The sequence below is a fragment of the Maniola hyperantus genome, chromosome 5 (assembly GCF_902806685.2).
Source record: "Maniola hyperantus chromosome 5, iAphHyp1.2, whole genome shotgun sequence".
NCBI lineage: Eukaryota > Metazoa > Arthropoda > Insecta > Lepidoptera > Nymphalidae > Maniola > Maniola hyperantus.
In genome coordinates this window covers 5,212,784-5,356,962 of record NC_048540.1, presented here as the reverse complement: position 1 = coordinate 5,356,962, position 144,179 = coordinate 5,212,784, and the positions used below count along the sequence as shown (strand labels likewise).

Genomic DNA, 144,179 nt, shown 5'->3' with positions numbered 1-144,179 from the left:
AGGAATATCAAGTCGGGAATATCAAAGATAAAATACCTTTGCAGCTGCCGTACCTACCTATCTCTGCAACGTGAAGCAATATCTCTTTTTATATAATTGTGAGTTGCAAATGCACTAGCTGCACCTTCCAAGTTCCAAGACATTTTTATCGCGCGGAAAGAGTTAATAACGTTTAATGTAACATTAAAAGCAATTGAAATGTAGAGCGTTAACTACGCTGTTGGCAACTTAAGTTTATGATGGGATGTTTTGTTATGAATTAAAGCGAAACTTTTACTAAATTTTGTCGACGAACAAAAGTAGACCGCAACGCGAAAATTAATTAACTTATTGTTGTCTGATTAACATTACAATAAATAGAGAGTCCACGCAAAAAAATTATGAATTTTTGAATATGAATTAATTTAGAATGTCTGCCAGCCGCACATGGCCAGCGTGGTGGACTTCGGAGATAAAAAATATATATTTTTAACAAAAATATATCTCGTAGACGTAGCGTAGCAATATAGTGCTACATCTCGTAGACGTAGCGTAGCAATATAGTGCTACGCCAAGTCTACGACGCCCTTCTGGCGTCAGTTTCCACTATTAATATGAGTCAAGAGTGAATAGGCATCTTCTAGGCAAGCGCGTTCCATCTTAGGCTGCATAATCACTTGCCAGCAGGTCTGATTGCAGCCAAGTGTTAGTTTTTTATTTTTAAAAAACATATCTGCGCAATTAGACGGATTTTGTTTTTCTGAGACTATAATATTATTTAAACGGTCATATGATGTGGTTTCGTAGATAGTCGTACATCATAGACCTCGATGTATCACCAATCGTCTTGCCAGCGGTGGAGTGATCGAATAATGTTCCCCTTCATTTATCAATGTCGCTATTTTATAAATAAAAGTCACTCATCTAATGATTGATGGCATGATATGCGCAGATAGCTTGTTTTAAGATACGCTATTTTCTATTTTCTATTGAAAAGTCAAGGAATTCTGAGGTATACTTTGCAAAATTATACCTATCATAAACATACGTAAAGTAGCGTTATTTTTCTTTGATTTCACGTCACCATAGCCTAATATTTGACACGCGTCGGTTCAGGATCAAACCGAGAGTTTCTTCACTCTTGTTCGCTCTGACTATGTGTACCAAGGTTTGACAGAAACTATCGCAATCTTCTCAGGAAATCTACCGGCGCGGCGGTTGACAGCTACTTATACTACAGTCCGTTCACTATAACGTTATAGTGAACGGACTGTACATGAAAATCATTATCACGTCTTGTTGGCTACTGTCTCACTATTTGGCTATTTTACTCACAATTGCATGGTTGCATCAAGAAAGTCATAAATTCATCTTATCACAATTGTGATTATAGCAATGTGATAACTACAATTTTCGTGCTTAGTTATATTTCCGCTTTTATTCAGAGATAATTGAATAATCCTCACCACGATCCATCACTGTCACTAGTTAAGATAAACGGCGGAAAGCGCGCAGGTTGCACGCTTCATGACACGCCATTCTCCAGAGACCCTCCTCCCTAGCACCAAAGTTCGACAGCCACAGTGTAACCATCGCAATCACCCCTGATTGACTGACACTCACTGTTGGCTAAACTACCTCGTTGGCCTCTAGTGGCTAGCTTATTTAATAGAACTACAGACATTGAACTAATAATTAATACCTGTAAAGACTACAGACGAATCTCAGGGAACCGCTAGATTCAGGCAAGCTAGATTCAGCCGCAAGACCGTGGCGTGTGAAAGTTCCTGCAAGAGACCTATGTCCAGCTGTGGACGTCTATCGGTTGATGATGATGATGATGATGATGAAAGACTACAGAAGAGCTATTTCAACCAAAAATTGGCACCACATGAGTGAATACCTAAAACTATGAAATAACAGTGTTGTTTTTTTGGATTTTAGTATCAAAACTAAAAATTTCTAATTTATAAAAAAATAACCATAGTTTAGTTGTAACATCTATCGGCACTCCGAGCGCTATTGATATTAATATTGGTGACGCGACCTTAAAGTTTTTATCCATCCCAAAATTTTCCATTTACCTACTTCAAAAATCGTGCTCCATGAAGTTGTCAAAATTAGCACATGATAGTGGATCAAGTTGTACGCAAAAACGAGTTACAGCACGAAAAAATATTTCTTTGGACTCATTCTATGACCTATCCGTCTTTACGGAGCGAATTACTATACATATGGAGGCCTTTAGCTGCAGATCTTTGTAAGGTTGTTTATACCTACTACGTAGAAAAATACTTCATCATTTACACATAGGTGTACATGTGACAATATATATTTCGCAACGACATTGTCATCTACGGCTTAAAACTTTGTACGTGAGTACCTACCTACTCGTATCGTGTGTCATACATTGCGTTACACCACTTTAGAAAGTACTTTCCTTAAGTTTTCGCGAAAGGCAACATATTACTTACAATCAATACAATCGGGGTATGAGGCGGGGGATGCGTCGTCCCGCACACCCGCACTATCCCGCACCAGGTGAGCGCGGAGGCTGTGAGGGTGTGCGGGGTGTCCCCAGCTCGTTGGCTTTTTGTTGTGGATTCATCTCAATCTTTCTTACATAATGAAAGTGACTTTTGAAGAAAATTTTTGTTGGGCTAGCGCGAATTAGCTTAACCTAATACCTATACATACTCTAATTATTTGTCTCTACTAAGTAGTATAAAGTTGTAATAATTTATCTTTTTATTTATTTGAACACAAAATAACCACTTTTCGTCACACTTCAAATCAGACATAAATACTCGTTGCTCCAAGAGTGATCAAAACATATCTCAGCTAAGGATAAAAGCTAGTAATACTAGTTAAATATTAAAGCTTCTTAAAATAAGCTCTTTTCACACCGACTTTTGTTTAATTTAGCTATTTCGGAACAATCCAAGCACTATTGAAACGAACTATTTCAACACACAATTAAAAGATCTTGTTAACTGAAATATCTTGAATAGGCAAATGTTAATTGAATCACGTAGCCTGAAAGAAGTTTTGAAACTAGTTTCCACTTTTGCAATTTTAAACTCCTGCTACGCTACACATGCCACTATATAGCCGTAGTAAATGAGACTTGAGGCACAGTCTTGATCCCACTAGCAGACTAAAGTGGCGAGGGAGAGGAGAAGGTGGTCTTGTCTTACGGGCATCCAAACCATAGGAAATCCTCTTTAAGATATGAGTTTCCTGGTGCGTGCGATCGCAACTCATCCATGCTGCACCTAAACGCAGAGTAAACTTTGTATGAGTTACGCATGTTCGCATAAAGCTAGCCTAGCGATTAAAAAAGCGGTGGTCTGTTATTCGGGAATAGAATAGAATAGAATATATTTTTATTCAAGTAAACTTTTACTAAACTAATTTAATTTACCACTGGAGAGGTCAATGGTTTGATCCCGGTCTTTAACTTTTCGGAGTTATGTGCATTTAAAGCAATTATAAATACCACTTGCTTTAACGGTGAAGAAAAATATCGTGAGGATACTGCATGCTTGAGGGTTCGCCATAATATTCCTAATAAGTGTGAAGTCTGCCAATCCGCACTTAACCGGCGCAATAGACTATCAATAGTATACGACTTCAGCGTTGGTAAATTGGGTATTTGTGCAGCGATCATACGCACCAAGGAAACTTCAGTCCAATTCCAAATCAGGCCGAAATAAGTAAAAGCCAGCTTGAAAAAAGAAGTAGGTAGCGGAACAATGTTTGCAACTGTGACGACCAGTCGCACGTCGAATGTGTTTCTGGCTTTAGCTGTTAGAAATTAGGTACCTATTTAAATTAACCTGACTAATTTTCACTCTTGCTGGGGTATTAAAATATAGTCGACAATCGAAACCTAGATTGCGCTTTGCAAGCTTTTACCGTGCAGGAACTCAATGACTAGAGTTTCAAATAAGAGCTTTATTTTGTGCAGCAGACAGTGCACAACCGCGATCTGAATTTTAAATTGTGCCCCTTGTTTCCAAGTGCGGGCAAACAACAAAAAGCTCAAACATTTGCGCTGGAAAATCCACAACATTTTACTGCTTTATTATGTGATAGGAGATGTAATTATATGACAATGTGAAAATTCCCCATTGTTTTGTTGTCTCGAAAACTATAAAACAATAAAAGTCGATACCTATCTCTCATTTATTTTGGTGATCTCTCAGATTGGTTCTGGGTAAAATCTCGCTAGCCAATTAGTATTAAATTTATAATATTATATAATTCTATTCTAAGAGTAAAAAATATCAAAATAATGTTTCTAAATATATGAAATTAGATAATGCCTACGACTTTGTCCATGTGGATTTAGGTTTTAAAAATCCCTTGATTTTTTTCCGTTTTTTCGGGAAAAATGGTAGAGTAGGTAGTATGTTACTCTCCAGGTCTTTAACAAAAATCAATGCATAAAATCACGTGATCCGTTGATCTGTTGCTGCGTGATTGAAGGACAGAGGCGTAAATAACGGTATGTCATTCGACAGGAACCGTTTGATTTCCCGGTTAGTAGGTATCTATAAAAAGTAGCCTATGTCACTGTCTTTAATTATAAATTATAACCATACACCGTGGCGCGTTCGTGGTAGTAATGGTAATAAATGAACAAAGTTTTTTTATTTCCAATTAAATTACCTACATAATATTCATATGATATTATAACAGGGATTTTAAGGTATTTACATTACCTTTGGTTATTGCATATAGGTATAACCACATTCCAGTCAGTAGATGAGTAGTAACCTTAGCAACAAGTAGGTACCAGGTGCAAGTACCAAGTAGTGTGACGTGTGTAGAAATTTACGGAAGTAATGATCTACAAACTTTACCTACTATTTCAAAGTATGACTTTATTTTGTGTAGTAGCCAGAACTACCAATCTGAATTTTAAATGGTGTCATGAAAATGAACAAAAAAAAACTACGATTTGCGTTGTTCAATCTATTGATTCATTTTTAGACTTTGGAAATGTTAAATGTGTAAAGTTTATTTTTCTCTCCCTACTGCCCAATTAAAAACTTTGGCCTATTCAGGAGATCAAGGATCAATCCCGGGCACGCAACTGTAACTTTTCCTTATTTTAACCGTAAAGGAAAATATCATGAGAAAACCTGCTTGTCTGAGAGTTCTCCATAATATCGTCAAAGAGTGTGGTGGACTAAATGGTGAAGAACCATGTGCTCAGCTCAGCATTGCGCCGGCCGGCGATAGGTTTAGGTACTTGACGATAATAAATAAAGTTACTGCACACTATTAAACCAGTTGTTACCATATCGATACTTCCTTATAAGTTATCGAGAAGGTATACTAACCTAGAATGTAGGCGATCGAAGCGTTACTAGTTCCAACTTCCAAGCGTTTATTGAACGGAAAATCTAATGTTCACGTTTAAACGACCAAGACCATGTGTGAAATTGTTTATCTGTTGAGTTAGCTTAACGAAATAATACTGTATTGGATTCGTGCATATTATGTGCGTTCGTTTTCAATAGTTGATATACTTTTCCTGAAGAATAAAATGCGTCTCCGGTAGGTATTTACCACTATCCACTATACTTTTTTTATTTCATTCTGATGCACGGACACACGTTTTATGTTCCATACTGACTTTGCAAAGAAATTATCGCATGTGACTGATTTAGAATGAAGAAAACTTTTGTCGAAAATGCACATCTACTATAGTAGGTAGGTATGCGCTCACCTATTTTAATGATGATGTTGCGTACTTACAGGAACTGATTGAATTTGTTTGTATAAGAGGTACCAACATGGCGCCAACTTATTTTAAAGTCGAAGCAAGCTGGATGATTATAGTGATTTAATTTCTGGTTGTTGCTTTATGGCACGCCTCGTTTGCTGCTAAAGCGATGCCTGCAGGCGCTTGCAAGTTGCCACAGTGCAGTACGGCTCATACGCTCAAGTAACGCTTAATACTTTAGAAAAAAAATACTGGGAATTTCGGGCTGTGTATATTTTTAGGAGTCTTTTTTAAGGATGACAAATCAAGACTCTACTCTGTTTGTAAAGCCTAGTTTGTAAAGTTAAAGACTGGAGAGTGGCACAAGCTTCTTTTATCCCAGAAAATCAAAGAGTTCCCACGGGCTTTTGAAACCTACATCCACGCGAACGAAGTCGCGGGCATCAGCTAGTATTTGAATAAGGCTGGTTTCTCGGAAGCACAAGTTTCAAAGTTAACAAGGCGTACGTCCTTTCAAGTAAAACTTGAAAAGTAATATTATCAGTTTCTTCACAAATTCTCAGAAGAGATTATTACGTGAGCGTATTATGTAAGAATGTAGGGTTTGAATTTTTAATTAAATCTTGATATTACCTAGTTACATACTTCTAACACTATTCGGTAACTTGAATATGGAATCGGTGACTAGGCAAAATCTTTTAACTTACAATAGAAAAATTTAAAATATAGATAGTTTGATTTTCGGCATCAATCTTGTAAATCCGAGGTGAACTGATAGTAGAATATAATATGCACATTATTTCTATTGTGCACCATATAAACACAAAGCTTATTATGAGTAATTATGCTCGTGATTTCGTCCGCTTGGACAACACAAATTTCAAATCCCTATTTTACCTCCTTCGGGGTTGAATTTTTAAAAGTTCTATATAGGATATATAATAATAGTCGTTTGAGCTGTGCGTTGATAGATCAGACAGTCAGATTTTTATATATATAGATTACTAGCCCCTGTTTCGTACGGGTAGCATATTACAAATTTCGTAGGGATCTCGAATTTTTTTGAAATAAAATATAGCGTATGTCACTCTGCAAACTTGTGTACCGGTGAAAGAAATTACCCCATATGCATTTATACAAACAAATTACAAATTTTCCTACCTCTTTATAATATTAGTATAAATATAGATATAAAGAAAAGGAAATCTAATTATAACCAGTAACGTGAATTATTTTGAAGGAAAATAAATTTATTCATAAAGAACGTAAAATAAAATCATATTTCTGCTGTTACTTATAATTTGACTATTTTCAAACTAAATAAAGAATATACTTGGTATTTTTATATATCAAGTATATATTTTTTAAACAAAGATTATTTTTTAGATCAAAGGATCTGATAATAAACTTGTACTTTCCTTTACATAAAAGAAACGAACGAAGATCTTCATAATGTTATAATTAGGATTTAAAGTGGGCATCTCCAACATAGGCCTAACAATTTTATTCCTTGTATCGGAAGCTGCATTGGGTATTAGTAATTTTAACGAGCATACTTCTGTAAAGTATTCCAACAAGTTTAATGATGCTACGATATTGAATACAAACTACGTCTTGGTTTATTTTGCTGCTAAATAAAATTCGTCTACATGATCAAATCGGGTATGAGAAGATCCGTAGGAGAACCAGAGAACAGGCATATCGAGAAAGACACAAATGTATTTATAAAGAAAATTTCTGACTCACTGACTGACTCATCAACATAAAATCTTAAAGTCTATGTCCCCACAAAAAAATGTTTTCAGAAATAATGAGTATTCAGAATTTTTTCTGAGTAGATATAAGCTTTCCACCTAGTATAAATATAAACAGAAAGAGTATTTTCGATGAAAATTCAAATTACGTTCCGTAAAAAATCAAAAGCGACGAAGTGCTCGGTAAATGGAAAAAGTTCAAGTGTTGGCACCGTTAGTACGAAGCCGAGGGAGTATTGTCATGACAGGAAAAGCCCTCCGTCAATATGTCCCAAAACTTTTTCCTGACTCAATCCACCCTATCTGTTAATATCTATATCTAGTTGATGCCCGAGACTTTGTCCTGATCCTGCAAAGATCCTGTTGTAATTTTATCTGTATTGTCTGTAAGAGGAGGCAACCTCGCACTGGAAAGCGCGGCGTGAAGCGAAGCGTCGAAAGATCCCCACTAGACTAGATGGACATACGACATCAAACGAGTCGGAAGGAGCCGCTTGATTCAGTTAACAATGATGATGATGATGAATGATGATGATGTTGTAATTTCTCTTTATTCTCTAATAGGATAAAATTGAGTATACAGTGTTTCGTGATCAAAAGATTTCCTATACGGCAGGGTTGTCTCTAGGACTCAAGTGTGGGTTTAAGAAGTGGAGTTATCAAGATTCATGTAATTTTTTGGCGGTGGGGGGGAGATAGCTCTAAGTACTTTGTAGATTTAGTTTTAAGTTTACGTAATTAATTATCACCATGCAAATTCAACAATTGACAATCAAAACGTGTACAATAATATTATACTCAATTTGAATAAATGATTTGATTTTACTTTTAACTTACACATAGACTTTCAATGCCAATTTGCCCTCTACAAAAGCTAGCAACACTCTGGAAGCTTATCCCTAACAAAAGGTACAGCCTGAAATGCCGTATGGAACTCCTTTTAGTATTCGACTCATATTTCCCTGAAGCCCTGTAATTGGGGCAAAGTTTTTTAATAAAGACCGGAGTGAATATCGTGTCCATTTTTAAAAGAGTTTTAACATGGATTTCGGCTACCTACTCTACTTCTTCGTGCCTATTCCAGTCCAGCTATCTGCAATTTTGTAAACAAAGTATTTTGAAACTGTTGAAATATTTGTTTTAAAAAATTTATTAAAATCACATGTAAATGTGTAGCATATTTAATCTAGATTTGCATTGAGAAAGAGAAAATCAAAAAATCACAGAGTTTTGACCGACTTTTTGTAGGATTTGTGCGTTTCTGTATAATTGCAGTCTATGTGTTACATTTTTTGTCGACAAAAAAAAGGTTACCGATTGTCAGACGTGGGCGGACCGCTTCATGTAAATTGTAATGATATATTATTAATCATATTATCATATATTGCAAATAATTGAAAGATAAGTGATAACTCATAAATTCAGTAATAATAACAACAATAAAGTTGTAATTATTTAAAAAAATTGAAATATAGGTCTATATCAGGGTCATCAATCTTAGAACAAATAGCATGGTACTTCAATTCATTTAGTACCAAAAGGCAATAGCAGACCGCGCTACTGTGACTGGACAAATTCGATATATTATTCTGTGGTCAAGGCATCCCATGTTTAATTTTTCTACCAAATTGGTAGTTTAGTTTACATTAACATATTTGTATTTTAAAGAAAAAAATATTCTCTAACCATTAATTGCTATTTACCAATATTTTATTTGGTTCTACCTTTGGTATGTATCATTGATTTAATAAATATTCTTGAAAATAAAATTGTCAGACAATTTTTTGCTATTGATATGGTAGAAATTGGGCAAACAACCTGGTCTGTGCTGGCGGTCGTAATGTTTTCTGATTATGCTATTTTCAATACCTTTTGTAACTATTTAAAGCCAGTTTTTAGTGATTTCACGCTACGTTTAGCAAACCAGTGAACCTAACCCACGCTAAGTAAGCTGTCAGAGATTCTAGTGTTTTGAGACCAAAGAAATTTTAAGTTTTCCGTACCCATGTTTGAAACAGAGACTTCCAGTGTTTTGAGACAGGACTCCAGTGTTTTGAGACAGAACTCCAGTGTTTATTTACGAGACAGGACTCCAGTATAGTTGTAGTTAGGTACTAGTTAAGTTTAGTGAACATTTCTTACAAGAGGGGCTGTATTCCAGGCTGTTCAGGTTCACTGCAGGTTTGTAAATGCCATTGTAATACCGTCATAGGTATCTACTTTAATCCTTGAATGCAATTTTTATTAAATTCCTTGAACTTGATGACAATATGGTTCACGCATAGGTTTTTCTTTAAGTATTGGGCGTTCCGATCCAGTGATAGATTCTCTTGACGATTCGAAAGCACCTATTTACAAGTTTATTTGAATAAAGAAGTAGGTATTTCTTTAGTTTTTCTAGACCAAATTCCTATCATGATCAACACATCGCTGGCTCACTACAGAGCACGGGTCACTTCTTAGAGTGAGAAGGGGTTTAGCCATAGTCTACCACACTGGCCATGTGCGGATTGGTAGACTTCACACCCTTTGATAACATTATGGAGAACTTTCAGGCATGCAGGTTTCCTCACGATGTTTTCCTTCACCGTTAAAGCAAGTGATATTTAATTAGTTAAAACACACAACTCCGAAAAGTTAGAGGTGCATGCCCTAGGCCTAGATTGAACCCCCGACCTCAGATTAGATGTGATTAGATTAATTGAGTCAGATTTAGTGAACATGTTATGAACTTGTGACCATACTAAGATACTCATATTTTTACTTTTCAGGTTTAGAAAATGTCCTGCATGAATTTCCAAATCGTGCAAAAGATTTGGATCTTTTTATGACCTGGATTCATAATATTGATATCTTGAAACTAAACTACTCGGCACCAGACCCCAGTCCTCAGGCAACTTTATAAACTGTTTTAGGATAAGGAAGAGTGATTAGGATTAATTTTGGTAAAAATAAAGATTAGAATCCAAAAATTTCTATTATTTAAAAATATGTGTTCAGATTAATTATTATAGTTTTTTTTTAAATTTACATGATATGTTAAATTGTAAGGGAGTCAAATATTAATAAATAATTAATCTGAACACAATCCTACCTTCCATAGCAGTCCTATATGTATGTATTATATGTATAGGTATGAACCTATAAAGCAGTCTATATATATAGGTAGGTATGTACATATTGTGAATATTAGTTCCGTTCGTCAGATACAGATGGCGCTACTAAGCTGTTGCCACTATTAGCTCGCGAGATAGTACTCTATTTCCATATGTTAAAAGTACTCTGTGGTCTATATAACTGCAATAGGGTATATGTGTTCGAATGGTGTAATACAACTCGAAGCAACGAATGATAGCGCGTCAGAAAATACTATTAACGCCACCTATTAACATATAGACAGAAGTTAGGTTTGAAAAATATTACTTATTTCCATTCTTATTTCCAACAAAACTGTTTTGTGTGGCATAAATAAAATAAAATCTGTCTATGTTTGATCGAGATCATGGATTTTTGGGATATTCTGTAAATAGTTTTTCACGTGACGATTGCACAGTCAATAAAAATAATTTCATTTTAAAAATTGCAATATTTTTAAGTAAGTACTTAACTAAGTTATAACCCGTAGCCTCGAAACGGTGTCCTAGTTTAGTTAGGTAACCTATTTATATACAGTTAATAGTTTCAGTAGATACTTACTACGCAAACCCGCATCGACAGTACGGATCGATTGAATCCATTCCTTTATCTATGTTTGCAGCAAGAAGCGACTTTTGAAGAAACTGGTTTCAAAGTGTTGACAAAACAACGTCTGACTTCTGCCACGGAGTATTAGGCAGGTGTATTATTGGCGGACTCAGTGGGCGAGTTAAACGTAGTAGATATGGCCTATCTAAAATAGGTATTATACCTAAGTGCTCTTTACTTAGGTAGTTTGCTTAAAACCTGAAACCTTCTCGAAGAAGGTCTGTTTAAAAGGTCGGGTTGTGCATAGTATTTTTTTTTTCAGATAAGTACAAACAGTTGGCTCTTGACTGCAATCTTATAATATGGTGGTAAGTGGTGATGCAGTCTAGGATGGAAGCGGGCTGTGGACGGGGTATGGCAGTTTTTATTAAACCCATATCCCTTTGGTTTCCTCACGGCATCGTATAAGAACGCTAAATCGCCAGGCGGCACGGCTTTACCGGTAGGGTGGTAGGTAACTATAGCCACTGCCGAAGCCTCCTATCAGAAAAACCTCAGAAAACCCACAGAAAAGTCTACCACGTAGTCAACGTGGACTGGCAGACATCACACAACTTTGAGATAATTTTGGAATACATGCAAGCAGATTCCCTCACCATGGTTTCCTTCTTAATTGCTCAAAAAGGACATACCTACCTAACTTAGAAAAGTTAGACGTACCTACATGCGCGGGGTCGAAGCTCGGTTTCGGTTCGTTAGACTAGGAGGCTGACGTCTTAACCACTAGACTATTACTGTTTTTACTATAAGGATATATTTATATGCAAAACTTCAATTATCTAGAGTCAGCCGCTTCAGTACATTGATATGTCAGTGTATCAGTTTCTCCTTGCAAATGGTTTGCTCGATTTCCAAGAGAGATCATAGTTTCATCCCATGGACGTTGTTTGTGTGGAGGATTTGCGTACTTCGTCTTTGATGCCCTTTGTGTCTTGTTTAGCTGTATACACTTGTAAAGCTGGATACACGCCATCGGTTAGAATATGATACGGAATATTATACGGATAAGATTTGCTTTGATATTATACTTGCTATTTGACCCATACGTATCTAAATGAACTATTATTTTACTCTACTATTTTAAGTTTTGATTTTGACCTTGTAAATACATGTAGATCTCTGAAGTCTTTAACCTAATTACTTACTTTAATATATTTAGTGACAATCATGATAGGAAGAATTAAATATTCTGTGATAGTAACTCCAAAAGCTGTGATAGCCTGGTGGTTAGGACATCCGCCTTCTAATCGGAGATCGGGGGTTCGATCTCAGGCAAGCATCTCTGACTTTTCGGAGTTATGTGCGTTTTAAGTAATTGAATATCACTTGCTTCAACGGTGAAGGGAAACATCGTGAGGATACTTTCATGCCTGCAGAGAGTTCTCCATAATGTTCTCAAAGGTGTGTGAAGTCTACCAATCCGCACATGGCCAGCGTGGTAGACTGTAGCCAACACCCTTTTCACTGTGAGAGGAGACCCGTGCACTGTAGTGAGCCAGCGATGGGTTGATCATGATGATGAGTAACTCCAATCTAATCCAAAGTACCCAACGAATTACCAATCCAATCCATCAGCCTGTATGCATTATACCCACCGCTGGACAAAGCATATTTATATTCAAGGGCGCGACACCAAACCCGCTCCCCGGTCCCGGCCATCATCTTAGGGTCATCGGTCCAGTGGGCTGGAGGTCGTCCTACACTAACGTACCTTAAGAATTACATTCAAAACTAAATATACCAATTACAATACCTGTTCATAGTATCTATAGATTTTACCGTTGATAGATACCTACCTATTAATTCATGAGAAAGCTTTAGTTTACCAAATTCACTTAGTACTTGGTCGCAATTTTAATGAACACTTTGCTCAGGAACTTGAAATTGAGTTATTAGGATAGTGACAAATACTGGCACAAAATAATTGTCCATTATCTAGTTCAATTTATTTAAGACTAGATGATTCCCAAGACTTCGTCCGCGTGGATTTGGGTTTTAAAAATTCCGTGGGAACTCTTTGATTTTCCGAGATAATAGCCTATGTCCTTCCCCGGGATGCAAACTATCTCTGCACCAAATTTCGTCAAAATCAGCTGAAAGCAGACAGACAGACAGACACTTTTGCATTTATAATATTAGTGTGGAAAGTATGGATGTGGTGTTATCGCAAAAAGCTCCGTATTAGCTGGACACAGAAAGTTTCGAACGTGAGAGTAGGTACTCCAGTGCGTCGCCAAAAGTGTGAAACCGCGAGTTACAGTAAACCGTCAAGAAGAGAAAAGTCGAATATTTGGGCCACGTCTAGAGACACGAGAGATACCGACTGCTCCAACTTATAATGACAGGCAAAGTAGACGACGCGACGCGACGCGAACGACGCGCTGGAAGAAGAAAGAAATCCTGGTTGCGCACCATCACCGGACGGACGGACGGATCGAACGAAGATCGCCAGCGTAGATGAATTATTTCGCTTGGTGCAATACCGCGAAAAACTCGCTAAGCTGACCAACCAACCTCCAGTATTGGAGGGGCACTAGAAGAAAAAAAAATCGCATCTAAACCGTGATTGTAAGTTATGTCATCGACATAATAAATGACTATGAAAGTTTTGAAGATAATTATTTTCCAAGATGGCGGTGATTCCTTAAAAATACTGAGAATTTAATATTTTTGGAAAATGAATCCGGGGCCCTAAATACGTACTTATATGTAGCTAATTTTCAAAACTGAACACTAACACGGTATTGAAAAAAATACCAAAATATATTATGTACTAGATGATGCCAGCGACATCGTACGCGTTTTAAAATCCTGTGGGAACTCTTTGATTTTCCGGGATAAAAAGTAGCCTTTGTCACTCTCCAGGTTTTTAACTATACCTACCCATTCAAAAAATCATGTCGATCCGTTGCTCCTTTGCGACGTGATTGAAGGACAAACCAACAAACCAACACATCAACAAACCAACAAACAAACACACTTTCGCATTTATAATATAGGTAGTGAAGTAGTGAGGTACAACTTAAAGCTTTACTTTTCTCTTACTTCAGGTAATTTTACAAAAGATCTTGGTATTCCTTTTAGCTTCCTGTCTTTACGATTTATAATAATGTGATCATGTATTCATGCCCAGTTTATTTTTTTCCCCTATAATATTAACTTCTCTCGTTAACTGCGAAAGTTCAGCGGTTATGGTCAATAAATATTGTACCCGAGGTGCTTTAGAAAAAAAGCAATACCATAACTCGAGGCAAAGAAATAGGTAGGCCGGTCTAATGATAGGAGGTAAGTACAAGTTATATATTTACTGTCTATGTGCGTTCAAAAACTTTTTCAGCGAGTCATTGCCAGGTTGCCTTATTCCAAAAGTTCTTTGAAATCCCAAATATTATGTAGATAGATTCGGTTATACGGCCTTCAATCATTAGAAGGTAACTAGGTGATGCCTTCCACGACTTCGTTGGCTTAGATTTAAGATATAAAAATTCGTGGGAACTCTTTGATTTTCTGAACCAAAAGCAGAGGGAATCTATGTCCTTTCCCGGGATGCAATCTATCTCTGTACTCACTAACTGTCTTTCATCAAAACTCGGTTCAACGTATGGGCAATGAAAAGCTAGTACACGAGAGACAGACAAACACACTTTCGCATTTTTATATATTAACTAGCTTATGCTCGCGACTTCGTCCGCGTGGACTACAAAATTTCAAAACCCTATTTCACCCCCTTAGGAGTTGAATTTTCAAAAATTCTTTCTTAGCGGATGCCTACATCATAATAGCTATCTGCATGCCAAATTTCAGCCCGATCCGTCCAGTAGTTTGAGCTGTGCGTTGATAGATCAGTCAGTCAGTCAGTCAGTCAGTCAGTCAGTCATTCAGTCAGTCAGTCAGTCACCTTTTCCTTTTATATATATAGATATGGATATTTTTTAGCGTAATACTTACAATATTTTAAAAATACATCTAAATTACCTGCAATCACAGTTTAAAAAACATAAGGGAGATTTTGTATATGAAAGAGATAACAGATATTCAATTAGCGATTTTTTGAAAAATTTATTATGAATTAAGTTAAACACTCTGTATTTAGGTATTAAGTAGTCAAGTGGAAATGTCGTATGGAAAAAGGTAAATAATAATATTAAACTTACTTAAAACGAATATCAATTCTGCTACCATTTAAGCTGACTTTAGTTGGTCGAAATTCCTTTTAGCTTTATTAAAATTTAATTGAAGTTGCAACGTAAATTACAATTCTTGCGACTACATCTGCCGTCACAAAATGAAGCTGTATGAAACAGTACCGACTTTGGGAAATGTAAATATTTTGTGCTTTCCAACGTTGGTCCTCACTTAGTTTTAAACAGACTGCGCCATAATAAATCTACATCGTGGTAGTGCACCGTTTACAGCTGTAGTACAAAATATACTAATTTTAACTAGGTATAATTTAATTTAGTGAAGTTTGTATATATGTTGTATATTGTTGAATATGAAAAACACGGAACCAGTACATACCTATAATAAGTCCTGGCTCACTGACTGACTGACTGATCATCGCCCAGCTCAAGTGTTTGGACAGGTTTGCACCGAAATTTTGCACAAGTTTCTTTTTTAATGTAGGAAACAAAGAATAAAGCCAGATTTTTGAAATTTCAACGACATAGAAAATGAAGAGGATTTATATTTTCGACGAACAAAGCCGCAGTTAGTTGCTAGTTGTATAAAAATTAAAACATCATAACAACATATAAAAATCAAACTCAGGAAGCGTTTTGAACGAGCAGTATCATAAGGTGGGGGAATATGATTATGCTTCCACATTACACTAACCTACTGATAAAAAAGTTGTTGGATATTCTCAATCTTAATTCGAATTTAATATCAAAACTGAGAGGGAAGCTCGGAAACAGCTTACGAGTTTGTTTTAACTTGACTTTTAGTTTCCAGCACGCTTCAACCATAATACAAAAAGTTATCCTTACTCTATTACTAAACCTTTGCCTCCCTCCGCTGTTCGTCTGTGTGTCTGTCAGCGGGCTGTTAAATAAATAGGCTACTTGACTCATATCTAATTTCGTCCAATAAATGATTATTTATTATAGTATTTTGCTTAAGACAACGAAATATATCAATAACAATTATTAAAAACGCAGGATGGATATATAAATCCAATTTAAAAAAATACAGTTTTTATTTTTATTTGAAACGCAGAAAACGCTGTCAGCCATGATGTGACGTCATTAAATATATAAACAAAGAAATGTCATACCGATGTGACGCGGGGACTAACGTAGTATCCATATATATAAAATTTAGAGTCGTGACTAACTTATATATCAACGCACAGCCTAAACATCTAAACAGCTGATCCTAGATACATGAAATTTGGTGGCTGTGTTCTTTGTAGGTAAAGAGAAGGTATCCACTAGGAAAGGATTTTTTGAAATTCCACCTCTGAGTGGGTTAAATGGAGGTTTGAAATTTATGAAGTCCACGCGGGCGAAGTCACGAGCATAAGCTAGTTTTTATATATTTCTAAAAACTCATAGTAAACGTAAAAAATTATCGTTTTCTCTTTATAAATTGAATAAGTTATTAAGTAAGACTTACAACAAAGTGATCTTTGCAAAAATAAATTTGGGTTGAAGTCGTTAGTCATATAGGATCCCTTTAAGCAAGTCTTCGCGTGTTACGTATATTTATTTCACTGGGCACTCTAATCCACAACTTTCCTGTGGTCTTTATCGATGCGTTTTTTACATTCTCGGATGATACAATAACGATAATTACTATATTTTTCATGTAAACTAGTATAATAGAAGTCATGTTTATTAACTTTGGGAGGTTATGCTGTTGTTTACAAATGCATGACGTTAGAGCACAGATAATCTATCGGCCAAACATGGCCGACAGTGTTTTCACCTGTCTAAGAAAAATATATTTTTAAATTAAAGTTTTATGGTTTTTAGGGCGCAAAAAAATATAGTGTTAATTTTTTTGATATAATAGGACAAATATTAACCATTTAAGACCAACTTTAAAAAAGTGTCAAGTAGCCTATTGTTAAAGTTTAAGGGTGTCTGGCAGGGCGTAGCCAGGATTATACTTTTTACTAAGTGTCTGGCAATGCATGACGTGATTTCTAATAGGTAGGTAGATACTATTCCGAAGAAAATATAAAAAAATTACACTTTATAATTTTACGTAAGAAATTTTACTCCTTTGTTACCTGTTATCTCCCAAATTACCTCCCAGAGAAACTTTCAGCTTTTATAAAAGAACGAAGGTCCGGCCCTGCCGGGCTCTCACCTAATACACTTATTTCCTGAAATCAGTCAGTGAAATCAGTGGGAACATTTTACATTTATTGGACTCCAAGCACCAGCATTAGCATGTCAGTAACACGACCTTGAAGTGTTTGTCTATCCCAAAATCATTCCACGCGATTAAATAACTTTTCACTTCAAAAATTAAAGACTTTTCGTACTGGCAAAAATAAACGTAAATGAGCTGTGTAAGAAAAGTATTTGCCATAAGTTTTTATGGAAAACCCAGCCAGAATAATAAAGTAACCTAAATATTATACATAAGTTTATTCAATGTTATTCAAGGTGCTAAAAAGTAAAGTTCATTATTTCTTTTGTAGTCAGCATTCTTATGGATTCAATTTGCAGTAACTTCACATCGCACTGAGTTCCGAAGCATAAACATATATTTGGTATGGGATGATTACGGTAGTCGTAAAATCGGAGATAGGTAACTTTAAGTATCTAAGTAGGTACATATTTGAAGAGATACGAAGTATTTAAATATTTTCTTCCCGGTTGATTTTTAGGGTTCCGTACCTCAAAAGGAAAAACGGAATACTTATAGAATCACTTTGTTGTCTGTCTGTCTGTCTGTCTGTCTGTCTTTCTGTCTGTCGGTCTGTCGGTCTGTCAAGAAATCTACAGGGTACTTCCTGTTGACCTAGAGTCATGAAATTTGGCAGGTAGGTAGGTCTTATAGCTGACATTCTGGGAAAAATCTGAAAACCGTGAATTTGTGGTTACATCATCACACACAAAAAATTAAATTGTGGTCATGAACAAATATTGCTATTTTTAACTTTCAAAGTAAGATTACTATACCAAGTGGGGAATCATATGAAAGGTCTTGACCTGTGCATTCTAAAACAGATTTTTATTTATTTTTATATATCATAGTTTTTGAATTACCCTGCGAAATGTCGAAAAAATATGACTGTAGTACGGAACCCTCATTGCGCGAGCCTGACTCGCACTTGGCCGGTTTTTTTTAAAGGTAAATGAGTTGATCAATCTGGAAATTAATGTAGATAATATATCTAGCTATGAATTAGCTGGGTCCAGACACGCAAGTCTGTTTTTTGCAGCAGCGTGGATGGTGTAGACTGCAGTAGACTGGTTGCTTCGATGGTGGTGATTTTGCCTCGATCTAATCGGGTTTATAGTGGGCATGGGCAACATGGTCTCACGAGGCTGCTGTGCTTCTATAGATTTAGCTTATGCTCGCGCCTTCATCCGCGTGGACTACACAAATTTCAAACCCCTATTTCAACCCCTTAGGCGTTGAATTTTCAAAAATCCTTTCTTAGCGGATGCCTACGTCATAATATAGTATGCCAAATTTCAGCCCGATCCGTCCAGTAGCGTTGAGCTGTGCGGTGATAGATCAGTCAGTCAGTTTTTCCTTTTATATATTTAGATTATTAAAGAATACTAATTGATCCACCTCAACTTCACCGGGCGAATTCTAAAAATCGCTTTTCTCAGTGGGGGTCTACATTTTAAAATCAACTTCCATGCTAGCCTTATCTAATCTACACTAATAATATTATAAAGAGGAAAACTTTGTTTGTTTGTTTGTTTGTTTGTTTGTTTGTTTGTTTGTTTGTACTGAATAGGCTCAAAAACTACTGGACCGATTTTAAAAATTCTTTCACCATTCGAAAGCTACATTATCCACGAGTAACATAGGCTATATTTTATTTTGGAAAAAAATAGGGTTCCGTAAGATATTTGGGTTTTTCGGACACAAGGTGTAAAAAATCAACAAGAAAAGTTACTTATTTTGCGTACGCTGCCTAAACTATAAAAGATAGAACCATAAAATGTTCTAATTAATTGTAGATCTTATAAATATCTACAAAAAAGTCCGCGACACACTATACCCATCTATGTCGAGTGAGGCACAGCAACCATTTTTTTATTTAAAAATCTTGAATTTTTTTTGGACTACATTTAAACGCGTTTATTTTACTCATGCTATTAATCCTTATCAAAATAAATGATTTCATCACTAAGAACAGTTTATGGAGATAATATTTGGTCTTTGAATGATTAAAATTGGACGTTTGGTTTTGAAGTTATGGCGAAATTAAAATATTACGATTTCTGCTGCACGGCCCGTTGTATTATATTATATTATATTAAGAGGTAATGTCGTTAAGTTTGTTTGTAGGGGGTAATCTTTAGAACTACTGAACCGATTTTAAAAATTCTTTCACCAGTAGAAAGCTACATTATTCCTGAGTGACATAGGCTATACGGGATCTTTAAAAACCTAAATCTACGCGGGCGAAGCCGCGGGGATCAGCTAGTATAATATAATACAACGGGCCGTGCAGCAGAAATCGTAATATTTTAATTTCGCCATAACTTCAAAACCAAACGTCCAATTTTAATCATTCAAAGACCAAATATTATCTCCATAAACTTTTCTTAGTGATGAAATCATTTATTTTGATAAGGATTAATAGCATGAGTAAAATAAACGCGTTTAAATGTAGTCCAAAAAAAATTCAAGATTTTTAAATAAAAAAATGGTTGCTGTGCCTCACTCGACATAGATGGGTATAGTGTGTCGCGGACTTTTTTGTAGATATTTATAAGATCTACAATTAATTAGAACATTTTATGGTTCTATCTTTTATAGTTTAGGCAGCGTACGCAAAATAAGTAACTTTTCTTGTTGATTTTTTACACCTTGTGTCCGAAAAACCCAAATATCTTACGGAACCCTATTTTTTTCCAAAATAAAATATAGCCTATGTTACTCGTGGATAATGTAGCTTTCGAATGGTGAAAGAATTTTTAAAATCGGTCCAGTAGTTTTTGAGCCTATTCAGTACAAACAAACAAACAAACAAACAAACAAACAAACAAACAAACAAACAAACAAACAAACAAACAAAGTTTTCCTCTTTATAATATTAGTGTAGATGACCGCGTGGAATGGTGCCAAGAATACTGGCTGCATTTCCGCGCTGGACAGCCAGGCTGATCCGCTGCGCAAAACATGAGCCAGCCCTTCTGTCACCAGTTGAGGCTATTAATCGCGGTGAAATGTCTCGTAAAAATTTTTTAGCACTAAGACTCCATGGCCCCAGGGTCTCCACGGCAAACGGCACAAAAATGTAACTCTCTATAAGAGAGGCATACTTGCGCCATGCAAAATCTGAAGATTCTAGACTCCGTGGCTTGAGCTGTACAATAATAATACTATGTCAGTATGTAATTTCTTTTTTTATATAAACACAGATTAAACGTTTATATAAATTGCTAAATATAGGGACTAGCTGGGACGCAACTTTCAAAACATCTGAAAACTGTGCAATAAAACATCATCATCATAATTTTTTTTTAATTTTTTTATTAAAAAGTGTAGGTATATTGATTGAGATTAAGAAAAATTTGTAAGAGATTTAGTGCAAGGTTTTCTGATGATAACTTCAAATAACTAACTAAAAGTTTTCTTTAGATAAACAAGAATTCATAGACTTTGTTCTGATTTTTTAAACATCAATCAATCTCTTAGGTAAGTCGAGTACCTACTGTACAAATCCGCTAGCTGCAGCTACACTAAACATAATCCAGGTCTCACCCCAGAAAATCCCTGGCGTAGGTACGTACAGTCAGTGCACGAATGTACAAAGTGATGTGATGCCATGATCTCTCGCCTAGAGCGCACAATTCATTTGTCTATCCGACAGGAGCTTTAATAGTTGAGTGTTGTTCTATCATCAATCTTTACGAACTACATTTTCCAAAGCGTTTATTGAATTTTTCATTTTATTTCGGCAGATATTCCTAACTCATCACGATCAACCCAGCGCCGGCTCACTACAGAGCACCGGTCTCCTCTCTGTGTGAGAAGGGTTTTGGCGTTAGTCTACCACGCTGGCCATGTGCGGATTGGTAGACTTCACACACCTTTCAGAACATTATGGAGAACTCTCGGGCATGCAGGTTTCCCCACGATGTTTTCCTTCACCGTCAAAGCAAGTGATATTTAATTAATTAAAACACACATAACTCCGAAAAGTTAGAGGTGCGTGCCCGGGATCGAACCCCCGACCTCGGATTAGAAGGTGGTCGTCCTAACCACTAGGCTATCACAGCTTTTTTTCCTTTCTAACTATTCCTAACTAATTTTCATAAATGTAAATAGTGTAAATAAAAAAACTACATAAGTAACGTTTTTTGCCCCTGTAGCTTCAGCTCAAACCGAGCCCTTAATAGTATAATTTCCAAGTTAATAAAAGTGAATTCAGTTGGTTGGTTGGTTAACCTGACTATTTGTACGTCGGGTTCTAGCGTCCTATCTAATAATTTATGTAATATGTATCTGCCGATATGCTTTCGGAAAAAGCTTAATTTCATTGATATAGAGGCAACTTGGCTTTTGAATACTTACACAATGAATCGTCATCATAATAATTACACAATCAACATATTTATTTTTGCTTAGTCCTCAAAAGATAATAATCAAAATATATAAAAGGAAAAGGTGAGTGACTGGTCTATCAACGCACAGCTCAAACTACTGGACGGATCGAGCTAAAATTTGGCATGCAGATAGCTTTTACAACGTAGGCATTCGCTAAGAAAGGATTTTTGAAAATTCAACCCCTAAGGGGATGAAATAGGGCTTCTAAAGTGTAGTCCATGCGGACGAAGTTGCGAGCATAAGCTAGTCAGCTTTAAAAATATATCTAGTAAGTAAATAGGAACATACATTGTTGTCCAAGCTTAAGAGAGTACCTACTTAATCCTTCAGACTTCAACATGTATTTAGTAGCTTTACAATAAACAACCTATTTCTTTCTGTTCATCGAAAAGCTGAACGACATAAATCTGTAAACATATACCTACCTACATCTAAAGAAATGTAATCACTCATTACTAAGAGAAGACAATGGACAAAATAAAGCCAGCTGCATCGCTATGAAATAATAGTCTTGTTCACGCAACAATACCGTCCATAGAAAATGTTTCCTTTTTATAGTTCTTGGAAAATTCTCGAACAGGACAATATAGACAGTAGACATACTGCTGCGGAGAAATTGCGGGGCTTGCGTTCAATTTGTTAAAAGCCAGCTTTGACCTTATTTTATATACTCATCGCTGTGGTTTTATTATATTCTTTTATAGAAACGGGCATATTATACTTTCTTCCGTTTCAATATTTTAATATCTTTGTTTGTCTAAGAATACGCTACTATTCGAAATTCTACAATTCATTCATTGTTATATCACAGAATACTTAATAGTAACTTCCAGGCGTATACCTGTAAGGTATAATAACCCTAGGAAAGAGTTTTTAGATGTGCCATTACACAAATTTAAACAGTATGTAAAAACTAAAACTACACTTATTAAGTAGAGGCTATTATACAATGGGCTACTTGACTCATATCTAATTTCGTCCAATAAATGATTATTTATTATAGTATTTTGCTTAAGACAACGAAATGTATCAATAACAATTATTAAAAACGCAGGATGGATATATAAATCCAATTTAAAAAAATACAGTTTTTATTTTTATTTGAAACGCAGAAAACGCTGTCAGCCATGATGTGACGTCATTAAATATGTAAACAAAGAAATGTCATCCCTATGTCACGCGGGGACTAACGTAGTATCCATAATATATATAAAATTTAAAGTCCTGACTAACTTATATATCAACGCACAGCCTAAACATCTAAACAACTGGTCCTAGATACATGAAATTTGGTGGGTGTGTTCTTTGTAGGTAAAGAGAAGCTATCCACTAGGAAAGGATTTTTTGAAATTCCACCCCTGAGTGAGTTAAATGGGGGTTTGAAATTTATGAAGTCGACGCGGACGAAGTCACGAGCATAAGCTAGTTTTTATATATTTCTAAAAACTCATAGTAAACGTAAAAAAATATCGTTTCCTCTTTATAAACTGAATAAGTTATTAAGTAAGACTTACAACAAAGTGATCTTTGCAATAATAAATTTGGGTTGAAGTCGTTAGTCATATAGGATCCCTTTAAGCAAGTCTTCGCGTGTTACGTATATTTATTTCACTGGGCACTCTAATCCACAACTTTCCTGTGGTCTTTATCGATGCGTTTTTACATTCTTGGATGATACAATAACGATAATTACTATATTTTTCATGTAAACTAGTATAGAAGTCATGTTTATTAAACTTTGGTAGGTTATGCTGTTGTTTACAAATGCATGACGTCAGAGCACAGATAATCTATCGGCCAAACATGGCCGACAGTGTTTTCACCTGTCTAAGAAAAATATATTTTTAAATTAAAGTTTTACGGTTTTTAGGGCGCAAAAAAATATAGTGTTAATTTTTTTGATCTAATAGGACAAATATTAACCATTTAAGACCTACTTAAAAAAAGTGTCAACTAGCCTATTGATAATTTAAGTTGCGAGGAAGCGGCCGGCTAAGCTTTCGGTTGCCCACAAGATTGGTTTATTGAATTGTTTCTATGATAATATTGTAACTTTTTATGATTGGGAAAGAGGAACTGCTGAGTTTTTTTCCAAACCGGTGTCACAGACGTAGCGTAAGATAAATTTTTGTTTTTTTTAAATGTAAGTACCTACTATTAAATCTTTTGTGGCTATACCGTGTTCTGAGTCTTTATTCTTACTCTACCATTAGATTTCTCAACCTCTTCGTGTTGATGTAATGCAAATTTCATGTGGCGGACAAGGACCTCCCGAGTTCAGTTCTTGGTTGGGCTGATTTATTCAGCGGTGTTTTATAAATTCTAAGCCGAATTTAAATTTAGTAGCTCGGTTACTTTTGTGGTAAACATAGGCCACATAGGTCTCGTTTCGGCAGATAGGCTCTTTTCACATGCGCACGGTTAGAGCGATTACGAACTCATCCGACCCAAATCCGTGAAAATACGCTTTTAAAAATATACACGTCCTAGGTATGTCATAAGCTACCATTCAAATAATTCTACGACAACTTCGGAACGTATTTTCACGGACTCGGATCGGATGAGTTCGTAACCGACCTTACCGTTTCGTGTAAAGTAGTAATGTAAGCTATAACGGCGACCGTGTGGCCGTGTGTCACCCGTCCCTATAAACACGTTTTCGACGCGGCGACCGTCTTTACAGTTATGTGTTGACTTTTGTATCGACGCATGGCCTGGACGTTTACCGCAGACTGTCTAACGAAATTAACGTTAATTTCACTAGTATAGAAGTGTGACCTACCATAATATTAAGGAATAATTAATTGATGATAACGACGTCTTCAATCTCGACAATACTGGACTGCTGCTATCGGGCGAACCTGAACCTTGCGTAACCCTGTACGGCACCGAGTCTGCGCCGAGTCGTATAGAAGGCAACCGCATGCATGTGAAAAGGCCCTTAGTGATGTCATTCGAGAAAAATCGAAAAACAAATTGCCGCCAGTATTCTCATGCGATATAGAGATATCAAGCATAAATATTTCTCGATTTGTTTGCGCATTGAATACGTCAGAGATTTATGAATAAAATGGCTTCGCATACATAATGTATGGACAAAGATAATATATCAGACCAAAATAATGGAACTGCCTTTCTTTATTTAAATATATAAAAGGAAAAGGTGACTGACTGACTGATTGACTGATCAATCAACGCACAGCTCAAACTACTGGACGGATCGGGCTGAAATTTGGCATGCAGATAGCTATAATGACGTAGGCAACCGCTAAGAAAGGATTTTTGAAAATTCAACGCCTAAGGGGGTGAAATAGGGGTTTGAAATTCGTGTGGTCCACGCGGACGAAGTCGCGAGCATAAGCTTGTCGTATAATATTAGAATCTGCATGATTCCGAATTTCTTTTTCCGATGTTTAGAAAAAAAATTGAAAATATAACTAGAGAAAATATAACTAGATTTTGATTTTGGTCAAGCGAAAAAAGCCGGCCTTATTTCCTATGATGTAGACAGGGAATAAGGCCGGACTTTTCGAACATCTTGGAATTCCTGTTCAAAATTAGCTTCCTAATGTTTTCTATTAGGTCCAAGGTTTTAGGCTGATTGTTGATGAGACATTCAGTGAGTGTGTCAAGATATTTCTTTATAATTTCTTATTTTATTCCTCTAAAAACTACTTGTGCAAATTAATTTAGAAAGAAAAATGACCAAAGTTACTGGCATGCAACAAGTCGCGAAACTAATATCAGCTAATATCACAATGGGCATTTTGCAAGACAGTTTGGAGGAACCATGGATATTAGAAATCCAAGATACCGAAACGGTGTCCTCGCTGTGGACATCTAGCATCGGTAGCCTCTAATAACTCAGATGACGTCAAGACGAAGAGTCGTAGGAGTTGCTAGACGCTAAACGACAGAAGACCGTGGCGTGTGGAAGTCCTTATAAGAACTCCCAATGTTTAGCAATGGACGTTCATCGATTGAGATGACGACGACGATTAATTTCCATTTCAAAAATGATAATTATGAAAATCGACGCCACTGTAGATTGTAAACATATCTCCAAAAACGACTTTAATCTGTGAACAAGGCGCTGTTATTTAGTAATTTAAGCATATAACAACAACAATTAGATAGGCGGGAACATTTGGGAACATGTAAGATAGCTAGGGTCTGGAGGAAAGCCAAAGCTACTCCAGAAATGTTTAGCTGCCAAGAGCGGTCCAAGTTTCTAACTGATCGTTAACCACAAGAAATTGTCTTTCATTTTTGCAATAAAATATCACAGATGGTTATACAGTGACATGGCATACGTCTATTACAACAATTATTGGCATTATTACAATTTGTTACTAGAAGATGACCAAGCTTTCATAGGTATTTTAGGTTTTTAATAATAGGTACTAGCTGATGCCCGCAACTTCATCCACGTGAATTTACGTTTCAAAATCCCTTAGGAACCCTTTGATTTTCCGGGATAAAAAGTAGCCTATGTAACGTAGTCTACCTAATAACAACCAACCAACCAAGTCTGGTTACAAATGCGAAAATAGCTACATTTGTAGGTATGTCTGTCTGTTGTCTTTTCACGGCTCAACCGCTGAACCGAGCATGATATAATTTGGCACAGAGATAGATTTTATGCTAGAGTCAGAGCTAGTGCAGTGGTGCCCAAATATACAATTCAGATCGCCACGTGGCCCTCCCAAATAGTCTTCTATTCTAAGGTTTTTAAGAGAGTGTAGTACCTACTTATTAAAAAAAGACTGATCCAAACTTAATCTATTAAAAAAACGCTGATCAAAACACTAAACATTTGAAAACACTATATCGCGCAGTATTGAAGTATGTAGGTACAAAAGTACTTACAAGGAAATAAATAACCTAAGTATTGGGTAAAAAAGGTGAAGGTTTCCAATTTTTGGCACTGATTCCATTATCTGTGTTTGGGATAATTATATTTGATGTTTCGGGGCTGGACATTGAAGCCGCAAACCTTAAACAAAGTAGTGATACTTTTACTAACGTGGTGTACCGTAGAAAAAGAATCGCTTCGACTGTAATATAAATGCTGAAGAGCCAAAAAAGTGAATTAATCACTGCATTATAAAACTTACCATATTTTGATAAGTTTAAAGCATACCTAAATTACCTAAATGATCCATGAACCCCCAATGGCGATAGCGGCAATATTTTCACAGACACTTTGTAAGCTCATCAAGCTGTGATAGCCTATAATCGTTATAGTGGTCAGGACGTCCGTCTCCTAATCGGAGTTCGGGGGTTCAACCCCGGGTACATATCTCTAAGTTTTTGGAGTTGTGCGTTTTTAAGTAGGTAATTAAAATATCACTTGCTTTAACTGTGAAGGAAAACATCGTGAGGAAACTTGCATGCTTGAGATTTCTTCATAATGTTCTCAAAGGTGTGTAAAGTTTGCCAATCCACACTTGTCCAGCGTGGCAGACTATGGCCAAAACCATTCTCACTCTGAGGGGAGATCCGTACTCTGTATTGAGCCAGCGATGGGTTGACCATGATGAAGCTAATCTTGTACCTAATTCATCAAAGCCTCAAATAACGCAAGACGTTCTCGTGGCTTGAAAACAGTGTCAAACGCGTCTCCAAGGAGTTGTAACTTAAGAAACTGTAAGTATAAGTTCATACTGCGAAGCATGAGTTTTCAGCAGTGCTTCTGCAGTCAGTCGCACGCGTCGTCGCTGCGCACGTAAACCCTACCATGTATAGTCCGCGACAGGTTGAGATTGCACTCGAGGTATGAGGCGAGGGGGACGTCCCCGCACACCAGTACGTCACCCGAACTCGCCCGCACCGGGTTAGCGTGGGCTGTACGGGTGTGCTGGGCGTTACTTCCCCGACTGCCATCTTGACCTGCCGCGTACTTATAGTTTCCGTACCGCGTTCTATTTCTTTCAGGCTTTAAGAGGAGCAGTTGCGACCTCATTTCGGCCTCCTGTAAGGGAATTCCATTATAAGTCTGGAGACTCAACCGTGTTGAAATGACACGGACTTTATCAGAAATACAGCCTACCTTACAAAGTCCCATTGGAATTCGCTTTTACTTGTAGTAAGTAACGTTATTGGTGTAATGCTTTCAGGGTTCATATTATATGTTGGTACCTTTTTTTAAATTGCATGATAAATATGCAATAATAAAAATGAATGGCGACCATTATGAAATTTTTATTATTTGTTGTTATAATATTATTACGGCAATAGAAATAGATACTCTGTAAACATTTTAACTCTCACCTATTATGGTTCATGAGATACAGCCCTCTGACAAACAGACACACTGACAAACAGTCTCGTATAATTTACGAATTGTCACTGAGATGTAGTTCGTCGCGTCGTCGTCGCCTAGTGGAGTATTTATGTGCGAAAGGAAATTAAACGTTTGCCTTTGCCCGTTGGCGTCTGTTTAGCTTCTAATTTGTCTAACTAGAACAACCAGTCAACAGCTCGTAATACCAGTCACACCCGAATTTCCTCTGATCATCTGTTTTACTGAAAACAAAAAAGTTGATGGAATTCAACTAAAATGTTTGACGTTGTACCTCTTTTTCTATCGCACTCCAAATATTAGTAGAAAACTATTATTTTCAAGAATTTAATTTTTTGAAAAGCACTGATTTTTAATGACATTTTCCTGCTATTAAAATGTAAATAGGTTTGAAAAAAATCAAAAAAATCATTCATCATCATTTGGATATTATACATTCCTCCTATAAAAACGTAGGTAAGCATAGTCTAAGACGTATTCCCCTTAATCTAAGTAGGTAAGTATGTACTTAGGTACTCCTACTTAAAAAATAAAATGTAAGTAGGTAGGTACCTACTTAGACGAAAAACCTCCATAGGTACCTGGGACTAATTTAATAAAAGTTGTAAAACAAAATGAAACAATATAGAGAACGCTCAACACGTTCGCAGCAGCTGCCAGCACTATGCATAGAAAGAAAGTAATAAGAAAATCCAATTTCGAATAACTGTAAGAAATACCCAACCTTTGTCTATATGACTTCAGTTTTAAACAAGAGTCTGAAACGAATTTTCAGAAATCATCGTAGGATTTCAACCCAATTTACAGAAACCTACACTCGTACGATCCGACACTACGTAATGAATGGCCCAAAACCCACCACCATAACCAACCAACCCACCCCATACCCACTACCACTGATATCTACTAAATAGGTTAACTACGGTCTATTATTATTATCTAGATCCTACTTAGGTAAGTACTTAATTCCTTATTAAATTCTGCAATAATTAGCTTCATCACGATAGATAATTGGAGTTTATTACTAACACCACAACGAACGATAAGTAATAAGTATTCTATCTTATCATGTATAGTGTGTGAGTGTATACTGTAGGTCGTAATTACCCTGGTGATTAATCAAATCGAGGGCAGCAGTGCAAGCGCAACGCGCGCCGCCGCGTCAAGTATCGGGAAATGCTTCCTTAATGAGTGCTTCGGCGAATACAGAAAGGAGCTTTCCCGTAACATTTAGGGAGCTTAAATTACTTCTATCATTTTACGAAGAAATCTTATTGGGTGAAAAAACCAGGGTTGCTGCCCAATTTTTTTAAGTAAAACACAAACAAACAGACGGACAAGAAAGCGAGTTAATAAAAACGTGTTAAAAAAGAAAGTATGATGGTATAATAATATCTATACCTAATACGAAATTCCTGACCCTTAGCTGTAAACCCTTTGGTGTACAGTGTATATATACCTACCAACTTTTCAAAAAAGCGTCTTGGACACTTACATTACAGTAGGCAGATAGTAGTTCACTCTCACGACTTATGAGAGAGAGATAAAGAATAAGAGATAGAAGAAGAAGCGTTTATTACATTTTAGGCCGCAGCGCTGTACAAGCTGAATTACAATTTATTGCGTCGTTACAAGAATCTCTACTTATTTATTTTAAAAACGTCGTTGTGGACTGATCATTATGTACCTGAAAGTTGCCAATCCGCACTTAACCAGCGTGGTAGACTATTCCAAACCCTGCTCTCAATTTGAGAGGAGACCTGATCTTAGTAGTAAGCTGGTGATGGGTTGATCATGATGATGATTACAGCTACAAGTCTAGGAGCTGCGTCGGAGACGTTTCCGTCCCGCAAATGTCGCGTCTGTCTAAGCCTTGACAATGTAGATATCGCAACCATGTTTAAAACATCAATATACTTGCAGGAGTCAGGCACAGACCTTTATAATGTTGGGCATCCTTAGAAAATTCCGGCTGAAATTCCAACAAGTTCGAGACAAAGCAACGCAAACATTGTTTCGTGGACATCTGTAGATTTCGCCCGGAGGTATTTTAAAATTAATACCAGACGATGAGAAATATCGTGGCTCTTTCTTGCGGTTAGAGTAAATTATGTAAATCGCTTTTACGTATTTCAGTTATGCAAAGTCTCCGGACCTTTTAAAGTGTTTAAGCCTTGTTGGGAAGTACCCTTGCAAAATACTCATTCAGAGGTATTTCGTAATCTTAGTCTTTTTTGTAATTGACCAATTAATGTTCCTTTTTCCTGTACATTGAACTAGTAATAATAATGAAGTCTCTCTCGATCACACACCATACAAACGAAATCAGATTCTTATTTGAATATTAATCTACTAATCACAATATGTAGACTCGCTTAGGAAAGAACTATGTATAATGATATTTACATATCTGTGTCTGTAGTTTGTCAGATTTCTGTATAAGTAATATAAGTTAGACGGGCTCAAATATTTACACGTTGGTAAATCTCACATAATAATACATCATTGATTTTGATTGATTAATATTTCTAGTAAGAATCTTAATTCATTTGTATGGGCAGTGCTCAAAAGAGACTCCTCTTATGTAGGTATGTGAGTGAGTATTAATTATTACCTACTGTTAAAAAGTTATTGTTGTAAATTAGATAGGGTTGACATTGGCAAAATCAATACATTACTTACAACAATAACCTGAGCTGATTCCTAGTTCCATAATAACCCCCCCCCCCCCCCCCCACACACACACACACATAGTTAATAGTTCCGAAATATAGTGTGTAAGTTTACACTCTATATTTCGGAACGCTACATCGCTTGGAGTACGATTGCGGTAGGAGATAACTAGAAGTTAGCTGCGACCGAGGCCTCCCTAGTCCCCAGCAGATACTAGACCAATTTAATTCTCAATCAATCTTTTACCCTTTCGAAAATCAAACCCAGGACCTCCCATTTTCAAGATACACTCCACACGCCATTGCGCTAGGTAGTCAACAAAGGCAGCAAGCAAACCTTTGTTACTTATTTGCTTTTAACTTTCCGCCACAAAATCTGCCTAAAACAGCTCGCAGCCTGAGCCTAGATCGAAACTGCACGGATTTTTAAAATCTCACGCGGAAAAATCCCGGGATTACAGAACTGACACACGGCGTCGCACTGTAGCCTGTAATAACGAACGCTTATTGGACAATGGAAAGCCATATTTGTCCCTTGTGCAACATCAGCTATTTAATGCGACTGTAAAATAATAACAGTTGTACAAATTATTCTTGTACCTACAACCGTTCGCGATTTCGTTCGCGTGGACTACACTAAACCCCTATTTTACCCCCTTAGGATTTAATTTTCAAAAATCCTTGATGTCTACGTCATAATAGCTATATATAAATGCTAAAACCCGTCCAATGATTTGAGCTGTGCGTTGATAGATCAGTCCAGTCAGTCAGCTTTTCCTTTTATACATAGGTAGGTATAAATTCCATAATAGGTACTTACATGGTGATTAATTGATTATACTATGATTCACACATATTAGCTGATTGCCGCAACTTCATCAGTGTGGAGTAAGGTTTTTGAAGGATCCCTTAGTGTGGGGTCTAGGTTTAGAAAATAGAAACTGGTTTTAGAACTTACCAACATAACTATCGAAAATTTCAAGTTTCTAGACCCTCCAGTTTAGCATAGTTTAAAGTGTTAGTGAATACTTAATAATTAAATTGTAATTAAATATGAAAATCTTCCAATCTTCAAAAAAATCGTGAGTCAGAATGTGGTAGGTTCCGTAAAATATGTCACCAACCCAAACTTTCTCTTAATTTGAATCACATAAGATACCTACTGTTGAAAAAATATTCTAATGAATTTTTTCTGAGAACTTCCGACTAACTAAGTAACAAGTATATCCGCGTTTATATTCAAAAGTTAGTAGGTACCTACGAGTATTTCTAAATTTCGCTTTTAAAGATTTTGAATTTGGGATTGCTTTGCAAATTATTCAAGCCTCCCGCAAATTACAGCCAGCAGACACAGCGCATAATTTCAACCTTTAAAAGTTAATAAAAATGATTTAAGCTCGCATTAAAAGATATTTCCTCTGCCGAGAACGTTAAATTTATACTAGATATTATTCCGGTAAATGTCCTTTAACCTGAAAAAACCTAATATAAGTACTTCTGAAGTGACGCTATCGCCACGGTTTTTATCTGTCTACTTTTAAGCAAGGCGCTTCCCTATATTTTCATAAAATCCAAATAATCCATATCCATACTAATATTATAAATTCAAGTGTCTGTCTGTCTGTCTGTTTGCTTGCTTTTCACGGCCCAACAGTTTCACCGATTTTGATGACCGTTACCGGGGAAAGACATAGCCTACTTTTTATCCCGGAAAATTAAAGAGTTCCCACGGGATGTTTAAAATCCACTACGCGGACTAAGTCACATGCATCATCTAGTTTTAAATTAATTTATTAAAGCATAATTACAGAAAATTAGAAAATTCGAAGTTTTAGTTAAAATTTATATGGTGTAAGTTCTTATTAAACTATTTACTTAGTCAAATATTTGGACACCACGCGACAAACAATCAGGGTCATGACAACATTTAGAATAGAATAGAATATATTTTTGTTCAAGTAAACTTTTACAAGACTAAGTACAAGATACCGTGATTGAAGGACAAACCAACTAATAAACCAACAAACAAACGCACTTTCGCATTTATAACGTAACGAACAAAAGAGAAGCAAATGCATATTATGAGTATTTTTACCAGTAGTTGCATCTGCATCGTATCGTATCATCCCCATGGCACTTCGGGTGGCTTTTACAACGCGCGAGTGTACTTTGAAACTCCAATGTAGAGGAAGGGAGATACCTATGTACCTATAGTCCGCGGCAGGTTGAGATGGCAACCGGGGTATGAGGCGGGGGGACGTCCCGCACAGCCGCACAACCCTCACGCTAACCCAGTGCGGTCGAGCGCGGGTGACGTGTTCCCTTCCCGATTTCCATCTCAACATGCCGCGTACTATACGACGTGATTCTGATTGTACGTAAAATAGGTACCGTAAAAACGTGCTCTGCATTAGCGTTGTTAGAACGCTCTTCTGACTGTTCAATGTTTTTTTGTTAATGACACAATAGCATCGAATAATTTCGACACGGTCTACTTTTCTTTTTCCTTACTTTTCCTTACAAAATCTTTCACTCTCTACGAGATCTTTATAAACAATAGCTGTAACTAAAACAAGGCGATTTGCCACAGCTTCATAAAATATTGGCTACTTCTTCTTGGTCAATTACTTCTTTTCAGCAACGTCAGCAGAACGTCTTGATTTTTTAATAGCTTAGGATTACATATAGACGCTCGTCGTCGGCTTGGGCGTTCAAAGTAAAGCATTTGAGCATTTCATAGCAGTCCTAGAGAAGCTCGGGCTTTTTCTTTAAGTGCAGCTATGGCTGCTAAAGAAGTCAGACTTTCAGCCAAACTAAATAATGCGTGTCCTTAGTGGCAAACTTGTTCTTAGTGGCAAAGGAAGGCGACAAAGTACAAATAGCGAGCAAATGAGCAAGCGAGTCACCTGATCCTAAATGATTCCGCCACCCATGATCATTTGCAGCACCCTAGGAACCAACAATGCGTTGCCGACTTTTCAGGCATTTGTTCATCCACCCCTTGAATAACGCCATGTTGAAATCGGTGAAAACACCACCTTAGGGAGTTGGTTCTACAAGTTTGAAAAGAGCAACCGCTGAGTTTCTTGCTTGTTCTTCTCGGTAGGAAAGGCATTCCGAACCAGTGGTAGATGCATCCGACGATCCGAAAGTACTTGTGAAAGTTTACTTGAATAAAAAAGATTTTTATTTTATTTTTATTTTTATTTATACCTACATGTGCGTAAAAACAAGATCGGTTACAAGTCTCAACTGGCAATATTGGCAATAATTATAGTGTTCCGCTCTTAACCGTTGAACTATTCAGGAGCAGTCTGAATTCCGAAAGGTTGGCGGCTCCAACCCCACCCGTCACACTATTGTCGTTCCTATCAGAAAGGGGAATATTAGTCATAATTAACATGGCTAATATACTTCTTTTTTTAAATAGTCCCGCGGCCGCTAACAGTTTCTACTTTCATAAGTCATAACTCGTAGGTAGGTACCTACTTTTACGTAATGTGGAAACGCAGAACAGTGGATACCGCATAGTTTTTCCCTACTCAAAGATTTAAGAGGATTAAGTTACAAATAAATACCTACTTTATTGACTTTTTTGTCAAAAGCTGAGAGCAATTAAAGAAGCGACGCTAAACTCTAATTGAATTGTTTTAACTCTCTGTTTGCAGGCGATACTTTAACACGATCTGGAATTCTTTTAACGCTATTTTTTAATCAAGTAGTCTGGAAAAGTAATGTTTTATTCTCTATAAGTATTTATGTGTTGAAAATCGTCTACAAAGGATACGTACATCAATCTAAATACCTATATAGAACGAAAATCTGACTGACTGATCTAAAATACGATTTTTGCAAAATATTTTTTCTCATGGAAAATAAATACCTGAGTATATTATTTCCGAAACTATTAGCCCCATCAAAATAAACTAATAAGTAATAACTGTTTAATAGATAATTTATTGAGGTTTATTTTTGTTCATGACAATTTTTATCTAAGTAGGTAGGCTTTAGGTATCTAATAATAATTATTGTGGAAATTACAGAAAACAATTATAGTTTCTATGGGATTTTTAAAAACCTAAATCCACGCGGATAAAGTCGCGGGCATCATCTAGTAGGAAATATTATATTGTTCAGTTTACCTATGTCCTCTAGTTTACCTCGTATGCTGCAATCAGCTGTTATAGATCCACAGACTAGGTATAATCTATAAGTCAGTTAATTAAAATAATATTTCCATGAAACGCTGGAAATATTCGTTAAAACATAAATCCTCGAAAGAACTCTGAGCGCGCTGCTTTATGTCTAATGCAGAACAAACCACTTTCAACCGCAAAAGCAAAACGTAGGTAGGTACAGACTGAAATATACGGCGCTACCAATGTGGTGTTTGCTTTTTACAAAAAGAAACTGTCTCGTGCAGTTTTTGAGGTAAGTAGGTGGTAATTTATTTTACGAGTAGATTAGGTAACAACTATGCTTCTATTAGTTTTTCATCTTTTAATAGTTATTTTTATTTGTTATGCAAGGCTGCAAAGTTGTTATTTTGTCGTGAGAGTTTGTATTGAATTCCGAGCCAGCGAAGGATTCCAAGGTTGAACCACGATGAAAGCGAGTGGTTCAAATATAGCATTCTAAGCGTAGTGAGGAATTCAAAGGCTGTGCGAAACACAACTTTTCATCTCAACGGAAATCTCAAGAAAATGAGACTATCTAACTCCTCGACAAAACTTTACTGAACTCTTTGATTTAACTTATCGAGATAAAAATATTCTATGTCCCGTCCCCAGGTTGCAAGCTACCTTTGTCGTTCAAGATCAGTTTAGCGCATGATCCGTGAAAACGGAATAGACGCGCTGATGCCTAGGTCACTCAGAGACACTCTTGTATTTCTAGAAAACTAGATGCCCACGGCTTTCACATTCATAGCCGCACATGAAATGAAGTCCCACGGTACTCGATAGTCTTTACTCTTTTTATGATTACTTTGATCAGTTTAGTTTTAAAGTTACCCGTCACCACTGTTGCACTACCCGATAATGTAATTTTACGTTCGTTATCGGTTTTTATCATGGTGTGTATCTCAGACTAAGAATCAAGCTGTGTAGGTACCCTATGTACCTATGTATAGCTCAAAAAAAGTTGTTGTCTCTGGTGTTAAAACCGGAAATGGTTAGTTTAATGTTGCTATTATCGACGGCTTTTCGAGCACGCGTCGGTTTGAAATGACAGTTCGCGGCGTCTCAACAGCTGTTCGAGCATTATCTCAACCTAAAAGCGCAAGTTTGAATTATTTATCTTATTGCACGTGTTTTCAAGCTTATTAAATAGTGTCGAGGCTTTAGTTTAAAAATTGATTAAATTATGGACGAAGACGCAGGCGTCAGAGGTATGTATATCAAGTAAAATTAAATATAAGAAATTGTAGAAAATGGTAGTTAAGCATGCAACGCAATACGCATGGAGTATAGATAATAATTCATCAAACTAACTAGATTTTAAACTAATATTGTATGTTAATAATGTTAAGAACAATGCTATTAAGAATCGTCGTGATATATTCGATATTACATACCCACTTATGCCAAATTAAATAGGTAAGTACTAAGCTCTCCTCTCATCTCATTTTTGAAGTTGTAGACTTGCACGGTTATAGGTATTTTTTATGAATTTCTCATCTATAGCAATCAGTGTAGTAAAATCTATTTTATATGTCTATCGAAATCGATTTTACACATTATGTAAGTGAGTAGGTACTTACTTACATTATTTATTTTTGAAATGTAGGTTGTGAATGTACGTAGGTTCATTATTAGCCTATCTGTGTAAACTGCATTTATTACTTATTATTCATTTTGTGTAAGAAATAATTATTTGTGTAAATAAATATTAACTACACAATTAATACTAATAAGAGCACAGTATAATATTGCACAATAATTTATTTAAAAACTATAATCTAAGAACATTTCAACATTCTAAGTGCAAGTAAGCATCCACTACTAAAGTCAATCATTGCAATAGACCTATCTTTGCAATGATCGCTATAAAACACAGTTTCATACAACTTATGTCTGTGATCACCGACTCTCAAGATCCTTAGGGTTTACCCTGACAATAGATTTAAAAAAAAACAGAGATAAATACTGAATAGTATTATTTAATTCTCTTGAACTTTGTTGAAACATAAACTGATGCTAAAATAAACCTACCTAGTCATAATAATTATTGAGGATGCACCCACCACAATGGCTACTTATTAGATTAAGGAGAACTCTCAAGCATGCAGGCTTCCTCATGATGTTTCTATTTATCATTAAAGCAAGTGATATTTAATTGCTTAAAACACATAGACATACCTACCTAACTCCTAAAGTTAAAGGTTGGGTTTGAAGTCCCAACTTCCAGAATAGGAGGTGGATGTCTTAACTATAAAGTAAGGCTTTAATGACATTAATATTATACCTACTAGAATGAAATATACATGAGATTCTGTTTTTTTGCACTTCCATGCCAATGTTTATTAAATCTTAAAACTTAAGAAACTTTTGTATGGTGAGATTTAAGATACTGTTTCAGCAAACATAACACTAGATGTAATTTGTTATTTTTAGGGTTCTGTAGGTCCAAACGAAAACAGAACCGTTATAGGATCACTCATCTATCACAGCCAATTTGCTCTAAAGCTAATAGACCAATTAAGTTGTGATACACATAATATGAATTTCTGTGACCCAGACATGTCACAGATGTGTAACTATGAGGGTCACTTTGGGGGCATATCAGTACCCTCACTACCCTTATTATAAATGCGAAAGTGTGTTTGTTTGTTGCTTTGCCCTTCAATCACGTCGCAACGGTGTAACGGATTGACGTGATTTTTTGCATGGGTATAGATAAAGACCAGCTAGGTGATTTGCTAACTCAGTGTCTAACACAGAATGATAGCCACCGAGGTTGGTTGGTTCTACATTGCTGCTTCACTGGGTGGTAGTAAAATATTTTTTCGTAGAAAACCTTCAACTGATTAAAAAATGAGTTCTGTGGCTATCGTTCAGTGTTAGACACTGAGTTAGAGAATCACCCCACTGGAGAGTGACATAGGCTACTTTTTATCCCGGAAAATCAAAGAGTTCACGGGATTTTTAAAAACCTAATTCCACGCGGACGAAGTCGCGGGCATCAGCTAGTATAAAATAATGCAATAAAAAAAATTTGCAAAATTTAATTACTTTAAAAATTATTTATTTCAAATAATACTTGTACCTATTTGAGATTCTCACAATAAGCCCTTCCATTTGATATTAGATGATGCCCGCGACTTCGTACTCGTGGATTTAGGTTTTTAAAAATACCGTGGAAACTCGTTGGTTTTCGGGGATAAAAAGTAGCCTATGTCACTCTCCTGGTCTTTGACTATACCCATGCAAAAAATCACGTCAATCCGTTGAACCGTTGCGACGTGACTGAAGGACAAACCAACAAACACACTTTCGCATTTATAATAAGGGTACTGGTAAAGGCTGGACAGGTTCACAGCGGCGCTGCGCAGCGCGTCGCTTGCGTTAATATATTCTCTATGCCGCGAAGCGCTATGCTGCGCCGCTCTAGTGCGACATGTCACATGCACCATACGAAATGATTGAAATAACATTTTCACGCTTTGTGCCGCGCTGTGCAACACTGTGCAGCACCGTATGCGGTAACTATAAATGGTTAATAATGGCTATCCTACAGCCCCAGTGACCCGTTTAAGAAGAAGACTGTCTGTAGAACAGACTGAGGAGAGCAAGTCACCGGCAGTCAACACTCCAACCACGAAAAGAGGAGGGAGGAGGACTGCAAAACCTGAACTTGAACTTATTGAAGAAAACAGTATGTTATACAAATATCTTTTTGTTTTAATTTCTTCATAACTTGTTGGTTGACCTTAATTCTATGAAATATTTTTGTTTTTTACTAGAAAATATAGATTTTAATGTTAAAGTAGCATATTATGTCCGAGTCCAGAATGTAAGCCATCTCTGTACCAAACAGTGCCCACAACTTTATCCCCGTGGATCTAGGTTTTTAAAATATCCTGTGGGAGCTCTGATTTCTGGAACAAACAGTAACAGGTTGTATCCGGGATGTAATGATCTCTATACATTATTTCGTCAAACCGGTTTAATCAGATAGGCAGTGAAAAGGTATCAGACAGACACACTTTAGCATTCATTTATGTATGGAAAGTAGCTTTCCTAAAAAGATATTAAAATAACTTAACAATAACAAATAGCCAGTACCCATAAATAACTTTTAAGGAGTATAAACATGATATAAGCCTCAATAGCTCAACGGTTAACCCTTGAGCTATTACAAGCGGACTGAAAACCGAAAGGTCGGCAGTTCGAATTTCACCAGTTGCACTCCTAGCTCCTGCTTTACACTCAATTGGAGGGGAATATTAGTCATGACTCATGACCTTTTTTTTAAATGTTATTTAAACAAATATTCTTTCTCTCAGTTCCAGACAATACAACAAAGACAAGAACAACCAAAAAGACAGCTGCAAAAGATGTAGCAGTACCTGAAGAGAAGCCAGTGACTCCAGCAAGACGTAGTACAAGAGTCAAATCTAACACCAGCATCATATCTGAGACTGCTCTTGCAGTTGATTCACCCAGAGCCAGAAGAGCTTCACGAAGAGCATCATTAGCTGGTAAGAATCGTTAAAAGATTAAAATCTGTGTAATTTCTAAACAATACCCCTTGTTTCGCTACACTTCTGCTTCCTATTTGGGGTATGATCCTGAGCATGCACCTCTTACTTTTAAGACCTATATGCATTGTAAGCAATTAAATATGATTTAATGGTGAATGAAAACATTTCGAGGAAGCTTGCATGCTTGAGAGTTCTTCATACTGTTTTCCAAGGTGTGTGAAGCAGGGTTGTTATGGATACCTATATTTTATACCGCTTCCGTAAAAGCTCCGCATTAGTCGATGCGGATGTTCCACATTTGCAGATGCGGATGCGAATCTCCGTAACACCTCTGGTGTGAACTGTTAAGTCTGCCAATCTGCACTTGGTGGGCTCAGTAAAACTAGTTTTCCTAGAGATTAACATTATCTAAAAACATTTAGGTTTGCATCATAATTTTAATTTAATGTTACAGGCAGTGATAGTGAAGCGCCCTTAACACCTATCAGACAAACCCGCAGAACTAGAAAAGATTCAGCATCCAGTGTTGAAAAAGGTATAGTTAATAACATTCTTGTTTTAATAAATGAAGATTTGTGGTTTCCTAGTTAAATTGAATAATCTTTTTAAATGTATGGAATATATTATTGTTATATAAGTTTACTTGAAACTAACCTTAATAGTTAAACCCTAAAATTGATCATTATAAATTATTACAGAACCTCAACTTCCTCCTAAACAAGGAATACAAATAACAGACGTTATTATTGAAGAACCTGAAGTTAATTTAATAAAATTGACGCCTGAGTCTGAAATAGCAACTGACCAAAGTAGTTCACCCAACAGTACTCGCAGAAGTCTTCGCTTTTTGGAGAAAAAAAACACTTCTCCCAAGATAACAGTTAAAACAGTTGAAGAATCCAGTAATGATATACCAGTTCCAGAAACTACAGCAACCACACCTATTAAAAATTTTAGTATTATACTAGAGCCTACAAGCCTGTCTTCACAAGATACTGCACCTGAACCAATAAATAAAACTGATGCTCCTGGTGCTCAACAAAATAAAATTCAACAAAATAGACTTTCAATAGCCATTGCTAAATTTACTAAGGAACTAAATACAGAAGCCATAAACAAGTCAAATTGCAATAAAAGTTGGTCAGATGCAGATAATAAACAAAGTACAATAAAAAGACAGCGAACCAGATCATGGACAACTCTATCTGCCTCAAATGACAGTCAATTTTACAGTGATAATGAAAGCGCTAAAAATAAAATCAAAAATAGTATTACATCAACTTCGCTGCTTCTAAACAAATCTGGATCAGGAGATGGTTCATTAAATGCAAGTTTAAACCAGAGTATATCAAAAACATTAAATTCGAAAAGAAAAAAGAAAGACAGCATGAACTTTATAGTTGAAAACATAAATGAGCCTTCAGACAAAATAACTATTGACAATATTGAAAAGGAATCGGAAAATCAAACGCTATCACTTGGTCAAAATGACACAAAAAATCATAATACAATAACAAGTGAACTCCTAGAAAAAGGGCCAAGCGGGGATATAAAAGCTATGAGTTATATCGAAGATTCTGATTCAAATTCTGAAAAGATAAATACAAATACAAGACATGAACATGAGGACCAATGTGTTCCTGAAGTAGAGCACACTGGTGAAATATCTCCATTAAAAGTAAACTCATTCACATCAGATTTAGATAAAAATGAACAAAATATCTTTAACAATAACGAGCTAATTCAAAGAACAGATAGTGAACCAATGGATTGTGAACCAATGGATATTGATGAAACAATGCCCGAAAATATAATTATACCTGAAATGCAAACCGCTGAACTGAATACAACTGGAAGAGAATCTACTAGTGTCCACCTTTCTAATTTATCCAATGAAGAAATAGTAAATAAATCTGAAAGAAAGTCTTCCTCTACTCAAAACTTGGATAAAAGTGAAATTGAAACAAAAAGTACTCTTATACTGTCACAAATAAAGGACACTTCTACAGGGGATATCAACAACGCAGTCAAGTCACCACAAGTCATAAATAACAAGCTCCTCTCGAAATCTGTGGATGATTTAAACATTACTCAAGAAAATGAAATCAAGAAAAATTTATCTCTGCATTGTTCGACAAGTACCCCTTTGCAAGATAAAAATATCAAAAAGTTTAAAGAAACCCATGTTAACATTTCAATAACTTCCACTCAGAACAAGGAAAGTAAAAATACAAACAAAGAAATACCTAATATATCTAAGGATCAATATAAAAGTATCTCTAAAACGGAAGAGAGCGAGTCGTCAGAGGATGAAAATTTAAGAGAACCTATTTATACTGGAAATGGTAAAAATAAAGGCAAAGGCAAAAAATCATCAAAAATACAAACAAGTATTATTCAAAGTGAAACTGCCCCCACATCATCAAAAGAAAAAATTGAAACTGATGAGAATACATTGAATGAATACCGTAGTAACGTAAATGACGAGGATGTACTGACACACCAACAGAGAAATGAAAGCGAATTAGAAGATGTATCGCTTGATAAAAAATCGAACACACCAATGCCTAAAATTAAAGATTCCAAGAAAAATGAATCAAGCTCGGAAGAATCAGAAGAGGAAATTGAATCAGATGATGACGCCACAGAAAAAAGTAATTTAATTGATTATGAAGCACTTGATGCGGGTTACGACTATGAATCTGGTGACAGTCAAGATGAAAGTGAACGACGGTATCAAAAAGAACATGAAGTTCTAGACAAAGGTGAAACATTAACAACAGACGAGGAATTCTCAGATGACTCGGATTATGAAAAAGATTCATTCATAGTGAGTTCGAATGAAGATGATGACGAATTATTAGACGGTTCAGATGATGATCTGTCTATGAGTGACAAAGAACTTAAAATGACCGCTAAGTCCAAGAAAAAATACAATGAACGAAAAAGTAAAGAACAAAAGGAAGCCTCCAAAGAGATGTTTGAGTCGCGGCATAAATTAAACTCTTCTAATAAGAGTACAAATTCAGAAACCAATAAAACTAAAAAGAACAGACGCCAACAAATAAGTTCTTCAGAGTCCGAGGAAGATATTAAACCAAGAAAAAATAGACTGAGACTAAACTCAACCAAAGAGGCTAGCTTACTTGCAGACAAAAGTGAGCACAAGATTTCAATAAGGAAAAGCAAACAGCTGCCTGATAGCGATAGCAGTAGTGCGGAAAGTATTCCAATAGAAAGAGAAATGACTATCTGTAATGAAACTATACAAGAAAGTGACCCATTACTTGCTCAGATAAAAACAGAGCCAAAGACACCTCTTAGAAGTGTCAACTCTACCATAGCGTTTATTGATTCTGAGGAAGTTGACAATGGCCAAATTAATAAAAATGAGTCAACAAAGACTCAATCTGAGTTTCTTGACCCATTACAGGCTACAATGGTTGCCGATTATGATGACGATTCCATCAGTAGTGTTGATGAAGACATAATACAGAATTATGACTCAATACTAAAAGATTTAAACAAAAACAGCAAGGTACAACCTAAAGTCTGTGACTTTTCATTAAACCTTGACAATAAAAACAAGAAAAAAAAAGAGAAGCCTGCTATAATTGACGAATTAAATTTAACTCGAGTGAAATCTGAGAAACCAAAAAATAAGCAGAATAAAGAACCTAGTGTAAACGAAATATTACCGCAAAAAGATGACGATGAAGACTCGTCGGATTCTATAGATCTACATTTATTGTTCTCTGAAGACAGCAATGATAGTGATGCATCCTCACTGCAAAATAAATTGAAGGCTGCCAGTACTGATTCAGAAGAAATTATACCATTGAAAAGAACAGAAGCAAAAACAGACATTCGTGAAAGTAAAGGTAAGACTTTTTATCTATTTTTTTGCCTAGGTACCTATCAATACACAAAATACAGATTCCTTTCTCTTTTTCAGATTGGAATCACAGAGAGACACTTAATTTTTATTTAGATGTGTATGATGATAACAATATTGTAATAATTATATTTTATTTTTGACTTGTTACAGACAATGAAGATGTAAGCTTTTTTATTGATACTGTGGGATCGCACACAGATTCATTGAATAAACCAAATAATCTTTGTCTAAAAGAGGATAGAAATCAATCTACTGAAAACATCAGTAAGTAAGACTTATAGATTATAAAGACAGTAAGAAGATTAATACACCAGAATCTAGATGATGCCAGCAACTTAGTCCACGTGGGATGTAGAGTTTTGAAACATCCTGCGGGAGCTCTTTGATTTTTCAGGACAAAAGTGGCCTATGTTCCTCTCTGGAATACTAGCTAGCTCCTTATCAATTTCGTTGAAATCGGTTCAGCGGTTTAGGTGTGAAAAGGTAACAGACAATTACTTCCGCATTTATACGCCAGATTCTGTCGCGTCATGTTTATTAATTTTGTTTATCTTCATAGTTATAATATTACTAGCTGATGCCCGCGATTTCGTACGCGTGGGAACTCTTCCATTTTCCGGGATAAAAAGTAGCCTATGTCACTCTCCAGGTCTTTGACTATACTCGTGCAAAAAATCACGTCAATCCGTTACTTCGTTGCGACGTGATTGAAGGACAAACCAACAAACACACTTTCGCATTTTTAGTATGGGTAGTGATGATGGCTACAATTACAAGATAGACTAGAGATTTTTAAAAAAAAATATTTTTTTGGTCTTGTAGACTTTGCAATGGACAAATTAGTAAATAAGTCACGTAGTAAAATAACAACCAAAGAAAGTTTCGAAGATGATGCGCCACTTGAGATTTCGTATCAAAAAGAAAAGAGTTCAAAGCGAAAATCCATGGCACAAGATAACATTGATATTGTGATGGATCAAACAGGTCAGTTGTAATTTTTATTTAGGTTTTTTACGTTTTTACATCGTACTAACGTCTCCATACTCAAATAACTGAAAATAAATCAAAAGCTTTCGGCCGCTTGTACAGTTGCAAATCCTCAAGTTATTTGGGCACATTACGAGGAAGAGTAGTACCAGAGTGAACATCAGTAAGTAAGACTTTATTAATACACCAGAATCTAGATGATGCCTGCAACTTAGACCACATGGGATGTAGAGTTTTGAAGTGAATTCTCGGTTTGATCCTGAATCGACGATATGTCAAATATTAGGTAATACATAAATTACCCTCTCGCGAAGTTCCAGCGAAAAGAATAATTAAGAGGGCAGTTCGCTACTGCCCATGACAGCTCGAACTTCATCTCTCGTAGCACCGCAGTCCCGTCGTGACCCATGCAATTGGGTTGAAATATCGACAAATAAAAACATCAAATTAATCGTGGTATGTACCTGTTATCTAAATATATAGAAAGAAAAGGTGACTGACTGATCTATCAACGGACAGCTCAAACTACTGGACGGATCGGGCTGAAATTTGGCATGCAGATAGCTATTATGACGTAGGCATCCGCTAAGAAAGGATTTTTGAAAATTCAACCCCTAAGGGGGTGAAATAGGGGTTTAAAATTTGTGTAGTCCACGCAACCGAAGTCGCGAGCATAAGCTAGTCTACATTAAAATATGTCGTTACACCACGAAATAAGCTTAAAATCATTAGTAAAATAGTTTATTTAAGATAACTTAAGTGTACGGTAGCTCTAGGAGGTTGGAGTCTTCTTTTAGGAGCAGGAGAACTACTCCTATGTCAGAAGACATAACAATACTATTGTCAGCGTTATCATGCAAACGTGTGTGCATTGTAAGTGTATAGATACATGTATTTGTACAGAAGTCGCTAGAGGGGAATCAGCAGTGAAGAATTCACAGCCACAACCACTCTGTCAAGAGTGAACGATTGAGAAGACGAAAAATCATCATATCATTACTAATCCATTTCAATAAGTATCTCTACATAGTATAAAATAAAGTCGCTTATCCTGCTGTCTGTATGTATGTATGAACGCGTAATACGTAACTACGCAACGGATTTTAATGCGGTTTTCACCAACAGATAGAGTGATTCAAGAGGAAGGTTTATAGCTATAGTTTAATTCTCAAAAATTAGAGATCCCTAGAGAATTTGAAATAATATGAATTAGGTCGGAAAAAAAACCCTCTCATTTGAGTTTCCGAGGCAATGACACCTCACTGACACCACATAAGTATCTACATTGCACTCATGCGAAGCCGGGGCGGATCGCTAGTATTAAAATAAATGGACAAAATGTTTTATCCTTTCAGATGTATGTGACCAATCTACAAACAAGTCATTGGTCAAAACTCCTACCAGTGGAAAGAAAAAGAAGCGACAGTCAGAACCGCATCTCGAAGAACATCATGGTATGTTTAATGATATTATTTATATTACACTAGATGATGCCCGCGACTTCGTGCGCGTGGATTTAGGTTTGTTTAAAATTCCGTGGGAACTATTTGATTTTCCGGTATAAAAAGTTGCCTATGTCAATTTCCAGGACGCAGGCTACCTTTGTATCCAATTTCATATAAATTGGTTAAGCGGATGAGCCTTTAAGAATCCTGTGGGAACTCTTTGATTTTCCGGGATATAAAGCTGCCTGTCCTTCCCCGGGATGTATGCTCACTCTGTAATACCAAATTTCATTAAAATCGGTTAAACTGTTGGGCCGTGAAAAGCTAGCAGACAGACACACTTTTGCATTTATAATATTACTATGGATTTTTATATATTTGAACTTCATTTGAAATCAATATTATATGTCAAAGTGTGTCTGTCTGTTTGTTAACTCCTCTCCCCACCACTGAAAATGGTTTCAGATATATATTCAATCAGTTTAAGAGTCTAAACTGATTGCTTAAACTTAAAAGTCTTCACTTTAGACTATAAGCTTCGTTGAATGCGTCGAAAACCTTCTTTTCATCCCAAAAAATATCTCTCTTCTCATTTTGTATTTTTTTTTCTCAGAAAATGTGGCCAATCAATCGTTGACCATTTCAAAAATGAAGTCACTGGACAGCCAAAAGAAAATGACTGACATCAAGGCACTTGCAGGTATTTTATTTTATCACTTGCAGAATTTTAAACCCTAAGAAACCCTAAAAAATGTGATATCTGTAAAATCTTATTGCCAAATTTTATGAAAATACTAGCTGATGCCCGCGACTTCGTCCGCGTCGATTTACGTTTTTCAAAATCTCGCAGGAACTCTTTGATTTTCCGGGATAAAAAGTAGCCTATGTGTTAATCCATGGTATAATCTATCTCCATTCCAAATTTAAACGTATAAGATAATATGTTTAAATAACTATTCCGATGATAATGGAGATCTTAGATGGAATCAATAAATACAGAATGACTTCTCATTTTAATAGATAATCAAGAGGTTCCAATTAAATCGGGTACCAACGATAAGATAAAACGCAAGAAATCTGCTAACCATAGTGCTGCAGACAAAACTGCCTCTATACAAGGTAAAAAAATATGTTTAAATACGATACTATATTTAAATAAACAATGGGGCTTAATTCCATTGTACACAATCTCTACAATAAACTAAAATGACACTTCCAAATCTATTGCTATCCCTTTCATAATTTCCCACTCGCAGAAAAGGATAGCATTAGATTTGACCTGTCAATTTAATTTAGAGATTGTGTACAAGAGAATCTGTCTATTGATGATAATGGAGATCTTATAGAATAATTTCTTATTTTAATAGATATTCAAGAGGTTCCAATTAAATTGGATACAGACGAAAAGAAGAGACGCAAGAAATCTGCTTCTAACCCTAGTGCAGCAGACAAAACTGAATCTATTCCAGGTAGAACTATTCTTCTATAATATAGATTCTATGTATTGCCTATAAGTACTATCCAACACACCTAGTTTCTCCTTTCACCAAAGGTTAGCTTGGTGGAGGTTGCTGTGAGCAATAAGGCCGCCTTTGCAAACAATTGTTTTTAGTGTCTTTGTTTTTTTTTGCCTTGTTTATTTCATGTTTTGTGTGCAATAAATTATTTCTATCTATCTATCTGTCTATAGATTCTGTATTATGTTAATCATTAAAACGAAATTTAAAAAAGAAACAGGATATTTAAACAGTGACTTGTGGCTAATTCTGTTGTACACAATCTCTAAATTAAAATGACAGGTCTAAATGTATTGCTAATCCCTTTAATAATGCTCAATGCGGAAAAGGCAGCACTAGATTTTGATATGTCAATTTAGTTTCGGCCACAAAATCAGCCACATTAATAAATTATAATTGTTTCAGTGGAAATTCCTCAAAATATTGAAACAAGTTCTAAAAAACGCAAGAGGAATTCTTCTCTCAATACTACAAAAGAGGAAACTCTACCTACAGGTATTATTTATTGAATCTCAAAGACAGGGTAATGTATAATTCGGGTCTAACAGTACCTTAAGTTCTAAAGGAACAATAAATTGTTGTTCTGTTCCAGATGTGGACACTGCCAAAGCATTAAACAAGTCAATAGTTGGTATTAAAAAGAAAAAACGCAAGATCGTAACCCAGGATGATATTCTAACAGGTAAAATTCTTTATTTATTGCATGTTTATACCAAGTATCATTTTTAGTGTAAATAACGCTTTTTTTAACATTGAGACCACAAGACCGGAAGAAATCTTGAAATACAACAAAATTATTATCTAAGACAGATAAAAATAAAGCTTTTTCTCTAAAACATTATGTTTAGTTGCGGATACAGAACTAATAGCAGAAAAACTCGATGAATCTTGCAACAAGAAACAAGACAAGAAATCAGCGAGCAATTTGCAAAACAGTTCTACTAAAATTGGTATGTTTCTTGTTTGTTCATTTAATAGAATAGGATCTCTAAATTAAACAAAACTGACTTGACAGGTCTAAAGACAATATTATCAGTAGGGAAATTTATTTTTAGACTTGTCAATTTTGCTTTAGGTCTTCATTGAAAACTTCGATAAATATTTAACTAATTTTAAATTTTTTAGATGAAACAAATAAAAGGAGAAACAAAAAACGCAAAGAACGAGAAGACGACGAAACATCTTCTACAAAGGTAAAATAATAATTTGTTTATATTATTGTTATTATAACATTACTGCATTATACAAAATTTATAGGACGAAAATATTAAAATTTAATTATAGAACTTAAATATTTTATTTCATTTTAGGTGCTGAAAGTAAATATCTTCGACAAAGTGCCTCGTCTACCACCCACCTTGTTGGAGAAATTAGAGGATGTGCCACACAAGGAAGTTCCTTCTAAGAAGTCTAAAGTGATATCTACAACACAATTCCATGTTCAAGAAACACAGAAGAGAAAGAATAAACCATCAAACTATCTAGAAGAAAGTGTTTGTCTCAACGAGTCACGTGAAAATAGAAGAAACAAAAAGAAACGTCTTGAAACCCCAAAAGTGCTACCATTTGTGCCCACCGCTTCAACCTCTTGCACTGGTTTTACGTCTAACTTCAAAATTAACGTATTACCCAGTGATATAACATTTGGAGTCCAATCCAACACAATAAATAGTTTCAGGGGCAATTATTTGCATGCTCCAAAAATAAAGAAGTTAGGCACATACGACTTGTACAGAAAGCAGAGAAATATGAAGTTATCAAAATTTTAATATTAATAATGACAGTGATTTAGGGTTCTTTCGGACCACAGTGGCAAAAATGTCGCCTGCCACAAAATTGTATGAGAATGTGTGTAAGCTGAATATTCCGCTGTGTTCATGTAGTTGACTAAAACGTTGTGAATCGTGTAACTTCTCATAGTTTTCTTAATTAACTGTTATATTCTGACTTATTATATTATTGAGACATACCCTTAGATAATAATTAAGATTACAAATTTAATTGTTAATATAAAACTAACTTTGACTACTTTGTTACTGAACTTCTTTTACCTATTATTATAGAAAAGTTTTTATGGGACCTGTCATTGATTTTAGATTATTTTTAAAGTTCTTTTTAATTTCTGTTATCTCTAAACTAAAATGGCAGTATAAATGTATTGCTATCCCTACCATAATGCCCCCAGCGGAAAAGGATAACACTAGATTTACCTATCAGATAAGGGGCCTGTGATTGATTTTAGATTATTTTTTAAGGTTCTCTTTATTGTGGCTTTCTGTTATCTCTAAACTAACATGACGGTATAAATGTATTGCTATTCCTATCGTAATGCTCCCAGTGGAAAAGGATAGCACTAGATTTAGACCTATCAATTTTAAAGGTTGCATACAACAGAGTTAGCCACATTTGTCATTTTAAAGTTTCGGTCAAGGCAAAAGGAGTCCCTAGCACAACACTAGCAAGTATACTTTAAAAAGTAATTAACAAGAACATATTTTATTGGTTCCTATGCAATTATTTCAGATATACACAAATCTCTTAATTAAATTGACTGATTTAAAAGGTTATGTGCGTAATAATATTATGCTTTTCTTGAGAACACAGGTTAATATTTTTAGATATTTGTTTATAAACTAATTAACACCTCACTTGCTAAGAACATTAAATGTTGTACATCTAAAAATCTTAAATACTGCATACTTCAAACCCATTTTAAAAATAAAATAGTCAAACAACATGATTGAACAAGGAACTTTTTATAAAAATGCCCTAGGCTTTTAAATATTAATTTCTTCATACATAATATTATTTTTTTGTTATAATTTGTGGGTTATTGTTTGATTTGAAATGATTGTACATAATTTGGTAATTTTATTAGTGTTTTCTAATTTTAAAACTGTTTACTGTTTAAGTTTCCCGCCATAAAATTAAAGTCACTATAGAGGGCGCTGGCATGTTATGTAAAAAGGTATCGCCCATGTGCCGTGTTTTCAATTATACATTAATAACGCATTGAAATTCCTACTTATTTTATTAAATAAAAGTATTCTTTCTTAAAATATAATTATTTCTAAATAACCACATACAGGTATTTCTGCACATAAATCACGTAAATAGTTCCCGCCTTGTCATGCCGGTGTAAACAAACCGCCATGTTGTTGAAAGTCGACGAGTCATGTTAACTGGTAAGTATCAAAGTAAGTATATATTACGTATCAATATGTGACCAATAAATGTAAATTTATTTATTAAATTTTTTGAAATATATAGCATGTTCACTATACGCTATAAATTTTAGTTTTATTAAAAAAAGTAGGTTAACTAATATGACGTCAAGCTATAGCGAAATTAAGACCAATAGCGTTTGACTGCTGTAGGTCACGTGGAGCGCCTCCACCAATAGAAATGCAAACCAGTCTTTGTGTACCTTTTCACCAAAACAGAGTGTAGTCTATGGAGTGAGTGGTGTTATATTTGTTAATTTTATGACGCTAAATACGTAAATGTGTGAAATTCAGGATTATTCTATTGAGCATAAGGATATTTATTTGAATAAATATTCGGTAAGTAAAATTTTAGACGTAGAAATATGTTTTTGTCTGTATTACCACAGTTCGGGACCATGAGAAAGTAACACGACTATGTCCCGCTCTTTTTAATGTCATCCATTCATAATACATCTCATGAACCTATGTGTACTCGAAATAAATATAATGTAGATTTATTACGTTGCCTTGTACGATCATTTAATGAGATAATTAAATTATGTTGTAAAAATGTCATTCTGTCAAAGTGGCGGGAAACAGTCGTGAAGTGAATCATAATATTTTGTTACGTCGTGGTATGGCATACAATTTTGATGAAAACAAGCAGCCTTTTACAGGTTTATATCGTAAATCCTCAGTTATTGGGTTTAAATATGTTCTTATAATGATATACTATAATTTTTTGTTGTTAATACTTCTCTAAACACGCGGCATATTAATATTTGTAACGGACAAAACGTCTGTCGTCTAGTCTGTTGTCTCTTTTCCGCTCATTCATTCACACGCGCTGTGTGATAAGGATAGAATGTGTATTATTATTATTACTTATCGAGCTATTTTAGTAATTTTCTAAACAGTTATTACTCGTGTTTTCTATTTCAAGTAATTGTTATTTTTATTAACAACATGAATGTTTAAATACAATCATTATAGTACGCAATTATCTAGGTACCTACCCTACCTAACCTAACTGTATTTTGAAAATAAAAATTGATTGTAGTTAAATCGGCGCCAATTTGCCGTCAATGAGTTTACGTTTGGTTGTAAAAGTTGCATACTATGCACTGTAGGTATATATACGTACACATTGTTATTAATTCAACTCTTGCGCTTTTTTCAATGCCCTATATTAATTAGGCAGCTACACAGGGATGAGGGAAGCTAATGTGTTGTAGAATTTGATCTGAGGTTGTATCATACTTATTTTACTTAAGTATACCTAATACTGATAAATAATCAAAATAAGTGACAGCAGTGTTAAAAAGTTTATATCAATAAAAAATATTTTACTAAATTCTGTCTACGTGGTAGGTAGTTATGTGGTTCCCACGGCCGGTTCCAAGCGAGAATTTCAAAACGTTTAACAATGAGTGCACCTTGTCAATGTAGTTGTATGGTTATCGAACGAATATTTCTGTGTGTGTGTTGTTGTAGGCTAGGCCACAGTGTAGAAAATGTTAATTTAAAAAAAAACATTTATACCTACAATTTTTTATTTCGTAAAACGCTTTTGTAAACAGTACAGTTAGATTTAATATAGGTACTTAGTACAAATCTTTTATCAAAATGAAAAAAGTAGGTATTACTTTCTATTAGGTACTCAGGTAGTTCCTAAGTAGTTAAGTACATCGGTAGGTATTTACCTACTTAGTATTCACTAGCTAATTCCAGACATGCGTTGCAAATCGCAAATTCGCAATGCCTCTTTCAGTTTTATGTCTCGTGCGCCTGCTATAGTAGGTATGTTGATGGCCAGAAACACGCAATCGCCAACAACCATGTACAAAGATTCAATTAAATCGAATGAACGATGCGCGAACGTATAACTAAGTAACGACTAACGAACACACAAATCTTTTTTACATGTACATAAACGAACATACCGTTAATGGATTACTCTATAAAACAGTTTTGAAATGGTTTTACCATACCATTGGTGATTGGTACCATCTGTAAGATGGTGTTTAAAAAAATTTTTACTCACGTAGGTATTTAGAATTCAATAAGATTAACACTGCATTTGCACATGACAATACTCACGGCCAGTTAATGCGAATTTTACCACAGTATACTTAATAGTACCTACCTACCTACCTTCCAGGTACAGAAGGATCATTCTGCAAAGACGCTTAAGCCGCGTCTAGTTTATCGGTTTAATGGATTAGAATAAGGAGAACACTTTGTATTTTATACAATTAATACAGGAAAGACCCGTTATTTGGGACGCGAGCATAAAAATAAAACTAAATAGCTAGATGCGAAATTTCGAAGATCATAAAAATTAGTAGGTAAGGTCTAACACGAAATCTTTCTATTTTTTCTTCTGAGAACTAAATCCACTATTGCCAAAACTGTGGACACGTCTTCCTCGTCAGAACTCATTTTAGAAATTTTTGTGACTAACAAAAATGTTCTATACTTGAAAATCGCAGTCTACGGCCTGTTAGTTAATTTGTTTTACTAACGTGTTAGCAAAAAAATATTTTGTTCGCAACATGGCGCAGGAGACCTAGCTTTATCTTCTTCTTCTTCTAAATAATATATAAAACGAAAAGGTGACTGACTGATCTATCAACGCACAACTCAAACTACTGGACGGATCGGGCTGAAATTTGGCATGCAGATAGCTTTTATGACGTAGACATCCGCTAAGAAAGGATTTTTGAAAATTCAACCCTTAAGACGGTAAAACGGGTTCGAAATTTGTGTAGTCCACGCGGACCAAGTCGCGGGCACAAGCTAGTAAGTAAATAAACAGCGACTCTTGTTACGACGCAATAAAGTGCTATGCCGCTCATAGCGGGTTGCGGCCTAAAATTTAACAAACACCTCTCTTTCTATCGTGTAACTCTTATCCCTCTATATCAGAAGAGACAATAGTTACGTGAATGCCGTCAAAGGGGTGCGCTGCTGCACCGTATGTAGGTATTTTTCTTAAGTCACGTGACCAATTGAGGCTGACCTGATTTTACGAACACACGTTGCACAGGCTACTTATGGAATTAGGTATTAATGTATGCAAAGTTATACAGGCTACAATTTTACTGTACATCGCATTAACAGCGCGTTTTGCCCTCGATTGCTCAAAAGTTGGCACCGGCCAGCCGCCAGGGCCCAGGATACGACAGGGAAGGCCTGCAGTGTATCGGTGAAACCCACTATTCGCCTTTGCTCGCCCTCGTTCGCTGTCTGTACACGCACACTTCTACATATAAAATTATCGCTGTGCGTAAGTTCAAACTATCATACTGATCAAACTTACTCTGTGGGAAGTGCACTCAACGAAAAAGGGACTGGCGAAGGCGGCTGCAACCAGTCAATTGTGTGCGTGTGTTTCAATGTAGTTGTAGTCTGTTCACGAGAGGCCCGGCACACACACCTGTGGTTGATTCCGTCAGCCGTCACACTCTCCCCTAATGTTAACGGTTGGTATCCCGACTAAGCGAAAACAAAAAGTTCGATCTACTTATAAAAATAGTTCAATGAAAAGCTTAATTAATCGCTTACAAAATATGTAATGGTTATCTAGAGCATTTTTTATTTCGTCAGTCCTAAACTTTTAATCCATATAATCGCAGATACCATTAGTCAGAATTTCACCGGAGTTGTCCTAACTTGAACTCTAACTCTACCCTATCCATCTCATTCTGAGAGGGAGAGCAATGCTCAGTAGTGGACCGGCGCGCGGCGCGGAGGGTTTGAATTGAGATGACAAGATGGTGGCATGGCTTTATGGGAGCCTGACTTCCGGTGTTCTGGAACAGAGGTTTTCTAAACTTTGGTCTGGGTATTAGATTAGGCTTGCAGTCATTTTCAGATAGGTACCTATTTGTATTATGTAGGTACCTAATACCTACCTATCTACAGTATCTACTTAACTACACCACTTATGTGACGACCTCCCTAGCGCAGTGGTAAGCACTGTTCGTATTAGCGGGAGGTCCCGGATTCGATTCCTGGCAGGGGTTTGGAATTTTATAATTTCTAAATTTCTGGTCTGGTGGGAAGCTTCGGTCGTGGCTAGCCACCCTACCGGCAAAGACGTGCCGCCAAGTGATTTAGAGTTCCGGCACGATGCCGTGTAGAAACCAAAGGCGCATGGGTTTAATAAAAACTGCCATACTCCTTCCAGGTTAGTCCGCTCCCATCTTAAGAGCTTATTCCACCTTCCTAAATAAGACGTCCTAAATGGTATATTTATCGTCAAACTAGCCAATTTTGCCACTCAATGATACTTTGCCCGAAAAGCAATTTATAATCAAATTCGCTATGTAATTTTTTTGATAAATTAACATTTAAAGCAAAATTTGTTAAATTTTGATGGCGGGTAAAGTAATCCGGACTTTCAGCCAACATTGCCCACATGGCAAAGTTGGCTAGTTTGACGGTAACTATGGCCATTTAGGACGTCTTATTTAGGAAGGTGGAATAAACCCTTTAGACTATAACATATTATTCTTAATTACTTAAATTAGTTAAAGACTAGCGACCCGCCCCGGCCTCGCACGGGTAGCTCGCTACGGATCTCTAATTTTTTTTAAAATAAAAAGAATTTTCAAAATCGGTTAAGTAGTTCCGGAGATTACCCCCTACAAATAAACATACAAACTTGACCTCTTTATATTAGTATCTTTACATTAGTATCTTTATATTAGTATGTTAGTTATATCTTTTTAGTATATTAGTATAAAAATATAGTGTAACTTTTTTATTAACGAAATTTGCTTATAAATTGCTTTTTGGGCAAAGTATTATTGAGTAGCACAGTTGGTTAGTTTGACGGTAGCTATTTTTTTTCGCTATAGAGAGCTTTCGTTATGTGGAGAGAGAAAAAAATAACCAAATCTGACTAATCACAATAATTTTTAATATTTGTTTCAAAAAGTAGTACCTACCTACATAACTAGTTAATGCAAATTTATTATTCTAGTACACTTTGCCTGTCATTTTTTGCTTTGCCAGTATTTTCTTAAGTATTTTAGACATGTTGTGAAATCATCTTCATTAAACAAGAACAATTTTTCTAATAGTTTAACGGCATCGAGTGCTTTTTGAATAGTTGGTGGTGGTTCAGAATCGTCCAGTGGGTCATCTTCTTCATCTTCATTTTGTTTTTCCTTACTTTCCGACTCTAAACTGAGTACGTCTTCATCAGTAAGTGATGCTGTTGTGGCCAGGTCTTGATCTATATCCTTGTATTTTTGCAGATGTTCGTTAAAATGGTGTGGTATATTAAATTGCTTAACCCAATCACTCACGGTCCCAATTTCCTCACTATCACACTGCTCCGTTTCTACTGTATCATTGTGACAAAATCCTGCTTGACGAAAAGAATCCCGTATAGTTGCAGCTGTTGTCTCTTTCCAGGCTTCAGATATGAAGTTCATTGCTTGTAGCATATTAATCGAGGTCTTACCGTCAGATTCGATCAGTTCCATCAACAACTTCCATGTATAGATACCTTTCAGGCTTGAAATCACACTCTGGTCCATCGGCTGCAAGACACTGGTTGTGTTAGCTGGAAATAATGCTAACTCTATGTTCCGAAGATTGAGTATAAGAGGGTGAGCAGGGGAATTGTCTACTAGAAGCAAGATTTTCCGTCCCTTCAGTTCAGCATCCCATTTTCTCACTTCTTCTTCAAAGAACTGCGCTGTCATCCAAGCTGATTTGTTTGCTTTGTATGTGACAGGCAACTGTTTTATGTTCTTGAAACACTGAAGGTTTGATTTTCCTATAACCATAAGCTTCCTTTTTTCTGTGCCACTCATATTGGCAACTACTAGAACGGTAATACGCTCTTTAAAGAGTTTTCCTCCCACACATTTTTCTCCTTTGAATTTTAAAGTTTGGTCGGGCGCCATGTTGAAGAAAATTCCCGTTTCATTAGCATTAAAAATATCATTCGGAGCATAGCTATCCCTTAATTTTGGCCATACTTTATTAACCCAGTCCTTAGTCACATTTATATCGACATCTCGCGCCTCTTCATTAATTTTACTAAAGCTAATGTTGTGACGGTGTTTAAATTTCCCGAGCCAACCTTCTGACGCTTTGAAGTCAGTAATGCCTAGTTGTTCAGCAAGCTTCTCAGCCTGAGCTTTAATATTTGGTCCCGAGATTGGTTCATTATTCTGGCGCTGATTGTTAAACCACGTCAACATTGCTTGATCCAAATCTTCGAATTTTGGCTTCCTCAATTTTTTAGGACACTTTCCCTCCAGTTCCGCCTGCAGAATTTTTTCCTTGTTTTTCCAAATTGTAGCAACAGTAGATGCACTTAGCCCCAAACGTCTTCCGACAGCACTTTTCTTTTCTCCCTTTTCTATCGCACGTATCAAACGAACTTTTTCGTCAACACAGAACGCTTTTCTCTTGCTTGTCATGTTTACAGTTTTAAAGTTGGTTTTAACTGTTAATATTACGATAGGCACCTACTCTGTTTGGTAACTGAGACCAAAGTCCAAACTTTCCTCTTTCCATAGACAATGCAATCCAAAAATAATGGCAAACATGCGCTAGACAAGTAACAATAAGCAAGGCAGCTGTTTACTACCTCAGGCGTCTTAGAAATTTCGACACTATATTATAAAGGCTTAGGGGAATGAACGAAGCCGATAACATGGACGATATAATACCGATAATAAATATTTATTGACGTTTAACTCACGTATTCTGAAACTGAGAATAGTTGTTGCGTTATTAAGAGTTTATCAACAATAACTTGAACTAAACGTCTACGTTATAGGAAGTTTTTCGTTACAATGAACGACGACGTTATGTCGGTTAGCAAAGCCTGGCACTTTCACGTTAGGTACTCACACACGCAATTTTATTACACAGCATGTTTAAGGAAAAAACGATTTATAATATTAACGAGATTGTGCCTAAACTGTTTTCGGCGCGTTGCGTGCCGCCAGTTTTGAGATAAATATTATCATATCTACGTTGCAAATAATGTATCTCTGTAAATGTATGTAATTTTAAATCACTACTTAGGGCGTTTGTGCACTCATTCGTATTCGGTTCGTTTTCATGATTCATGAAAAAACGATTCGGAGTGGCCTTCATACAAAATGTACTTACGCGTATGTACTCATTCGATTCGTGATTTGACTTTGGTTGGTACCTAGCTACTATCGTTTTATTACTAACCAGTTATTCATAAAATTATATTGCTTTTTTTTTTTAGTTTCCGTTTAACGAAAACTCTTTATAACGCATTAAAATATCCCAGGTCCCTTCAATTTCCCTATCTAGTAGTCCAACGTCTCAATCCTGTTGCTGCAAGGGACCTGACCACCAAAACTGACTGATGGGATTTAGAAACTGTCCGTTTTAAATAATTGATATTGGAGGTACCTACCTACCAAATAAAGGCTTTTTGAACTCGAGAACCCAACTACTCAACCTTGATGCTGAGAAATTGCATTTTTAAATCGTGGTAATCACACGGGATTTTTAAAGAATCATCCGTTTAAATGTTTTAACGAAATTTGGTACAGAGATACCTTGCATATCGCGGGGACGGGCTACCACGGATAGGCTGTATACTTTTTGTCCTAGAAAATCAAAAGTTCCCACGTGATTTTTAAAAACCTAAATTCGCGCGGACCAAGTCGCGGCCATCAGCGTGTACCTAAATAAAGTTTTGGAATGAGAACGAATGTTTTCTCCAAAACTGGAACGTCCTGGATTTACCGGAACTTTATCGTGTCAAGGTTGTTTTACCAATCTTCTATTTAGGTAGGTATTTCATTCCTTGTTCCACGATTACCTATTATATTTATAGAAAATACGCGACAGGTTGAAATGGCAATCAGGGAGGGAACGCCCCGCATACACGCACAGCCCCCGCGCTAACCTGGTGCGGGTGAACGCGGGTGACGTGCCGAGGTGTCACCCCGCTTCACACCCCGATTGCCATCTCGACCTGTCGCGGACTATAGGTACCTACCTACTACAAAAATAGTTTGTGTAGTAATATGTACACACGAAATTATGAATACTTTATTGAAGAAGCTTGACTCAGTATCGCTTATTACGAAGAGGACATTGCCCCGAACCGGCAGGTGTCATCATTCTACAAATTGCGAACAAACACAATTTATAAGTTTTCGAGTCAAAATGTTTCCTGCCTTAGGTATTCCTTAATTCATTTTATAGATCTAGTAAATATTACCTATTATTATTATACTAATAAATAATTAGGTATTGCTTAGATCCAATGCAAAAGCATAGTCTTTTTAAAACATTAGGTACCTATTTCGAGAAACTTGGCTCAGCACCTAATCCCTGATTAGAAATCAACAATCTTTTTAATCGCAGTTGGTTAATTTTCTTGGTATGACAAAATCTAGTTGTAATGAAAAAGTTTTCCTGAAAGTTGTACCTTTGAGTGCAGACGCTAAAAATTATATTGAAAGTTCATACGGAGGAATATTTCAGTTTCCCTCCCTTTTGAACTGGAAAGTAGACGGTGGGGAGTGACTACGCCGCACATCCAATCAATACATAACCCCTCTATTTCGACCTATCACTGCGCGCGCATAAAGGAACACGTCGGAAAAATTTCGCGCCAAGCAAGTTTCCATGAATATATTTTTAATCAAAAGTACGTAACCAAGACTCCCATTCAGAAACGCTTTTAAATATCACGCTATGTGCATAATAATATATAACTCGAACTAGTCTAGAGCTTTAGGTAATTCATGATGAAACCTAATTCAGAATGGGATACCGAATGCCATGTAGGTACCTACCTAATCCATCTAATAGTTCAGACCACCTTGATACATAATGTTTTAGTATTTATTCAAAGTCTCAATTCTTGGCGCCTAAGATGATACCCAGCAAATTTTTAGAAGCTCAAACTCACAGGTTTAGGTTTTTGTCTACCAATATTATAAACTTCGATTACCTAGTTATATGTGTATCTAACTAATTAATCCACATCAAAAATTTCGACGACTAGCTATCTTAATTTATTTTCTAAAATATATCTTGCCCTGATCGTTAATTAATCACTCAATCATTCCACCGGATCAAAGGTTTTCCATGCCCATCTATCGATCAAGATTTTGTAGGTGATCTATTTTTAAATTTTACGCAATAGGAAGGGAGACACGAGCTTCATACGAGATGCCCTGTCTGTAAAATGCAATGCAAAGACGCTTAGATGAAAGCTCAATTAGGTATTTGTAAACAGGGGGTTTTAAACTTTTTATCAAGCTTACCTACATATTATGACTTAAGACCCAGGGCGTGCCAGACCTTCCTTATTTTATAAAAGCCTAACTCTGCGTGTTTCTCCAACACTGGGAGGAAAGTTTGTTTGGATGTTGGTTTGGATCATGGTGGCTTTGGGAGATAACAGGTAATAAAGGTGTAAAAAATCTTACGACAAAGTATAAAGTACAATTTGTTTTATATTTTCTTCAGAATAGTATTAGAAATCACGTCATGCATTACCAACCACTTAGTAAGTATGGTAGCAACCCCCTGCTAGAGCTACACCTTTAAAGTTTAATAAATTATCAACGTTTAAAAAATATATTTACATTTTCCTATACTGAATATTTTCTTTCAGTTTTAGTCATCGATCTAATAATTGTTTCTGTACACGTTTGTGAATTGGTTGAAAACTAAAACGCATGTTTAGTCTGAGAATTGGGACTTGGGAAATCCTAGAAATGGCTTTTTTCGTAGTTGGCAAAGCCTCCCATGAGTGTTTAATACAATTTTTCAATTTATCGCGATAATGCTCGGCCGTAGAGCGTAGACTTGAAGGTAATTTGGCCGGAGAGCAGACTACGACGAGTTCAAGGCGATCGCGCGCGGTCAGGTTCGAGGACACGCGGCCCCTCGCAGCGCGGGCGCCTACTTGGCCCCCGCAGTTTTTACACGACTTATGCTGAAATCGATCCTAGAATAGTAAAACCTTAGTACAATACAGGCTGTAATCAGAACGCTGGCAGAAACGAGGATAGGTGATAGTACACAAAAAACGACAAAAATAAATAAAAATAAACCTATGTTTTGTAAAAGTTCACGATATATTGCAAATAAAACATCTGACTGACGCTAGAGGTCAACGAACGTTGCGTAAGTAGGCCACTCGGAGTCAATGCCGCGTCGTAGGTGAGGCATTGACCAGAGTTTTGCATGCTTTACATTGCGGGTTTGAAAAAAAAAACACAAACTACAAAATCAAGCAAATGGTTATTAGTATTGGATTATGTTTAGGTAGTAGGTATAACAATAACGCTAAGTTTTTGCTAGCGTTTTCTGGTTACACCCGGTATTAATCCACCGACCACAATCAGGAGGAATAGGTACCTAATGCACGCGCATTTATTTTTCGACAATTTGCCCGCACAGACATGATGGCGTTCCATTGACAGTTAATTTCTTATTAAACATCAATTTTTAAATAAAACTAATAGGTATGAAATTTTGAAAATCATAAATGCCGCTCCCTGTGTAGGCTTACCAGTAGGCATCTTGTGAGATCTGTGACCTACTTCCTCCAAACTCCAAACTAAGAGAAATCCGTCCAGATTTCCGTACGGGCTCCGTGGTAAAACAACTATTGCAGTGAATCTGTTGGTTTTTCATTAAAATAATTCAAAATAATAATTGTAGGTAGGTTACTTAATTAAATAAAATATTTTTTATTATTATTATATGATAATATAATATATCTAAATAGCCAAAAGAATACCTAATATTCTACTTACCAGCTTATGTATAAGTAATAATTTTAATGACCTGGTTGGTGTTTTTATTAGTCTACAAAATATTATAATGAAAAGGAAACTGAAAAATACATCTGGCCGCTACCACCTCTACAGTATGCGGCAGAAAATAATGTATCGGCCTTTAGAATGACATTTCGGCTTTGAAGAGCGAGCGTTGTCTCTATCACTTATACCTATATATGACATTTTGTCGGTCCCAACGACAGAGACAATGCTCTACGAATCCGCTAGCTGCTTCTAAAGGTCGATGTACATTACCTACTGTACACGGATTTGGTCGTTACTTGTTACCAACCACCTGCTTCGTGAGATCCATTTAAGAATCAAGCCTCGAACCGTATAGCTATGACCCTTATTGCGGTGTAAGTTTATTTTTAAACTAGCTGATGCCCGCGGCTTCGCCCGCGTGTATTTAGGGTTTTAAAAATCCCGTGGGAACTTTTGATTTGCCAGGACAAAAAAAGCCTATCTGTAGTAGCCCGTCCCCGAAATGCATCCCGGGGACGGGCTACTTCTTAGGTAACGGCTTTCTCTATTTATTAAAAAAAATACGCAAATCGGTTCAGAAAACTCAGAGATTTCGGAGTATATAGGTAAAAAAACACAACTGCTTTTTGCGGAACGGCTGAACCTATTTTCAAAATAGGTTCAGTCGTACCGAAGATTAGCCCGTGTAAACAAACAGAAAGACAAAAATTTTAAAAACGTGCGATTCAGTTATGGTATAGTTCAAACAACCATATGAGCTTTTCGAAATTACAGACGGACACTTCAATTTTATTTATTAGTATAGTGGTATAGAGTATAGATTGATTCGTAGGCGAAAATATGAATAAATAGTTCAACGCTAGTGGATGTCCGCTATTTTACTCTGATAACAGCAGGCTGTAAAAGACATAATATAAAATGCGTAAAAAATGACTCCTGACGCGCCATTTTAACTTTGTGTGTCCATGTCAAAAGTACGATTTCATTAAATGGTTTACTTTAGCGTTTAAACTACCGTGAGTGATTTCCATTATAAATACTATCTGTCCCGGCTTACTCACGTGTGTAGTCGACGTTAGCCCGACTACACACGTGAGTAAGCCGGGACAGATAGTATTTAAATGGTTTACCTTATTTTAAAAGTAAATCGAACCGTACTTTTGACATGACAGTTGACCCATAGAGTTAAAATGGCGCGTGAGGAGTCATTTTTTACGGACTATACGCCTACTTGATGCTTTACAAGTTTACGTCTTCTTAAAAACCTGGTTTTAACTAAAACTAGTAAAGGAGGATCCACACCTGCGAACTATGCTGCTCAAATCGCAGGTGAAGGCTCGTTCGGCGCCGCGCAAACCGAGCGGAAACTTCAATTTTTAACCGACTTCAAAAAAAGGAGGAGGTTCTCAATTCGTCGGAATCTTTTTTTTTTTTTTTTTTTTTTTATGTATGTTCCCCGATTACTCGAAGACGCCGGGACCGATTTAGAAATATTTTTTTTTGTTTGAAAGGGTATACTTCAAAGTTGGTCCCATTTAAATTTGGTGAAGATCTGATGAACATCTTCGAAGATAAATACTGGAACTCCTCAACGGATAAGAGTAAATTGCTCGCGATCAGTGTATACGCTTAGTAAACAGTAGATTTTTAACCAGTCATAGCATAATTCCATGGGGCAACTAAAAATTGTGAAATAAAAATTTTTTACAAAAAAAATAAAAACCGACTTCGATACACAAACACTAAAAATTGAAAAATAATTTAATTTATTACCGAATATCTTATGTATACAAGAGTTAATATAGTTCCATAATAATATTTTTTGGGGTCGGTGCCAATGAGGTGCCATTGTGGAGTCTCATAAAAATATGAAGTCTAGACGATTCGCGCAGCTAAAGCTAATTGGCACCGGCACCAAAAGTATTATTATGGAACTATATTAACTCTTGTATACATAAGATATTCGGTAATAAATTAAATTATTTTTCAATTTTTAGTGTTTGTGTATCGAAGTCGGTTTTTATTTTTTTTGTAAAAATTTTAACACCTGCGAGCTGATAACACACGAGTCAGATGGCTCATATTACTCGTATTATGCTCATAGGTGTGGATCCTCCTTCAGGTATACTCTACTACTTGGGTATGTAATACAAGTAGATAAACTGATTAACTATTGGCAAATAATATGTAGGTACTTGCTACTTATAGTAGGTAGGTAATAAGAACGAATAATCTACTCGTGTGGCCCGATCGTAGCTTCATCAGTGATTTATATTGTTAAGCACTATAATTAATATTATCTATGCAGACACGTCACAATGACTATTTTATTGTATACAAAAAATGTTAATTAAAGTACACAAGTGTGTTATATTTTGATAAAACTCATTCATAAGTGCCGGCTAACAAGTTTAGCGAACGTAGACTCGGGCGGGTGTTACCTTGACTCATTTTTTGCTGTACCTAGATCTAGACAAAACGTTCAATGACCAAATGTTAACAACTATTTGGATACCTGGCCGTATCGAATATTAAATTATTGTATTATAATACAAGGCAGATTAATTCGATTTCCGACTTATCTGATTTATCGATGTAAAGACGTGAATATTGCTGAAGGCCGAAGGTAGAGACTGAAACTACAGCTTTACTTCTATAGGGACACCAGACTGCGCAGCGTTTCTTTGACTATTATAATATTCTTCCCGTAAACCTTCACAGAATAGTTAGTAGGTAATCTAATAAAAACTTTGAGAATATTCTGATAAATTACCTACACCTATTAGAATAGAATAGAATGTTTTTTTATTCATGTAAACTTTTTACAAGTATTTATGAATAGTCAGGTAGTTTTAATTTACCATTTATTTAATTAGGGGTTGTTACCTGGACTCTGATCTATTTTTTTTATGTTTACACATTTTATAGGTACAAGTATGCCATTTCTATAAAATTAAATAAATAAAAAATTATTAGGTACCCACGTATATTTTAATGGTCACGACAATAATGCCACCACTAAAAATATGAAAGGTGATAAATGTGAAACTTGAACCTTACTTTTATGAGCAAGCGACACGAAACTGCGTGGCGTTTCCTGAACAACTTTTTTCGGGTAAATTACAAATTGGTACCTACTTACTTAATGTAAAAAATATTTTACAAACATAGTAGGTATGTATTTACATATAAATATTTTGCTTTAGTAAATAAGTAGGTAGGTAGTAATTATGCAATAAATATAAAAGTTAAGGTTCTAAGTTCTAACTGATTCATCAACCCCAAAACCGCTCTTTAGATAGGATAACTCAACTACAATTTTTTTTCATAACCCATACTTAGGTATAACTATAGTACGCGACAGGTCGAGATGGAAATCGAGGTGGGGACGCCCAGCACATCCCCGCGCTAACCCGGAGCGGGAATGCGTCGTTGTCGTGCGGGTGTGCGGGGCGTTCTGTCTGTCTTGTCGTCTGACTACTGTCCTAAGTATCTACACTCTTCATTTTCATCCTACGAGCACTTTTGACTGCAGAATGTTTTGCACTGAACGAACTACTGTGCACGGTAGACATAGCTGAAAAGATATATAAATACATAATTGGGTATTTGACTCCAATTTTTTTATTACTTTATTATAAACTAGAATAAAAATAATGACGTAAACTGAAAAACTAATTAAATCTATCAAATAACAAAAAGTTATAAGCGTTTAAATATTTCTGATTAGACAGAGATAGCGATACAGCAGTTTGACGTCACACCTACTAATGCCATAGTAGCTTCGTGCGGTTTCATACAAATTTTCGTTTTGCGAGAAAGGGATAGAAGACCCTCCCACTCCAAAATTAAAATGCCTGTAACTTTGTAAATCTTTGTTGGATTTTAATATTTTTTTCAGTATACGTCATTATTTTTATCCTAGTTTATAATAAAGTAATAGTATTTATCAAATTCAAAAGTAGGCAAATACCCAATTAAGTAAGTACATATAGGTATATTAAGTATTAACCAAATGTAATATTAACTATTATTAGTAGGTATGTATTATAATTTTATCCTAATTTCTAATACAAAACAGAAAGTAGGTACCTCTCGTAAAAACAGCGTTTTTTAACTTTAACCTCTTATCATTAGATGGAAAGAGAGTCGTTTTAAAAATATCTTTTAATAGTTCCTACTTCATATCGCACGTAAAGCGAGATGAACTCTAAGTAATAAAGAGCGAGTTCATGGCCCTCTTGAGTCTTGAGGCATGGCACTACTATACACGGCCACATGCGACTTGCGAGACGGATCTACAGACGTTTTCGGCCTGTGTACATTTTAACATAAAAAGACTGAATAATAAGCGATCATGTCACGTTTCTAAACCTATTGATGTTGCAAAGAAAAATAAGAAATGCCTACCTAGGTATACTTCCACGAGTATCCGATTGCTGGCAAACGCTGAGTCAGTTATTAATATTATAGCTACAGATACCTGACCTGATATTATGTATATAGGTTAGGTAAAGCACGAGTTTTAGTTTATAAAATGAATAGCCTGTCTAAGTACCTCTACTTTAATTCCTAATTACCGTCTAGCAATTACAAAACGTGTTTGTTTTATTCTGAACATAGTCCCTATCTTTAGTAATTTTTTGGGAAACATCCTTTCATTATGATCGATTTGTTCTCATAATAATAATATAATAATTAAATAAAGTCTGCTCTTGTTATTTCGGCAAAAATCTCTAAAGTGGTTCTACCTATCTACTTCACGAACTTATAAATTAATCGGAGTTGCAGGTATCCAAATTCCAGGTAGGTAAGACTAATTTTTCAATTTTTTTATTATTTTAGTTTTAAAAATAAGGCAAATCAACAAATATTTCTTAACAATTTAGTTAATAAAATAAAAATGAAACACCTACTGGTTCTTCATCAGTTCATAGAAATACGTGCAACCAGGGCTTTCGCTGGCTAAAAGGGCGCGGTATGGCGGCTGCGATGTCATTAGGGGTAGGTTCACCCTCTTTCGATCTTCTATAGCTATCTCCCTCTGTCACCCCAATTTGGTCTGTCTCACACTGATGATATATTTGATACTATAAATGCTATAACAATCTCTTTTAGCGCCAAATATGAATCAAACTTCGAGCAGGTAGAAATACACACTTTATCATTTGAAATGTCTACTCTACGATAACGATTAGTGGAAGGCAAATGATTAAAAAACTGGTAAACTTGTTTGTGATTGGCCAAAGATATCGTACTCACGTTTATTGTTATCAGTCAGTGCACTCGATTCGCATTCAAAATATTTTGTATGTTTATCTAATGTAAACATGGATACAGGCGTCTTATATTTAGTTAGGTGTTTATGCAAATCATTACTTATTACGATTTTAATTATGTCTTAATTTTTACGTCCCTACCTATTTTTTTTTCTACTTGTAAATAAATCCTATATTTATTATTTTAATTCGCAAGATTCTGCTTCTAGATCGCCTTATTAGTATAATTAAGTCTGCTTAAGTCTGGCTTTTTCAGCAAGCCTATAAGACTCAATGGGAAAATACGGAGGTATTATTATACATACCTAGGTACATCATCAGTTTGAAAAAGTAACGAAACTTATTAAATAAATTAGTTGCACCTCGTCGTTTAATAATCACAATTTGTTGTATGCTTGTAAAGTGCATAGAAATAGTCGAGCGATAAGATTTATCACATCTATCGTTCCCCATTTCCATGAACCGTATTTTATGCTCTGCTACCTATATTCCTTGACTATAAGTCATTCCCTTGACTTTTTCTTCCCTTTATTGTTCACTTCTTTGTATCGACACAAAAGATAATGACTGCGATGATGTGCCGGTTCTGAAGGCAGAAATGCAGTTTTGTTCTGTATTTTATGTAGGTATATAGTTAGTAGATAGACACAGGTATGTTCCTTGACTAAATGACATTCAAATTTTCGAGGGTAGGTATAATGTGAGATGGTAACCTTAATTTAAAAATTCAAGATCTGCAGCTTTCCATAAGTTTTGAAAAAATAAGTGGGTAAGTTTAAATCCTGGGCATGTAACCCATGCTTGACTGCTGTCTTATAACCTCTGCTGCAGAGTTTCAGCTGGTTCTACAACCAACTGGCAGGCAGTAGGCATACGTTCATGTGGTTTACATTACATTATAGTCTTACTTATTATTTCGAAAGATTTCGCTTTTGTATTGTTAATTTTTATCGCTATCAAGAAATAAATTATTTTGTTTATGACGCGGTCGGATCACAATACCTAATGTTTCTCCAAATCTTGCTCGCACTTGACGGTTTGTGTACGTCGCGTAGATAATTCAATCTTTGAGTTATTTAAATTAGGTAACTTCCTATCGGAAGAGGATGAAGCTTATGTGCACGAACGACTAATGTGGTATAATACACGCGGCTAACAGAACAAGTTTATTTATAGTAACTACGGCAGTGTTCCAACTTTCAATAAAAAATGTTATCGTCCCGAACTTGGAAGCCTTTCGGTGCGCCACTTGGCGTCAAGGTTTTTTTGGTAAGCCCCTAGGTAGAACGAGACTTCCATTCGTGGGGTTCAAGTTACTTACCACCTCTACTATTTTATAAATAATGAATGTATGTTGATGTAGGTCTTCCAATAAGCTTTTCGAGAGGTCGAGGGTTCGATCCTGGGCACACACCTCGGACTTTTTGGAGTTATGTGCGTTTAAAGCAATTAAGTATCACTTGCCTTAATGGTGAGGAAACCTGCACGTCTGAGAGTTCTCCATAATGTCCTCAAAAGTGCGTAAAGTCTGCTAATTGGCACAGGGGTCAACGTGGGAGACTTTGGCCTAAACCCTTTTTAATGTGAGAGGAGACCTGTGCTCAGTAGTGAGCCGGCGATGGGTTGATTATGATGACGAGGTCTTCCAAAAAAGCATTTTAACGACGCTAAGCAGAAGTCATCAATGACAAAGAAAAAGTACTTATATTTTCATTCTTCTTTACTACATTTTGCTCTTTTACTAGTAGTTAATAGTTACAAGACGAGTGGTCAATGTAACTTTATAGTAAACCATTCATTTACATAATTAGCTCGTGCGAGTTTACTTTTTCCGTCCTTAAGAGAGCGGAAACGAGAAAGCATCAAAAACATAATCTTTCTCTTTCACGGCTAGGGCATCGCATACCAAAAGACAAAAACAGGTTTCACTACCGAGTAGTGGAATTTGTTCCCGTCTTCGTTTCGTCACGAAAAAATGGTCGCTATTCAGGAGAAAAATGGCGCGAAAGTTCAATACATAACAAATTTAGTTTTTCTTACTTTAGTCCTTTAGCGTTACAACTTCAAAAATTGCATTCCATACCAATGTTATCAATTACCTTCAGAAATTACCGATTTACTTAAAAATATTTATGGATTTAGCACATCGTATACTTACTAGTTGTCATAATTATTTTCATATTCAGTAAAAATCTCTTTGTTTTCTAGGTGTGCTTAGACAATATGGATTTGTACATCACTGACTCACTCCAAGATATGCTGGACATGGATATAAAGAATGAAATAGCAACGGATCTGAGCAGTATAACAGATTTTCCTGTTAGTATCATTTAATTCTGCTAATTCTACCCTCATCTACAATTTAAAAAAATAACAAAACTAACCCACACTTCGTTTTACAGGACTCACTAGGATTAAATTTCTCAGAATTGCCACCGTTATTAGATATGGACACAGACAACTCAGTGACATGGCTAAACAATTCTTCTTCAAGTTTTGTCCATAATCTCGATTTGTACGGGTCCGAAGCGAATGCTGTCATGGTAAATCCAAATTCGGTTATGCCATCAACGTTTGCGGAAACGCCAGTTAAAAGTATCGTTAAAGAAGAAGCATCAAATCTATTGCTGACATCGGCTGCTAATAATAATGATCTTAATAACAGTACGTCGTTATCCAGTCCAAAGGAAGAAAAAAGTCACCTAACGTTCTCACCGAATGCCATTAAAGTTTCAAAAGTCCAAGAATCAGAAGAGCCTCCGCCGAAAAAACTAGAAGAAGCCACACAAATGGTCATATACGTTCGAAAGCAAGACAAAGCAGTAGTAAAAGACTTGTTAAAGGATTTAGACACGAGCAAAGTTAAAACAGCTACCTTACCAACAGTGACACCTACCGTGCGGATTAAAAGTCAATCGGAACTATTGAAAGTTAATAATAAAAGCTGTTCAATATTAAATAGTAGTCATAAAATAACAAATTCATTAGGAACTAAAACTATTATATCTGGTAATATACACATACTGGATGCTCAGCAATCTAGGACAATTTTAGCTAATAGTAACAAAAACGCGACAATACTGATCGATAACTCATCGCTAAATAACAGTAGACAACTAATTAAAACGTCAGTGAGCAGTGCGTTCACGATGGACACTAGCCAAGCTAAATATGTAAATAATTCTAGTAAAACAGTAGCGGGCGAATTCCCTAAACCGGCTTATTCGTATTCATGTCTAATTGCGATGGCCCTAAAGAATTCCAGGACGGGAAGCTTACCAGTTTCGGAGATTTACAATTTTATGTGGTAAGTGCAATATAATGCGTACGAAATGAGTGCTTACAGTGTACCTAGTATACAAGTAGTTTAAAAGTTTTACTTTTACCATGACAGTTGGTAAAATACATACACATAAAGTTTAAATGGCGCGTGAGAACTCATTTTGTATGGAGTTTACATAAAATCACTCTTTGTTCTGCTTTGCATTTCAGAGTGATGAGACTAATGAAAACACTATTGTTTCAGTCAACACTTTCCATACTTCAAAACTGCACCAAACGGATGGAAGAACTCCGTCCGACACAACCTAAGTCTCAATAAATGTTTCGAAAAAATTGAGAAACCCTCAACAAACGGAAGTCAAAGAAAAGGTATAGGTTGATTTATGCTTAAAGCCATAACAATATCATAAGAATCAGTATATCATTCACAACACTTTTACAGGTTGTTTATGGGCAATGAACCCATCAAAAGTTGGAAAAATGGATGAGGAAGTTCAAAAATGGTCAAGAAAAGATCCACAAGCAATCAAAAAAGCGATGGTATATCCAGGTAAATGGTAACACTGAACTCATAACTTACAATAAGTTAATAACTTATATAACCAACATACAACGGTAAGGGGTTTAACGACATATAGCATACTGGGTGATTTTAGTCCAAATTTCGGTCAACTCGACTGTTCAATGTTTCTTGTTCTATGATGGGACCAATGCAGACTATAGTTGGCTCAATGTTTTGATGAAGATCTAGGAACCTACCTCAGTTTATCACATAAATCCCCTACCATTATATAAAGAACTAGCGACCCGTCCTGGCTTCGTAGGTAAAGCCCTATAATCTATGTCACTCAGGAAGAATGTAGCTCTGTTGGTGAAAAAAAATTCAAAATCGCTTCAGTAGTTTCAGAGATTACTTCCTACATACAAACTTACAAACTTTTCCTTTTTATAATATTAGTATAGATGGAAACGAGTCACTATCCTCAACAATGAAGAATATGTTTAACACAGAGAGAGATTGTTTAAATTGTATTATGTGTTTCAGAAAGTCTCGAGGCGTTGGAGCGAGGGGAAATGAAGTATAGTGGGTTTGGCAGCGACAACGAAGTCGACGACGATGTCGACCCGGACGCGGACGTCGAGCTCGACGCAGACTTCGAGATAGACGCCGATGTGAAGGAGGCTGTTGAGGAAGAGGAGACTGTTATAGAGCAGGTACGACTTGCTATATTATACCTACTCGAAACAGGCTCATTACTTTGGCGAAGTCTATAGGTACACAAGAAACTTGAAGCTTAATCCAGGTAAATCCCATTTGTTCTATAGAACTTGACGTCATCGGGCAGAATGTATCCTAATTTTTAAAAGTAAGTAAATAAGTACAATGGTTTTACGGAAAGTTGAAAGAAAATAACCTAAAATTATACTGAAATTCTGTTATCAAATAAAATTAACAAATTATAGAAACATATGTATTAAGATCTCGTTTTCGATGAGATTGCACATTGCACCGTGTGGGATAAGCAGTTGACATTGAACAAAAAATGTGCATTCATATTATCCTCTGTGAGTGACCTCTCGAGAATGCCAATACGCAGTGATACGATAGTAAACGCCCAATGTCGAGGCATTGTCAACAATGCAGAAACACGTTTTTTCCGATTTTTGTTTTATTGGTCAGTGCTTGATCAGCGCCATTTGTTGTTCTAAGTTTTAATATGTTAATAAAGAGTCAGTGAAGTAAAGTAAATCAGCCAAAATTTCCAGTATAAAAATTTATTAAGTACATAAATAGAAATAATATTTCCCGACATTACTTTTTCTCTCTGTTGCTACTTTAAGCTGAAGGAAAATATCGTGAGGAAATTCGCGTGCCTGAAATTTCTCCATAATGTTCTCAAAGGTGACTACTGCAACTAATAGCAACTAGGTCTTACCATAGAATACGTACCTTTCAGATAAGGACACAATAAAGTGCAACCCTGCTCATTTAACAAACTCTTCTGGACTCTATCTCGGGTCCTCTTTCTCGAGTCCCGCGACCTCGTGAGCTCGGCCTGATCCCGTCTCATACTGATAAGACAATCATCAGACTTCTTCACTCTGGACTGGTTTCCGCACTTTAACGTTTCTGCCCCTCCCCGCTGAAATAAGAGAATCATAGAACTCAATGTAATATTCCATTTGTCGCAGGAGGTGTCGGACCAGGAGTTGGAAGTGGAAGAAGTAGAGGGCACGGGCATGGTGGGCGGCACGTACCGCCTGCTGGCCACGGGGCCCTCAGGCGCGCTTACCTCCTACATCGCAGACATGGAGTCCGGCGAAGACGTCAGCGACATCGAGGTAAACTATACCATAACACACGTCATACAGTCGTACTACCACACAGGCAGAGGAGGTGGAGACACGGGCATGGTGGGCGGCACGTACCGTCTGCTGGCCACGGGGCCCTCGGGCGCGCTCACCTCCTACATCGCAGACATGGAGTCCGGCGAAGACGTCAGCGACATCGAGGTAAACTATACCATAACACACGTCATACAGTCGTACTACCACACAGGCAGATGAGGTGGAGACACGGGCATGGTGGGCGGCACTTAGCACCTGCTGACCATGGGCATGGTGGTATTTTCACCTCAAATAACAAGCACCTAATCCTACATAATATTAATAAAGTATGTTTCAACATTATTGCCCTTTAACACTATTGTCTTGGGCTATATGATATCACATTCACTTTAAGCTTCCACACAATCCATAATTTTAACACAAATTATAAAAAATATGAATCCCCTGTTATTTTCAGGTATTGGACCATTCGTATGAAGAGTTTGACATTGATGTTACGAAACCCGTCAAACTAGACCTATCCCTTACAGAAAATTATACAAGTAAGTATAAATCTCTGTCTAAGTAGTACCTGCCTCCACCTTTAGTTTATATCTTTTTAATAAAATTCCATGTGGTTCACACCATATTTCAACTCATACACAAAATCAATCAGAAAGTTATCCTTTTTATGTTTATTTTTTAGAGTTCCGTAATCCATCCCCAAGGGTGCCAATGGGACCCTATTAATAAGCCTCCGCTGTCCGTCCGTCCGTATGTCTGTCAGCGGGCTGTATCTCGTGAACTGTATTAGGTAGAGAGTTGAAATTTTTACAGAATGTCTATTTCAGTTACCGCTATAACAACAAATAATTTAAAATTTAAAATGACCGCCATGAAATTTAAAGGTGTTATTTCTTGTACGATGGTACGGAACCCTTCCTGTGCGAGTCCGAATATCGTAATAAAAAATATTCCTGTGAATATAATTATGGGACAAAATTATGGGTCTCTGACGGACAAAATCTGTAACGAACAAATCCGTAGGAGAACCAGAGTGACCGACATAGCTCAACGAATTAGCTAGCTCAAATGGCAGTGGGCAGGCCATGTCTGCCGCAGAACCGATGGCCGCTGGGGCAGATGTGTTCTGGAGTGGGATCGCGTATCAGCTAGCGCAGTGTGGGACAATCTCCAACTCGCTTGACTGACGACCTTAAGAAGGTAGCGGGAAGTGGGTAGATGGGGAAGGCAGAGGATCGTGTGTGGTGGCGCGCTCTTGGGAAGGCCTATGACCAGCAGTGGACGCAGACAGGCTGATTTGTTGAATATTTATCACCACTATCATCTATAACCCGACTATCAAAAAGAGTACCTACAATAGTACCTACTTTGAATAAATGATTTGAATTTTGAATTGTACAATTACAATTTTGTTTCAGTTCATCCAGCGAAACGGGCAAAGACGAACTACATTTACCGACCAGTTACAACACAATCGCATACAAGCAGGCGGAAAACTCCCCTGGTGAATAGAGTGGCTTTAGTTTAAAGACTTTATATTAACTCTTCTGTGGTATAATGGAATTCACCTAATGTTGGTGAATCGTTAGGTATATAGCATAGTTTTCCAAATATAAAAGTGAAATAAGTGCAAATGATTGACCCCACCCGTCAGCGCAAGAATATAATATGGTGAGTTCACACTATTTAAGAAATAAAGCATTTACGTACAACAAAATAATTTGCAACAAAGTTTTACCTCTTGCAACAACTTTTTGGCTTAGTCTGTATTCTAATATTTTAATTATTAAAAGAAAATACACAAAAATAGAAGAGTTAGGTACTTAAAAATATAAGCAGAACAGTAAAACAATCTTAAAGTTTAAAATATACACCAACTGTTGAGATTATACACCAAACGTATAACTGGTGTAATCGCCAGCACATCCCACACCTGCGCACGAGCACGGCGCACGAACTTTGCACACAACACACATTGAATGGGATGTGTCACTCTTTGTATGTACTGGCCGCTGAAGTATGCAGATGTATAGCTGACGCCAAACATCTTGAATACTGTGAGGTGGTGACTAGTAGCGTCGCGCAAGTTTTAAACAAATAACTGCAGATTAGCGAGCGTAAAAAAACATCAGAGATTCCAAAAACTTTTGCGTCCGCGTCACTACACTAACAGTTTATAGTGTGACTAGCTTATGCTCGCAACTTCGTCCGCGTGGACTACACAAATTTCGAACCCCCGTTTCACCCCCTTCCGGGTTGAATTTTCAAAAATCCTTTCTCAGCGGATGCCTACGTCATAATAGCTATCTGCATGCCAAATTTCAGCCTGATCTGTGCTGTGCGTTGATAGATCAGTCAGTCAGTCACCTTTTTCTTTTATATATTTAGATTTCTCAGACTGTATGTTACAAACAAACAAAATCTGATCTCAGGTCCTCCTTGCTTATATAACAGCGATCGCAAATAGTCCAATCTAATGTGGCGGTTCATAGACTGAGGATACAAGCCTGGCTGAGACCCGCCTCGTGTTCAGATCGGACTACTTGTTTTGCGCGCTGCATACAATGTGGACATGTTAAACATTTTAAATAGTATGAACTTACCTTACACACAGTTTTTTTGGGATAGCACGGCTATAAGTAATGTGGATGAAAGGATAAGTGTAGTTTAGTTTCCAGTGAATTGTTCCACTATTAGAGTGTAATATTACAATTATGAACGAGAATAAATAATGATAATATGGAAGTAGTGTCCGCCCGGAAGTAGATTTCTGGCTGAAGCCGAAGGTATTAATAACCCTAAGAAATTCAGTCTAAAATAGGCTAACAATGAATAAAATAATGTTTTTTTAGTTTATATTGATTGTTTTTTTTTGTTAATAAATAATAACAATTCGAAATTATGTCAATTATACTTAATATTTATTTACTTAAAAGTAATTTAACAACCGCAATCAGTCTCAGTTCGTTCAATTTCGGTGCTTCCTTGAAACCACACGAGTAGATATATAGACCAGAAGGGAAGCTTCATACTAGTGGGCAGCGGCTGGCTGTAGGTTCACTCACTCATAGCGCAGCTCACGCACACCACGTGTCACGGACGCCCCGTTTGCCATCGAACTGGGCGCAATCGGAGCGTCCGTGACACGTGTGCGTGAGCTAGTGTGAAGGTCTCGAGAAGATATCTACTCGTCTGCTTGAAACCATCGGCTTCGACCAAAACTTCGGTCCATTTTGGCCAAAAATGGCCGAAGCCAAAGCCGACGGTTCGGTCGGATACTATATAGAAATGAATTGAATGTAATGTGTGGTTTTTACTATACTAACTGTTAAATTGAAAGTGATAGTCTGTACCAGATAAGTGTATTTACGTTTTGCGAAATGGAACACTTGTTACATATCGTACACTGTAAAATATTTTTAATTCCTAAGTAATTTTAACAGAAGTAGTGATATTTGACTTTAAATTTTAATTTGTCATATTTTTTGTTCTTTGTGTCTCGGAAGTTATTAATATAATAACTAAGTACCTATTATGTAAGTGAAGAATCTTATATTGGTATCGAACCGTTCAGTACAAAACGTATTTTGCTGCTCTATTGATACATTTTGTATACCTACTACTACTTATTAGTCGTCATCCACTATACATAATTTGTCATCAATTCTGATCAGTCATCGCAAGAAATATTTCTCAGGCACTAGGGTTCTAAAAATGGTGCTGTAAAATCTACTTTAACATTATCGGAATAAGTTTTACAATTCAAAGTTAAAGCACTCTACTTCGTCTTCTCTACAAAGAAAGTTAATTTTGCACAAGTTAAAGTAAGCAGGTCGCAAACTGTCGATATTTTGCAAATCGCAAGCACATTCCTACTGTTGATGTCATTTATGAGGGGACGACTGGACGACAGCTTGGATGGCTGGAGTGAAGACTTCGGCGGGGAGGGGCAATGCACGCACAACAGACGGAAACGTTTAAGTGCGGAAACCAGCCCAGAGCGAAGAAGATGAAGAAGAGGGGACGACTCGGATGATAATGGTCGTACTATTCAGAATGTGAATTTCCATAAGAGTACCTACATGTTTTCGTCCAAGACCTTTGCACGACTGATCTTGACGTACAAAAGTATGAATATAGTAGCAAGAACCGTAGCGGGTATATTAAATGAATCCCACCGCTTTGTATATATTTTTACTTAATAATGTTGACACTGGCAGAGCTTCGAATCTTGTCATATAATATCTTATATCTGAGCCGAACTAAGTTGTTTAAAAAATCCCTTGAATTATTTCATGCATCAAAAATGCGTGGATTCATTTAATGGATAAAGAAGTAGGAACACATTTTATTATGCACTTTTAGGAGTAATAATTGGTGCTTTTTCGATTGTGCATAAACTGAATTACATTAAATTTATGATATTAGTGTAAAATGCCATCTTTTTCCGTGGAAAACATTGTGAAGAATTGTGGTTATAATTTTACATTAAATTAAATTTAAAAATTGTGTACAGCAGAATTAGCACAATAATTTGTCACAGTGACATGGAAATGTATGCGGCTCAGATTATTTTAATATGTTGTCTGTAATTCTTTCTCATATTGTGTCAAACGGGAGCCCAACGCATTTGTTGAAAGCGCACGATAGTAGTGTCACACAATTTACTACTAAACGTTACTGGTAAAACGTAGTGTTTATGTGTCTTTTGGGTATTTGATAGGCGAAAATGGGCGAGCTGTGGGGAAGCGCTAGGCGAAGCGCATTCCAGCGAGGTGCGCAGATATTTCCGACGGCTTCTACTTCCACTTTTATAAGTCGCATCGGCAAAATTCGTTTGTTTCACGTCATCTATTAATGATCTGATTTGGTCCCTTCGTTACCAGTTTCGCTAGTTACTACCAGTATTTCTACCATTCATAAAATTTAATACACGGTAATTTTTTTTTGTCAGCGTTACTCAAAGTTTAACATAGGTACATTACTACTGGCTAAATTCCAAAAGTTCATGATAACAATATGATTATGATTAAACTAATCATAATTATTTTCAAAATGATTAATTAATTTAATCATAACTATAACTGATGAACATATCTCCTCTCCATTCCGTTTAAGTGGAGAAGGGACTCAAGGCACTCATCTTGCGCGTTTTCTGTAGGGATATTGCCAAAAATTATATTGATGCAATATGAGAAAGCTAAACTTATTTTTTGTTTTATATTACTGTACCTACCTACTATTTGTCTATTACGAAAAGGTAATATTTTAATGCAATGAATTTGTAGAAATTAACTTTTGTTTATAGTGAAATATGATATAAATTCTCTGAATCCTGAATTTACACAAAAAATTTCTCAAGTTATTTTATAGGTAGTTACTAATCTTAAAAACTAAGTAGCCAAATCATCAGTAAATGGTGTTCGATGAATTTGACGTTAATTAGGATTAATAAAAAGCTATTCTTATCATAGTGTTACTTTGGAGCAAGTAAAAAATATATTATTATGTGCTATGAAGTTGATATCTATATCTAAAGAGTTAGTGGTGCAACTCTATTATCTAGTAGAATTTGGTTGTGATTTTTTTTGAAGTAACTGTCTAACTAAATTAAAAGGAAATCAAATGCAAATATTGGACGACCATAATATAATTATTATCGGCATAGTGTGTGCTTCTTGCTATCGTAAATTATTTTGGAAAAAGTATAGATAACAATTCAATACAGAGCACCTCGGTAACGGAGCAAAATCACGTCTTAATACTAATGAATTGTTCTACACCTAATAATTTAGATTAGATAAAAACTGTGATATGAGCTTGCTATTGGTTGTAGGACAAAGCGAGAAAAGCAGTTGGAATCTCTTTACATTTATTGGCTGGACTAGGTAGTCGTTTTAATAATAATAATAATAATAATAATAATGTTCTTTATTTCAGGCAAAATGTACCCATATTATTACAAAAGTCAATAAAATTATAAATAAAATAAAAATAATTAAAATCTACAGTAAAAGTAATAACAAAAATAAGTACAATAATGTATTATTGTATAGTATTTCTATCATTATTTTCGATTCGCACTGCGATGCTGCGTCAACCAATACCGGTAGATGGCGACATCCAAGTGCTCACACATCGCCCGGAGAATCTCATTATTAGAGTGGCGTAGTCGCTCCCAAAAGGAAGCTATTCTGGAGCGAATAATCGCGAAGAAGTCGGGCATTCTTGCTGATGCGAACATGATGGACGCACTACAAAATCGTGGTAGTTTCATCAGGATGCGGTAGGCATCATTGTACTGCACCCTGATGGCACCATACGAGCGTCTTGTGTAGTTAAACCATAGTTGGCAAGTGTACAGGTTTTGACAGAACGCTCTGAAAAGAGTGTTCTTAACTTGTTATTGTTTTATTTACAGTACCGGTAACGACAACTTCTTGAATGCTCTAAGGCTGGGTTACCATTATTTTAAACAAATGTTTGCAAACCCAATTTGTTTAAACATGTTTTAATCCTGTTTTAAACAAAAATCTTTAAGTTGAGTTTTTTTTAATTATTTCCAACCCAGCTTTGAGGTTGTGGTGGTGATGAATTTCATCGCATTAGCATTAAGGGTGCGTTTCCACTAAAACCGATATCAGAAACAGAGCATGCCAAACCGCACGCTCCGCGTATTCATTGCGATGAGGTGTAAAGGGTTTTGTGTTTATCTACCTGCGCGAACAAAAACTTCGTAATCGGAGCATTCAAGAAGTTTATTTTTATTCGAATTTAAATAAAAATCGTTTATCTAACACACTTCCATTAAAACTGCTTCGAATTGTTAGTGTTAGTTTCGTATTTTGTATAGGAAATATTATTTAGGATAATATATTAGGAAGGATTATTTTATATATAGTAATAAGTAATTTAATATCTTTGTCATCTCACCAGAGCCAAGTATCCCTGTCTACTAGCAATAAAACTTGCAGATGTGTATTCTGGCAAGTCACTTGCACTATGTGAATTCACGCAGCTAGTCAATTTTGGCTTAGTTTAAGCTAGAAAAAAAATTACCATAACAGTGATTTCTGCAAGTTCTATTGCTATTGGATACTTGGCATTAGACGTAATAGATGACTGAATATATTATTATGATTCCAGCCGATAAATGTAATAGAATCTTAGGAACCCATTAATGTGAATAAACACAATTTCTTTTCATGGTATTAATTCCCAGAATAATATCACTCAAACTATCGTTAGTGATATCTATAGTTCCATACTAATATTGTAAATGCAAAAGTGTGTCTGTCTGTCTGCTAGCTTTTCACGGCCCAAGCGTTCAACCGATTTTGTTAAAATTTGGTACAGAGTTAGCTTACATCCTGGGGTTCCGCGGTATTGTAAAAACCTTACTACACGCGGACTTCATCTAGTCCCGGACTTCATCTAGTCCCGGGCTTCATCTAGTCCTTGAATGAATATCTTTATTGGAGTATACCCGACTAGTTCAGAATCCGTCCGGGGTCCTTTCCCATAGAACCTGTAAGTGCCGCGTCACGCGCGACGACTCCGGACGGGCTGGAAACTTTACTAGGACTATCACGAACGTGCGAACTGGGTCATAAATCATTTTTGCGGACCTCTCGCTCGCACTTTTATTTTGTGTAACAGCAACAAAAGGATTTATCGATAGTCGAAAGCGCCCATACTTCTTACCTGCGTCCGAACGGCATCGTTCTGATAACGTCTTCTGCGGCATTCTCACAACCCTTGATGATTTATGACCCCTTTCACACGTTCGTAATGGCCTTACTATAGTCGGGCATACTTCGGCCAATCACGTGAGTGATCGTTAGATATTTATAAAGATAGTAAGGCAAAAGTTAAGGTGCCTTCAACGTTCAAATTTCTTACGTCATTCCGTATTTATTGTTTTCATATTTTGAAAGTTTTGTGGGTTCCTATTTTTTTATTATTAAAGTATGAGAAACAGAATAGACCCCTAGAAATTTTGGTTCATGGAGTAAACACTGATTTGAAACAGTCGTGTTTTGATTTAAATAGTTTGTAGTAATTTTGTCAAATAAAAATAGAAAAGGGATCTCCGTTTAGGGAAACAGAGTGGAGCGGGGATGTGTATAGTTGACCAGATTTTTGTCACATGGCTTAATAAAATTGTCGCGACAATTTGGTCTACTCAACACATCTTCCGCTTCAGTGGGCATACACCCTTATGTGGGCGTTAGGGTGCGTTTCCACTTAAATGCAGTGGAGCGGATATGTGTTCAGTAGACCAATCAAGTTGTCAATAATGTCTTTGGTTGAAAACACACATCTCGGCTCTGCTCCGTTTCACTGGAAACGCACCCTTATAGTTAGGCAAGCGTCCTTTATCATATTATATGTGAGGATGTATGAGGTTTACTTTCAGTAGAAAGATCTAAGTAGGTTTGAGGTAGACTAGCGGCACGATTAATTGTATTTTCAAAGTACAGAAAATAGATTACTCCTTAGGTACCTACTTCATAGGTCAGATAAATTAGAATAGTTTTGTGTTTGATTATGTAAGTGTGCAATTTTGTAAATACATTCTCTATATTAGATGACTACTAGTAACCTTGCTTTCAATTTACTAACGCTTTAATATGAAATTAAGTGCTAATTATTATTATCACTTATTAATACAGCCAAATCGATTAATTATAAGAACAAAATCAATAGTGGCAATAAAATAATACCCCATGTAACATTTTGTTGGTCACGTTCATAATGTCGACCTTTTTCTAAAAAGCTACCTCCAAAAAGTAATTTTTGAGTTATCGCGAGAAACGTCTCGAAACTAATAACGAAAACTGATAATTCCCATGTTTTTGTGGCTAAGTGCTAACAAACTACTTTATGGGGTTAGCCGCTTTTTAGCAAAAGACGGCAGCAGAATAGCTAAATAGTACCTAATAATTATTCTGTACAATATTATAAACAATAAATTGTATTTTTCCACTGCCAGTATTTCAACATCCATATTGAATAAGTGTTTAGTTATAAGGGTAGAAGAGAAGATAATTTAGTTTAGTAGATTAGCGATAGTATTATAAGCTATCTAAGTAAGTATGATTTTTAATAATTTTTTGGTAATAAAAATGAAATAAACATAGCTGGGTTTTTTCTGTACCTACCTACCTACAATTTTTTCGGACAGTTCTCTAAGTTGTAGTAACTCAAATTGCGCCAGGAAAGCTCGCCGACTCAATCAACCAAAATCATCAGTCTGGCCACTTTCTACTAATCACTTTAATGAATTATATATCCTAAAACTGCTAAACATTCGTCGAGAATCTGCCTAATCAATTATATTGGTGAAAACCGTAAAATTCTTTAGAGTAGTTTCTGAGATTAGAGCGTATAGGCGTATATACTATACTATATATTTCAGAAACTACCTACTACCCATAGGCACGTACCTTTTTACATATTTTTCCCGTACCTATTTACACGACGGAAAATCATAAGAATGTCAATGCTACGCTGTTCTCTCCAGTCGATGATAACTCAGTTATATGACTGGAGTCTGGCGCCATCTCCACGGGCGAGGGAATCGCTACGAGTCCGACCTACTATCGTCGGCGATTGCCCTGTGGTAATTGGTCTATAAGAGTTGTATCGAATCTGGTGGGACGGGGAAGGCAGACTATCGCCCCGATTCTCTCGGCTGTGGAGATGCGGCCTTTAGATTTTTCCACCAGCACTGCGGCCGGCCGTAGTGCTGCGATTGGTTGCGATTAGCCTATTACTGAAAGTGGATCTACTCCCAGAATGTGAACCGCTTAAGCCCATAGTCCACCACGCTGGCCAAGTGTGGATTTGCAGACTTCACACACCTTTGAGAACGAGCTCTCTCAGGGATGCAACCTGCCGGTCTCGTCAATATGACTGTTTTTCTTCAACATTAATGCTAGTAGACTAAGAGCCCTTGAGGGCCAGACCCTTGAACTTTAATATGTCTTCGGTGTCTGGCAGGGGGTTGCCACGATAGGTACTAATAACTGGCAATGCATGACGTGATTTCTAATACTATTTCCGAAGAAAGGTCAAATGTGGTCTAAAACGAAATCTGAGCACCCCGACCCCAAGCAGTCTTGTCTGTCTTACCCCTATAGTGTTATTGCAAAGCTCGAAGCCAGAAGCTCGCGAAGGAGGTCCTGAACGAAGATCGAGTAGGCGAAGCTGAATGAAGGGGCGACGGGCGACTTCTGGCGTAGCCCATTTAAAAAAACTTCACATTTGGGTCCATCTGGGTCTCGTCATCCCGCTGTATAGTAAAGTAAAATTTAAAAAAAACAAAACCAAGGAGTCGGCGGCGGGGGATGGTGATATAGGCTCACATGCCCATCTTTCCCCCTTACCCCCACCACTTAATTCCTGTAGTTGGTTTCTAAAGCACCCCCTGGTCATCACGAAGCAATGTCTTTGAGGGCAGATGTTACCTATACGCCTCACGAGCATTCGCCACATCTCCCTGCTGACCGACAGCAGGGTACACTCGTGCAAAGGACTGCCCACAGCAAATTTAATTTGGTCGGTCTAGCGCAAGAGCGACCTTCCTCACCCTCTTTTTTTCTTATTTCAGCTTTTATAAAATAACGAAGTCTGGCCCTCTAGGGTAATAATAATAATAATGTTATTTATTAATAGTATTAATAGTAATAGTGTTCTGTGGTCATAAGTCTATAAATGTACACATTGTATAATGCAACTCCGAAAGTTGGTTGAGGTGAGTTGAGGGATTAAATCCGAGCCTCCCCATATAAGACGCCGACGTCCTAACCACTAAGCTATCACCGCTCGCCTTTTTATTTAGTTTCCTCGATTTTTGATACATAATTGGGAAATAAATCAATTATTTTTTATTTAAAATACGCGCCTCTTGACCTATTTCCCGCCAAAAAGACACAACCACAGAACACCGACCACAGTATACAGAATAGTAAATCATCCCACAGATTAATAATATCACTAGCGGTGGAATACATCTGAGTCTGTGATGCATAATAGTGTTGTGCTGTGATGTTGTAGGTACGCAACTGGATGGCAACTAGGCTCAAAAGAGTTAGAACCCAGAGCCGTAAAATCAGTAAAAAAAAAAATGGATAGCAGCCTGCAGCTGTCTGTTTTGTTCTCAGACTCAGAGGTTTTCTGAGGTTTTGTTGTTATTTCTTAAATTCGATCATTTTAATTTCCTATATTCAATGTACTCTGTGATTTCTGTATATTGTATTAAGAAGTAATCACTTTATACTTGAATTCTACCTCATTCGCATTCCATACTACATGGTACATGCATTCTAAAATCTTCAGCCATACATCATGTCCACCCGCGAGATATTAACGTTACAGTTTGGTCATTATTCTAACTATGTAGGAGCACATTTCTGGAATATACAGGAATTAAGTTTCGACTATACTGGTACAGTAAAAGCGGAATGCAATCATGATATTTTATATCGGGAGGGACAGACCTCGAACGGAGAGGTAACCTATACTCCTCGCTTGCTTTTGGCGGATTTGAAAGGCTCTTTGAACACATTGCCATCCTCAGGGGGTTTAGAAGAATCTCAAGTAGAAGAAGATCTTCCGTGGAATAGTGTAGAGAAAATAGAAGAACCAGCTGCCAGTAAAAATGAATTATTAAAAGACATTGATGGTGAAATTCCTTCAAATATAAAAGAAAAACAATATAATTTAGAACAAGATGTAAAAACCTGGACAGACTACTTATATCCTAGATTTCATACCCGTACAGTCAATGTTATAAAAGAATATCAACATGGAGATGAAAACGTAAGATTATTTTTATACTGTTTTATATTTAAGTATAGATTTAAAATTGCAATCATTATCTAATAACTATTATTTTATCATTTTACAGTAATTATGAGTCCTTTCTCAAAGCTTTTTTTTTCTGAAAACCCTATATTTTTCTTAATAAAGTTCATTTTTTGTTAATGTTGTTTCAGGAAAGCTTTGACTACAGCTGTTCTGGCAGGTCACTATGGAAATCTGATTTTGGAGAAACATTTTCTGATAAAATCAGAAAATATGTAGAGGAATGTGACAGTATACAGGGGTTCCATATAAACTTTGATTGCACTGATGGTTTCTCTGGCCTCGCACTGGGATGTATAGAATACTTGACTGATGAATACACCAAAAGTATTCTAGCATATCCTATAATAGCATCCCATTTTTCAGATAACAATCTGTCTACTGAAGATGATAGAGAAAAATCAACTTTAAAAGACTCAATAAGATTAGTTAACATGGCACTATCTATGGAAGAGTTGTCACAACATGCCACCTTGTTTGTGCCTTTATGTACTGGTGAGAAAGGATGGAGAAAGCCAGGCAACCCTAGAGTATTTGACTACATTAACTATATGCCAGATCAATATTATCATTCCTCTGCAATACTCGCATCAGCTATGGACACATTGAGTCAAAAATATAGACATAAAAGTAATTTTCATACAATGTCTGATGTATGTGCAGACATGACTGGGTATGGTAGAAAGATGGCTGCAGCATCACTTGGGATGCCATTTGCTATAAATGAATCTGAATATCTAATCGATCATTTAAATACTACCACAAAACCTCTGTACACTTCTATTACACCTAGCTGTAAGATTGCCACAGATAAAATATTCCAGCTTATTACCGTAAGAGGAATTCCAGAATCCTATTTAAAGGCACCATTGAAAGAAGCCAAAGAACAAATGAATCTTGCTGCATACAGGTGCAGCAATGTAAAAGAAATGTTTGAATTGTATTTCCAAGCTAATAACTTTCTTTCTGCTACAAATGTTACAGTATGTGAGAAACCATTAGAACTGAAAACACCATTTCCAAATATTTTCTCTGATAAGCTTAATGAATATGGGTTTGTTAAGAGTGAAAATCAGCCACAAAAAGTAGAAAGCTGTCCAGTGATAGCAGGGTTTCACAATGGTAATTTTATGGCAGACATGATTGAAAAACTGCACAGGGACGTTAGTAGGATTAAATTTGCAAAACTACATAAATTCCAGGAGCAGGGACTTGAGGAAGCTGATTACAAAGAAGGGTTAGATAGGTTGGCAGAATTCAAAGACAACTATGAGGATGATTTTGAGCTTTAAAATTAAGTATAATTCTATTCAAGTATTTTGTTAAAATAAATATGACAATTCAAAGTGTAGAAGTCTTTGTATTTAATAAAATAAAGTAAAATTCATATATCTTTATTATGATGATTTAGATAAAATAAATCATATTTCATTCACACAATTGCATGTACACATTTACATCCTAAGCGTAAGACTACCGTGATCACGTTGACCGCTCCAGTGCCCTCTCCTTCATTCTTGTAATAAATGCTGCACCTTTGTTCTTTCTGAAGTTTTCGTAGGGGTCATTCAAATTCACTCCAACTCCTGAACATACAACCAAATAGAAAAATATTAATAAAATCTAATTTACTCAATTTGTACTAGTACCATCTACCAAGACACTTCATAAGGCGTGTTGTGAACAAGATATTTCCTTTAGATTCTTAAGTTTAAAAGATGGATGGATCCTTAGGATTTTTGATGTAAATTTTGGGGGGAGGGCCCCAAGTCTGATCTTAATACCTACAACAGTTTTTATTCTAAATAATATCTGTCCCGGCTTTACTCACGTGTGTAGTCGACGTTAGCCCGACTAGTTTCGAACCCATACGGGGTCCTTTTTCAAGGGAGTCCATTCGCGCACGTGCCGCGGTTTTGACTCAACACAGTTTGAACAGTTTTTACCCCTGATTTTCAAAGCAAAAAAAATGTAGGGAGTTCCCATATTATGCAAGTGTCTTGTATTCTATGCTATACATATAGCCCGCCCACATTCCAGCCCATCTTCCTACTGCCGGAGTCGCTCACCTTTGTATTGGTCCTGTTTGTCGCGCACGGCGCCGCCGCTAATGGGCTCGGCGATGCCCTGCCCCGCAGCTCCCAGCCCGCCCGCACTCCAGCCCATCTTCTGCAGCAGCTGGTGCCCCTTGTTGCTGGAGTCTAGCGTCTGTTGTGAGGGGCCGGGGTACACGCCACCTCTGTTGAACAGTAAATAAAAATTGTTAAGGTGGTGCATAGCATAAGCACCAGCAATGTGTACTACATACTGGATTAGCCATTTCAAAAAGATTTTTATGATACAAGCCTTTTGAGCAGCATTTTCCTTCCATCTTCGCAAAAATTTGCCCGACCATCGCCATCGCCTCAGAGCTATTTCCTTGCATACTGGGAGTTGATGAATGGTACTCACAGAAAACTGGGAGGGGTGGGGGATCTCGATCGTTCAACACGCCTCGAGCGCGGCGGCGACGACGCCTCGCGCGCCGCGTGCCGCTCCGCGCGCTCCCGCGACCGGCTGCGCGAGCGAGACCGCGAGCGGGAGCGAGATCTTCTGCGACCTGTTGGAAGAATGTATATATATAAAAGGAAAAGGTGACTGACTGACTGACTGATCTATCAACGCACAGCTCAAACTACTGGACGGATCGGGCTGAAATTTGGCATGCAGATAGCTATTATGACGTAGGCATCCGCTAAGAAAGGATTTTTGAAAATTCAACTCCTAAGGGGGTTAAATAGGGGTTTGAAATTTTGTAGTCCACGCGGACGAAGTCGCGGGCATAAGCTAGTCTAAATATATAAAACGAAAAGGTGACTGACTGACTAATCTATCAATGCACAGCTCAAACTACTGGACGGATCGGGCTGTTTGGCATGCAGATAGCTATTATGACATCCGCTAAGACAGAATTTTTGAAAATTTAACCCTTAAGGGGGTGTAATAGGGGTTTGAAATTTGTGTAGTCCACACGTTCAATAATAGTGGCATAGGCTACTTTTTATCCCAGAAAGTCAAAGAGTTGAAAAACCTTAATCTACTCAGACGAGGTCGCGGGCATCAGCTAATCAGCTATAAGTATATGAAGTTCAAATCTGTTCAACAGGTACTAAAAAAAAAGGTAAAAAAAAAGGTACAAAACTCGTCCAGCTGTTTTATTGTAAGTAAAGATTTGTATGGATTGTAATAAAGTTCAAAAATAGCTATAGGAGTGGTCTAAAAGTGTGTATCCAAAGGTGGATAAATACAGGTTGATAATTATGAGGGATAAGTCTTTAGAATTATTTATTTAATATTATGATATAAGAAATCAAAAAATAACTTAACTTTGGACTTACTCTCTCTATCTCTGTCTCGCCTCCACGTGTTTTTTCTTCTCGGTGAAGGCGATCGTGATTTTGACTTTTTCGGCGACAACTTTTCTGGCGATTTACTTAATGACCTGAAGAGTAACAATAATGTAGTAAATATGCATAAACAAATAGTTATTTCTATGTATAAAAATGAATCGCTGAATGTGTTGCTGATCGCAAATCTCGAGAACAGCTGAACCAATTTAGCTAATTCTTTTTTTATAATATTCCTTGAAGTACGAGGATGGTTCTTAAGGAGAGAAATATTAAAAAAATTAAAGAATTGACTGTTAGGCGATACGAAGTTCGCCGGGTCAGCTAGTTTAATATAAAAATATGTGGGCAAAAACATAAAGTCCTGTTTGTCCTGAAAGTCAAACAGGGAAAGTTTTCAGAAAAAATTGTGCCTCAACAATATTACTGTTCAAATAACCACCTAGAGCTAGGTACATAACTTAAATCCCTTACCCATATTATAAATGCAAGTGTGTTTGTTTATTGGTTTGTCCTTCAATCACGTCGCAACGGAGCAACGGACCGACGTGATTTTTTGCATCGGTATAGTTAAAGACCTGGAGAGTGACACAGGCTACTTTTTATCCCGGAAAATCAAAGAGTTCCCACGGGATTTTTAAAAAACCTAAATCCATGCGGACCAAGTCTCGGGCATTAGCTAGTCAGAAATAAAATTTGCATTTTCAACTACATAAGTATGTCTGTGTTTGTTGATTCATCATTCCCCTCATAATAATTGTCATTACTTTTTGATAGTGTCGTTGGCTTCGTGTCTATAGCCTTGCTCCGTGAGTCTATAGCCTTTATGATTATGACGTCATGGTAAGTCCAATATGGTGGGATATGACAACTTAAAATACTTTAAAAAGTTAAGATTTAGAAATGTAATGTAAAAAGTAAAAACGTAAAGATATCCAACATATACAAAAGAAAACAAATAGTAAAGCTACGGCGACACCTGCGCGTCATGATAGCGGAATGCAGGGCGTGATACGGGAGCGTCCACGACGCGAATCTATACGTGCACATCTACGCTACTGTTGCAGTAGGTGTATAGTACGATTCAAACTTAAATGCGTCTGCGTGAAGTTAGCTTTGCGATCTTGCGCATGGTACACTCGAGAACTACGTCACTTAACGGGCGGCGGTAGGTTCCACCACAGCTTAAACAAAGTAACTTCTCAACTCGACTGTACAAACAAACAAGACACGTATAGCGAGAGAGAGTCGCATTAAGGAACTGGCGGCAATGTAGGAGCGAGACGTGCGCTGTTGCCCTCCTCGCTCCCTCGGACGACCTCGGACACCCAAAATGTGTGTTCTGCGCAACATCGTGCGCAAACATCATGGGCACATTTACTTTTGAATCGTACTGTACATCATCATCATCATCATGATCAACCCATCGCCGGCTCACTACAGAGCACGGGTCTCCTCTCAGACTGAGAAGGGTTTTGGCCATAGTCTGCCACGCTGGCCATGTGCGGATTGGTAGACTTCACACACCTTTGAGAACATTATGGAGAACTCTCAGGCATGCAGGTTTCCTCGCGATGTTTTCCTTCACCGGTAAAGCAAGTGATATTTAATTAATTAAAACGCACATAACACCGAAAAGTTAGAGGCGCGTGCCCGGGATCGAACCCCCGACCTCCGATTAGAAGGCGGACGTCCTAACCACGAGGGTATCACAGCTCATCATCATCATCATAGCTTCATCACAGCTTACTGTACATGGCGGCATTAAAATATCTTGAGGCGAACGCAGCTCGATGATGCTTTAGTCCTTGGTAATATTTGTAAGAGAGATGTATGTACCTGTATCTTCTGCCGGGTGGGGTGGGTTGTTTTTGTAAGTCTTTAGGGATGGGGCTTGGCGACTTTGACCTTTGTCTCAAGCCTTGGGCGATGGCTTCTTCTTTGTTCTTTCGAGCTGCATTTTTCGCTTTGTAGTATTCATATAAACCTAATTTCTCCCAACCCTCACTGTGAAAGTTAAACAAAAAAGTAAAATACTAAATTAGAAACACAGAATACATCGTGCGCGCATCAAATTAAAGTGACAATTTTTTCTATTAAAATAACTTGCAGAATATAAAAAAGATTAAATAGCACTTTAAAAAAAACTTTCTGCAGTACAATTTAAAGATAGCTAAATTTGTCTAAATAGAGGCAATTGGAGGAGGTCTTTGCCAAAAAGTAGCAAACAGAGGAATCGAGGCAGTAGGTACAAGACTTAATAAATAAGTAATCCATTCTAATATTATAAATGCGAAAGTGTGTCTGTCTGCTAGCTTTTCACGTTTAACCGATTTCGATGAAATTTTGTAGAGTTAGCTTACATCCCCGGGGAAGGACATAGGCTACTTTTTATCCCGGAAAATTAAGAGTTCTCGCGGGATTTTAAAAACCTAAATCCACGCCGACGAAGTCGCGGCCCATCATCTAGTATAATATATGTATTATTAAATGTTAGAAATAAGTTAACTTAGAAATACTTAAAACCTTGTAATTTAATTTGTAATCTTGTGCCTATTATAAGCGACCATAATATCACCATATTATTGAAAAATATGTCTTGCAGAATGGCGCAAATCCTTTGCATACTTACTTGTCTCTGGGTCTTTCATGGTTGGGCGAGGCGTAGAAAGCATCCACAGCCGCGAGCAGTCTTTCGTTGGGCGCTGCGGGAGGCGGCAACCGAATTTTCGCGGGGTCTAATGGTTTGTATCTGTCGTCTTCCAACTAGAACCAAACTCCTTATTTTTAACAAAATATCATAAAGAAAAAAGCTATTTTTATCTCTACATAGAAGGAAACATTATGGCAATTTAAAATATTTCTAATAACAATGCCTATGTCTATAATTACACCAGTTTATTTATATATTTTCACTTCAATACATGGAGTAGTAATAGTCCTAGCTTCTGCAGCTCGATTGCAGTAGAATGATCGCAATCATTTCTGATTGGTTGACGCTAGCTCACTATGGGCTACAATGTAATGTAGCAACATGAATAGCATAATTTCAGCCAATCACAACAATTAATAATGATTCATGCCGTTTTTCTGAATTGACCCTTTTTCTTTACAGAACCTAGTACCTACTGTCAGAACATGCACATTTTTTTGAATTTTTGTTATGTGGACTGACTATCACTCATTTAAAAATATTAAAAAAAAATCTAAATATATTTTTTTTGCAATTTCTCCTAGATCATTTTGATAGTTAAATCGATTGCTAGACCATGGTCTCGGTTCTCATATTCCTGTTAGCATGATTGCTGATACTAAGATCAGAATATTTTCTTTATATTCACGTGAAAAAGCACTCTTAATCGAATTAGTATTTTGTTTATTCACATTAAAACACTCTTAATCGAATCATCCTATAGCAAAAACATGACTTACCATAATGAGTGGTACCATTAACCCTGCTGGCAATTCGAAATAAGGTACAGATGGCATTAAGTCTTCAATATTAATCTCTGGGAATGGAAGGAATCCAGGTGGGGGTTTGCTCAGATCTGGAAGACCGTTTTGGAATGCTAACATGGGAGGCTCTGGAGGTTCAAAGCCGGGGGGAGGTTGTGAGAAGTTTACGTTCGGGAGGTTTGATAGATCAGGTTCTTCCGTGCTCTCTTGTGTCTTTTGACTTGTGATTTGTTCGAATGTTTGACTGTCGTAGCTATTTTCGTTTCCGCTTATGCTATTATTGGAAGGATAGTTGTCTCCACTCTCACTGCCGTATTGTTGGTGACCAGAATTGAAGTTCTGGTCGTACCCTGAATGTGTGTGTTGTTGGTAGCTCTGATCGTTGAAATTATTGTTTGGAAACTGTGGTGGGACATTGTTCTGTTGTTGGCTTTCTTTGTTTTGGTCCTGGTTGTTGAGTTCGAGCGCGTGTTTCTGCATCTCCATCTGTTGTATTTGCTGCATTGTGTGTGCGACAAAGGCTTGATGCTGGGTTTGATAGCTGAAAATTTAGTTAGTATAAAAGAAACTGTCTACCAGGTTGTTCAGCATTTACCTGCTAGAATTAGCTCCCTAAATTTTGGAATGATACAAAAAGCACTTTGCTAGACAAATTTAAGTAATATGATAAAAAAATTAGACCTAAATGAAAAATACATACTTTTCGAATGTGGACTTAGTTTGCTGCGTCAAATGTGCAATGGCATTAGAGTGCTGGGCGATCAGGTTGTTTTGGTACTCTTGGTAGGAGCTCGTGGGGCTCTTCATTTTTTTAATGACCGCCGCGTCGAAGTAGTTCGACTTAGATTCCCAGAGGCGCAGCAGCTTGTTCAGTTTAGCCTCCTGCTCTTCAGTGACGGCTGAAACAGCGAAAGGATTACGACGTTGTCGCAGCAGCCGAGGTGAATCAAGCAAGTTACCTGTGCGGTGAACCACAGTTGATGATGTGTCTACATCTATTAAGTGTTGATGAGTATGCACAATCAGACAAGAGACCTAAATTCTTTGAGGACATTATTATAAATATGTTACCTATACTGGCATTGCAAAACATTGGAACCACCACATTTTCCAAATTTTTCTTGAGATCTTCAGCGTTTTTGCGTGCACTGTAATTAGGAATAATCGTATCATAGACACCGAATTTTGGGAGTGAATGCAAGGGTCATGAAATGTATAAAAACTTACTGAGTTTACATTTATTTATATAAAAGAGTACAGTTACATTTAATATCCATTATTAGAATAAAGTGATACACATTTCAAGGAATATAACACACTATAAAGACGCGCGGCATATATTTCTACTTTTGTCTGTGTAACAGTTTTGTCTCCCACATCTATTAAATTTCTCCCAACATTTTTGGTATAGCTTAATTTAAATTTATTTTGACTTTACAACAATGGAAATAAAATGTTCATGAACAATTCAATAAGCACTTGAACCGTTATATTCGACATAATATGTATTTGATATAATAATCAAAGCATAAAAACAATCAAGGTAATTTCGTACAAAGTTTAAGGCCCAGTATCAACTTAAGCGGAGCAGAGATGTATTCAGCAAACCAATCAGATTATTTATTGATTGATGATATGAAAAAAATATCACTTCGTCAATCAATAATATTTAATCTGATATGGTCAGCTTAACATATCCATATGAATTGAAATAACATATCCACGCCCATCTCCACTTTGGTGGATTCCAGGCTAATTTGACATGGAAGACATAAACTGTCATTGGAGAAAAGTAGATTGTGACTGGATATAGGGAATTGAATAGTTTCATTGTGTAATCTACGAGGACACTAAGGTTAAGATCTATAATAGAGCGCACTTTGACTTTGCTCAGACTTAAGATTGTGTTAAAACGAGACAGATTTATGAGAAAGATATAGCTGTCTCGTTTTAACTCTGTCTTAAGTCTAAGCTAAGTCAGAGTGCACTCTATAGATCTCACCATAAGAATCATTGCATTAAATACATCAAATTAACACATATAAATGAAGGTAAATAAGAAGCTACAAGAAAGTACACACACTGGGGTGCCTGGCACACTGTGCCAGGCACCCGTGTTCAGTTTGTTTTAGAGATGTAACCCCTTAAGCTTAAACTACAGATAGTAATGTGTATACTAACCAATGGTGAAGAACATCATTGATGAGGTAAATTATGTGAAGCTTCTGTGTGAAGGGAGCACCCGGCTGAGTGACTTTTCGCAGAAGATGCTGTGATATCACTTTTCCTGCATCATGTGATGTTGCATGTTGCAAAATCCAACCCTTTCCTGGAACAAATGGTACATATTATTATTAAGTTCATAATTATATTCAAATAGTAGTTATCAGAGTTATTCCTGCTAATACTATCTATCAAAGAATTCTTAATTTTATTATATGACCTGAGATTATTTTTGTTTATATTACTTATATTACAACTGTGAAAGTGTATGTCTGCTATCTTTTCACTGCCCAACAGTTTAACCAATTTTGATGAAATTTAGTACATCCCGGGGATGGACATTAAAGTGTTTACATGGGATTTTTAAAAACCTAAATCCACGCAGACGAAGTCGCGAGCATCATCTAGTAGTATATTATTATGTAATCACAAATTAAGGAATGGTTTCTATAGATTTCTGATCTAATAGATTTTGTCGTTTACCCAATATTTTATTTCATCTACTAGTTATTTTATACAAATTTTAAAAAAATACTAAGAGTACATTTGTACAACAATCAAGTTAATTTTCATAACTACATATTTAAAAAAAATTATACCTGTTGAAATGCTGTCCTTAGTACAAGTGTCAATGATCGGCTGCAGTATGGTATCAAGTTCAGAGAGACTAATGTTGTTTTCCTCCGCCATTATCTGTATGGTCTCCACTTGGGCCTTGCTCACTAGCTCATTGATTTTGGCTTGCTGTTGCTGTATCAACACCTAAAATATACCTTCGATTTATATATCACGTACATAATATTATATTGAATGAGTTTTATGCAATTCTGTTTAGATATTAGTAAAAACAGTGTAAAAGTCTCTATGAAAAAGTAGTAAAAGTTTTGAATCATGCTACCTCCAACGAAGATTGAGGGGAGAGGGGTAATTAGTTCCTCCTCTCACAAACCCTACTTGCCAGAAATGCAGTTGTTTAAAAAAAACATTAAGTAACAAAAAGTGCATTGCAGTTGTAAAAAGGGGCAGATTATATTTTATCATTTATCCACTAAAACCTTTGCATGAAAAGGGGGTCAGGTGCAAAATTTTCCAAATGGAAAACATCAGAAGACTCGCTTTGTCATCCCGTCACCAACTTAACCTTCCTTACAATGTCAGCGACCCGCTTCGTTCACGAGCCAAACATGCAGCTTCGAGCTAATGTCTGCTATAAGACCTACCTAACTGCCAAATTTCATGATCTTGGTCAACAGGAAGTACCCCATAGGTTTCTTGACAGACAGATAGACAGATAGACAGACAGACAACAAAGTGATCCTATTAAAAGGGTTCCAAAAAAATTCCGTTTTTCTTTTTGAGGTACAGAACCCTAAAAAATGGTTGTGCCTTGGAATTCGTTATTGAGAATTTTACTGTGAAAGTATATCAAAAATAGTAACAAAGCACAATATCTTGGCATTGCAAAAATGACAAAGTATGCTGTTACAAAAGTTTTAAATCAATGCATTAATTTGTATATTGCAATTGCAGATTGTTATATTTTCATGAGTACGCTGGGCTCTTAGGACATTAGGGGCCACAAAAGGTAGAACATTTCTATGGGCTGCAAATTATTATTATCCTGGTCTACTTAGTGGACAAAAAGTGTACACAGCATATTAAGCTGAGCTTACCTTAAAATATTTCAAATTAAATGATATCTTTACTGCTTATTTGGAGGAAAAATTCTTACAATAATCCAACTTGATTTTTGTTACTTACATGTATTTGTTTTATGATATATAACATTAAAAAATATAGAAGTAATTACTCCTACAGAGAAATATAATAAAATAGGGGTGCAAATTCAATATATAAATTTTTCACTGTTTACACCTATTTCTTAATCAAACATGCAACTGGAAAATTCATGCACTTCTTAAAGCAAAATCTACCTGTTTGTTTGATATTACATACTGAAATTTAAAGGAAGTCACAAAGAGTTTAGTACTTAATAATTAATTATATAAATGTCAAAATATTTCAAGCACTAACAATTTTTATTAGCTTTTCATCATTAAATATAGTTAATATTAGCTTTTAATTTTTATTAAATTATACAATAAGAATATTAAGAAACTTTACTAGAATTACATTTTGAGGATTATATTTTGTGTTTTATGTCCAGATGGAAGGTGTTACTGACAATATAAAACAAAACGGACTTACGGTGTGTTGGGCATTAAGATTGTTCTCAGACTGGGTAATCTGTTCCCTGAGTACTGCGATCTGCGCCGCGACGCCATCGCAGTCGGCGCGCGCGGGCGGCGCGGAGTGCGCCGCCAGCCACTGCTGCAGCGCGGGAGCCGCCGCCATCGACGCCGCCAGGCCCAGCTGCGCGGGCGTCGCGCTGGCCTGTTGGGGCAGTACATATTGCCTGTTCTGTGCCGTATAAGCCCCGGCGGGCGCAGGGGCCGCCTGCCCACCGGCCGATTGCTTTAGAACTATAAACAGCGGAGGGTCACTTGAAACGGTTATAACACAACGCAAGCAGCGATCGGGCGCGACCGCAGATTTATCTATTTCCACCATCGTCATTATGCTTACTTGCTTGCTCCGTCGTCACTTTGTACTGATAGTAGTTGAAGTAATCTCCGCCGTAGAGAAAGCTGAACTTGGGGTTGTTTTTTTGTTTGGTCTTGGTCATCTTTTCGAATTCCGGGCCATTTCTTGCGACAAACTGTGCTAGCTTGTCTATTATATTTCGTAAGTCTTGATCTGTAAATAAAATACGTAACCATACCTGCATTGCTAAACGATATTATTACATTGCGTAAATACTATGAAGAAAACTTTACCCTGTGGCGGCTGCGGAAGCTCCATTTTGTTTGGCGTTTTGAGGTTAACAGTCAAATGTTCTGTTAACGATGAGAATATTTGTACATTTGATGTTCTTTAATTAATGTTTCTGATAGAATAAAGCACGCATACATAACACACTTATAAGAGGTTTCTAACAAATTATTCTTCGTGCGACTTTACGACCGCCATTTATAAAAATAAGCCATAGACTAAAAATCACAAACAAATAAAAGTGAAAAGCAGGGTGAAGCACGGTGAAGTCGGGTCGATGATCTAGAAAATAGTGTTGGGCTTTGTGCTGTTAATGTTTTTTTGGACTATTGACCTTATTTTGCCACGCGTGTAACTGTGTGTTTGTGAGTTTATGAGTCCGATGGGAACCGCCATTACATACCATTACATAACATAACCATGTTCACTTATAGTCCATTTTTTATCCCGGAGTCCAAAATGACGTTCCGCGTGTTGTCTGTTTTTTACGGCTCATTAATAGTGATGTGATAGCAAGCGACTTAGAATAAATACCTGTAGAACACCAGATATGCAACTAGCGTGGCCCCCTCAGTCCCTCTCGCTCAAGCAGAGGTACTTATGAAATGTTATTCCGTCTATTTTACGTTCGCTTCGGCTATTGTAACTAGCCTAGTATACTGAAACCCACTATTGCACAATAACTTCAAAAAGAAAAAAACAACAAAATGAATCAATTATTTATTTACAATACTTGAATCAACATAACCTCACTTCACGTTTTTTGCCAAAATCTCACGTACAAATACATTTTGGCAAACAAACAAAAAGTGGCCATGTCAGTTTCTAATAAGAGCTTAAATGCATTTAGCTATCTCGCTTTAACAGTAAGTGTCACAATAGCCCCTACTTCTAATAGTCCTTATTCTGAGCTATAGAAGTAGCCTACTGTGTAGGTTGTGTGCTCTTAGAACGTGACAAAATGATTATTTTTTGTCCTTATCACCGTTGCCACTTTTTTTTGTTTTCCAAGATGTATTTTGTACGTGGGAATTTGACAAACAACGTGAAGTCAGTGGCCCTACCGCGGTTGTTTGACAGCTACAATGTCACGATCGCAATCATCTCAGATTGGTTAATGCTCGCTCACTATTGGCCACAATGCATTGTTGCAACAAGAATCGCACAAATTCAGCCAATCAGAACAATTGAGATTGTAATAATGATTGATGCAGGTTTTAGACAATCGCCCTACTGGTTAAGTTGACTCAACTATTTAAAAGAAATAATCGATTTATTTTGTTGTGTTTTGTTTTTAAAGTTATTGCGCAATGGTGGATTTCAGTATAACAACTAGGCTACAATAGTAGAAGCGAACGTAAAATAGAAGGAATAACATTATTTTTACAAGTAAGTACCTACCTCTGCTTGAGCGAGAGGGACTGAGCAGGCCACGCTAGTTGCATATCTGTAGATATAAATATCTGTGGCTTTAATTCTAGGTAGTGTCTTGTAAAAGTACTGTGTAGTCTGTGGTCTTGTGTCATTTGTTATTAGAGGCGTTGTGTCCCAATGTTATTGGTCTGTGGTGTCCCAGTGTATTACTTTACTCTATGGTTGTGTCAGGTGGTGTCACAGAGTACATTGAATATGGTGGTGTCAGTCATGTACTCTGTGGTGTCAGTTGTGTGCAGGGTCTTTTCACTCAGTACATTTTAGCCACAGTACAAAATCGCACAGGGTACATTGACTCAGACTTAGCTCGACAGATGGCACTAGTAGTAAGTTTTGTTGCCAACCACGCGCAACAGGTGGCACTACTTGTAAATTTTGTGGCCGGTCAGCAGTGTGACCGTTTGTGGCAGATTTCTGCCATTTGGGCAGATTTGGCTCCTAAATTTTAACTCTGGCAGAAAAAGCTGACGATTTAACAAAGTGGTAGATTGTGGCAGATTTCAAGGAAATCCTTATTATTTTTCTAATCTATCGCCCCACTTATCTAATCTTATTATTTTTCTAATCTAGCGCCACACTCACACACACACAGTTAAAGTATCAATTATTAATCTTGGCAATCTATTTTCGTCCTTATTCAAGCAATTAGCAAGGAGTGAAATGTAAAAATTCTTAAATGTGATGGATGAATGCAATAAAAAAAATATATATGAAAAGACATTGCTATGCTAGGAGAGTCAGACTCAGAATAATATTAATATTAAATTAAAAAGCAAATTCGTAACGTTTTTTTCTTTTTAAAAATTACACGGTAATTTACACGGTACTTATTCTTTTAGCTCATCCACCGTAATTTAATCAAGAAACACCGTATTTTTAACATTACAACACGGTAATTCTTGATTTACATATGGAAACACTGGCACAGTCACAAATTGTCAAGTCTGTGGTCTGTGTCTATTAAAAATTATTTATTTTCAACCACTTTTTTCCGAGGTTTTCCATTATCTCAAGGTGTTTATGTGATATTTTCCAACGACTTGACTTTGTTACTTGGATTTTGGTGATTCTGTTATAGTGAAGTGACTTGAGCTTTATTTTGAACTCTGACAACTCTACCGAGCAACTTTCTTTATTTCTTTGTACCTCTTTCAAGCTATTCGAAACTGCAAAGTATGGATTTACAGTGCATTGTGCTGATCGGGATGTGATGGAAAAAGCCATAAAACAAGAAAAAAGAAGAGCTCTATAAGTAGGTACCTAACTAATATAACCCCGATTACGCTTCTCGGACTACGATTTGCTGTAATAACAGAAAAAAAGTGTGTGCCCAGTTATAAAAATAAATAAAAGATTATTACCTTATTTATGTGTTTTATTGATTGAAATTACCCATAGAAAAATAGAAATAAAAGAAAATTTAAAACCTATATATAGGTACCTATCTAGGTAGCGTATATACTGTACCTATAGGGATTAGTATATATAGCAGATCCTGTAGTTGCAACTCAGCTCAATAGATGGCGTTACCAAAAAATAGGGACTGATGACTCTATACCCGTATATTCAATGTACTCTGTGGTTGTGTGGGTTGTGTGGTCATCTTTTGTTGGTGTTAAAATTGATTTTTTAAATAAATAAACAAAACACCGGTAAAGCTACTAGTGAAATATGTAAAATTTACGAATATTACTTACCGCATTCCTCACATGATTTCCTGACCAAATTTTTAATTATTTTTATAGATATGGGTCGCCGCAAATCGAAAAGAAAGCCTCCGCCAAAAAGGAAAGCCATAGAACCACTTGATCAACAATTTAACTGCCCTTTTTGTAACCATGAAAAATCCTGTGAAGTTAAAATGTCCGTAAAAAGCCCATTATGTCCATTTACCTTTTGTAAACCATGTACCAGAAGTTTGATATTTTGTGTCTTTTATACAGGGACCGAGCCAGGAATACCGCTCGAATACAATGTCGGGTATGCTTAGAAGACTTCCAAACCACAACAAATGTTTTATCTGAGCCCATAGATGTTTATAATGATTGGGTGGATGCATGTGAAACTGCTAATTAAGTACTGTAAGCTGTAAGGTTATTTTAAGAATCAATATTGTTTTTTTTCTAAATAGTACTACTTGTTTGTCTCAACATGACTTCTATAATAAATCAATTAAAATTCCATTAATTTATTATTGTAAATATTCTATACTGCACACAAAACAAGTGTATTCCAATCTAGCGCAATGCAGTCATAGTTATACACATTATTGTAGAAAAACAAAACACAGTCTAATTGAGAACCTCCTTTTATTGAAGTCGGTTAAAAACAGATCTCAGCTGGCATTGTGCATTATTGCTTACTGTCTATAACCTAGGCAACAGCCATGTTGCAACTTCAGATTGACTACCAATTTATCTTGTGTGCACTATACTAAATAATTATGAACTCCATAGTAATTTTGTATGGATTATTTTCAATTATTTGTGGTTGGAACTTTTATTTTAAATTAGGTACCTACCTATCAATGGCTCAACTGTCAGGTCAAAAGTACAGTTCTCCTTGAAACTATGAACTAAAATCATACATCTGAAACAGTTATAAATGGTGCCTGAGAAGTCATTTTTTATGCATTATATATGCCAAGCCATTTATCATTATAAAAAATATTATATACAAAAACATGAATGTATCTTGGTCTCATATGAATTGCTATATCATTCATCAGATTGTGAAGATACTTCGTACTTTTTGTTGTTGGAACTTCTGACATTACCACCAACAGGCAATAGGTGGCACAAGAGTTGCATTGCCATGCATGCCTGGATATTGGTCAGAAATATATTTAATTATGTAGTTTCTAAAAGATCTGTTGATTCTATTTTATTTTTGAAAATGTAGGTATTGCCAGAGATAAATTGCTGTCAAAATTAATGTTCATACATGTTGACAGTCCAGTGTATCCCCAGATGGTACCAGACTTGTCCAGTTAGTAGGGATTGCTACTGTCAAAATAGTTTAAAAATCAATTATATTTAGTTTCAGTAAATGAAATATAAAAATCTTTATTAAAATTATATTGTGAAATATAAAAGAAAGGGTATGATCGTGTTGATGTATTATTAAATAAAAGAGAACATTTGTTTGTCAATTGCTGTATTTTTTTATAATTATTAATAACCAACAATAAAATCATATCAGCAAAGATCATTGTCATGATTTAATAAATAAATATTTTAATTGAAATATCAATACTCCACTACCACTACTTATTATAAAACAGTAAGTCCCACTGCCGAATTTGTCTGTCTGTTCACACTAATCTCACAAACTACTGTAGGTACCAATTTTCTTCAATCAGAGATAGACGATTCATTGAGAAGATGAATATTTTATAAAGATTTATTAAATTAAGAGACATGGCCTAGTAAAAACAAATCGATCGATTGCGATTGTTAAGCAACGTTGATTCAAGTCGGTAATTTGATTGATGACCGACTTGGGCCTTTTTGTTTCCACCGTGCCTTGGAGAACACGTTAAGCCGACGCGTCATCCCAGTTATTATCACTAACATTCAATAATAACTAAAACTTAGTTAAGTTGTATGCAGAAGAATCTGGGAACCCACCTCATTAGTCTCCTACTATTAAGTCACTAGCAAAAAGGGATGAAAGCTGACGCTGAGAAAGTAAATTGGCCTATGATGATAGTTTTTGGAAGGGTCGGTAAAAATTACATTAGGTAGGTACTTGAGAGAATTATAATTTGTAATAATATTATATAAATAAAGTCATCTATCATTCTGTAAAATATCTAGTAGGTACCTGGAATAGTTACCAACTGGAAATCACATCTATGGTAACTTTGTGCCTACCCATGCAAAGTCGAGATGGGGTCACTAGTATAACAATATGCTTTAGGCTGAAATCTATAAGCGCACTTACAACCTTGCTGAGATTTAAGAGTGAAGCCACACTATGCGGTGCGGGGCCGCTGCGTCATCCTACATAGAAATCACTGTACTATGCTACACGATGAGTTACGATGTCGTGCGGCGCCGCAGCGAACTTGGGTCCAGAGAGACGAGGCCCACCTCGTCTCTCTGGACTCCCCTCTGGGGAGGGGTGGTGCGTTGCAACGCCATACTCTTTTGTAGGGGCGGCAACGCAATGCCCGTGTGGCACCCAATACTCAAATCTGGCCGAATGGCCTGTCTCAGAATTAAAACAAGACAGATTTATGCAGGGATATATATCTCTGTCTCATTATAATTCTGTCAAGTCTGAGCAAAGTCAAAGTACGCTCTATAGATATAGATAACCTTAGATATACTAAGTATAACTTTAGTAATCACTTAAATACTAATTAATCAATTCCAATTATGAACCCCCCAAAAAATTTATAACTAGTGGAATTTTAGATACTTTGCTGATGTGATTTCTATATTATCATTTAGGTATATTACAATTTCACTAAAGCGACCAACTTTCTGCAATTTTACAGTTCTAGGAATATGGAACTAGAATATAATCCTTGGCGCACTCTAAATCTTAATAAAATATTCTTACATACATTTCAATATTGCTCAAATTTAATAATTTAGTAATACATAATAGTATGTCATATAAATCATAATCTTTATTCTATTTATACTCTATCAACGGAGATAAATTAGTATAGCGCTCTCTCTGTTACGTAATCCCGTACAAACGACAAAGACAAAAACTAAGTGGGCGTTAACCATTTTGAGTGGCCAACCAATCACAAAGAAACCTATGTTTTCTGTACTACTCTATTTAATTCGAAAACATAGTTTTGTTTGTGATTGGTTGGTAAAATTCAATTCGGAAACAGTTTTGTTTGTGATTGGTTGGTGGCTCAAAATGGTTAAGAGTATTTTGTCTTTGTCACTTGTGTGGGATTACGTAACAGAGAGCCCTATAGTACGTCTCAAGCGGATAGAGTATAGCTATAGCTCTGTCAAAGTGGCCACCTTTGCAACTATGCACTCATAGTTAAAACAGTTTATTAGATTTGTAACACGCAAGTACTACGTTTTTTTCTATAAGCATAATATAACTATGTAATTGAATAATACAGATTTATGTTAAAATATGTTATAGACAGTATTAATAATTAAAAACATTAAATATTTAGTGAATGAATAGCTCGATGAATGCGAGTATGGAATGTTTAAGCACATAATGCAAATGAACTATGTAGTTATAGAACGCGACAGGCCGAGACGGCAATCGGAATGACGCTCCGCAAACCCACACAGACCCCGCGCTATCTCGCGTCGGGAGCTGTGCGGGTGTGCGGGGCGTCCCCCTGCCTCATACTCCGACTGCCATCTCGACCTGTCGCGTACTATACATAATGATAGTAATATTTTAATACTAATTTGGTAAGAATGTAATAATTATTATGATGTTCACAGAGTTGTTTAGATCAAATATTACATCTTGTAGGTAACTCCTTATAAAATATAATCTTTAAAGATGCTGTTAATTTTAAGTACCTAATAATAATTCATAGATGTTGTTTCTTGACATTAAATGGTACCTACCTAATAAATAGTTAATTTCCCAAATGTTTCTGTGCTTTAATTTCATATAAGTGACAAAGATCTTGAACTAACAACATCAAAAGCTATTTATTTTATGAATAATTGTACTCTTCGCTATAATTAAAGTTTTTCAAGTCATAACATGTAAATGCTTCTATCTCTTTTCTTCTAACAACTTTCTCAAGATCCACAATAATACTACAATATTAAATATTGACATTTGTTCTTAACAAGCTAACTTCTAATAGTTTCTTCTCATGATAATAAAATTTGCTTATTTCGCTAAATTAAACAGCGTCAAGCTGTATCACATTTACATAACACAAATAAATAAAAACATATCGCTTTCGATATTTTTCTAGGTACATATAATACAAAAAAATTGAGCTATTGCCTAGACATACAACCCTGGGATTTCTGTAACCATGTCACAGTGCATAGAAATAGACACTATAGATAATAAAACCTGTTGCACTGCAATGGAAAATATATTTACAAAGATGCTACGAGTTGAGATTTTCTAGAAAAGAAAAGGTTAATCAAGGAAGAACAATGACATGGTTACTAGAGTTGCATACCACTCTGCCCTTCGAGCACAAGCCGTGTAAAGGTTTATAAGGCGTATAAATAGCTCAGAATAGATAAAAATCCGCCTCACATGCGCGTTTATACTTCTATCGATATATAAATCCAGTACAGTAGCCGGCAAAAAATATTATACATCGACCTTTAGAATGAGATTTCAGCTTTGTTGAACGTTGTCTCTGTCACTCATACCTATGTGACGTTTTGTCGGTCTCAAAGACAGAACGCTCTCCTAAACCGCTATCTCTTTCTAAAGGCCAATGTTCAATATTTCCTGCCGGCTATTGTAGTATGTGATCTTATACCCACATTTACTCAACTTTATACGATAGGAAACACAAACAGCAATAACCATTTAAAAATTAATAGGGAAGCATCAATATAACTATACTGTATTCAATATAAACAATAAGCTTTTATAAATATAAAGCATACATAAAAAGTATAATTTAAAATTTTCCAATATCAACAAACGAGTCGTACTGCAGATCGTAACTGGCGCACGCAGGGTCCGTGGCGTCGGGCTCTGTTATAACAGGATTCGGACCGTCGTCATCACAGACGGCGGTGTTGTCACTGTCGCTATTGCTATCGCTATCGATGTACTCATACAGCCGATGGCTGCCCGCATTCGCTCCGCTGAGCTCGGATACCTCGTACATACTCTGTATAGTAGAGCTTTCGTCCACGTTGACCGCGTCGCATGAATGAGAAAGCACAGCGTCGTCGTATGTTATAATGGGCACTTCGATATGAGATGAGGATGCCTCTTCAGTAAAACGACCGGAGTCCCCCAATTCGGATATGTTTATAGACAGCGTGTCGTCGTTAGCCAACGTGAGGGATTCGTTCTGTTCGCGAATATCTTCATTCATCGGGACGTTTATAGTGTAAACGGGTATATCGACAGCGTGCTTCGGAGAGTAAGAATTGTCATCTGACAAATCCGCTTCGGCGTTCAAGGTAACCGAATCATTTTCGTCACGTTCCTGCTGCAAATGTTCTAAATCATCCACGCATTTGGTGGAATCGTCGCTATCGGACAGTATGAGCTCGATGCTGCGATCCAACAGACCCGTGTCGGTGCAAGTGGACATTTCGTCTTCGAAAACGATTTCGACGCTCCTGATTCTCATGAGGGGCATTTTCGCAGGTGAGATTTCGTTGCCTTTGGCTGTCCGGCCGACTCTGTGATGGCTGGAATCCGTACATTCGCTCACGTCGTCGTAATCGATCTCGTAGCTTCTAAAGTCGGAAGCACAGGGCGAACTCTCGGTGGCGCGATTGGCTTGGGGTTTCAATGTGTGGATATGTGCGTTAGGATGGTCGGGTGAGGGCGAACGCGTGGTATGCGTGTGTAATCCCTAAGGTTGCAATAACTCTTATTGTATACTTGTACCGAGGTCGAGGCCTCCCTCCTCCTGCATCTTGGTGAGGAATTTGAACACTCTCGACTCCTCGTCCGTCTGTTTCACCATATCCACCAGGGCCAGGAGCTTTTTGATACCGATGAAAATCCTGTAAGGGTTAAATTAAAATTACGTTACCTTGTATTTCTACTGTTTAAGTATTTTCGGGATTACTTCGGAGATAAGGTCCGAGGGGCAATTCCGATAGATTTTTAACTAAGGATGCTTATTGTCTAGTATTGACAATCGTTGACATAATGCTGAAGCATGATAACTACAATATCTGTCTGAAATCAAAAGGTAAGTATGCAAGACGACATTGTTGCAAATGAGGACATGCGATATGAGGCGTCTACAGAGTTCCGCTGTTAAAAGTACTTACTTCGCCTTTGACCCCGGCGGGTCGGTTTGCGGTTTGGGTAATTCTCGTTTGGAGGGGTCTCCACCCCAAAACCTCCGTTTTTTCCTCCGCCTACGAGAAGATTTCATTATAAACAATTACAGGCGGGTATGATGGTAAAAAATGGTATACTACCGTTTGACAGATCTTTCCATATCTTGGCACAGTGGAAAAGCCATTCACATGAAAAACTAAATGCTGAGGATATCCATCACGATTGGGCTCGTGGACTATCTATAGAAATCATTACATACCTGGCTTTTAGCAATATTAAGTCCATTATTATATTCAGCAACATCTCATCAGATATGAAATTTGTGGAGTAGAAATGTTTTCATACTTGGAGTTTTTAAAGGTCAATCTGAATTTGGACTAAATGAAAATGTGGAAGTGGTCACCCGATGATCGATTTCGTAGAAAGCGCGCAGTCAACTCATACCTGAATTTGTGCAGCTAGTTTCTTCCTAGTTCCTGCTGCCTAGATGAATAGCTAAGAATATAGTTTATTTTTTTACAATTAGAAATTATACAGTGGGTACTTACGTGGCTCCTCGAAGGTCGTTCTGTGTCTTAACCATGTTCCGCTTTGACATAGCGTCACTTTCCTATAAAACGGTCATTACGTGTTCTGGCTGAGAGATTCGGCAAATGAAGCATTCCTATATGCGCAGAAAGCACTTCCAGGTCCTCTAGCATCTATAGAGCAAAATTCTACAGTTAGTACTTACTTGGCTCCTCGTAGGTCCTTCTGTATCTTGGCCAAGTCCCGCTTGGAGAAAGCGTCGCTCTCCTCTAAAACGGCCATCACGTGTTCTGGCTGAGAGAGATTCGGCACGTGAAGTACGCCAGTGAACGCTGAGAGTATTTCCATGTCATCCAGTACTTGCCTGTGGGTAGAAGGTACATATAATTTCATATACAGTGCGACAAGGCTCTCTTGGCACTTGAATGACATTGACAGGGGGGCGCTGTTGGAGAACAAAGGATTAGTGTATTCAAACAAGAACAAAGGGGATACTTGAGGGCAATGTTAGTTCCAATTTTCGCCACGCGCCAAGATAGCCTTGTCGCACTGTACACATTTATTATCATTCCAAGATAGAACCTACCATCATGTGATTAACAATGAGGAACTCTCAACAATAAGGAATACGACGCATTATACCAATCGTGAAAAGATATATATATATAAATAAAACGAATAAAGTATAAAAAGACCACGTGTCTCTTTTTACACTAAACATTTCACGCTGTTTCTAACCACTCCAAGTTTGGTCCTCGTTATGATAATAATATAACAATCTTACGAAAGACACCCAAAACATGTTACTTCACTCCTCCCTTTATTGGATCAGTCTTACTCAACCTTCGAAAAACAGAAAGACAAATAAATAAATTCGAAAAATAGATTTCAAGGTTATAAAAAACTTACCGTCGACTGCTAGTGCACAAAATGAGTAGCTTCCTTCCCTTTGGGGGTTGCTTCTTGAGCAAGACGAGCAGAGCTTGCAGCGTCAGATTTGAGTAGCGCGGACCGATGGGGCCGTAGTCCAGCAGGCGCTCGATGTTGTCCACCAGGATACAGGACAGAGTCGAACGGTATGCGTCGTCGAAATACTACAAAATCAAAATTTTTGTCAATGTTTGTTTAGTAAGTCTATTTCCTACACGGAGCGTGGCAAAAAAATGTTTTGTTCCGTTTATTCACCCTATAATAGTTACCCTAGGCTGTATAATCAGAAACGTCTGTCCATCATCCACTCCGGATGGCAAATTTGTATAGGTATTATTTTTAGTCCGGGGTGTATAGACTTCGTTTCCGAATATACAGCCTAGGGTGGATGTTTTAGGGTGGTTAAGCGGAATAAGCCAAAAAAACCAGCTTTCAACGCCGACACAATCTGTCTTGCGCAACTCGCAGTGCCAGTCGTCTAAGCGTTGTCATCGCTTTTCGTGGAGTCTTTTCGAAACGAACAAACAATATTTTTTGTCCAGGTGATAGGAAATCATCCTTGCCTTTACAACAATAGGCGTGTGGATTAATTTTATGCATGAAAGGATACGAAGCATATAAATAAAAATACGAAAATACTGAAGCACACCGCACACATTAACTAAGAGGAAATCAGACTTGGCGGACTCGGTGAAGCCGATCATATCTTCGAGCGAGCACACCTTGAATAAAGGGAAGTCCGAAAGTTTGGCGAGCTGCGTTTTATCGCAGTCTTACCTTCCTAATCTGCAAGCATTTGGCGGTCTCTGTGAAGGGGATCATGTCTTCAGGCGAGCACACTTTGACGAAAGGGAAGTCCGAAAGTTTGGCGAGCTGCGTTTTACCGCAGTCTTACCTTTCTAATCTGCAAGCATTTGGCGGTCTCTGTGAAGCCGATCATGTCTTCAGGTGAGCACACTTTGACGAAAGGGAAGTCCGAAAGTTTGGCGAGCTGTGCCGCCAGCGCAGTCTTGCCGCTGTTGGGCGGCCCCTCGAGCAGCACTGATACTAGACCTATACAATCATTCACAATATTTTAGTCGACGACATCAGCACAAAAAGCCACCTAACAAAAGAAGAAGAAGACATATCAGCACAAAAGGAACTCATTTTGTATTGGATTATTATATTACAGGCCTGGCATTTATGTAGTTGTCTCTAATAAAATAAAGTAAAAAAATAGAACTCCGGATCAAGTCAGAAACATTTCCACATCATTTGTTTTCTTAAAATATCCTAGTGTGCTTCTTGCGTCTCAACACTGGAGTAGAAACGATAAAACTAACTTATTCACTTACCACTAGCTTCAGTAGCACGAGACTGTTGAATGTACAGCTGCCCGTCCTCCAACAGAGATGTGACTGGGGAACCCCAGTTGATGATACCACGCGCAAGGAAATGTTCCAACGCTTCTGCTGCCGTACCGAAAGCCTACAGAAAAACGATTTTATATTAATTCAGGGATCATGCCTGAAAACCAGCGCTATTAAGTTGACTGACAGCCGCATCAAGCTGAGGCAGCGCCTCGTTTAGCCAACATGGATATTAAGGTAGACTTAGGAAGGTGGGACTCATAACAGGGCATAGCCCACTAAACATTTACAATACAATACAATACAACTTTCTGTTATAGGTGTCACCGACAGTCCTGAGAGGCAGTGCAGGCCTGCATGGAGGTCGATGAAACACCGACGTACGTGCTTCCCGAGTGCACAGGCGCGGCAGAACAACGCAAGCGCAATTTGAGATCCCCAACCTCACTCCATGAAGCAATCTGGGCAGTATACTCGGCTTTTGAAGCGAGCTTGAATGGCTGGAGTGAAGACTGCGGCGGGGAGGGCACTCACATTAGATGGAAACGTTTAAGTACGGAAACCAGCTCAGAGAGAAGAAAGAAAGAAAGAAGGTATATTTAAGAAGTGGGTACCTGGGTCTAAAGAAACCAAGGAGCATAAACTTTTGATCGTCTCTGTGGTTGTCCAGGGGCTATATCTTTTTTTATTCCACTTAGATTACCATATTATGTTTTACTTAGCAACAAAAATTCAATCTTAAAAATGGCGAAATTAATAAATATATAAAGGCAAAAGTGTGTCTGTCTATCTGTTACCTTATCATTTTATTTGGTGATATTTGGTACAGAGATAGCTTGCATCTCTGAGACAGACACAGTACTTTTTATTCTGGAAAATCAATGAGTACCCAAGTGATTTAAAAAAACCAACAACCATGCGGACTAAGTCGCGGAAATCATCTAGTAACTAGTTCCATCTAGCAAAAAATATATGCTAGAAGGGAGACGCTCAATAATGCCTGATATTTTAGATTCTACTCTTACCGGTTTAATATCATTCTCGAGAGCGTGCAGGAAGTCTCCTCGTTCCACCATAAGTTTCTCCATGGCCTCTGGATCCACTTCCACCTTGCTGGAAGCCTTAATCAATCTGTTCATGGCAGTAGACTGAGCCGCTCGGACCAAACCTTCGAGTTCCGCGCCCGAAAAGTTCTTTGTTAATGTCGCTAGTTCCTTAAATGAAAGAATACTGTCATAGTGCTGTCTCGAAAAAAAGTCTGAATAATAAAAGTTTAAATGTAAAACTAATCATCATCATCATCCATCGATAGACATCCACTGCTGGACATAGGTCTCTTGTAGGGACTTCCACACGCCACGGTCTTGCGCCGACTGAATCCAGCGGCTCGTTGCGATTCGTTTGATGTCGTCGTCTGTCCACCTAGTGAGGAGTGTTCCAACGCTGCGCTTTCTATAGAACCGATAGACTCCATCGTCTATCTGTTTTTCGAACTATGTGCCCTACCCATTGCTATTTCAACTTTACAACCCGTTGAGCTATGTCAGTTCTGGTTCTCCTACGAATCTCCCCATTTCTGATCACGTAGAGGAACTCCAAGCATAGGGCTTTCCATCACCCACGGAGTGACTCTGAGCATTCTTATGAGGCCCATAGTAAGCAACCATAAAGGCCGGACCGCATTACAGCGGCGCTGCGCAGCCCCTCACTGCGCGTTGCGGCATACAGATTACAGACCGTTCACTATAACTCGCCCCTTGCCGTCATGTTGGTACCATTGTTTTATTTGCTTAGAACTTATGGCTACTACTAGCTATACTACTAGCTAGCTTATGCCCGCGACTTCGTCCGCGTGAACTACACAAATTTTAAACCCTTAGGGTTGATCTTTAACTATGAGATTTTAACATATGAGCTTAATAAAATATGTCATACTGCTAATTGCAAAAATTGCATTGCAGACGCGACGCGCCGCTGTAATGCGGTTCGGCCTTAAAACTAATACAGTAACTATATTTACTTTGTTATCCACATCCTCAGCGATCTTCTTATACTCCTTCATACGTTTTGTATGGATGTTTAAGATCTGTACTCGTCCTTTCTCATCAGGTAAACCAATTTCCATCTGCACTTCTAAGCGACCAGGTCGCAGTAAAGCTTCATCTATCATGTCGCGTCTGTTTGTCATGCCAATGACTAGAATATTGTTTAGTTGATCCACGCCTAAAAGTGTAAGGTATTATATAGGTGTAAGTACAGATCTATTGTCAATCCCATTCTATTACTATCTGGTTAAGGCTAGGTTGTAGTAATGCCGATAAAGTACCATACTATGCTAGTCATTCATAAATACAAATATGTACTCGTTTGTCTCTAAAAAAGATGGCCCCTATGGGTGGGTTTTCAAAACCACCCTAAACTTGGGGTGAAGTAAAATGTGAGAGAGACAATTGGCACTTAAGCTTTGGTCAAAGTGAAGGGATTCCGCGCGAGACGAGGTAAGCGATTCATTCGCGCCGATTGCGTAATCAAAATTGTATGGACGTGTCCAAATTGGTGCAGGTAATCGACTACATACACTTTTTATGCTTACACTATATTTTCAGAAAATATGGCTTATACGCAATCTCTAAACTAACTAATAAACGACAGATCTAAGTTATTGCTATCTCTTTCATAATCCCCCTGAGGAAAGAATGCCAAATTCTGTTAGAAAATTTTCTGTGTTATCTCACTCTGTGCAAATCAGAAGTTCCGAGAACATTCTAATGGTGCGCTTACTGGGCAATTTTTAAAGCAATTGTTGCTCGGCAACACGTATGGATCAATCTGGAGCAATAAGTGGAACAATCTGAAGCAATTTTTTCGCATAACATTGCTGAAATCTTCAGGTATTGCAGTAATATGCTTCACGTGGCTGTGACGTCATAATTGACTAAATTGCTCGGAATTGCAGAATTTCAATTGCCCATGTAACGTAACTTAACAGTTTGAGACACAGTGTCGGTGGGGTCTAGTACAAAAGTATGAGCATAGTGACTTTCCAGCGCGCATCCGAATTTTTTGACACTTTCTGATAATGTTCGAACGCAATAGCCATCTCCTGGAATATAAAAAAGGATTTGATTTTACCATCAATCTTTGACAGCAGCTGGTTTACAACAGTGTCGTGGACGCCCGTGTTGCCGCCAACCGAGCCTCGGGCTTTGCAGATGGCGTCGATTTCGTCGAAGATTATTATGTGGAGACCACTGTTCGGCCCACACTAAAAGAAAACCAAACTTAAGCGAACTTAAAACGAGACTAGCCAAAATTCTCTTCCTTGATTAAAAAAGCGGTCAAGTGTGAATTGGATTGGCACACGAAGGGTTCCGTACCATCGTACAAGATATTACCTTACAGTACACTTTTATGTAGAACACTACAAGTTAATGACGGACTGCGCCATCTAATATTGTGATCTAGTAAATAAATTTTTGTGAACACATTTTTTGTGATGTAACCACAAATTCACGGTTTTCGGATTTTTTTCCTTTACTTGTGCTATAAGACCTATCTACCTGTAAAATTTCATGATTCTAGGTCAATGGGATATATAGGTTTTCTTGACAGACAGGCAGACAGACAGACAGACCACCAAGTGATCCCTTATAGAGTTCCTTTTTGCTTTTGAGATACGGAACTTACCTGCCAAACTTCATGATTCTAGGTCAACGGGAAGTACCCTATAGGGCAGGCAGACAGATAGACAGACAGACAACCAAGTGATCCCTTATGGAACTCTTTTTGTTTTTGAGATACGGAAGCCTAAAAAAAATTAAATACCCTTTTCTCTTCCTCCTCAGCATCAGCAAACAAGCGTCGGATATTGGCCTCGCTCTCGCCAACATATTTGTCCAATATTTGTGGACCGTTCACAATTTTGGGCTCCCTTGCATTCAACATGTTCCCAATCTGTCGAGCCATCAGAGTTTTACCGGTACCGGGCGGGCCGTATAACAGAATACCCTTTACGTGTTTGCAGCCTAAAATAGATCAAAAATGATTGAGTTTCATTGTAATGACATTTAGAGCCTCAATAGCTCAACCGGTAAAGGAGTGGACTGAAAACCGAAAGGTCGGCGGTTCAAACCCCGCCCGTTGCACTATTGTCGTACCTACTCCTAGCACAAGCCTGACGCTTAGTTGGAGAGGAAAGGGGAATATTAGTCATTTACCATGCCTAATATTCTTTAAAAAAAAATGATAGATGAAAAACTTGCTAGATGCTACACCGTGCATCATCCTTGAGAATCCCGGGCATGCACCTCTAACTTTTCGGAGTTATGTGCGTTTTCATTTTTTTTTTTTTAATTAATTAATTATTTATAATTAATTACTTGCTTTAACGGTGAAGGAAAACATCGTGAGGAAACCTGCATGCCCGAGAGTTCTCCATAATGTTCTCAAAGGTGCGTTAAGTCTACCAATCCGCACATGGCTAGACTATGGCCAAAACCCTTCTCACGCTGAGAGGAGACCCGTGCCCTGTAGGGAGCCGGCAATGGGTTGATCATGATGATGATGATTGTATTTAGTGGTTGAACTAACCCAACTGCTCCACGACTTCTGGAGGGAAGACGCGCGAGGCGAAGGCTCGGCGGAAGATGGCGTTGAACTCGTTGTCCAGGCCACCGATGCCCATCTTGCCGAAGTCCCATTCTGGATTGATGATGGACTGGCGCGGCTGTTTGCTAGGAGGTTATTTTACATTATTTATTACTCTTACATAATAATACTAGCTGTTGCCCGCAACTTCGTTCACGCCCCACGGGAACTGTATTTTTGAACTGGATTTCCAAAAAAATCTTTCATATGTCCTGACAATTACAAACAACAAATAAAAGAATTATTCAATTTGGTGCAGTGGCTGGGAAGTTATATACTCATTTCGGGGATTCATTTTTATTTATCTATCTATAAATATATAAAAAGAAAAGGTGACTGAGTGACTGACTGATCTATCAACGCACAGGTCCAACTACGGGATGGATCGGGCTGAAATTTGGCATGCTTTTATGACGTAGGCATCCGCTAAGAAAGGATTTTATAAAATTCAACCCCTAAGGGGGTGAAATAGGGGTTTGAAATTTGTGTAGTTCACGCGGACGAAATCGCGAGCATAAGATAGTTAATAGAATAGATTAATCAGTGGTGTGCATAAGGTGTGAAGCCAGGGGAGGCATTAAAGTACTTGTGGATTGTGGAAGTGTTGTCTATGGAAAGTGTATCTGTATGTCAATCTGTCTGTCGGCTAGCTAGCCCATCTTTTTGTTGGTGCCACTCGAGATTCTAACTCGAGACCTCATGATCCGCAGGCGATCAAACTAACCAATATTCATCTCATCTGACTCATGAAAGCCCAGCCCAAACTAGTGGATCTAGAAAGCTGAAATTTTGTACAGAGGTTGCACATTTATAATTTAGATAAATATAAGGTCGGATTTTTCGAAATTCTCACGGGAGCAGGGCCACGGGTGCTCGCTAGTATTCGTATAAAATAATGAAATAAAACAACCATTTACTTACCCCTTAGCTTTGCCCACTAGATTGAGAGAGGAGCTTTCAGCTTTATCGAACTGGATACAGGCATCTGGCAATAGTCGACCGAACCTAACTCGACGAGGTACAGCATTGGCTCCTGCAGCCAATGCTTGTACATCCACGGCTATAGACAAAATACATCCATTAATAATAATAGAGTAGATCCTTGGTTTGATCTTTATTTCATACATTACATTTTTCCTGACGAATTAAAATGTTACTATAGGTAAGAATGTGTGGTTGTTTCATCCCACCTAGCGCATCTCAGACAATTGTTTAAAATCGATTAAAATACGCGGCCAAAAGTGATGAACATCGATCTTTAGAAGGAGATAGCAGATTTGTAGAGCACTGTCTCGGCCGTTGAGTCCGACTAAACTAAACATCATAATATGGGTATGAGTGACAGAGACAACGCTCTACAAATCTGAGATGTCAGTACTGTACTGAGTAGTTTCAAGCTACTCACCTTCCAAGTTCTTAACAATCAAAGATAACACTTTCTTGTCTTGGAATGAGAAAGCAAGCTGTTGACCGACTGTGAAGACCTGGTTCGAGAACTGGATGAGAAAATCGCGCGCCATTTGCTCAGAGTCATATGGCTCCAGGGATGTCCTGTGAAAGTTTCTTTTATTTTATTTCCAAACTATTGTATCAATAATCTTCTTAATATATAAAACACAAAAAATGTTTCTACATTGTGTCTATTATACCCTTTGAAACCGATTTGCCCCAAACCAGTTTCACTAGAAAGGCAATACAATTAAAATAAATTATTTATTCAACCAAGAAAATGTTGCACAGTACAAAAACTCCTTAAATCTAGTGCACAGTAGACACAATAATTGTTAAAACCTGAATGGAGTGCTTTGGCAGCTGTACTAGGAAAACGTGTGTTACGGGCACCGCAGACTTCCCTCGGATCCATCGATCGACAATAATGCGAAGATGGCCTTATAGTGCGCCCTTTGACTTTGCTTAGACTTAAGATTGAGTTAAAACGAGGCAGATTTATATGAGAAATATGCATCTGTCTCATTTAAATTGTCTTAAGTCTATCCAATCCAATCCAATCCATCAGCCTGTTTGCGTCCACTGCTGGACATAGGCCTTTCCAAGAGCGCGCCACCACACACGGTCCTCCGCCTTCCTCATCCATCCGCTCCCACCACCTTCTTCAGGTCATCGGTCCAGCGGGCGGGGGGTCGTCCCACACTGCGCTTACCGGTACGCGGTCTCCACTCCAGAACACGTCTGCCCCATCGGCTATCTTAAGTCTGAGCAAAGTCAAAGTGCGTTCTATAGATTTCACCCTTAGACCACTAAAACAATGCATTGGGACATTCTTTTTATAGTACAGTAGCACACGCAGGCTATCCGCTAGTAATATAATATACTTACGTTTTCTTAAGCATAAAATCTGCTTCCAATGTGATACTGCACAGGCAATCCGCATTTTGCGGCTTGAAGGGCTTCACATCTATTGGCTGTAAAAAGTTCAATGATAAATGAAACTACCTACTATGGTAATTAAAAAACCGGACTCGCGCACCGAGGGTTCCGTACCTTGGAAGAATACGTGTAATTATTTAGTTGCTTATTTTTCTCTAACTGCAAACTAATTGCTAACTGTATGTTTATAATCGAAAAAAAAAGTGATATAACTAAAAATTATCAATTTTTGGGGGTTTTTGCTTTACTTGAGACCTTGCTTTTTGGCAAATTTCATGGAAGGGAAAGTATAGGGTTATTATATAAATTTAAATATAAAGTTCAACTTGATACCTTCACGCGTTCTTTAGAAAAATGGTCTGATGGACAGAGTGGAGACAAAGTGCCACTCCCTAAGGGTTCCTTTTTTCTTTTGAGGCCCCCTAAAACTACGAATTTCCATATTATAAGGGTTCCTTTTTGTCCGTTTGAGATATGGAACCCTAAAAAACTATGAGTTTCTGTTTTTTTTCAATATTATGTTAATAAATATGCAAACCTGTCCAATAGAAAGTATTGCCCATTTCCTTTGGGGTGCAGAAAAGCCTACAGTACCCCTGTCCACTCCATTATAAAATCTCACACTGAAGATGAAGTGCTGAGATGGTCCTGTAGCTACTTCAATGTGTCTGAAAATCATAAATTACAACCAAATAAAAAAACAGGCTGATAAAATATTACAATTCTAGAAAAATAACGAAGTGAATATTTAATTTTATTTAGAGGCATTTTTAATATAAAAAATCAAACACTGGGGCCGATTCTCTTGAACACAAACTCTAAACTAAACGTTTTAACTAAAATCATTTGGTAAATACACAGTTTTTGATAGTGATATCAACTGTAGTGGTGCTGAACTGTAAAAATAATTTATCAGTTGTAATTAAAATATTAATTACTAGTGTTTATCTACATTTGATTCAGTAAAAAGCTGTGTTGGCCCAGTTAGAATGTCAAGGTTGGAAGTTTGAATTCTGGCCACTCACTTCAAATTATCTATGTTTTATAATTGTGGGAGGTCTAGGGTGGATTTGGCGAGGTGGGGCTTTATCTCGGTACATGATACGCAGTGCATCTGCGGTCATCCGAAACAGACCATTGCGCACATGACTGGGTGCCCTGCGTGCCCGACAGCCTGCACGTACGAGGAGCTGTACAACGCTACCGACCGAGCAATCGCGGTAGCGGCTTTTTGGGCTGCCCGTGTTTGAGGTGACCGTCGACTCGAAAAGAAGAATTGTGTTATCCATTTGATATTTAAAAAAAAATCAAATGTGTTTAAAGTAAAAGAATAGAATTAATAGGAATTCAATTGTGACTGCATTGGTTCACCAGTTTGAGAAGAGTCTGAAGCTTCTCACAATATTACACTATCCAAAGAAAACTTTCCATAATGTGAATAATGAAAAGAGTCATGAGTCACAACCCTCAGATATGAGGATTATAATTCAAGAGAGAACCCACTAAATAATCTAGGTGATGATATTAATGGTTCTAGGGACATTTCAAAGATGCTTTTTTATTTAGAAAGCAGACGCAGAAAAGTAGTGACAGACACACACAGGCATATCAGCAGAGCATAACAGCATTTTCTTGGTTGCTACCAAGAAGATGCTATGCCTAAGATATGTGCGAAGATTCAAACTAAGTTTTATCAATATACTTTGTCATAACAGCGGCAATGTGTACAACACTAATCCTCCGTGTTGTTTTCAGTCATTTCAATGGCATGCCAAAGTACATAAAGCTTAGATAGTTATTCAAAAGACTTGACTCCACTCCACTATTTGCACTGGCAATAATGGTGAGATCTATAAAGCACACTTTGACTTTGCTCAGACTTAAGACACTGTTAAATCAAGACAGAGTTGTAACGCTGGCATACATCTGTCTCGTTTTAACTCAAACTTAAGGCTGAGCTAAGTCAAAGTATGCTCTATAAATCTCAGAGAATTTAAGTGTTTCTATAACTCTTAAAATATTACAGAATAGTAGAAGTAACAGGTACTCACTTCACATCACTTGGAAAGTCTTCTGGGTTGATGAGAGCGCAGTTGGTAATAGCCAGCTCATCGGAAGGGCATCTGGCTGCCTTCATGCGCTGAAAAAAATTATCTATACATATAAAAGTATAAAATAAACCAACTGAAAGTATAGCATAAACTGCTGGGTCTAGTAATTTGAAGTTTTGCAAATATAGGTCTACTCGATAATGTGGGACCCCCATTAAGAAAGGATTTTCATGAATTCCATCTGAATTAAGATGGGGCGTGTCAGCTAGTCCTAGTAGGTATGCTATATTGATATATCTGTACTTTTCAAATTCTAAGACTATAATAGCAGGACCAGAAGAACTCAATTATTAGTACCTAAGTAATAAATTTGTAGTGATATTTAATAATTATTTAAATAAACAGTATAACATTTTAAACTTATCTAGACTCCAGAAAGATAATATAGAAACATGTGTGATGTAATGTACTTGAAATATAGCAAGTTTCTATAAAAATAAAAAGCAAATACATAACATTTTCACAATATAAACCTAATGTAACCATAGTGAGATCATTATCGAACGTTAAAAAAATAATTACTCTCTCTAATTAATGATAAGTAACAAAGTTTAACTAAACACTCTTTAAGCCCGCTGCAAAATTCTTTTCATCACGTACTTACCATTGAAGACATTTTTACACAATTTATTGAATTTTATAAATACACAGTATTATTTTGACAATAATGATTTCAATTGATTTCAATGACGTGACGTCAACGCGGAATCAGCCCGCCTTGGATTTTCTATTTTCCATCGAATCAGCGAATGGGTGAACAAGAAACTGCAGTGATAAAATATTTTGGCTGAATCTATTGGCTGGATGGATCAATACTACAAAAGCAGTATTACCATGTCTAAAAAAACCGAAGTGTGTTCTCCATACCGGAAATGGTCTATGGATTGATGCTTATGCAGGTGGTTCTCTATACTCTTTGGTGCTTGTCAAATTTTTTTTTTATTGTTTGTTTGAACGAGATTTGAACCATTGAACCAAAACTTTGTTGTCCGGTCCGCACTCCGCTTACCTAATTTTTCAGTTTATTCTTGTAACTATTAATATTTTATTAAATGTTCAAATAAAATGGGCTTATTACCTTACATATTCATCTCTATTTCGTTAGTATGTTGTGCTGGTGAGTGTATATTTTGAAGTAATTCGTTAACAGTCAATAAGAGGCTACGCCCAACCGTCCAATAATGTTATATTGTATTGCAGTATCATCAGCTTCGGCGGAGTGCACTATTCCTATAGTCCTGAGGAATACATGGTTCTCTTTTGAAAATGGACAACAGACAATAACTGATATCAATGCAAATGAGATGACGGGAAGGTGGGTAAAACTTCAGTGATCATGTCTTTATTTTGCCCAAACATTCATATTCAGAGAAGAATATACTCACCTAGGCGGTAGGCATAGCTAGTAGCTAGTATAATTGCTCTTATCTGGAAGTGGTATGGCAGTTCAATTATTAAACCTAGACAGTTTGTTGGTGACTATGCATCATTGGGAACTTCAAATGGCTTGGTGAAACATATCTGTATCTAATATCTCCTGTATCTAATCTGTTACATCAACAATCGAAGTATTTTACCAGATGCCGAAGGAAAATGAGGAATATAAAATTACCAAAATTGTCCCTACTAGGAAACATGGGCCCTTCCACTTGTAAGATCACAGCATTCAATAATTAAGTGGTTCTGACTCGTATCACACTCCACCAATGTGCAAGACTGCAGTTACATGTCATACATGTCATAATATTGTTAATTAAATATTTAAAAAGAGTAACTGCTGAGTTTCTTGCTGGTTCTTTGCAGTAGGAAGACAGTTAAAAAGCCCTTATAAAAATTTATTTCAATATAAAATCTGTCTTCGAGATTGTCAAATACCTACCTATATTATAGTCTGTACAAAATAAGAACTCACTCACCATTTTATCTGTGTTTAATTCATGTAAAAAGTACGGTTCACCTTTAAAATAAGGACTGAAATCATACTTTTGACACAACAGTTGCATTATAGTTAATTGTTTGATAAAGTATTTCCTTATCTCTGCAGAGGTGTGTGTGTAAACATCAGAGCAGACTACCATGTCAACTACACAATGGTGTTCCAGTACACCAACTGCTACTACTGTGTGAAGCTCATAGTGCGAACTGTCAATGTGCTGGAGAAAATTGAAACACCTTGTGTAGACTTGGGTGCTGACGAGGAGCCAACTGTTGAAAGAGTGTGCAGGGGACTTAATCCTGATCAGAATCTTATTTCATTGTTCTCGGAAAACTCTGTTCCAGTAAGTTCTAATCGTAGATAGAGTAATAAAGGTAGATGCAGGAACGTTTGCTTTCTCATTTGCACTAAAAAGAGAGCTATTAGTAACAGATAAAGTTACTAATGTGATAAACAGAGACGTAGCTAACCTATTTTTTGTCTCTTATCGTGTAACTGGTTTTTTCAAAAATACATACAAGGAGTTGCAAAACAAACTTTGAGAATTCGTGGCGTAATTGTATTCCTCATGAGTTATTTACTTGTTTTCACATAAAAAACGTTTAATACAAATATTGACTACTAAACAATGGTAATAATTGTCGTGTTATTCATCTCATACGCGGTTACACAGTACTTAAATCTACCTATTATTCTATCTATGGTTCTAATCCATACTAGTACTATATAAATATAAAACTCTGTTCTAGTAATTTCTAATCCATACTAGTACTATAAATATAAAACTGTTCCAGTAAGTTATACTAGTATTATAAATCCAAAAGTGCATCTGTTTGTTTATTACATCTTTGTTTGTGTTTTTTAACTTTGGTAATGTTATTTGGCACCAAAACTTTAAAAACACCCTCGAGAAGGATACAGGATTCTTTCTTAAACTAACTTTATCTAGGCAAAGCAGAGAAATTAAAAAAAAAAACCGGCCAAGTGCGATTCAGGCTCGCGCAATGAGGGTTCCGTACTACAGTCGTATTTTTTCGACATTTTGCACGATAATTCAAAAACTATGATGCATAAAAATAAATAAAAATCTGTTTTAGAATGTGCAGGTGAAGACCTTTCATATGATACCCTACTTGATCTAGTCACTCACTTCGAAAGTTGAAAATACTAATTATTAGTTCATGACCACAATTTTTTTTTTGTGTGATCTAACCCTAAATTCACGGTTGTCAGATTTTTCCCCAAATGTCAGCTATAATATCTACCTACCTGCCAAATTTCATGATTCTAGGTCAACGGGAAGTACCCTGTAGGTTTCTTGACAGACAGACAGACCGACAACAAAGTGATCCTATAAGGGTTCCGTTTTTCCTTTTGAGGTACGGAACCCTAAAAATCAATCAAGTGTGAGTCAGACTCGCACATGAAGGGTTCTGTACCATTATACCATTTTGACAATCAATCTTTATTTTGAGAGTAGCTGAGGCCCGCGACTTCGGCCGCGTGGAATAAGGTTTTTTAAAAATCCTGTGGGAGCTCTTTGAATTTCTGGGGTGAAAAGTAGCCTATGTCATTCTCCAGGTCTTTATCTATACCCATACAAAAAATCACTTCAATCAGTTGCACCATTGCAAAGTGATTAAAGGACAAACCGACAAACAAACACTTTCGCATTTATAATAAGGATACTGATGTTAATTTCATGCTTTGCTTGTATAACAGGTGAATTGTAGATCATCGCTGGAAGGAGTGTGGCAGTTTGCCTATCAGAATCGTTTTAGATTCACCGGTGAATGCAGCCATCCTGATGCACAGATTAAATCCTGCCAGACAGCTGGCACACAGTTCTTGATTACCAACCAGAAATTCAACATTACTTATAGAAAGTGCCCAGGCATGTCTGGCACCTTTGATGGGGTTGTTGAATATAGCTGCCTTGGTAAGAAAATTATTTATGAATACTTGCTGATGCCCGCGGTTTCGCCCACGCGGATTTAGGTTTTTAAAAATCCCATGAGAACTTTTGATTTTCCAGTAGCCCGTCCCCGGGATGCAAGTTATCTCAGTACCAAATTTCGTAAAAACATTTATACGCCTTGATTCTTTAAAAATCCCGTGGGATCACCACAAATGAAATTCCTTACAGCATCAGGGCTGAGGAGTTAGGTCCTGTTCAGAAATTCTTTACTTGGTAGGTACCTCTAATATTATCAATTTATAACTGACAGTTTCTAATCACATAAGTTTTGGTGGTTAGGTCCCATACAGCATAAGGATTGAGGAGTAGGAATCCAAATTTTTTATGGGACAATGTCGCAAAGTTTCTCTATTGAATAAAGAATCTTAGAATCTTTGATTAAAAAATTATTACGCAAATCGGTTCAGAAATCTCGGAGATTTCAAGCAAGAAAAAGTAGCAAGTTTATATGTATTGTATGTATACAAACTCATATAAACTATATATGCCGCGTTGCGTCGCCCAAGTGCGCTTTGCTCCAATCAAACCCAATTGACGTGCCGCGTCGCGTAAGTGCGTTTGGACCTGAATGCATCAGTCTTATAGATTTTATTTACTTTTATTCTTTACAGGCCATTGGTTTGTCAACAAAAACCACTTCTTTGCCGTGGCCAACACTAAGGAATCTCGTAAAGACGAGAGGTACAGGTGCTTCCTAAAGAACAGGGATGATGATTTGTACATTGGGGCCTCCATTACCCCACAGTGCAATACATTGAAGACTGTGGAAAAATCTCCAGAGAGATACAGAGTTACTCCTGTAAAGGTAAGTTAAACCGCAGCATACTTAATACTAGCTACAAAAGGTGAGCCTTTTTTTAGCTATATAAGGTACTATTAAAAGCTAACTTATAGCCTACAGGTACAATAAGGCTCACTCAGCAAAGATGGTTCATCATGATCAACCCATCGCCGGCTCACTACAGAGCACGGGTCTCCTCTCAGAGTGGGAAGGGTTTTGGCCATAGTCTACCACGCTGGCCAAGTGCGGATTGGCAGACTTCACACAACTTTGAGAACATTATGGAGAACTCAGGCATGCAAGTTTCCTCACGATGTTTTCCTTCACCGTTAAAGCAAGTGATATTTTAATTACTTAAAAACGCACATAACTCCGAAAAGTTATAGGTGCGTGCCCGGGATCGAACCCCCGACCTCCGATTGGAAGGCGGACGTCCTAACCACTAGGCTATCACAGCTATATGCTATATCAAAAATGGTTAAATAAATAGTATTACGACGCAATAATGTGCAATTCAGCTCGCCTCTGAATGCGCCTCTTTCTATGGCCTAAATTGTTATCTTTATATAACAGTATATCTTTTCATAACAGACTGAGACGCGTCGCCAACCGGGTCACGTGACCAAGTGAGCCCAGCCTGGTCTAACTATAACAAGGAGTTTCAAATAAATATTTTTTGTTGGGTCCTTTGAGACTTATGAGGGCAGCATTAGATTTTTCAAGCCTATTTAAGATTAGGTTCCAGTTTCCTCCAGCCTAAGATTCCTTTAAGCGAGTTTCTTCCATTCCACTGTGGCTACTTCTGTTATACACAATCGCTAAATCAACAGGTCTAAGAGCCCTCGCCCACGGCGACTTTTTGTAGCGATGCTGTCGCGCGTTTACTAAACGCACGCCAGCATCACTACTAACGCGTGTTAGTCGCATTTGCAACGTGCTACTGCATCGCGACTGTATCGATGCAAACGCGCGACTTTGTCGGATGACATCGGGGGAAGAACGGAGGGAGGGTGGCGCGTGAATAGAGAACCGAGCATCAGTGCAACATTTTTTCTCGTTTGCATCGACACAGAAGCGCGACAATATCGCGTTTGCATCAAAAAGTCGCCGTGGGCGAGGGCTCTAAATCTAGCGCTATCCTTTTCCACAGCGCGCATTTTAAAAGAGCAATATATTTTGACTTGTCATTATAGCTTACGTGATACGTCATAATATTGTGTACAACAACTTAGCCACATTGGCAAAGTAAATTGTACATGGTACAACTACCAGAATTGAAACAATCGTAACATAGCCTCGATAGCTCAACGGTTAAAGGAGCGGACTGAAAACCGAAAGGTGGTCGGTTCGAATCCCACCCGTTGCACTATTGTCGTAGCTACTCCTAGCACAAGCTTTACGTTTAGTTGGAGGGGAAAGGGGAATATTAGTCAGCAATTAACTTGGCTAATATTCTTTGTATATTAAAAAAATATATATATCTGTTAAAACATTATAGGCTGAAGTGGTGGAGCCAGGGTGTCGTTTGCCGCAAAACTTCTCTGGCGAATGGATCAACACGGCCAACATAGATGCCGATGTGTTCATTAACGAGACGCACATCATCGAAACTTACTATCCTGATGAGGGCCGGTACAGGCGCACTATTTATGTATGCAGGTAAATACAATATTTTGGTACATTATGATTAACCTATCACTGGCCACCACAGAGCATGGGTCTCCTCTCAGAATGAGAAGTGCTTACACCATAGTCTGCCACACTGCCTAAGTGCAGATTGGCAGATTTCACACACCTTTGAGAAAATTATGGACAACTCAGGCATCCAGATTTCCTCACGATGTTTTCTTTCACCATCAAAAAATTGATATTTTAACTGCTTAATACACATAACCCAGTGCATGCCCGGGACAAACCCAGGACCTCTTGAACAGGAGGCAGACGTCTTAAGCACTAGGCTATCACGCTTCTTATAATCCAGCTTTCCCCCCCCCCCCCCCCCCCCCCTCCCACCTCAGCCACCCGCAGTCTTAAACGCGACGCGTGCGCAGACTGACCCCCTTGATAAAGGACCCCGGATGAGTTCGAAACTAGTCAGGCTAACGTCGACTGGATGCAAGTATATCTTTATTTGTGGATAAATAATAGTATTACTATTTTTTTCATTTGTTTGTTTGCAGAGAGCAACGTGATACAAGAGTAATGATGGCCCGTCTCACTGTTGACGGATGTCAAAAGGACTATGTGTGTTTCGATTTCGTGCCTCAACACCACAATGTTATAAGGTCAGATATTGCTTTGAAGAACATTAAAAAAAAACCATTACTTTAATGAGCACTTTTGATTCGTGAAAGTCATCTACCACTAGTTGGGAATGCCTTTAATAGACCTTTTTAAGTGACTTGATATAGTATATGCTTAAGGCATGTGCCTGGGATGTTTCTAAAATAAATTCAAGCAAGTTATATTCAATATAAATACAGTTAATTTTATACATTTTCATTTTCACAATCATAAGGCAGTGGTCCGACCGCTGACGATGAACGAGAAACGAGTAGAACTAGAAACTATAAACGAGCGATCAGCGGGAAGCGAGTGTGTAGTTTCGATAGTTTTGTCGCCGGGCTATAAGCGAGTGTGCGACGAGGAATTTCTCGCGCCAATCGCGGGCGCGTTACTCGTGTTTACTTTCAATGCCGCACTGTAAAGAAATGATCAAGCGATTGAGCATCGCTGAGCGTGATTATTTAATGGTATCCAATTGGGTATTTGACTCCAATTTTTTATTACTTTATTATAAACTAGAATAAAAATAATGACGTAAACTGAAAAACTAAATCGATCATATTATAACAAAAAAAGAATTTGAATATTTCTGATTAGACCGAGATAGCGATACAGCAGTTTGACGTCACACCTACTAATGCCATAGTAGCTTCGTGCGGTTTCATACAAATTTTCGTTTTGCGAGAAAGGGATAGAAGACCCTCCCACTCGAAAATTAAAATGCCTGTAACTTTGTAAATCTTTGTTGGATTTTAATATTTTTTTCAGTGTACGTCATTATTTTTATCCTAGTTTATAATAAAGTAATAATATTCATCAAATCCAAAAGTAAGAAAATACCCAATTTGAAACAATGATTTGACTTTTACAAATCTAATATTTAAGTAATAAGTAACATAATATTTTTAGGTTCCGCAAAGGCCTAGCCATGATACAAAGCAACTTCCACACGGTATGCTCGTGGACGCAGTTCCCGAACAAACAGCAATGGCGTTACGACATATTCCTCAAGAAGGACCCGTCGCCCATCCGCTGCCCCGTCGCAGGAAAATTCAACTTTACACAGAAAGGAGACGTCAGATTCGAAACTAGGATACTTGGGGGTGTAACACTAAGTCCCCGTCCGAATTTATACTGTAAATTGAACATAAGTGATTTCTCAGGTACTTATTATTTTTTAATCTAGCTTATGCTCGCGGCTTCGTCCGCGTGGACTACAAATTTCAAACCCCTATTTTACCCCCTTAGAGGTCAAGATTGTTTCAGCAAAGCCATAGAAATACGAAAAATAGACCAAAATTTACTGTTGCATTTAATCTGTATCTTCAGATTTGTATCTTTATTATCAATTAATCCATATTGTTTCATAATCAATTGAGGAAATATTGTCTAAATTGGTTCAGTGTCTAACAGATGGACAGATAGACAGACAAACGCGTCTCTTCGCCTCATACCCCGATTGCCAGCTTGATCTGTCGCGAATTTATGTATGGATAATCTAATGGAAATGGATTTTTAATAATACTTTTTGAATCTTTTTTCAGTGTGTGATGTTGATCAAAAAACCATACAGATAAAGGAAAACTATTGTTTGTCTGTGGACTATCTGGGTAGACCCGTAGATATTTATAGTGATCCAGATTACAAGATGAAGTGTATTGGATATTGGAAGGAGAATCTCAAGTCTTATCTAATTACATATGATGAGTTGGACCCGTTCTCCAAATACAGATGTTGGGTTTACCAGAGAGCTGATCTGAACAGGTATTAATTATTTAACTTGACTTTTATTTGGTTTTCTTTAAATTGTAAACTGACGAAAAAATTTAAAAAGCTATTCAAAATTGTGTGTATATCCGTAAAAATGACTCCTCACGCGCCATTTTAACTCTATTTTTACTCTCTCTCAACTGTCATGTCAAAAGTATGGTTCACTTTTAAAATAAAGACTAAAATCTTCTTCTTCTTCTTTTCTTGTCAATGGCTCTTTGTACTTCGGTCTTGTAGTATAAGGCAAGGTACATTGGATGGATCCATGTGATTATTACTGTTTGTTTCCATAAAATAGATTAAATCCTAAATTGCTTAAAAATGAGAACCTCTTGGATTCAGTTATACAATATTATAAGGCTTTAAATAATTTCAGGGTTCTTATGTCTCAAGCATTGGGTCCATATTGCGATTTGAAACAGGATGTGACGTCATGGAACTACACAGAGGGCGCGGCCGTCGCCATCGAGATGGAAGAATACGAACGAGAGAGGGATCAATGTCCGATGTATTTCGATGACGGCACTGACCCGTGGGCGACCAAAGAGAACTTTGTAAAAATCTTTTCTTTCACTTACTCATTTTGGAGAAGCAATAGTGCGAGTAGGATAGAAGTAATCATACCAGTGCTATTGTTAGTTTTATTAAGGTTCTTATTACAATGATTAGTGTCAACTTTGTACATTTAATAAAACAAAAAGACCAGAAAGAAACCATCAAACCAGTTTCTAGGGCTTGTTAAAGTTCTGGGCAGCAAAAATTTACAACAAAAACAGCACAAGCACTAGCACATAATATCGTGAACTATTCATTTTTTCTTAGCGGAGCAATATAGTAGAGTAGATGATCAAATTTTATAATTCAACAAATAATTAATATGATAAAAAATAATGATCTTAAGAATATCAATGAATATTTGTATTATATTCTTGTAGATATTACCTTTTAAATAAAGTTATAAGATCAATTTAATCAACAGCACATTCCATAGTTTATGTACATTTTGCTGCTAAATTTAAACTATAATTAAAAAGCTTTAAAGTTTAAACTATAATTTTTATAGTTTCGTAAGAAGTATACACTATACATATTATAAGCAAGTTTCAAATGATTAATAAATATCGCAATATAATATCGTGATACTGATCTCATTATTTATTAGAATTAAAATAACATTATCACATTTATACACCAATACATGTATTTATATTAATATTGACGGGATCACGAATATTGCGATATTTATTGACAGTCTTACCTTTCGCATTACATTAACTTTCGCCTAACATTTTTTTCAAAAGTTGACTAATGAAGATAACATCCATCATTAAATCAGTGATGTTTTTTAACGTATTGAGTCACTTATTGTGAGTCAGTGTAGTTATTATATTACTCACAGAATTATTGTTCTTATATTACAACTCTCTGGAATATTGTCATAGTGATTTTTAGAGCAATATTAAACATATAAGTATTGATTATAGATTAATAGAGGAAAATGACTAATTAGTTAAAGTAGGTATAGTCCGTACGAAATAACTCCTCACGCGCCATTTTAACTCTATGGGTCAACTGTCATGTCAAAAGTATGGTTCACCTTTGAAATAAGGACAAAAATCGTACTATTGACATTTGACACAAAAAATAAAATGGCGCGTGAGGCGTTAAATTTTACTCGTTATAGACTGTAATTTACCACGAAAACTCAAATCAGTTTAACTGACAGTTTTTGGTTTTTGCAAAAGCAATCTGTCAGGCTTGAAAGAATAAACTTGTGTTTAACATTCGTTTATTTTTGGTTGTAAGACCGATTTTTAACATTTTTTTCATTAAAATGTCAATACATTTTACAAGAAAAACATACTATGTAGGTACTGTAAGGATTTGATAGGATCAAGCTAAACATACATCCTATTGTGAACTTACCTTTATTAATGTATAATTTTATAAATAAGTGCTGCTTCTATATTTTTTGCATGATTAGACTAATTATAAAATTAGATTTTGATATAAGTTTTAATGTTTCTGTTATCATGAATCCGTCCATTGAAAATGTTCCATCCATTGAAAATGTTTTTTTAAGAATTTTTTCATACCTTAATTTAAATATAATTATACTGTTTACAAAGACAAAAGTTGTTTCCTTTATATTATGCTGGGCTTCCTAGTTAGGGTAACAGTGTCCCCGTTTAAATTATTAGAACACATTTGGTATTAATTGAAGTCATAAAATATTATGTTCCATTCATTAAATGCACACATATCCAAGTACAAATTCAACATTCAAATGTCATATTCTGTTTTATTTACCAAGACTCAGATAGAGAGAGAATGTTTGAAAATAATATATTTAAAAAATTCAAATGGCATTTTCCAATTATGTTTTATATTAAATCTTACTATATAAAGTCAGTAACATAGCTTAAAATAAAATTTACACATAATTTACTTAGTCCACGATACTTTAGGTATATCAAAGTGTTCTGTGAGGCTGTCCAGGTGCTGATTGAACTTCTCAACTCGCTGTTTATGGGTCATCTCAGCCTTTTGTTGGATTCTTTGCTTTTTCTGAAAATAATAATATTGCATTATGTTAAGACCGTGGCATGTGGAAGTCCCTACAAGAGATCTATGTCCAGCAGTGGACGTCTATTGGTTGATGATGATGATGATTATGTTAAGACTTGTTAAATGTGAATCTGACTCAAATATTATGTATTATGTTAGACTTGTCAAATACAAATCAGACTCGAATATGAAGGATTTCATACCATTATAAAGAAATCACTTTTTTTTGAGATGTAACCATATATTCAGTTTTCGGATTCCCCTTTACTTGTGCTAGACATTGCTACCTGCCGTATTGCACGATTCTAGGTCAGCAGGAAGTACCCTATGGGTTTCAAGATTCCCTTGACGCATCTTGACAGACAGACAACAAAGTGATCCTAAAAGGGTTCCTTTTTTCCTTTTGAGGTGCAGAATCCTAAAAAACAAACTAAATAATTGTACACTTTTTAGTCATGCCTCATCTTAAATATATTATCAAATTCACAATTCATATTTAAAATGCTCAAACAGTGAATAATTTCAAGAGCTTAATGAAAAAAATATTTGCTTTGGCTTCACTCTGGTGGAGTTTCTGAATAGACTTTTCTATTGGAAGTATGCACCATAGAACAAACCTACAAGCAAAACCTTAAGTTTCTGGATCCAGCGGTTTAGGCAATATCAATAGTCAGTCAGTTCATAATAGTAAAATTATCACGTGAAACTATTTCTCAAGATCATATTTTAGTCTGATAAACAATGTTATTAATCAATTGAACCGTGTCTACCATTTTCTCTTGCATTTTCAGGAAAGCTAATTCCGCTTTTGTCTTGGTTTCAGTGCTGGCTTGTTGTTGTCTAATTTGTTGCTTCACTTCATTCTCGATTGCTTTCTCAGTTTCTTTACTAGCCTTCTTCTTCTTTTTCTTCTTTATTCCGGAATTGTCCTTGATTTTCAGTTGTGCTCTGTTGACACACGCGTATTCGTCTTCTTCCATCGTTATTAGTTATCACTAAACATTTAATGCAATCTAATACAAAAGATTTATAAATTTACATTAAATTTAATAACAAAAGTGAATTCCCACGACAACACTTTCTTTCGACGAAATTAATCGTTTTTAACTTTTGTTTTTGTTGACACTTGATATGAAACGTCAAACGAACGACGATGATGACAGCTATAACAAGTAAGCTTGTCATTGTCAAATTGATAATGACAGCGTCATTTCTTAAAACTGGTTTTACGGCTCTGGGTTTTAGCCATTTTGAGCCTGACAATAACAGTGCCAAAGTGAGGTTAACCATAGACGAAAGCAAAAGTTTCACGATATGTATCTGATATGAAACTAGCGTGATGAGCGTGGCCCATCCCTATAGAACCTCTCGCTCAAGCACAGGTACCTACTTAGTACTTACTTATGAAATGTTATTCCTTCTATTTTACCTTCGCTTCGGCTATTGTAGCCTAGTATACCTACTGTAACCATCATTGCACAATAACTTCAATAAGAATAATTGTATTCTATTTTCAAAACAGTTCAATTATTTCTTGAGTCAACATAACCGTCGTTTGTCAAGATCTCACAATAGGGCTTTACCTTAGGTGGTAGGCAGGTACCTATTTGTTCTGAGAAAAGTTTCTACCGGATTGATAACGTTACCAACCTACAAGAATAACGTTAAGTACCAAAATCTCGTTATGCATAACAAGCAGTCACGGAATGATTGGGAATTAGCTTTAGATAATAATTAGCTGCCCGCAAAAAAAATACTGAAGATTAAACACATAAGCCCGGTTAAGATTTATTTTTGTAGGTATCACAGTTTTTGTGCAGCCAGCGCCAATCTTAGTAAAGAAGAGAATGCCTAGCAAAAGGTGTAAGAAATCCTGCAGGGCGTATCATACGACCTTGACTTGCAGGCTTGCTGTCGCAGGCTCGGGACAGACTCTCATGAGTGTTCAGCTCTTGGGATTTTGGGGGAATAATGAAAGCAGACAGGAAATTACCAACCACCACCATTGATGTTGGAAGAGCCAGCCCTTTTTTCAACGCTGGGAAATGCGTGTACGCATCCCCCCCTCCCAGAAGCCAGCCAGCTAAACAGGTCACGAGGTCGGAGGTCCCCACACCGCACGTCCGAGGCGTACCGACGTCGATGTCGTAATAAATAATACACACATTTTCTTATAAGTATATTACGTGACAGGTAGAAATGGTAATCGGGGTGGGGATGCTCCGCAAACCCGCACAGCCCCCGCGCTAACCCGGTGCGGGATAATGCTTCTAATTTTAAAAACGAACAGAAAATATTTATTCATGGAACAGTCATAAGCGCAAGCGAGGCAATAGCAATTTATTTAGGAGTTCCTAATGAATTATATTACAAGACAATTAAAAAGTGCCTATACTACGTAATATTATTTTATCAACGTTAAGTCACGATATCAACACCAAAGACAAAAGAACGCTTCAGTTACCTAAGCTGGGGGCATTAATGCGTAGGGGTGGCAGGTTACTTGTAGCAAATATCATAAATAAATATGTGATTGTTCGCGACAAAAGAACCGAGAATGAATGGCGTTTCTTGGCCTTATCTCCGTCGCGCACGCGCTGCGCCCGCCGCCGCGTACGGCCCCGAGATTAGTTTGATTTGCCGCCACGTGGCGCCACGTGCATCTCGACTACCCGCCAAAATGAGATTAACGGATTTGCACACTACAGATTGCACACGAATGGGCAGGAAGTGTAAAGTGAAACGCCGGTAATGAGATTGTTTTGTGGAATCTGGCTATAGATAAAATGGGAAAACCTCTCTTGCGTACCAAGAGGTGAGCGCTGTAGCAGTGCTGCCAAGCGATTTGTAGCAATCAACCAAACGTAGAAACCATCATTATAATCGACATCAACAACCACCCATCGTCGGCTCACTACTTAGCACGAGTCTCCTCTCAGAATGAGAAGGCTTTAGGTCATAGACCACCACATCAGCCAAGTGCTGAAGGGCAGGCTTTACACAGGTTTTGCTTATGGAGAACTATCAGACATGCAAGTTTCCTCCCGATGTTTTCGTTCATTGATAAAGCAAATGATATTTGCTTAAAACGCACAAAGCTCCGAAAAGTTATAGATTGCCCGAAATCGAATCCCGGACCTCCTGAATTGGGCGTCTATTTGCTCTCCAGGTTACTCCGCTGCCATCATAGCCTGTAATCTGTATCGTGACTTAGGTATGTACTCCGAATGAAACCGCAGTTAAGAGTACCTACCTATTCTCATTGAATAAAAAAATATCCAGAGAGACAAAACGTTGCCGCTAACTATTAGACTTTCACTGCTGGACATAGGTTTCTTGTAGTGACTTCCACACGCTTCTATCGTGCAACGCGTCGTCGCCTGGATCCAGCAGCTCCCTTTTTTTATGTCATCTATCCACCTAATGGTGAGACTGCGAGCGCAGTGCTTTCTGGGACCTCAACACCTTGGGAGCCGGATGTCTATCAGTTCTAATTACGAACTGATTTGTAGAAGTTCTACTCTACGAATCTCCTCATTTCTGATTTGAAATACACCTAGTAGCACATATTCCTTTCTTATAGCAATGCAATTGCTCTTCGCGTTGTGCAGGCGCTATTTGGATTATAATTCACCTTGTTCATAAAATAAAACCATTGGTTTGCCGCGACGTATCGTTCACAGAAGTTCAGGCTTCGCCGCATCTGCTTGAATCGACTGTTAGGCGGTACGAAGTTCGTTATTTATAGTAATTAGTACTTATAATAATTATAGTTATAGCGATTGGAAAGTTTATCACGGATAAGCATCTGTGATACTGTATCATCTAAAATCTGAATAATTAAATTCTCACATATTTTTTTTTGTTAGTAAGTACCTAACTGTAAAAAAACTGCAAAGAAGAGACCGCCTCATGGTACCCTCTCAGTTAGGCAACACGGTATTGTTTCGTAAGAGTGCAGCCACTTAACTTGAGCGTGCGATAAAAAGCAATTTGGAATTACTATGTACAGTACCTACTTACACGATTATAGTATTTATTTACAGGCACAATCAAACAATCGCAATACTTGACTTTTGTTTGTATTGCCGTCTCGTGCGAAAGCCGGCGGCTTAGCACGTCGGATTAGTTTAATAAATCTGAATAAATCGTCGACTCTAGGCCAGAACAAAGGGCGGCTTCTAATAGACATTAATATAGCATTAGCTGTAAGGGTGGCGGCACACGCCAGTGACGCCTTGTTTGCTAAACTGCCCTAATCCGCTATTTGTAATGTGTGCACCATGATACAGCTATAGTTTAGGACGGTCGCGAAACAAATGCTAGTTCAGAAAACTCTGCATACTTACTTAATATAATTTCAATCAAAATATACCTAAAATACATAGTTAGGTAATAAGAAATACATTAGGTACTTTGAAAATGAAAAAAATTAATGAACATGAAAAAGTATTTAAGTATTTACCAAATAAACAACATTATTTATCTGAATTTTCAGTTGCCCACGAGATGGTGTAGTGAATTGTTATATTGATAATATTGTAACTTTTTATGTTTTTTTTAAAAGAGCAATAGCCCGTTCTTCTCAGTAGAAGTTGTCTCAGTAGAACTACTCTTCAGAGTAGGTATTTACTACTACTACTTTTGGAAAGCAGTCCAAAAGTAGTAGTAGTAGATACCTAAGAGACACTAGTTGTCGTACATGAAATAATCAAAGAGAGGGAAAGAGAGAGAGACAGCTGCAGATCGACAGTTCCTACTGATCTCCATCGCTGAACCCGTCACCGTAAAATCGGATCACGATAGCTTAAATGCTAAAATAAAACGCACGTAATCTACATTTTCAGTCTAGAGGTATGAAATGCTTTAGATAAAAAGTAAAGGCCTTTTTCACCCTTATCTTTGAGTTAGTCATATAATCATAATGCGAAGCTGTACACACATAATATTATATCTAATTTACTTGAACACATCGCCAGACCATAAAGAAGGATGAAACTACAAAACAATTGTACAATTATTAGGACAACAGCTGACAAGCCAAACAAAACAAAGGGCGCCTAATTACGGCCGTCCATAGGTCACACACACAGAGTCGTGGTCACCCTACTTAGTTGCAGAATTCCGCTTTAACTTCTGAGAGGAAATCGTTTTCCCACGAGCTTTATTCAAACATATGTAAAGCGTATGATGGATGACTCCGACGCCGCCTTGAACCGGGGGTTAGCTGTTTAAATCACAATCACTGTGGTCCCTACGTTTTTTCGCTGGTCATAGAACGACCACGTCTAAATTTATAATGTAATGTATACTACCCTATAGTCCCGCAGTTCATTCGATGAAAGAGTTGGAATGGCACACGTCGAAATGATTGCGCATTTTATTGTTGCAAAGAGTATTGAATTCCAAACCTATAATGTAGGTATTGTGTGAAATAAAACATTTTAGAAGAACCTATGCTCATTCGAAAATCGAAATAAATTACGACTTCGAGTAATCGCTGAAGTAATTATTGTTTCACTGACTTTTGTTAATGTGTTCGAAAACAATCGAAACTTTTTGGGTAGGTAGGTGTGTCTACGAGCTTTGAGTTGTTGAGATGAATAGGTAGGTATATTAAAAATGCACTTGCTTTACCAACCACAAACACATAGACCGTACGAGTAGCTGTATCTGCTTATTTAGGCTTGGAAGTTGGAACTAATGAACATTTTAAATAGGTAGATGGGTAGGTTGAAGGTTCACATAGAGCTATGAAGCCTAGTACGCGACAGTTCGATGGCAATCGGGGAGGGAACGCCCGCACACCCGTGCGGACGAGCGCGGGTGACGTGCGGGAGTACGGGCCGTCCGTGTCCCCCCGCCTCATACCCCGATTGCCATCTCGACCTGTCGCGGACTATAGGTATACTTTGTTACGTTGTCATTATGTTAGTGATGCATGGATGCAGCTGTCAAACTGATGAGTTGGTAAAAGAAGATCTGGCTAGTGCCAATAATATTTCTGATAAGGTAGGCCGCACTAAATTACAAAAAGTATACTAGGTACTGGTTTTCTTGTTTACAGTCAGGATGAGGCCGTTTTGTGAGACATTATCGCCTCTAGTATATGTTACCTCTCTAGTCTCTACCTACGAGTAGGCGCCTATATGAGGCGAAAACCTCTGGGATTCCTTCTAAAATAGGGCGGAGGCTCCAAAGTTTTCCCATTACGCAAGTCGCAGACATTAGCGGCCCGCTTAGGTTCATTAAAATTTGTCAGCCTGTCGTATACGACCAACTTCCAAATGGATGTAGAAACTCGTTTAAGTGAAACTCGGCTGACGTAAAAAGTTCGCCGGATTTAGACTTGCCAGTTTTTTCGACACCATCAATTTCTCAGCCCGTCAAGAAGATTTTTCGCACTCGTAATGCGGAAAAAGAGTAATTTAAGTTTTCCAGAAGACTCGTTGCGTGGGAATTATGATCTTTGTTTGAAAGTTTGATTGATTTATGAAATTTTCGCCGTCTACCGACACGATTATGGGATCAACAAAGTTTTGCGCGAGAAAAACGACTTGCCATCAATAACGCCTATCTTCTCTCTAACTTAATTGTCCTATTTGTTTTTTCAATGAAACTAAAATATTCTTACCTACATTTTCAAAAAATTAGATAATAATCGTCTAATTATTCAGACTGAACTCTAAACCCTGTGCCTACCTAATATAGGTATGCCTATATCCGCCGCAAAAATCTACCTACTGGCAAGTTTTAAAATTAGGTAAATTCCGTGGATGAAATACTGTAAATTCTAAAATCTAATCAACTTTAGCAGCCAGTTCTTGAATCATGGTAGACTTGATAACCCTTTTTCTAAGATCTTCAAATAGCGCTTGATTTTTTGGGCCCTAAAGGGCCTAATTCCCTTTAGCACAAAAGTGATGCTTCCATCAACCATCAAATTTGTGTCTCTTGGCCCGTGGGATGCATTCTGTAGACTTAAAGTTGCATTCCAATTGCCAAACATCTTCCCATAGAATACTCTAATCTAATGGAAATAAAATAATTTTTCCTTTTATATTACGGCAAAAGTTTTTTTACCTTAGCATGACTACTTCACATTACCTAGTTATTCCGACACACACTAGACCAGTTATTGTTTAGCTTTAATTCTTTTAAACCATTAATTACTGATTAAGAAGCAGCTAGTGAAAATAAAAATCGATACAAAATCCGTGCAATTTCGCCCTAAAGTAGGGCTGTTAAACGGCTGCAATCAGATCCCCTTGCGCCCCTGGACCAGGCAGTTATTGTTCCGTTTTATGATCGAGGGGGTTAAATGAACCCAGGAACATCGGGGGGTGTCACCAAGAGCCCGATAGTTTAGTTTTAAATAACAGATGTAATTGTGTTTGGACGATTAATGCGAAACTGTGCAGTTGATAAGAATGTTCATCTCATTTTTTTACCGCAAATCTGCTTCTCTACCTATAGATTCTAAAATGCGGGCTGGATCGTCTTTTGCAAGAACACTTCCTGGAGTCAATGCCAGATTAGGTAGGTATGTGAATTTAGGAAAATATTATTTTTTGCTTTCGGTTGCAACTTTAAAAATTACTTAAATCTCTTCCGAAGGAAAAAACATGAATAGGTAGTAGGTAGTAGATATTTTTCTTAAAGTCAAAGTCAAAGTCAAATGATTTATTCAAAATAGGTAATAAATTACTCATATTGATGGTCTGGTATGGTGTTAGATTTGTAAGATATAGTGGTGATAATTATTACGCAAACTTAAAACTAAAGCTACTTAAAAAATTATACCTAGTTGCCAAGAGAACTTGGGATAATGATCTTTAGTTTTTGGGCTAGGCTATATATAGGTATAGTTTTAATTAATATTTCATAATAATTTTATAACTTGCATAGAAGTCAATTAAATATCAGTGGCATGCACTACCGCGGGGAGTAATCAAGGGTGGTAATGTGGAGATGGCATCAGCAGTAAATCAGATTTATTTGTGGGGTGACCGCTATCTGTAGACTAATCGGTAGGTATTCTATGTCTGTGTATCGTTTTTGATGAGATATTATAAGATATGAAAATTATTTCGTAATATCTAACTGAAGATGGTTCTTATGGATAAAAAAATAAAAAAATTGTAAGTACTTATTAAAAAAATAAAAAATTAAACAATCGACTGTTAGGCGGTACAAATTTCGTCGGGTCAGCTAGTAATAAATAGATACCTATAGGTAACGTGATTGGACTTTTTACTTACGATACAGATGATACTTAGTAAATTAATAGTAATTAGATCATGCCCGTGGGAACTCTTTGCCTTCGTCTTTTTCGCGTCGTCGTCACTTCATCCGCGTGGATTTGGGTTTTTAAAAACCCCGTACGAACTTTTGATTTTCCGAGGAAAAAACCTTCCCCGGGATGCAAGCTATCTCTGTACTTTTCGTTAGAATCGGTAGCTGGCCAAAATTCAAATTACAATCGCGGGACTTTTTTAATACCGATCTCTGACCTCTATGACATTATATTAGGGTTACTCATCAAAATGATCATTATTATTGAAGGTGTCAGAGTAGAAAATGCGCACGCGTCGCGCCGCAGCCGCATGAAAACGTACTAATTCAAACTTCCTGACCCACGCGGATACAGTGTCGGGGTGATACTGTGAACACAGCATAAGCACATAACACAGCAATAAGTAGCATGAATAAATAGTACAAGTAATGGTTATCCGCGACCGTTTGGTCAACTGGGATACATTTTTGTCTTTATTTTCATTTTATCATAATAAAATGTAGACATACCTACTTAGGTATAGGTCTAGGAAGGTACGTACTTTAAGCCAGTTTTCGTTATATTAAGCTACCTTATCTATAATAAATCCTTTATTATTATCTACTAAGTTGTAACCTAGATTGGAACCAGAGAGTTGAACATAAGAATACCAGGTTTTTCTTAGTAGGAAAGGAAAAGTCAATAAGTATTATGCATTTCCCTTTCTTTAACTTCCTTTTTAGGCAAAAGCTTACTTTTATATGTCCTGGGACCTGGGTAGGATATTCAATTTTTCGGATCCACACTACTTAGTTACAAACTCCGTCTGTCTCTGAATCGATCTTACCGAAATTTACCACAGAGATCGACGGACGGACACTTTTTATCCCCAAAAATAACTGTGTTCCCACGGGATTTTTAATAAAATTTAATCCACGAAGTTACGGGAATTAGAAAAATTACCTACGTGCTTTTGGTCACTAAACAAAAACAATTGTAAGATTCTATTGTTAAAATTAACTTCATATTCACACTTGACAAACGCACAGATGTTTTACAAGCCACCAGATATTAGATACAACTAGGACAGCGTTGACACACACATAACGCGATGAATCTTGTTTATATGGCCTATTCTGCTTGTTTGTGGTTTGTATGGGGGTTACAATATTATAAGGGTGGTTTACTAGCACAGTTGTTTTGCGTGTCAATGCGAATGTTCGCACTGTACTTGCGCAATTAAAGCTTTAATATGGCAGCTTCACATTCACAACTACTTTTAACTACTATTCACGCAACTATAGTTATCCCGTGTAGTTCGTCCGCGTAGATTTAGGGTCTCTTTTTATAAGTAAATAGAAGAAGATTGTTATTGAAGCAGTAACGGAATAGATATCCATATAACGAGCTCCAGATTTTCAGAATGCTTGAATCGAAATTTAAAAAAAAGCTTTAAAAATGAAAGTGAGTTCGGTTCATCGCGAACATTAAGTGGGTACATAGGTACATACGGATTGAATATAATATAGAAAGTCTAGATAGCATTCTGATCATAACACTAGTAGGTATAACTTTTATAAATGATAACCGTTAATTTTCAATAAGTATTAAGTATGATAAAACCATATAGGTAGGTAGGTCTAGGTATGTACCTAGTACGTACTTAATCCTTAAATAAGCTTAAATATCACAGCTAAATTATAAATGCGACAGTATGTAGGTATGCCTGACTGCCTGTTCGTTCCTTTTTACTATTTTAACGTAATTTTGTAGGCAGGAAGTACCTACCTACTGAAGGTATCTTCAAGCTTGTATCCCGGAGACGGACATGGGCTACTTTTTATCCCAGAAAAAAAGAAAGTTCCCACGGGGTTCATATACCTACCTAATCCACACGTCCGATGTCGCGAGATTTACCTATTTAGTTTTTTAAATGTTAGAATAAATATTACAATTTTTAGAAATTAATAAATTATCTAAAAATTAAATTAAGTAAGCACCTGTAAACCTGGAAAACATACCTATTTCCAATAAACATGAAAATAAAAGCACTATATTTAAAGGCATGCACACACGAGCGTCTGGCGGCGGAAATGGCGTCTAACCGGATATTGTATCGCGCCTTCATCTCCGGCGAGCTTCCGTTTCCTCCCGCCGCACGTCGCCTAATTACTTGCTACATACCTACATACGTACATCACAGTCTCATACTATGTTAGATACTGTATCTATATCTATTGAGTTATATGGTAATATTAACGAACTTTTATTGTCCTGTCATCTTCGATATTCATATAGGATTTGTATGAACGGTACGTATAATTTGTCACGACATTCGAGATCTTGAGGTTTTCTTTTGGACTATAAGAGCCCGCGAGGGCTAGACCTTCGTTATTTTATAAAAGCTGAAAGTTTCTCTTTGTATTGCCCCAATACAGGGAGGAACCATCAGCGAGCGAGGTACTTATGAAGTTTGGATCATGCAGGTGGCATTGGCAGATAACAGGTAAAAAAGGTGTAAAAAATCTTACTACAAAGTATAAAATGTATTTTTTTTTGTATTTACTTCGGAATATATGTAGTATCTAAGTATTATAAATTAAGTCAAGCATTCTAGAACCTCCTGAAAAATAATTTAATTGAATTTCTAATATTCAGAATTCTAATATTCTAAAATTATTTATTATTCTAAAATATTCTAAAATACCGAAATCCCAGGTTTGTAATTTGTATAAGTACATATTTTCGTCTGCGAGCTAGGGACATGTGACACGCGGACAGACAGACAGACAGCAGAGTGACATTAATAGGGCTCTGTTTTTATCCTTTGGGTACGGAACCCTAAAAAGCACCTGAGCAGTCCCTATGTAGGTACAGAAAGCTTGTAGATATACTAACCAACTTGTAGGTATAGGAGTATAGGACATAGGTACTTACTCGCTCAAAGCTTGTAAAGGCGTATAGAAACGGGAGAGCTGTTTGCCGATGACGATGATAAGGCAGGCCAGCGTGAAGTCATCACCTCTAGAGAGCTCCCTTACAGTCACTCGAGGTCCTTTTGTTCACAAGGATTGTTCGGATTAAGCGTTTAAGCGATTTTTGCAGTGGAGGATTAAGTGATTCCCTAATGATTGTTCTTTGAGTAAAGTTGGCGTGCTCGAAAGGTTTACAGTTTAGTTCCTTTTGAGAAAATACGTGCTATACGATCAAGTGCAACCAAATAAGGTGCAGCCAAATACTAAGTAGTAGATAGGTACAAGGTAGATAGACTATATACTATATAAGGCCGCCAAATTGTACTGCTATTTTAGTTATGTAATGTTTTACTTTTGTTTCTTTTTATGATGGTGTACCTACAATAAAGCATACCCTACCTATTTCAATTCAATTTATTTCAATACTATTTAAAGTAGAATTAGTTAATATGTGGTACAACTAAGCCATGATAGCCTAGTGGTTTAATTGTCCGTCTCTTATTTCGGAGGTCTGGGGTTCGATCCCAGGCACACACCTCTAACTTTTGAGTTATTACTTATGCATTTTAAGCAGTTCAAATATCATTTTGGAAAGCACTGTGAGGACAACACTAACGAGAACGGATGTTCTTGCAGAATGAGAAAGGTTAAGACCATAAGTAGTCCACCACGCTGGGTACGTCAGTGCAGGTTGGCGGACTTCACACAATATGTTTGAAAATATTATGGAGAACTCTCATAGCCATGCAGGTTTCCTCACGATGTTTTTCTTCATAGAAGAGAATGAATGTCCATAAAGACTCCGAGTGAAACAGCTCACTCAACTCTCAAGCAAAGTCGTAACCTAGAGAATAAATAGAATAGGTACATACCTAGTTAAGTAAATCCTCGCAAAGTATCAACCCTGGCACTATATTGCAAAATGCATTAGATACAGAGGGTCTACTTGAAAGCTTATTATCTAGAATCAAATGGAAACAATAACATTATTGATATTGAAATCCTAGTTTAGTTACTTAGGTATACCTAAGTAGGTACACGGTGCACGTCGGTTCATGTAATAATAATTATTTGGCGGGTGCGATTATACAGATTTAGATAGGCTCCCACGTCGCAGATAACCTCTTACATAGCTCACAGCACATAGCACCACCCTCGTATACCGTCCGCAAAAAATATATTTCAAGAATCACTACCCATATTATCACTACAAATATTATAAATGCGAAAGTGTGTTTGTTTGTTGGTTTGTTGATTTGTCTTTCAATCACGTCGCAATAGAGTAACGGATCGACTTGATTTTTTGCATGGGTAATAGTTAAAGACCTGGAGAGTGATATAAGCTACTTTTTATGCCAAAAATCAAAGAGTTCCCACGGGATTTAAAAAAACCTAAATCCATGCGTACGAAGTCGCGGGCATCACCTAGTTAGTTATATAAGTACTTAAATAGGCACTTATTCTTTTTTATCGTGCAATAAGTACGCGAAACAGGTGGTTGAGCTCGAGACGAATGAAAGAATAATTTACGATCTAATTCAAAAGTATAAAGTATACTTTTTATTTTTAATTATAGTGTTTCTTATGTAATTTATTCATGGAGTCTTGTTTTTGTACAAAAGAATGTTAACTAATTCTACCTATTTATAAAATGCGCTAGTAAGTATGTGAAATTTAATTAATTAACGAGCCCATTAAGTTGGTACGATGTGTAATGTTTTATTGACAAAAATGCACTTATAGACTTTTCTGTAGAATTTTAATTGCACACAAGTCATAATGATGGCTACTTGATCTACTTGTTTGTAAATTGGACTATAAGTTGTATTACTTACTTTGGCATCTATTTAAACGCTGACGCTACTGTTTGATTTATCACTAGCCACAGTATCATAGGAGAGGGCAACATGAAATCGGTAAGTTTAACATTACATATTTTAATGAATCCAAAGGTTTAGTTTATACTAACTTTGGTCTGTGACTTCGTACACATACTTAGATATAGGTTGTTTTTCAATTCCGTAGAAAGCCTATTTTATCCCAAGATACAAATACCTAAGCAGTAGGTAAGCTATGTTCATATCTAGGTAGTGCTTAAGCTTTGTGCCAAATATAGCTGTTGAAATCGTTTGAATAGTTGGTCTACCTAGTAGGTACCTACCTACAAACAAACAGACATAATTTCTCGTGAACGATAACTTATGTACTGATTTATAATATTCTTTTGGCAAAAATACCTCTTTTTGATTATTCCATCTTCTTATTGAGTAGGTACCTATTTCATGTTCGTCTCAAAGATGCAAGTTATATTTACTGTGCCAAACGTTAAGTTGAGTGATTCAGCAGGGGAGTCGTGAAATGGTAACAGACAGAGAGACACACATCCGCACCACTACCCATATTTTCTATTATATAAATGCGAAAGTGTGTTTGTTTCTTGATTGGTCCTTCAATCACGTCGCAACGAGGCAACAGATCGACTTGATTTTTTGCATGGTTGAAGACCTAGGTCCTAGACTCTAGCCGATGTCACTCTCTAGGACCTAGATAGTGACATTGGCCATTTTTTAGCCCAGAAAATCATAGAGTTCCCACGGCATTTTTAAATAACTAAATCCAGGCGAAAGATGTCGCGGGGGCGTCAGCTAGTTTATGATGTTAGTATTGTTAGTGTATTATAGTGTGTTAGTATGTTAGATTTCTTTGTTACAGTTTGTGGTATTTGCTTCTCTAGTGGCGGTGGTATTGAGCGCGCCACCGAAACACGCAAACAACGACAAATCTTTGAGGTTATTACCAGCAATCCGACACGAGGAGAAGCACGATGAATTCGGCCAATACGCTCTACGGTATATTACTGCTGAAAGTAAGTACTTACCTACTTTTCGAACTTATTAAAAAAATGTGTGGGGAGAACTCTCGCGCTCCCCAGCGCTCTCCATAGTAGTTTCACATGAGTAGTTTGGCCATCATTTGAATTTTAAACAATCAAACTCGATAAAATCTTGTGAACACGTTTTAAAAATTAATAATATCTGTGTCGATGGTTTGCCAGATTTACGAAAAAATATGTTTTAAAGTTACACGGGTGGCACGGGCACAGTCATATAATAAATAAATAAATAAATATCCTTTATTCAGCCAAGGAAAGAATAAAATAACATTAAAAAAATACAAACCGATAGAGTATTAGTCCCCGGGTATCAAGGAGCCAACCAAAGTTTTGCTCCCTGGTTTCCCGAAGCCCAGGTACCCCACGTCTCTGCCGCCTTTGAATTAAATTAAAGAGGTACGTTGTAACAAATTTTCTTTTTATTTACAGACACAGTCGTATCAGAGCGCGGGCAGTTAGTGCCAACTAAAAATGGTGGGTACGTGTTAGAAATCGAGGGTCAGTACAGCTTCATCGGTGATGACGGCAAGATCTACGTTACCAAGTACAGAGGCGGCCCAGACGGTTTCCATGTCGACGCTAAACACTTACCCAAACAAGTGCTTCCCATTCCTACAGCTTAGAAAATAAACGATTAAGTAATGCCCAAAACAGTTTTTTTCCTAAAAAGCTAAAAGTCCTTAGTTAATAAAAAGTTTACTTATGCCAGTATCTACATAAATTTCTATCGCAATATTTATCACAAACTGATGCCCGTGTGAGATTTAGATAAAAAGAGAAGTTAACACAGTGGGCTTTAATAGTGATGATAAATTAAATCCAATGATTACTAATGAAAGTTATCATTTATCAATTATTTGTCAGGTAAGGCCAAATACTAAGTAATTAAAAATCAAGCAAAGCATCTGCTGTATTATTTCAAAGTAAGAATCCTAATCATCTAAACAGGCTTCTATAATAATTAGAAGCTAACAACCTAGTGTTTACTTTTATCTCAATGTATAAAATAAATAGCACAAGAGGGTAGGTGATAAATACAGAAGTAAAACCAACCAAGTCCAATAATAATTGAATTGTATTGTTCAGCATTGATCTATTTATATTAAAATGAATCTACCACCCATTTCGCTAAGGTGTTTAGTCATGGAGAAGAAAGGGCAAAGAAACTCCATAACAC

General features: G+C 36.9%; 10 protein-coding genes across 19 annotated transcripts; 6 read left to right on the top strand and 4 right to left on the bottom strand.

Annotated features, from left to right (window-relative positions):
• The first annotated feature begins 36,152 nt into the window (after positions 1-36,152).
• On the top strand, positions 36,153-50,560 carry sle (slender lobes). 6 transcript variants are annotated; one of them, XM_069498456.1, is made up of 16 exons: positions 36,153-36,334; positions 38,683-38,820; positions 39,452-39,646; positions 40,104-40,184; positions 40,348-43,530; positions 43,698-43,811; positions 44,370-44,531; positions 45,890-45,988; positions 46,593-46,679; positions 47,000-47,098; positions 47,347-47,448; positions 47,905-47,991; positions 48,089-48,178; positions 48,345-48,446; positions 48,622-48,689; positions 48,807-50,560. In XM_069498456.1, the coding sequence occupies exons 1-16, from the start codon at positions 36,310-36,312 to the stop codon at positions 49,263-49,265; spliced, it is 5,091 nt and encodes a 1,696-aa protein (XP_069354557.1). In that variant the 5' UTR covers positions 36,153-36,309; the 3' UTR covers positions 49,266-50,560. The 6 variants fall into 6 exon arrangements, with proteins under 6 accessions (XP_069354557.1, XP_034824748.1, XP_069354561.1 ...); XM_034968857.2 differs by having other exon boundaries at positions 47,902-47,991; XM_069498460.1 differs by lacking the exon at positions 44,370-44,531 and having other exon boundaries at positions 47,902-47,991.
• A 122-nt stretch (positions 50,561-50,682) lies between these two features.
• Positions 50,683-76,945, top strand: jumu (jumeau). Its single transcript, XM_034968986.2, has 9 exons — positions 50,683-51,059; positions 68,998-69,108; positions 69,192-70,096; positions 70,316-70,440; positions 70,514-70,621; positions 71,117-71,286; positions 72,265-72,414; positions 72,878-72,962; positions 73,842-76,945. The coding sequence occupies exons 1-9, from the start codon at positions 51,000-51,002 to the stop codon at positions 73,949-73,951; spliced, it is 1,824 nt and encodes a 607-aa protein (XP_034824877.1). The 5' UTR covers positions 50,683-50,999; the 3' UTR covers positions 73,952-76,945.
• On the bottom strand, positions 55,672-57,496 carry LOC138402325 (tigger transposable element-derived protein 4-like). The gene has a single exon (XM_069498554.1). It carries the CDS (start codon positions 57,146-57,148, stop codon positions 55,706-55,708), a length of 1,443 nt encoding a protein of 480 aa, XP_069354655.1. The 5' UTR covers positions 57,149-57,496; the 3' UTR covers positions 55,672-55,705.
• Positions 76,946-83,576: 6,631 nt separating the features above from the next.
• On the top strand, positions 83,577-85,640 carry mst (misato mitochondrial distribution and morphology regulator). The gene is made up of 2 exons (XM_034968987.2): positions 83,577-84,249; positions 84,426-85,640. The coding sequence occupies exons 1-2, from the start codon at positions 83,776-83,778 to the stop codon at positions 85,584-85,586; spliced, it is 1,635 nt and encodes a 544-aa protein (XP_034824878.1). The 5' UTR covers positions 83,577-83,775; the 3' UTR covers positions 85,587-85,640.
• A 32-nt stretch (positions 85,641-85,672) lies between these two features.
• scaf6 (SR-related CTD associated factor 6) lies at positions 85,673-96,412 on the bottom strand. Of its 3 annotated transcripts, none has more exons than XM_069498598.1 (14): positions 96,197-96,412; positions 95,946-96,116; positions 95,568-95,842; positions 93,959-94,121; positions 93,318-93,465; positions 92,208-92,284; positions 91,837-92,035; positions 91,113-91,677; positions 90,313-90,446; positions 89,520-89,687; positions 87,662-87,775; positions 86,746-86,895; positions 86,364-86,533; positions 85,673-85,880 (listed from the first exon to the last, which is right to left on the bottom strand). In XM_069498598.1, the coding sequence occupies exons 1-14, from the start codon at positions 96,219-96,221 to the stop codon at positions 85,777-85,779; spliced, it is 2,463 nt and encodes an 820-aa protein (XP_069354699.1). In that variant the 5' UTR covers positions 96,222-96,412; the 3' UTR covers positions 85,673-85,776. The 3 variants fall into 3 exon arrangements, with proteins under 3 accessions (XP_069354699.1, XP_034824873.1, XP_069354700.1); XM_034968982.2 differs by having other exon boundaries at positions 86,746-86,893; positions 87,672-87,775; XM_069498599.1 differs by lacking the exon at positions 96,197-96,412 and having other exon boundaries at positions 95,568-95,753; positions 95,946-96,081.
• A 1,402-nt stretch (positions 96,413-97,814) lies between these two features.
• Positions 97,815-99,808, top strand: LOC117982620 (transcription elongation factor 1 homolog). Its single transcript, XM_034968988.2, has 4 exons — positions 97,815-97,834; positions 99,209-99,277; positions 99,371-99,488; positions 99,569-99,808. The coding sequence occupies exons 3-4, from the start codon at positions 99,373-99,375 to the stop codon at positions 99,699-99,701; spliced, it is 249 nt and encodes an 82-aa protein (XP_034824879.1). The 5' UTR covers positions 97,815-97,834; positions 99,209-99,277; positions 99,371-99,372; the 3' UTR covers positions 99,702-99,808.
• Positions 99,809-103,338: 3,530 nt separating this feature from the next.
• LOC117982617 (vesicle-fusing ATPase 1-like) lies at positions 103,339-118,358 on the bottom strand. 2 transcript variants are annotated; one of them, XM_069498592.1, is made up of 17 exons: positions 118,145-118,358; positions 117,481-117,569; positions 115,968-116,097; positions 115,379-115,464; positions 114,447-114,592; positions 113,963-114,101; positions 112,985-113,127; positions 112,220-112,419; positions 111,527-111,659; positions 110,415-110,617; positions 109,420-109,608; positions 108,380-108,512; positions 107,938-108,095; positions 107,022-107,206; positions 106,318-106,476; positions 105,572-105,661; positions 103,339-105,298 (listed from the first exon to the last, which is right to left on the bottom strand). In XM_069498592.1, the coding sequence occupies exons 1-17, from the start codon at positions 118,154-118,156 to the stop codon at positions 105,163-105,165; spliced, it is 2,331 nt and encodes a 776-aa protein (XP_069354693.1). In that variant the 5' UTR covers positions 118,157-118,358; the 3' UTR covers positions 103,339-105,162. The 2 variants fall into 2 exon arrangements, with proteins under 2 accessions (XP_069354693.1, XP_034824875.1); XM_034968984.2 differs by lacking the exon at positions 105,572-105,661.
• A 156-nt stretch (positions 118,359-118,514) lies between these two features.
• udt (protein undicht) lies at positions 118,515-128,271 on the top strand. 2 transcript variants are annotated; one of them, XM_034968514.2, is made up of 10 exons: positions 118,515-118,657; positions 118,741-118,855; positions 119,585-119,819; positions 121,199-121,415; positions 122,066-122,259; positions 123,734-123,894; positions 124,416-124,520; positions 125,431-125,684; positions 126,066-126,285; positions 126,668-128,271. In XM_034968514.2, the coding sequence occupies exons 1-10, from the start codon at positions 118,606-118,608 to the stop codon at positions 126,954-126,956; spliced, it is 1,842 nt and encodes a 613-aa protein (XP_034824405.1). In that variant the 5' UTR covers positions 118,515-118,605; the 3' UTR covers positions 126,957-128,271. The 2 variants fall into 2 exon arrangements, with proteins under 2 accessions (XP_034824405.1, XP_069354973.1); XM_069498872.1 differs by having other exon boundaries at positions 118,515-118,663; positions 118,750-118,855.
• Positions 128,064-130,010, bottom strand: LOC117982197 (protein FAM32A). The gene is made up of 2 exons (XM_034968515.2): positions 129,630-130,010; positions 128,064-128,859 (listed from the first exon to the last, which is right to left on the bottom strand). Exons 1-2 carry the CDS (start codon positions 129,837-129,839, stop codon positions 128,737-128,739), a joined length of 333 nt encoding a protein of 110 aa, XP_034824406.1. The 5' UTR covers positions 129,840-130,010; the 3' UTR covers positions 128,064-128,736.
• A 2-nt stretch (positions 130,011-130,012) lies between these two features.
• On the top strand, positions 130,013-143,625 carry LOC138402385 (flexible cuticle protein 12-like). The gene is made up of 4 exons (XM_069498674.1): positions 130,013-130,031; positions 130,204-130,241; positions 142,822-142,975; positions 143,432-143,625. Exons 1-4 carry the CDS (start codon positions 130,013-130,015, stop codon positions 143,623-143,625), a joined length of 405 nt encoding a protein of 134 aa, XP_069354775.1.
• The last annotated feature ends 554 nt before the right edge of the window (positions 143,626-144,179 follow it).

What these genes read in the sequence shown, in the direction of transcription:
- sle (XM_034968857.2), top strand. Translation starts at nt 36,310, where the DNA reads ATGGACGAAGACGCAGGCGTCAGAG. An exon ending in CAAAACTGAATCTATTCCAG is followed by an intron (nt 47,449 to 47,901) that starts GTAGAACTATTC and finishes TAATTGTTTCAG; the next exon opens with TGGAAATTCCTCAAAATATT. An exon ending in AGAGGAAACTCTACCTACAG is followed by an intron (nt 47,992 to 48,088) that starts GTATTATTTATT and finishes GTTCTGTTCCAG; the next exon opens with ATGTGGACACTGCCAAAGCA.
- jumu (XM_034968986.2), top strand. Translation starts at nt 51,000, where the DNA reads ATGTGTGAAATTCAGGATTATTCTATTGAGCATAAGGATATTTATTTG. An exon ending in AAAAGCGATGGTATATCCAG is followed by an intron (nt 70,622 to 71,116) that starts GTAAATGGTAAC and finishes TATGTGTTTCAG; the next exon opens with AAAGTCTCGAGGCGTTGGAG. An exon ending in CCTTACAGAAAATTATACAA is followed by an intron (nt 72,963 to 73,841) that starts GTAAGTATAAAT and finishes ATTTTGTTTCAG; the next exon opens with TTCATCCAGCGAAACGGGCA.
- LOC138402325 (XM_069498554.1), bottom strand. Translation starts at nt 57,148, where the DNA reads ATGACAAGCAAGAGAAAAGCGTTCTGTGTTGACGAAAAAGTTCGTTTG.
- mst (XM_034968987.2), top strand. Translation starts at nt 83,776, where the DNA reads ATGTCCACCCGCGAGATATTAACGTTACAGTTTGGTCATTATTCTAAC. An exon ending in ATCAACATGGAGATGAAAAC is followed by an intron (nt 84,250 to 84,425) that starts GTAAGATTATTT and finishes ATGTTGTTTCAG; the next exon opens with GAAAGCTTTGACTACAGCTG.
- scaf6 (XM_069498598.1), bottom strand. Translation starts at nt 96,221, where the DNA reads ATGGAGCTTCCGCAGCCGCCACAGG. An exon ending in TAAGGACAGCATTTCAACAG is followed by an intron (nt 93,466 to 93,958) that starts GTATAATTTTTT and finishes CATTTGTTCCAG; the next exon opens with GAAAGGGTTGGATTTTGCAA. An exon ending in TAATGGTACCACTCATTATG is followed by an intron (nt 90,447 to 91,112) that starts GTAAGTCATGTT and finishes GTTTGGTTCTAG; the next exon opens with TTGGAAGACGACAGATACAA.
- LOC117982620 (XM_034968988.2), top strand. Translation starts at nt 99,373, where the DNA reads ATGGGTCGCCGCAAATCGAAAAGAAAGCCTCCGCCAAAAAGGAAAGCC. An exon ending in AAATCCTGTGAAGTTAAAAT is followed by an intron (nt 99,489 to 99,568) that starts GTCCGTAAAAAG and finishes TCTTTTATACAG; the next exon opens with GGACCGAGCCAGGAATACCG.
- LOC117982617 (XM_069498592.1), bottom strand. An exon ending in CAATACTTTCTATTGGACAG is followed by an intron (nt 115,465 to 115,967) that starts GTTTGCATATTT and finishes AACTTTTTACAG; the next exon opens with CCAATAGATGTGAAGCCCTT. An exon ending in TCGAGAATGATATTAAACCG is followed by an intron (nt 108,513 to 109,419) that starts GTAAGAGTAGAA and finishes GTTTTTCTGTAG; the next exon opens with GCTTTCGGTACGGCAGCAGA.
- udt (XM_034968514.2), top strand. Translation starts at nt 118,606, where the DNA reads ATGGGCTTATTACCTTACATATTCATCTCTATTTCGTTAGTATGTTGT. An exon ending in TTCGTTAGTATGTTGTGCTG is followed by an intron (nt 118,658 to 118,740) that starts GTGAGTGTATAT and finishes ATTGTATTGCAG; the next exon opens with TATCATCAGCTTCGGCGGAG. An exon ending in GCAAATGAGATGACGGGAAG is followed by an intron (nt 118,856 to 119,584) that starts GTGGGTAAAACT and finishes TTATCTCTGCAG; the next exon opens with AGGTGTGTGTGTAAACATCA.
- LOC117982197 (XM_034968515.2), bottom strand. Translation starts at nt 129,839, where the DNA reads ATGGAAGAAGACGAATACGCGTGTGTCAACAGAGCACAACTGAAAATC. An exon ending in TGAAAATGCAAGAGAAAATG is followed by an intron (nt 128,860 to 129,629) that starts GTAGACACGGTT and finishes TATTATTTTCAG; the next exon opens with AAAAAGCAAAGAATCCAACA.
- LOC138402385 (XM_069498674.1), top strand. An exon ending in AACCTCTCGCTCAAGCACAG is followed by an intron (nt 130,242 to 142,821) that starts GTACCTACTTAG and finishes TCTTTGTTACAG; the next exon opens with TTTGTGGTATTTGCTTCTCT. An exon ending in ACGGTATATTACTGCTGAAA is followed by an intron (nt 142,976 to 143,431) that starts GTAAGTACTTAC and finishes TTTTATTTACAG; the next exon opens with ACACAGTCGTATCAGAGCGC.